Source organism: Nelumbo lutea, chromosome 8, assembly GCF_056320005.1.
Source record: "Nelumbo lutea isolate HS-2025 chromosome 8, American lotus-T2T, whole genome shotgun sequence".
Lineage (NCBI taxonomy): Eukaryota > Viridiplantae > Streptophyta > Magnoliopsida > Proteales > Nelumbonaceae > Nelumbo > Nelumbo lutea.
In genome coordinates this window covers 36,197,209-36,341,387 of record NC_142691.1, presented here as the reverse complement: position 1 = coordinate 36,341,387, position 144,179 = coordinate 36,197,209, and the positions used below count along the sequence as shown (strand labels likewise).

The window sequence follows — 144,179 nt, the reverse complement described above, 5'->3', positions numbered from 1 at the left end:
TGAATTCTGGGTGGACTGAGTTCTTGGCTTTATCCATTTGTACCCAATCTAAATTAGTTGAAAATGTGTGTTTGGATTGAATAATTGTGATGCCTCAAATATTCAATAAAAAAGCAGTGCTTTCTACTAGCATTCATATCTATAGAAAGGCTAGTATAGTACAACGGTTAGCATACCTGATTTCCGGTCAAGTTTGTGCTACTGTACAACAATTATCAGTCAAAAAGATTTAGTTGTGTTTTAGCCCTTTATTATTATTTTTCTTTCATTACAAAAAGAAAAAAATATATAGAAATGAAAAGAAAAAAAAAGAATCATATAAAGAAAAGAAGGGAAAGTGAGGATTCAGGTTCAGATCTGAGTTCCTGAAAATTTGAGTGGAATTAGGGGTCATCACCACCCCAATTCACCCTAGGATACATCTGCTATCCCCCAAGAATAATTGGTTAGCCATGGGTGATGAAATTCAGATCTGAATTGACACGGATCTTAATTGTTGTTGAGAATAGAGCAGGATGTAGGGTAGCAAGAATACAAACCTGAATTTGAAAGTGTATGGAATGAATGTTTTGTCTTATATATTCTTGTAAGCTATAGTTAATTTTGGCTTATGGGCATTTATATGGATTCATAAGAAGTCTGAACCAAGATATTCAATGGATTAATTGTGAACTGAACTGCTTTCAATAGCAGCAGCATATATAGGTCAATATAAGACCTGATTTCAGGTCATAAGAATTCTTCAAGATTTTGAAGCCATACACTTGCATAGCATACAAACCTGAACCCAAACCTGACTCAGGACTGGTTACACCTCATTTTAGGTCCTCTGAATATACCTTAAGAATTCATCTGTGATAGCAGCCTATAGTTTAGCAGATCTGAGTGGATGTATGCAACTGTGTGTACTAGATTCCAATAAGTGTATATCAAGGGCTGCATTGATGGAGCCATGTTTCTTCTCTTGATATTTGATTGTTCCATCCTTGGTTTCAGTTTTAATGTAGTTTATGTAGATCTAATTTCTCTTATTCTTTTGGTTATATTATCTCTAAAAAGAAAAAAGAAAATTTATAAATCTCAAAATGAGTTCAGATTTGAATTGCATTAAGCAATCGGACCTACACTCATCCAAAAAGGATTTTGGTTGCCTTGTTGTATTCTATTTTAGCTTTCTTCCATTCTAAAAAGAAAATATACATATATATATTGAAAAAAAAGAAAAAGAAAAAAATGAATGAAACAATGGTATTTGAAGATCTAAACTCAGATTTGGGTTCAGATCTAAATTCTGCTAATTGCAGGTTTGCATTCTGTTAGGTTCAGATTTGAGTTCATCTGAACTCAAACCTGAACCTACTCAATTCTGACTAATATTTTGATACATCTGACTTGTCTCATGGCCGATAATGTAGCAAAGAATGAAAGAAATTTTGATGTGAACTCAGACTTGGGGTCAGATCTGAGTTCAAATCTACTAGGTTCAGATCTGAGTTCATCCGAACTCAGACCTGAATCCACTATATTCTGATGTGAATTCAGGTAGTAACAACACCCAAGTCACAATTTGATACATCAGACTTGCCTCATTGATGAAAATGTAAGCCATGAATGGTAAAATCAGATCTGAAGTGCATGAGAATCTGAGGCAGTATGAGATCTGAATTCTCTGAGGACTAATGTTTTGTTTTAGATCATTTGCACCCAATCTGAAATTTCTGAAGATTGATGCTTTGATTGGTTGGAACTGATGTTTGTGAGGCCTGAAAGGTCCAAAAGGAGCTTCATATTTTTGATTGTAATATACTGGCATTCAGATCTGAATCAAGGTTGCTTACAATATAAAGTTGCAGATCTGATTTCAGGTTTCTGCAATCACTTAATATGAGCCACATCAAGCTTAGATGTCCATTACTAAATTTAAAGCTTTTGTTGGCCAACTCTGATTTCTAATAAAGTTGCAGACCTGAAGTGCAGGTAGTTTGATATGAGATCTGATCTGAAATATCTATGTACTTAGTTTTGTTCTGTAAAACTGCCAACATTCGATCTGAATTACAGCTGCTAACAATATCAGACATTGCAGACTTGATTTCAGGTCTTAGCAATTATTTTATATGTATAAGTTATACAATTTGGACTTCAATTACAGAGCTTAAAACCCTTAAACCAAGCCTAACTCAGGTCTGGTTATAGTTTATTTCAAGTCCTCTTAATATATTTTAAGATTTAAGCTCAGATATGATATCAGCCCTACAGTATAACAAATCTGATCCCAGCCCTAAAGTTCTTGATTTCAGTTTTGTTTTAGATCTGTCTGCAGTAGATTTCAAAATTGTTGATTGCTTGGCCTTTTGTATTCTTAGGTAATATATCAGTCTATACCTTGTAAATTGCTGCTAGATTAGGATTACAGATTGGTTAAATTATTTACATTGTTTTGAATTGTGTATAGTAGTCTTTTTATTGTTTGGCTTAGATTATTATTAGTTAGAATAAAGCTTCTGATCTCTTCTTCTAGTTTGCAAGTGATTTGTAGCAGAAGAAGCTTCCCACTGACAACATATTGTAGAATTTAAGAATGATCTTCAGGGAAGTCCTCTGAACACCTCCTATTACTTGATGATGCTCTTGCTGGTTTTATTGTTACTCCCTAACGCTAGGAACATTGAGGACAATGTTCATCTTAAGTGTGGGGGAGTGAGCCTGAGGCTAGGGTGTGGGGAATGAAACCATGCGCCTCATTCACCCCAACACACATATGCAGGCAATGACATAACCAAGAAGACTGGTACCCCTCGAGATTCATTGTTATTTATTTGGTGATTTTTAAGAAGAAATTCAATGAGTTGAGCGAGATCGATGTATTTGTTAAGTTTTTATTCTTATGAATGACCCTATTTAATATATGCATGAGAGGATCAAGAACATTGAAGTGGACAAACACTTCATAAGGAAAAAATTAGAAAATAGGGAAATTTGCATCCCTTATGTCGACTCCAAGGAACAACTTGCTGATGTCTTTACAAAAGGATTTCCATACTCGCGACACAATGAGTTGTGCGACAAGTTGGGCATGATAGACATATACAACCCAACTTGAGGGGTAGTGTTGTGAAACTTATTTATTGGTTTGTTGTTAGTATGTTGTTAGTATGTTTACACCAAGGGCGTTCTTGTAATTATTGATCTTATTATTTTAAGAGAATATAAATAACAAACTTGTAGTCGGCCAGCCCTTGTCTTTGGTTCTCAATTGAACCTCTTTCTCTCTTCTCTTCTCTCTCTCATTTTCTTTTCTCTCTCTTAAGAAAGAACACATAGATCAACTTGAGACTTTCCAAAACCCAAAATACCCCCCTTTGACACAATCCACAAGACAAATAAGAACATTAAAATTAATATCAATGTTTGATCAGACATCATCCCAAACTTGGAAAGGTATAACTAAACTACAAAGATCCACCATTCATCATACTAACTTCCTTTCTAACAGCCCCAATCTATGTGATATTCAAATTCCAATTCCTCTAAAATCAAAACCAACATATCCATCACCTTAAAATCCTTAGAAAACAATAAAACAACAAATCCCAACATGAATTTTCGATAACCAACCGCAAAAACATCAAGATCCCATTCTGATGGCCATGAATGATTATCAAGATCGACTGTATCTTTCTTAGACTAGAACCATCCACTTGATTTCTCACCCTAATCTGTGACTACCTACCAAATTGTAGCTCAAAATTCCACTATTTGACCCCTCCATCAATCCTAGATCCTATTTTTGCAAACCTTATTAATTAGAGCTTACCATCCGTCATCCCAACTTCATAACCAATTAAACCTTACTATTGTATTCAGAGACCCAAAAAACCCTATCATGTCAAATTTCATGACCAAACACTTCCATTTGACCATTGAAAAAGTAGGATTCCATTGTGGGCCCTTCTTTGGTAGAAAGACCATAAGCTAAAATCGTAAAAAATAAATAAGTCAATCTACACCTCTTATCAAAGATCCATCACTTCCATTAGATTCAAGACGTTTAAAAGTGATAATCCACTACTCATTGATCAAAACCTGTCAGCCATAGATCTTAATCATCCTGACCCTATTTGACGAATTAGATATCGCCACTGTGTTCAGAACCCAAAAAACCTTAGCATGTCAAATTTCACATCCTAATTCATCCGTTTGACCATTAAACTAGAAAGATACCATTTCGACATGTTAGATTGAATCACTACATAGATGTTCCAACCTAGGACCTCAAGAGGGTAGAGGTTGATGCCAACCTCTTACTTGACCCATTAGGACACCTGGACTAATGAAATTGAGTCTAATGGACCCAAACACCCCAAAACCCAAAGGTACCCCCACTTAAAGCTAGGAAAAGACAAAACCATATTTAGAAGTTCATAAAATTTACATTTTCTTCCACTAACAACCTTAAATATGAATTTCTGGGACAAGCATAAGTTCCAGAAGAAACAATTTTGAAGCTGTGCTCAATATCCCATTTGATTCTTGTTGAAGAATCACAAGTTCTTGGTGAAAAACTACCTACTGATCTTGCCTCATTCTAAGCTGTGTCGTTTTCAGTGGAGGGAGAATTTGGTACAATCTTTGGGCGTGAACACCTATGTTGGGAGGAGTTTTTTGCATGGATTCCTTATTAGGTACATTCCTCTCTTATCTTGGTTCCAGATTTGGTTCAGTTTTGTTATAAGAACGAACCTTGAAAATGGAATTTTCTAAATTGGGAATAGGATTCCCGGATGGGAGTAAAGAAATTTTTGAAATTTTGCCCAACCTTCTTGTAGGGTTTGGCCATCCATATGATGGGTCTCCCTTCCCTTCAATAGGGCTGATTACATAATGAACTTTATCTCACATAAGTCTATTATCCTTGGGTTTTCATAGGGTGATTGAATCTAAGAATCATTTAGGTGTAAATGTTGGGCCCATATTGAGCCCATACTGATTGGCTCAGGGGTCCACTGCCCAAGGTAGTGAATTCATTCTAACCTCTTAAGAGGTGGGGCCAAACCTTCATGTACTTGTGTGAGACCTTTTTGGGGTCCCATGCCATACAACATTAGGCCCAAAGTGGCCATGCAACACCTATGGACATGGGCCTTTGAAAAAGTTGTGCAACAGGCCCATTACTAATAAGATTAGTTAAGTTGTTGTCATGTGATTTGGGTTGAAACTGGGCATGATTCTGGGTATGAAGCACTTATCCTCTTAAGAGGATGAAACTTATCTCTTAAAAGAGTGTAGATTCAAATCTGATTTGGATAATCTTGTAATTAGATTAGGAGAGTGTTTCATATAAGGGGTTAATAGGAAGAGGGAAAATAGAATTTGTCCTCTTCACTCTCTTGCTCTCTCCTTTTATCTCTTCTTTCTAGAAACCCTATCATGACCTAACCATTGCAAGAATTGATTTTAATCAAATTTTCCTTTGAGTTTTTGCAAGAAAAACATTGGGGAAATCAGGATCACATATCCCATTTGATCCAAGCAAGTTGGGTATCTGTTATGCTGAAAACATTGTTGTTCAAGTGGCTTTTTCTATACACTGTGCCATTTTTAGTTGGAGGCTGGTTTTGGGACTGACAGTGGGCATGAATATTCACTCCGGGAGCTGCAATTTATGGTCTCTGTATCAAGTACAATCAACTTGATAAAAAAATTAAATTTCAAATCTGGTTTAGTTCGGTGCAAGATCTATCCGAAATTTAGATTTCAAAGTTACCTGAAAATCGGTTTTCGAGTTGAGATAGAAAAAAATTGAAATTTCACCCAGCCATCTAGCATGATTCGGCCATTTGTAAGATGGATTCTAACCCTTCCAACAATAACCTGTCATTGATCTTCTACTATGAAGATCCATTGCAAGGTCATAATCAACATAACCAATGATGTCTGTCAAGGATTCTACTCTATTAAATATGATGGAATGATCCTTTGATATAGCTAGGTATTGTAAAGTCCACTTCATGGCACTCCAATGCTTTTTTCCTGGATTACCCATGAATCTTCTCACTATACTAATCACATAAGAGATGTCTAGCCTGGTACACATCATCGCATGCATCAAACATTCTATCATATTTGCATATGGTACACCTGCCATATAATCCACCTTTGTTTCAGTGCTTGGACCCAATTGCGAAGAGAGCTTAAAACGAGCTACTAGTGGTGCCTTCATAGACTTCGCTTAAGACATACCAAACTTTTCTAGTATCCTCTCAATATATTTCTTTTGGTGTACCTACAACTTTCTAGCTCTCCTATTTCTAACAATTTCCATGCCCGATATTTTCTTCACTAGTCCCAAGTCCTCCATATCAAACTCTCTACTTAATATTTTGACATTGTAACGTTCAAATTTATTCTTTACATCACTTAACATATCATCCACATATAGAGTTAAAATCACAAATGAACTATTAGAAAGTGATTTAAAATAAACACAAGTATCATATTTGCACTTGGCATAGCCACGCGTGATCATAAACCCAACCCATCAAATTGTTTGTATCATTGTCTAGGAGATTGCTTCAAGCCATACAATGACCTCTTCAACCTGAAAACATAATCTTCCTTTTTAGGTTCTTGAAACCCTTCTAGTTGTTGCATGTAAATCTCCTCTTCTAGCTCACCATGCAAAAGTTCTATCTTCATGTCCAATTGTTCTAGCTCCATATCTAATAATGTTACAATACCAAACAGTGTTCTAATGGATGTGTGCTATACCACTTGCAAAAAAAAATCTCATTATAATCAACCCCTTCTTTCTATGAATAACCTTTTGCAACCACCCGAGCCTTGACATATCTTTCTTTTTCTAATCTCCCACTTGCATCCAATCACCTTCTTGCCCTTTGGAAACTTCACAAGTTCCCATGTCTAATTCCGGTGCAATGACAACATCTGCTTTGACATGGCCAATAGCCTTTTGTCCTTGTCCTTATTGTGCATGGCATCCTTGATGAAGAATAGATCCCCACTACTAGTTACTAAAGCAAATGAATCCATGTCTTCAAAACCTTACCTTTGTGGTGCTTTGTAGGTTCTCTCCTCTCTTCCTTTGGTGATCCTATATGGCCCAGACTGGGGTTCTTCATGTCTATTAGCTTCATCTTTTGTTTCTTGTGAAGAATTGTCTAGCTACATCTAGACACTGTGCTTCTGCCTTGGATCTATAGTATGTTCATCTCTTTCAATGTCCTTTAGCACGGATTTCACATCAAATACCACATCTTTGCTGATGATCTTCTTCTTTGTGATAGGATCCCAAAGTACATAGCCTTTCACATGCCTCCCATATCCAAGGAAATTGCAACTCTTTGACTTGGCATCTACCTTGGATCTTTCATCACCTGGCACATAAACATAACAATGACAATTAAATATTTTTAGCATAGAATAATCAACTGATTTACCTGTCCAAACCTCTCCAGGTACTTGGTAGTCAATCCTAGAAGATGGAGAGCGGTTGATCATGAAACAAGCAGTGTTAGTTGCCTCTGCCTAGAACTACTTTGGTAGGCCGACATTCAACCTCATGCATCTAGATAGAGTCCTATTCATTCTTTTTGCAACACCATTCTATTTTGGTATCTTCTTTACTGTAAAGTGATGAACAACTCCATGATCCTCATAGTACTTCACAAATTTTGAATTTGTATACTCAGTACCATTATCAGATCTCAAATATTTTAGCCTTTTCCCGGTTTGGTTTTTAATCTCAGCTTTCCACCTTTTAAATATTCCAAATACCTCTAATTTTTTGCTTCATAAAATAAACCCAAACTTTTCTATAACAATCATCAATAAAGCTAACAAAATACTTAGCACCTCCATTGGACTGAACTGATACTAGCCCCTAGACGTCAGTATGTACATAATCCAGAATGCATGTTCTTGCTTGTATGTGATGCTGCTTGGAAACTTACTCTTCTTTGTTTACCAAAAACACAATATTTGCAGAACTCCATCTCACATGCTTTAACTCCACTCAACAACTTTCTCCTGCGAAGTTACCTTCATCCCTTTCTGACCAAGGTGGCCTAATCTCATATGCCATAGCTTGGTGTTATCGCCTTGCAACTCAACTTCCTCTTATAATGCAATCCACTTGAAACTGTAGTTCCTTTTAATTTATACAAATTTCCAAGTATTTCATCTTTCCTGATTGTCATGGCCCCTTTCGATATTTTCAAAACCCCATCCTTGATGTGATAGTTGCAACCAACATTGTCGAGAGCAGCCAAGGATGTCAAATTCATTCTCAAATTTGCCACATGTCTAACATTGCTCAAGGTTTTGATAGCTCCATCGAACATCTTGATTTTCACAATCAACCTCATTTCCCATTAGAATGGTTCCAACATTGCAAAGCTTGTAGCTGTCAAACATTTCTTTGCTTGGGCACATATGGTACGAACAACCGTAATCAAGTATCCAAGTATCTTTATCAAAATACATTCCAGTGGTGATAGAAATCACTATTATCATCATCATCACTATCTCTGGACCGATTTTTGGCAATGCTCATTGACTCTGTGGGAAGCTTTCGGTTCTTGGCATCTTCTAAATGTTGTTTTAATTCTTTGCAATACCTTCGGATGTGACATTTCTGATGACAGTAGTGGCACTCCACCTCTTTTCTGGATTTAGATTTAGATTTCCTGCATCTTTCATGTGAAAGTAAAGCACCAGTAATTTCTTCAACATCAAGAGTGTCCTTACCACACACTAGGGTGGTCACGAGATTGTCATAAGAGGGAGGAAGATATGCTAGAAATAAGATTGCCTTGTCTTCTTCATCAAACTTCACCCCGAAGCCCAAAAGCTGGGTGATCAACATATTGAAGCTGTTAAAGTGCTCCAAGAAATCTGAATCTTCCCTCATTTGGAGACTGCAGAGTTGTTTCTTCACGTACAACTTGTTTGTCAATTTTTTTGCCATATACAAACTTCGTAGCTTTCCGGATGTCATAGGTCTTCTCCTCATTGATGATGATGGTGCGCGATCTGGTTGCTCCTAGCTAAATGGTAGCTCGGACGCTGGTCACTTAGTTGGCCAGTCGAATTGCAAGACAGGAAATCTTAGAGAACCCGAGGTGGCTCACCCAGTGTGGTCGCTATGATGCTTAAGTTAGTATCCGATTGTGCAAGCTGGTAATTCTCGAATGCAAGAGTTCTAGTAAGTAGTAAATCGCGTGTACCTGGGTTACAAGGGTGGGTGCCCTTATATAAGCGAGCTGCCATGGGTCTCGCGAAACCACCTCTGAGATCCTCGGCCCACACTGTTAGGAGTCCATTTTGCTCTTGGAGGTGAATATCATGCTAGCCGATAAGGCTTATCGAGTCCGTCTGATTCGGGCAGGAAGAGGATAAGGCCTACAGTCGTGTGGTGTGATCTCAGAGAGCTCAGAGACAGCTAGCATGCTTCTAGAAGTCTGCTATGTGTCACCTTAGTAGGTTGACCATCCCAAACTCCTTAGACTTTGGTCATGGCCGAGGTCACCGAGGCGCTTGAGGTGGCTTGGCCTTTTGAGGTGGAAGGAAATGTTGAGTCACTTATCCATTCATTAGGTCGCATCCACGTGTCCACTATTTACTAGGTCCTACTAAATCACCCCTCATCAATTGCCCCCCATTCCTCGTGCCAGGGGTCCTGACCTAGTGTGGGGAGTTCATGACAAGGTAGGGTAGATTTGGCTCGATTTTTCGCTTGGTTCGATGTCCAATCCTGTGGTCAGGCCATAATGGCCCAGTTGGCTGGACCGCTAAACCAGGTCGCATATTGGAGACACATGAATGCCACATAGATTACCAACTCTATAGACGTCAAAATGCACGCTTAATTGATTGCGGCCTCGATAGCCGTGCAACTAGTTTTTACAGGAGCCATTGGATCGCGTTGAGCTGAGCTGTCCAAGATCGACTACTATGGTTATAAATATGGGCCTTGGGGTCCCATTCACCGCGTCCTATTTCGGATTTTGCAATTTGGAGCTCGCGTGCTAGATTCCAAGTCAGTAGCTTTTGTTTTGTTCTCGAAGTCATTTCTCCTTCTCCCTTAGGTAAGTCACTTTTCCTTTTGTTTGAGTTTGCTTATTCACTTTCATTATGTCTAGCAGTAGCATGGGTAGCCTGCTCGACATGAGCAGAGTGTCCAAAGGGGCCGAGCCCGATCGAGGTGGCCATGTCTACCTGTAGCCCGAAATCTAGCCCAACCAAGGAGGGCACCTCGGTTCAGGAGTGAAAAGCTTCTAGTAAAAAGGCTTCGACCTCTCGCCGTGTTCATCCTTCTCAAGGGTCCAGATCGCTTTAGTCCTATTAGTGAAGGGGTATTTCGGTCTTTGTACCTGTTGAGATTGTTGAGTTGTTCTATTTTGTTAGTTTGAGTGCCTCTTACTTAAATAAGGGCATTGATGTCTTTTCCTATCACATTAATAATATAATAACAGGTCTGGCCGAAAGTTTGGTTGAATTTTTCCCTAATTCGTACCAGACCTTTTCTCTCTTTCTTCCTTCTTCTTGTTTGCTTGCTTTACTTGACTACTAACGGACAAACATACTTCTAGGGCAGGCCAAACTTAAACATGGTATCAGAGCCAAATTAAACAAATCGGACTTGCCTAGAATTCTGTCCTCTACGCATTTGACCTAGGTTTTTTTTCTTGATTTCTCAGCCATCGATTGGAGATTGGGAAAATGGCTGAAAAGGAGTGATCGCCCTCTTCCCTTGAGGTGTCTATGCCTCTGGTTGTGTTGTGTGTGGTCGGTTGCTATGTTTTCTAAGCCCTCCCCTAATCAATGTAGGGCTGGTACGTGTGGTGCAGTGGGTGTTTTCTTTCTTCATGTGGTTGTCCTTCAGGCGATGAGGTAAGGAGTTTCTTTTATGCATAATTTCTGTTATGAAGCACATAGAGGTATGGTACATATCGTATGGAGGGGTTTCAGATTGTAGTGTGCTAGGGTTTATGCTGGTTTGTGTGTGATTCAAAGGGAAGTGTTGTTCACATAGTGGTGAAACTTCAGGTAGATGTAGAGTAGGATCTGTGGTGTTACAAGTGCAACTTTCCACACTTATTATTGCTGAAACTAGTGTGCAGAATTCAGTGAAATGTCTGTGTGCAGTGTGCAGTGTGTAGTGTGCAGAATTCAGTGATAAAAGAATTCAACAATGGGAGATAACAGTGATAGTAAACCTAATGTGATGATATCTTTTGACCACCTGAATGTCCAAATGACTTCCATTAAACTGAATGGGGAGAAGTATGTCCCTTGGACTAAGTCTGTAGAGGTTTTTCTGAAGGAAAAGAAGAAGGTGAAGCACATAAGAGAGGAGAAACCCCCCACTGATTCTCATGAGTACAAAGACTGGGAACAAAAAGATACACAAATCATCATGTGGTTATGGAACAGTATGAAACCAAGAATTAATGTGAATTTCATGTTTCTTGACAAGGCCAAAGAGGTGTGGGATCATGCTAAGAAATTGTATTCTGGTAAGGACAATACAACCAGGGTATATCAACTATATCAGGAATACTTCAATCTGCAACAGGGCAATCAGAGTCTTGAGGAGTACTATGCTAGAATGAGAAACATCCATAATGAGTTGAATGTCTATCACCCTCTCACTCCTGATGTCAAGATTCAACAACAATAGAAGGAGCATCTTGATGTGACTCGGTTTCTGGTGGGGCTGAAATCCATGTATGAACCAGTACGAGCCCAGATGCTAGGAGAATCAGCCCTTCCATCTTTAGAGGAGGTGTTTGCTCGACTTCGGAGGACTTCCATTGGATCTATTGAAAACCCTAATGTCTCGGATAGATCAACATTTGCAGTGTCGATACTTCGAGGTGTTAGAAATGGGGTTCGAGGATCCCATCTGGCCATGGTGGTAGTAGTGGCCCAGTATATGGCCGGAGTGGTAGTGGTGGATCTACACATATCGTGGTGGTGGTTGTACTAGAGGCAGAGATTCAGTGGGAGCTCGTGGTAGAGGACGTGGCTCGGGTCCTCGGAGGTGTACTCATTGTGGTTTGGATGGACATACTATTAATTACTGCTATGACTTGCATGGTCCACCCTCGACCTGGGCCAATCATTCCATGACTAGTGACACCAGTTCCAGTTTTAGATAGGAGAACCGTTCAGCTGATCAGATGCCTTCTACCTCTTTAGATGGTCTAGACAAGGAGATGGTGAGTGTTCCTCGTGATGAGTATGAATGGTTTGTTCAGTCCACATCGCAGCAGAACACAACTAATTTTGCACACTCAGGTATGGATTGTTTGGCATCCACACCCAACCCCTGGATTATTGACTCTGGAGACTTTGATCACATGACTGAAACTCCAAGTGTGTTTTCTTCTCTCACTCATTGCTCAACATCACAATCTGTTACACTTGCTAATGACTCCACATCATCTATTTGTGGTGTTGGTAATGTTGACCTGGACCCTGTATCCCTATCCTCAGTTTTGTATGTACCTAAGCTTCCATTTAATCTTATGTCTGTTAATAAGCTGACCAAGTCACTTAATTGCTCTATTACATTTTACCCTTCTATGTGTGTTTTCCAGGATCTCAAGACGAGGATGAAGATTGGTGGAGGGTATGAAGCCGGTGGACTGTATTATCTTGATGGTGGTGGAAGAATGTCAACAGCCCTTTAGTCATCTATCTCTCATCTCCAGTGGCATTGTAGATTTGGTCATCCTTCGTTGAAAGTGTTAAAGTCTTTGGTTGCTTCGTTGAGTCAACTTTCTGTTCTAGATTGTGAGTCGTGTCAATTTGGGAAATACCATTGTGTTCCCTTTAGCTCTAGGGTTGATAATCGTGCATTGAGTCCTTTTTCTTTAATTCACTTAGATGTTTGGGGTCTTTATAAAGTGATGTCATATAATGGATACAAATATTTTATTATTTTTGTTGATGAATTTTCAAGGATGACGTGACTCTATTTAATGAAGGAAAGAAGTGAATTATTTACCATCTTCTAGAAATTTTATGCTGAGATTCGCAATCAATTTGGCATTCACATTTAAATTTCTATTCTGATAATGGCCGTGAATATTTGTCTTCATCTTTTCATGAATACTTGGACCAACATGGAATTATACACCAAACTTCATGTCCTTACACTCCACAACAAAATGGGGTGGCTGAGAGAAAGAACCGACATCTTTTTGAAACGATAAACTCCCTCGTGCACCACATGAATGTTCCCAAACCCTTTTGGAGTGATGCGATGCTCACCTCTTGTTTCTTAATTAATCGGATGCCCACATCTATCCTTGATGATTGTTCTCCATTTAATGTCTTGTTTCCCACCATGTCCCCATTTTTTCTTTCTCCTTGGGTATTTGGGTGTGTCTGCTTTGTCCATAAGTGCATATTCCTTGGCTATTCCCGGACTCAGAAAGGGTACATGTGTTACCATCCCAGTTCTCGTCGTTCCTTGGTATGTACTGATGTTACCTTCTTTGAGTCTACTTCGTTCTTTGTGGGGTCCGGTGATGCTTCTTCCTCCACATCACCTCCTCCTCTTCCCCTTCATATGGCTGATCCTCTTCCTCTTGTTCTAGTCGTGCCTACGTCCTTGCCTCCGGTGCCATCATCCGTTGACCGTCCACCTATCCATCACGTGTATACACATCACTCACGTGTACCGGCTGTGACTCCTTCAGCTTCATCCCCATCAACAAATCCAGCTCCAAACCCGCCACCAGCCTCCGACCTTGATCTTCCTATTGCCTTATGGAAAGGTAAATGCACTTGTACCCTTCATCCTATTTCCAATTATGTTTCACTTACTCACCTTTCTACCTTCCATCGCCAGTTCATCTCTTTGTTATCCTCAGCGGTTGTCCCTAAGGATGTCCAGGAAGCCCCTGCTTCTCTAGAGTGGTGTCGTGCTATGGAAGAAGAGCTCTCTGCTCTCCATCATAATCACACTTGGGACCTAACCACTCTTCCTCCTGGGAAACAGGTTGTTGGTTGTAAGTGGGTTTATACCGTTAAGTACTTGCCTGATGGTCATGTTGAGCGCCTGAAGGCGCGATTGGTAGCAAAAGGGTACTCCCAAACCTATGGTATTGACTACACAGAGACCTTCTCCCCGGTTGCTAAGATAGGGTCAGTTCGTGTTATCATCTCTCTTGCAGCTATGTATGATTGGCCCCTATATCAGTTGGATATCAAAAATGCATTTTTGCATGGTGATTTTCTCGAGGAGGTCTACATGGAGCAACCACCAGGGTTTGTTGCTTAGGGGGAGGATGGTAAGGTATGTAGACTTAAGAAGGCTATATATGGACTTAAACAGTCCCCTCAAGCATGGTTTGGTAGGTTCAGTGAGCTGGTCAGGAAGTTTTGTATGAAACAGTGCCAAGTTGATCATTTTGTCTTCAGTCATGACTCTTCGGTAGGAAAAATACTACTGGTGGTGTTTGTAGATGATATCGTTGTTACTAGGAATGATAAAATGGGCATTGACAGGTTGAAGGCCTTTCTATAGGAACACTTTCAAATAAAGGACCTTGGAAAATTGAAGTACTTCTTGGGCATAGAGGTAGCAAGATCTAAGCATGGTATTAATCTGTGCCCGAGGAAATATGTGCTTGATTTGCTGGAAGAAACAAGTTTGTTAGGTACGAAACCAACTGAGACACATATGGAAACAAATGCAAGGTTGAGCAGTGATATGGGTGAAGTATTTGAAGACCCTGGTAGATACCGACGACTTGTAGGCAAACTAAACTATCTAACCATTACTCTGCCAGATATTTCATTTGCGGTTACCATTGGTTTGGTTCAACCTTTAAATGAATGGAAACGCCACCTAAATTTTTAGAATTGGGAATTTAGGAAAACCCAGATTTTCAAGAAAACTCATTTTCTTAGTGACTCTTTAACCCAATGGGGATGAGATTCTTAATGGGTTTGAAGACCAGGGTACGGTGTGGGAAGGTGTTAGGCAACCCATACGTGTCCGGACAAACCGGCCTCAACTTCACCAAATTTCCAAGCAAAGTTTTAATAAATTTTGGGCTTGATAAATTTTTTATTAGACCAATGAGTCATAATTGTTAATGTAATGGAAATTCATGCAAAAAGAAGAAGAATCCTAAGTAACTAATTAATTTATTTGAACAAAGGAATTAGAGCTAAAAGAAGTAAAGCTATGTATTTAAACAAAAGGAAGAAACAAAATGAATATGTGATTATGGAAGGGACAAAGAATAGGTAAGAGGATAGGATGTTGAGTCAACCTATGGAGGCATAGTATACTTGAATGATAAAATGTTGGAACAATAATGTAAATAAGGTAGAATGGAACTTATCGATGAATGCTTTCCAAACTAGACTTTGAATGTTGTATAACTATGAAGACGAAACTGGGATTTGCAGTGAAAGGGAGGTTTGAGTCATGCTACTTGGGCACTCTCCTTAAAACCACATTTGCCCCCTACGATTGAAAATCGGTTACCAAAATAAAATAGCCCATAGGCCACTGGTAGACGTGTACTCGCTTACCAAACCTTTGCGAACCACAACAAATAATGCTCAGGAAAGAAACAAACAAACAACTATGAAGCATGCACATACACGCACATGCACCTGCGCTCGGCTCAACTCGACTCGACGCACACATGTGTGAAAAACACCCCCAACCCCCTTACATTAGGGAGGGAAAAGGAGAGCAATCCTAATAATATATTCAAAGCCAACTCTTTTCCCAAGCAATGTGGGACAAGAGTCTCCTACATACATTAAGAGGGAAAGGGAGAAAAAACAAAAGCAAACAAAGGAGGGAGAGATGATATTCTTAAAATTTTGAATCTCCCTTAAACAGTCCCCCACAAGATTCAAAATTACAAGAATATTGAACACCTCAGTATCGCATTGAGAGAAGTATTCATGGTGATGCCTTTTGGACTTCAATCATCACTTAAAATATGACTAATTATGTTATAGAGTACGGGAATAGTCAGGCTCCTTCAATCTTTCCCCTTTGATGTAACTAGCTAATTTGCCAACCAACTCAACTCACCTTTCCTTAGTTATTCTTTTTGTTTTGAAACATTTCAACCTTGTTTCCATCTTGGAATCATGAGTGTTTTAGAGAGTTAGCCCTTAGAGTTCTTATAGAAGAGGCCACACTTCGCTCTCACTTAGGTTGGTTATTTAGCATACACTGCACACACCATTCTTAACTGATTAAGAGTCTTACACTTACCATCCTCATTCTGCAGTGAGCACTATCTTACTTCGGTATCTATAATGTGGTACAATTTGATAGTGCTTTCCCAAGTCATCCAGTGATTTGTTTTTACCCATTCAACCTAATTTCAGAGATTTCCTTTCACATAGGTTGGGTATCCATCACTAATGACTTATGTAATAGGCTTTAACCCCATTCCTACCGATGCCTCATAGACCACTTTAAAAGTTTGTGGTTTGGTTAATGAATCTGCAAGATTCTTTTTGGACCTTACAAAATCCAGCATGATTATTCATTCACTGAGGTATTGTCTTACCAAGTTGTAACTTAGGTGAATGTGCCTTTTTTTTCATTATATGTTTTATTCTTAGCTCTAGTTATTGCTGTTTGACTATCACAATGGAGAGATATAAATGGAACTGGCCATGGCCAAAGTGGTATATCTACCAGTAAGTTCCTTAGCCACTCTACCTCGGACCCTACCAATTCTAATGTAATGAATTCGACCTCCATTGTCAAAATTGTGTTATAGGACTACTTTACTAATTTCTAATAAACTGCTTCACCTCCTAGGGTAAAGACATACTAGTAGAAGTACTATCCTTTGAATTTGAAATCCAATTTGCATCAGTAAAGCCTTCTAAAACATAAGGAAAACCTGAATAATGCAAAACAAAGTTTATCGTTCCCTTTAAATATTTTAATAATATTATTAAAGCTTCCCAATGTTCATTCCTGGGATTATGAATATGATGACTTAGTTTTCCAACTGCTATTTCTATATTTGGTCTTGTGTAGTTCATTAAGTATGACACAGATCCAATTATACTTGCATACTCCTTTTGTGAAATGGGTTCTCCTGGATGCTTTCTTAAGTGGATACTACAACCAAGTGGTGTCTTAATTGGTTTACAGTCATAGTGTCCAAACTTCATAAGTATAATTTCCACAATGTGACTGGGAGTGTAGGTACATAGTGATTGCCCAAGCCATCAGAATGCAGAGGATACCAAATTGGTACCCCATGGATCCCTGCGATGAGTTCACAACTCATCAGCTACCTAAAATGAGCTTATAATCCATCAGACGACTGCAATGAATGTATAACTCATCGCACGATTGAGACAAACTCGTACTTAATATGAATTGCAATGAACGTTGGTTAATGTGAAACCATGATAAACTTTAGATGTGCGTGGCTTTGTAATAAATCTCGGATATGCAAAGTTTTGCATTGAACTTTAGGTGTGCGTAGTTTTGCGATGAACTTGAGGCCATTACAGAATCTCGGGGTCACCATAGGACAGGAGTAAATATCAGTTACGCATTTGCCTTTAAGTTATGTGCATGATGAGACGCTATGTGAGTCTAATAAAAGTGCGCCCACTAATTCATGACATCACCAATGCCACATTGGTTAGATGGGTCACGAAAGGAAGTAACACACGCGGATTATGAGAATCCTCAAATGAAAGGATAGTCAATCCTTTGGGGGATATCATAAGACACATGGAAAAACCCTAGCAATGCTCTTTGATAACCGACAACGAATCCAATATTCCCTTTCCTAATGGGAATCAAACACTTTTGACTCCTTCCTTTTGGGACCTCAGGATCTCTTCTTATAAATGAGAGACCATTTCGTAATGAAATCATCATTCAATGACTCTATTATGCTGCCTTACCACTTCCATTTACCCTAACCTCCAAACCTACCTCCTGCACCCGGTCTTCCTTTGTCTTTAAAGGAGACCACCGAACATAGCCTTGCCACCGCACTTACATGGAGAGAATAAAGTTTCCTTGTTGTTTATGGACTTTAACCCCTAGGACTGCATCAACCTCACCCATGTCTTTAGTGTCAAATTTGGGGATTAAAAATTGTTTTGCTTCTTTTACTACTTCTAGATTTGTACCCATTATTAGCATATCATCAACATATAGGCAGATCATGACTACTTTATCATCTAAAAACTTGCTATAGACGCTTCTGTCAGAATCATTTCTACTATATCCATTTGTTATTAACATTTTATCAAATTTTTCATGCCATTGTTTGGGAGCTTGTTTTAAACCATACAAAGATTTGATCAGTTTACAAACTTTGTTCTTTTGTCTGGGCACTATAATACCTTCAGGTTTCCTAATGTATATTTCTTCCTCTAATTCCTCATTTAAGAAAGTTATTTTTACATCCATTTGATGGACTACCAGTTTGTAAATTGATGCTATATCAAAAAGACTTTAATGGTAGTTAACCTTGTAACTAGAGAATATGTGTGAAAGAAATATACACATTTCTTTTGTCTGAATCCTTTAGCAAATAATCTAGCTTTGAATTTATCTATGGTGCCATTTACAAGTTCCCAAGTGTAATTAGTGACTAAAGAGTCTTTCACTTTTTATGGCTTCTTTCCAGAATACTACATTAGGGGAGGTTACTGTTGGAATGGTTATAATCCATCATATGGATGGCCGAACTATGCTAGATGGTTGGGCAAATTTTCAAAAATTTCCTAATCATTTTGGGAATCCAATTCCTTACATTTTGAAAAACTGCACTTTTTAGGGTCAGTCTTGCACTGAACCAGACCAGATTTTAAACCAATCAAAGAGGGAGATGTATACCTGATGTGGATACCCTAAATACAAATCCTAATGTGGAATTCCATGCCAAAATTAGTTCTAAAACCAACATCCACTAAAGATGGCACAATGTGTAGGTGAAGCTAATCAGCAACACTGTTTTTAGCAAAACTACAACTTTGCCTGGATTGAACTAGGGAAGGTGTGTCTAAATTTCCCCTGGATTTTTCTTGCAAAAATCAATAGAAAAATGATCTCTATTAGTCCTTGAAAGCCTAGATCGTGATAGGGTTCTTGGAAGATAAAAGAGAAAAAGAGAGAATAAGAAAGAGTGGTGTTCTAGTCTAGTTCACTCTCTTTTGAGCACTTCTCCTAATAAAATTAGGAGATTATCCAAATCTAATTTGGATATAAATTCTATTAAGAGATAAGCCTTATCCTCTCAAGAGGATGGGTGCTCCATACCCATTTCCAAACCTTAATTCGACTCAGAGCACATTACTACTTAAATTGCCATGTGATAGCTTATTTAATCTTATTAATTATGGGCCTTAGGACCATTTGATTCAAAAGCTCATGACCCAAGAGGTTGCATGGCCAACTTAGGCCTGGTTTATATGGCGTGGGAACCCATAATGAAAACGCATAAATTCACATTGGTTCAGCCTAGCCCCTGTGAAAAGGCTTAGCCGAATTCACAAATAAACACAGTGAACCCTGATCACATCATTATGAGATCAAAATGGGCCAACATATACATTTAAATGATCATTGAATTCAGCCATCCTATGAAGATTCAAGGATAATTGACTTTAGTAAGATAAAGCCCATCAGGTAATTAGTCCTTAATGGTCTTTTACAATTAATCTCTCGGCCCATAATGATCACAACACTACCCAACAGGGAAGGACCTCTCCTCTGGCTGCAAGGTATAGTGTCACACTCTCTACTTGGATGGATCTTGGGAATTAAAACATTTTACAAACATTTTTCATAAAACATAATATATATATTTATATTGCAAAACCAAATCTCAAACATAGTTGAAATCCATTTCCGATAGTTTAGGTTTCCATTAGAAAGAGTGTAAGCCCTATCATTCACTTTATCTGACAAATGGGTTGATCCTATTATTAGACATTATATGCCCTTAGCTTGATTGATGTGCTTATTATCATTTATTGTAAATGAATAAAGTGCATAATTGATTCATGTAATTGTGGTGTGTTTTTGTGTAATACCCTTAAATTGGACACTTACGAGACTCGTGTTAGTTTAGAATTTTCACAGCCGTTTGATACATCTAGGGACATTTATCCTACCAAGGTTGACACTGATGTGCCACTAAGTGGGTTGGGGTGGCTTGTCTCAACTACTAGGGTGAAACCTAAGGTACATGCAGTGTAGGTTTTTTTGAAACCCTAAACCGGACCAAATTCCAGTATTTCCCTGGACCTTGAAGATAGATGGGCAAAACTGGAATGTTACACCTGACCCCTAGACTCGATTATGGTACTACACTAGGTGTTAGATTGGGATATCTTTGATATGCCAATCAGTGAGATCCTTGACTGAGTCAAAACCTGGGTATGTTGGCGCAGTCCGAGAATTCACCTGAGTGGGTGATCATAGTGACGGGATTAGCCCCTTTGTTGGACAAAGTGAATGATTAGGGAATGCATTCTCTCTGATGAAAACCTAAATTGTTGGTAGTTGATTTCCAACTTATTGAAATTTGTTTTGCGAAATATATTTATATGGAGATATACTTATATGTTATGGTTTCACAAAACGTTTGCAAAAGGTTTTAATTCCCAAGATCTGTGGGAGTAGAGAGTGCAACACTGTACATTGCAGCCAAGGGAGAGGTCCTCTCTTGTTGGGTAGTGTATGATCATTAAGGGCTGAGAGGTTAAGTGTAAGATCATTGAGGGTAATACCTGATGGGCTAATCTTGCATTTGCCCACAGTCATTGGGCCTTCACAAGATGACTCGACCCAATGACCATTTAGTGTAAATGTTGGGCCCATTAAGAGCCCATGGTGTTGGACTCAGGGGTTTACTGTGACCTATAGTGAATTCAGCCAGGCCTTGTAACAAAGGCTGGGATGAATCCATGTGGTTGATGTGTTGATCAATGCTAGGATCCCACGCTATACAAAGAGAACCAAACTAGCCAACATATAATGGGTTAAGTGAGCAATATGACTTAATGGGCCTAAGTTCCATTTCGAACTGCACTTAAGTGGTTTAATTAAAATGGGCCATTTTGGGCTTATAATCTGACTGGGATTAATAGTTGAATAAGATAGGTCTTATCAACTTGAGAATCCAGATCTAAATACAAGATTTAGATTAGGAATTCTCATTCCTAATCATATTTGAAAGTTGATCCTGAAAGGATTATAAATAGGGTGCGAATTCCACAGAGAGAACACATTCCTTTCTATAGTCTTTTCTCTCCCTCAGCTCTTGGCGCCATCCCAGTTCGATCTCCACCTCCTGGAGTGATCAAGAACCATTCTTATTATTGTTTCTTGGTGAAGAAACAATATGAAGTTGGGCTTACACCGCCCTACTCGATTCTTGGTGAAGAATCCTAGGTTCTTGCTGAAGAACCCTTCTTGCTGATCCTGCCTCAACATACGCTGCGTCATCTTCAGTGGAGGCGGATTTGGTATCCTCTTTGGGTGTGAACACTTACATTGAGAGTTCCTTATGATTCTATATCAGGTATATCCCTCTCCCTCTTTTGGTTTCAGATCTGGTCAGGTTTTATTTCAAGAACAAACATTGAAAATATAGTTTTCTAAGTTAGGAAATACGATTTTAGGATGGGAGAGAAAGAAAATTTTTGAAATTTTGCCCAACCTCCCTAGAAGGTTTGGCCATCCATATGATGGATCTCCCAACACTGAGATGAATTCTCAGACTACCCCAGCATGCCCAGATTTTGACCTTCAATGGATCTCACTGATTGGTAGTACCATAATCAAGTTTAGGGGTTATGTGTAACTTTTTAGTTTTTTCCATCAATCTCCAAGATCAAGGGCATAACTTGAAAATTATCCAAATTCAGCGTTTCAACTAAACACAAATTGCATGTGCTTTGGGTCTAACCATAACAACTGAGACAAGATACCCCAACTTATTTGGTAGCACATTAGCGTTAGCCTTGGCAGGATAAATTCCCAAAGTCTATTGAATGGCTGAAAACATTCTAAACTAATACTAATCTCATAAATGTCCAGTTTAAGGGGTAATTTCACAGAAACATACCAATATCAACATGGAACAATAATGCACTTTTCTTCATTTACAATAAATGTATATGCACATCAATTTGATTGGAGCTAAGGGCATACACTGTCTAACAGTTACAACTTTCCGATAGGTTATTTGGTATTTGTCTACAAAAAATGTGAACATTCCATCACTTATGTTTGTTTCTTTCTTTTGTCTTTTATTTCTGCTTAAGTCTGGTTCTTGATTATTAGAATCGATGTTTCCATTACTAAGTGAAGTACTAATTCTTTGAGCATTTAACTCTTGTTCTTAGTTTATGTAATGGACTTGGGGAGGTTTCGTATTTATTATTTCTTTTCTCTATGAAAAAATTTGCTCAAAGAATTCTATATTTCAGGACTAAATTATTATGTTGTACTCTACAACATTATCAATAGTTTCAACTACAAGGAACTGATAAGCTACATTGTGTTGCGTATATCCAATGAACACACAGTCACATATTTTTGGTCCCAATTTCTTTCTTTTAGGTTTAGGTATTCCAACCTTTGCTAAATCGGTCAAAGGCAAAATGATTCAATGTAGCACGCGTATACATGCACACATGCCCTTGCCTTGTCCCGTCCTAGCCCGACTTGGCTAGATGCACATGTGTGAAAAGCACCCCAACCCCCCCTCACATTCATGTAGAGATATTGGACCCATAGGGAGAGCAATCCTAGTAATATACTTAAAGCCAACTCTTTTTCCAAGCAACGTGGAACAAGAGTCTCCTACATGCACTAGGAGGGAAAGAGAGAAAAAACAAAACCAAACAAAGGAGAGAGAGATGAGATTTTTGAAATTTTGAATCTCCCTCCAACATTAAATGGCTAAGAGACTAAAGCTAATGACTGAACAAATGAATGACTAATGAATAATCAAAATAGAATAATGAAACCAAAATGTAATATGAAATTGTACGATTAAACAAATGAAGTTGTGAAAATGAGTGAATCCAGTTGTCAAAGTAACTAATGATAATGTAACGATCCTTTATTTGTCTATAGTCAATCAAATTAAGTGCACCACACCAAAGGGATGAGACATTCTAGTCTCACTCGTAGGGCATACATCTCTTAATTTGAAACATAACAAAAATTATGCTTATAACGTTATTGTGGGGTGATATTTTGGGTGTTATGATTGGTTGAAAATGGTTTAAGATTTTGGTCTCAGGATGGGTGGATAAATGGTATTGGATTTGGGTGATATTGGTATTGTCAAATTCAACATTTCAAACTCTATGTATCTATTTTTTAGATTTCTGACTTGATGTGAAATAAGGTTCAGCATCAAAATGATCATGATCGAACAATCAGAATCGATTCCAGCTTTGGGTCTTAAGATAAGGGGGTAAATGGTATTGTATCTTGGTATTGTCGGATTTGGAATTTTGGACTTTATGTGCCTATGTTGATGGATTTCTGACTTGATGTGAGATAAGGTTCAGGATCAGAATGATCCTAATCGGACAATTGGAATCGGTTTTAATTTTGGATCTTAAGATGGAGTAAACGGTATTAAATTTGGTAATCTTGGTGTCGTCGAATTCAAAATTTGGGATCTACATACTTGTGCTTCTGGATTTTTGACTTGACTTGATATATGTTTCATGATCAAAATGATTTTGATTGGACAATTGGAATTGGTTATAGTTTCGGGTCTTAAGATGAAGGGGAAAATGGTGTTGAATTTGTATAATCTAGGTATTGTTGGATTTGGAATGTTGGGCTTTTTGTACTTGTGTTTCCAGATTTTTTATATGACATTCCAAACCGAGTGATAGGATTGATTATGACTTTAGGTCTTACAACGGAGGTGGAAACAATGGTGGATTTGGGTAACTTGGTATCGTTAGATTCAAAATTTTAGGTTAGATTTTGAATTCGTTGTCTAACTCTTTATTTGACACTAACTATACTGACAAGACATCAAGGGGAATTCTGTTTACTTTGAAAAAGAAATATACCATTGAAGATATAAGCGTAAAGAAGTACGTTTTGTTTTGGCAATAAGTTTTTCATTTGTCAAGGTAATTGTAACTTGGTATCTTGCTCTTGCTCTTACTACACTTCGATTTCTTCCTCTCTTCAATATTGGTTCTCTGTTGTTGGGTTTTGGGCATCCTTAATACATTGGTTCATTGTTTTGGGCTGTTAGTGCACCAAGGTCGTGAGTTGTTGTATCCTAGAGGTCAATCATCAGAAACCTTCTACACCAATAAAAATATTCTAATGGCCTGTTTGGTTGTTGCGACTAGGATGAGAAAATGGGAATATTCCCATTAGATACTTATTTTCGTTTGCTTGTTTTATGAGACGGACTGAGAAATCATGGGACCTGACCTCCCAAAACTTGGAGTGCGGGGTTGCACTAAAATGGTGCAACCCCATGAGAAAGGAAATGAATGAGAAAATATATCGTAACTTGTCATTAAGTGTCTTGTCTTTCTTCCACAATACAAGCTTTCACATCCTCCTGGTTAGAACTTTGATCACTTCCCTGGCCATAATTGTTAAAGGTAAGATGAGAACAACATTCTAAATGTGATATGGATTCGTTGAAGCCCTGAGAAAAAACTGTGGAATTTGTTCTTCTTGTTCTTTATTTTGAAAGGTACATCCCTATATATACAAATAGGAGACTCAGTTTCAGGAGTTGATTGTTCAAATACATCTAGGAATATAGAGCACCCACCAAAGGTTGCGTTTCTGTAGGAAGGTTACGTGCAGATCTGGTTTCCCAATACTCTCCCTCAAATTGGCGCATGTAGATTTTGGATGCCCAATTTGCCATGGAAATATGCAAATTTCTCTTTTCCCAGAGCCTTTGTCAGGATATCAGCCAACTGCTCTATGGTTCGAACATGGCAAGTAACAATGTTCCCATGCCGTAGCTCATCGCGAACAAAATGATAGTCGACCTCAATATACTTTGTCCGCTCGTGGAACACTGGATTTGCGGCTATGTGCAAATCTGCCTGATTGTCACAATACAAATGCGCGGGTTCATCATGCGCCACCCCAAAGGACAAAAGAAGTTTCTTCATCCACTTCAGCTCGCAGCTTGTTGCAGCCATCAAACGATATTCGGCTTCTGCAGAGGAGCGCAACACGGTATGTTGTTTTTTCGTTTTCCAAGAAACTAGAGATTGCCCTAGTAGAACAAAGTAGCCAGTCAACGATCGTTGTGTCAGTGGGCAGCTTGCCCAATCAGAGTTGCAATAAGCATATAGACGCAAATCGCTATTTGAACGAAACAATATACCTTGTCGTGGATATCCTTTCACATAATGCACTACGCGCAGAGCTGCCTCCCAATGTTCTTGTCGTGAGCTTTGCATGAACTGAGCTAGGATATGAACACAATAACACAACTCAGGACGTGTAATGGTCAAGTAGATCAACCGTTCCACTAATCATCGATATTGATTCAGATTTTCCATAAGAGCGCCCTTTGCTAGTACAAGATGATGATTCTGTTCAATGGGTACGGATGTTGGTTTGGCTCCCAAGAGTCCACATTCCGAGATAATGTCTAGGGCATGCTTCCGTTGAGACAAAAAGATTCCCTCAGGGCCACGAGCTACTTCAATCCCTAGGAAATATTTCAGTGGACCCAGATCTTTCTTATGGAAGCATTGATGGAGATACTTTTTGAATTTTACAATGGAAGCAGTATCATTTCTCCCAACAATCAGGTCATCAACATATATCAGCACGTGCAAACGAATATTGTGTTTGCAATAGGTGAATAGAGAGTAGTCAGGACACGACTGGACAAACCCGAACTGTATCAAGGCTGTTGTTAACTTTGAGAACCAACATCTGGGAGCTTGACGTAGTCCATATAGAGATTTCTTTAGTTTGCACACCTTTGTTTGATCCTTAGACGCAAATCCTGGCAGCAACTGCATGTATATTTCCTCATTCAAATTCCCATGTAAGAAGGCAATATGTACATCCATCTGATGCAACTCCCACTTCTTAGCGGCTGCCACGGCTAAGAAAGTGCGGACTGTCACAATTTTGGCCATAGGAGTGAAAGTCTCATTATAATCTAACCCCTCAAGCTGTCTATTCCCGAGAATAACTAGTCGAGCCTTATGTCGTTCAATCATCCCATCTAAATTATATTTGATCTTATAAACCCATTTATTCTCTAGTGCCTTTTTCCTTGGAGGTAGAGTTTCCAATGTCCAAGTACCATTATCCTCTAGAGTCTGGATTTCCTTCCTCATAGTTTCCCTCCATTTCTCACTTTTCATTGCCTTAGAAAGATGGTGGGCTCGACGCCTGCAATGACTACAGCTAAGAAAGCTTGATGTCTAGCAGAGAAGTTAATACATGTCACATAATTCGCTATGGGATAGGGAGTCGTACCTGAGAACTCTAATTTAGAGTTGGCTTGAGTGTGAATGGGGTCTTTCAAACATCGAGCAGTGTAGGTCACGTAGGGTTTCAACAAAACAGACGGCGTACGATGCCGATGTCCCCTACCAAGTTGCTCTTTTGGTGCCGTTTGTGGTGCTGGATCCACATTAATTCTGTCCTCACTGTCATTAATTCCCACTTCTTGCTCACTCTCTTCTTCTCCGTGCTCCTCCTCTCTTCCATCACCATTATTCTCAAGGCTCCCCCTATCACAGATGTCGGCTACATCACTTCCCCTGTCTTTATTCCCTCTGTGGTTGTGTACAACATCATCATCAACTACAGCATCAACTTGTGCAATGGCTGCGCCAGGTTTGTTTCCCAGATTGGCTTCTGAACCAGTGACATATGGAAATATATTTTCATGGAAGACTACATCACGGGAGACAAAATATTCACCTCTTTCAACATCATTACACGCCAATCTTTCTTTCTGTAGGGATAACCCACAAAAACACACTTCCTACTCCTTTCTCCAAACTTATCCTTGTCTCGAGGACTCCAATGAGAATAGTAGAGACAGCCAAATACTCTCATGTGCTCGTATTGAGGTGACATCCCGAACAATACCTCATACGGAGTCTTCCCGCCAAATACAGAGGAAGGTGTCCTGTTTATCAAGTATTCGGCGGTTAAGGCACACTCCCCCCAAAACCGAATAGGTAAACCTGCTTGAAACCTCAATGCTCTGGCAACATTCAAAATATGCCTATGTTTTCTTTCCGCTCGACCATTCGGTTGGGGTGTTCCAACACAGGAGGTTTGATGCAGAATGCCATAAGTCTCGAAGTATGACATCAGGACTTTAAACTCTATTCCATTATCACTTCGAACAACTCTGACTTGCTTGCCAAATTGGCATTTTGCCATGGCACAAAAATTTTTAACAATATGTGCTACTTCACTTTTTTCAAGCAGCAGGTAAACCTACACAACACGAGAATAATCATCAACAATGGTTAGAAAGTAAATGACACCATAAGAGGCCGGTACTTTATAAGCACCCCATGTATCACAATGAATTAGAGAGAAAAATTCATGGCTTTATGTTTACTTTTAGAAAAAAAACTTCCCTAGTTTGTTTTGCTCTGTAACAAACATCACATGGCTTATCTCTTTCAGGTATATTGTTGAATTTACCTACTTTAGGAAGTGAAGATAATATCTGTTCAAACGGATGTCCCAATCTACGATGCCACAACTCCCATTCACTCATTCTACTTGTTCTATTTGCCCGAACCGGTGCTGCTCCTCTAAAATGATAGACCCCATCACATTGCTCACCCGCTCTAATCAGAGTCTTTGAGGTTTGGTCCTGTATCATGCACAACTTGTCAGTAAAAGTGACAGTACAATTTATCTCTTGCAATAATTTAGCTATAGAAATAAGGGTGCAATTCATTCATGGTACAAAGAGCACATGATGTAAATAAATACTTCCACCCAAATACACAGTCCCTTCCTTTACTGCAATAGTTTGCTTCCCATTGGGAAGTTCCACCGAACACGGTGTAATATTCTGAACATCAATCAATAAATTAATTTCTCCAGTCATATGGTGCGACGCCCCGGAATCAATTATCGAATCAGTAGAATTTTTCTTATTGGAAAGTCTTTTAGATTTATGTGAATTCAGAATATTGAGAAGTGTTGCCCATTGGTCTCCACTCAGCCCCGGAAACCCGCTACGGTCATGATCATTTGTGATTCCAACCTTCCGTCCTCCAGTCTCACTTCCCGCTGCTTGGGCAGCGTTTGCTCTTGCCTTGTTTCCTTGTCCTCGTCTGCCGATCATGATGAAGAGTTTGTTGATATGCCTTATGGTTCATTGGTCAACGAGCAACGGTCACCTTCAGGTAGTGTGTTTGGGGTGCTCTACAGGCGGTAATCAAAGATTATGATAGCCGTGCAAATCCTCCCAATTTCTGGGGTTCTTCAAACTCCGGATGAGGTTTGCGAAAGAAGTGCGGCCACAGTACCTTGTAGAAGAATCCAAGAAACCCAAGGGCCTAAGCAACAGGATTAGATTCCGGAGGATATATCGATCAACCGACAGAATACAACAGAAACCATCAACCGTCCCAAACTAGTTTTCAGTTCATGAAAACTAAATCAAACACTCCGCTTCATGCTTTGGCATAGGATCTGTCAATCTCAATCATACTCCGTCGCACTGTGGAAACCAACGGTCTGGAAGGCAGGGTAAAAGAAGTCCTCCCGGAAACAGAGGAGAGAGAACAGTCTGTGTCGAAGATGACGAAACTCTCTCTGGATTTCGTCGTAGAATGCAAACCCAAACTCTAGTCACTGTCTCAGAGATGGGGATGATGAATCAGTAGCTTTTCTCCCGCACAGAAGTTTCACTGCCACTGCTCTAGTTCAGACGGAGACAACTAATTGGCCCAAACTACCATGGCCGACGAAGATTGCCAATTCGGTGAACATGATTGTTTCCGTCACAATGCTGGCTCTATTTCAGGTGTCTCCCGATAGAAAAAACTGCGCTGCTACTGTAACCATACCGGAGAAAGCGTTAGATCTTTTTCTCTGGTAGAGTCATGGCTCTATCTCCGAGTCAACAGTAGGTACCCTTCAATGGTGCTGAAGGGATAGGAAATCCATCACATGGACGCCCAAAGGTTGCGGAATAAGGGGGAGAATTTCAAAAATTTTTCTCTCCCTTCAATTGGGAATCGAATTCCCTATTTAGAAAATCACATTTTCAAGGATCATTCTTGAACCATAAACTGAACCAGATCTAAACCAAAAGGAGTTGGAAGAGATAATACCTGATACAGAGAAAAAATATCTCTCAATGGAGGTGTTCACGCCCAAGGAAGGATCCAAAATCTGCTCCCACTGAAGATGGCGCAGTGTAGGGTGGAGTAGAATCAACAGTGTTCTTTCCAAAGAACTTGATCCTTCTCAAGAATCACCTGGATGGCTTGTGAATACAACTCCCACCAATCTTTTCTCCAAAAGATTGGAATCAAGATCCAATCTTGATTTCTCCCAAGAACTGGAGATCGAATTGTTGTAGGCGGCGGCTACAGGAAGGAAGCGGCAAGAGAGTATTTGCAGGGTGCAGATTCTCTCTTCTATGATTTCAGCTCTGAAGACAAAAACTATCTGTTTCTTGCTTGTGATGTTGTTGTGTTTAAAGGCTGCCGCCCCCTCTTCCTTTTATAGACTTAAAGGGATCAACTCCTAATCCCATTAGGAGTTGCTAACCCAAATCATATTTGGATTAGAAGTCCCTTTAAGATAAGGGATAACCCTTATCTTATCTGCAGATTAGATCAGCCATCTCCTAATTTAATTAGGAAGTTTCTAGATCTAAATCTCATTTAGATCTTGGACTCTCTGAGTGGATAGGGTGTGGGCCCAATCCTATCAGCTGATCCATCTCAGAATTCGCCCCTTAAGTGATTAATCAAATTAGCCCAGTTCGAAATGGGCTTAAGGCCCATTTAAGGTTATGTATTCATTTAGCCTTCCAAACTGCTGCCCAGTTGGGCTTCCTTGTATGGCGTGGGAGCCAAACATTGATCTACACATCAGCCACATGGGTTCAGCCCAGCCTTTGTTACAAGGCCAGGCCGAATACACTGTTATGGACAGTGCACCCCCTGAAACCCATCAGATGGGCTCTATGGGCCCAACACTTGCCCTAAGTGGTCCCTGGGCCAAGCCACCTTGTAACACCCAGGGACTGTGGGCAGATGCAAGATTAGCCCATCAGGTATTATCCTCAACGGTCTTACACTTAACCTCTTAGCCCATAATGATCATACACTGCCCGACAAGAGATGACCTCTCCCTCGGCTGCAAGGAATAGTGTTGCACTCTCTCTTTTATGGATCCCGGGAATTAAAACCTTTTGCAAATCATTTCAAAACCATAATTTATATACTTTTATATTTCATATAAAATATACTTTGCAAAACAAATCTCAACGATTGAAATCGGTTGCCGGTAGTCTTGGTTTCCATCAGTGAGAGTGCATCCCCGATCATTACCTTTGTCCGACAAAGGGGCTGATCCTGTCACTATGATCACCCACTCAGATGAATTCTCAGACTGTCCCAACATACCCAGTTTTTGACCCCCGATAAGGATCTCACTGATTGGTACATCAATGATAGCCCAATCCGACACCTAGTGCAGTATTATAATCAAGTCTAGGGGTCGGGTGTAACTTTCCAGTTTTTCCCATCAATCTCCAAGGTCCAGGGAAATACTGGAAATCTGGTCCAGTTCAAAGATTCAATTAATCCTACACTGTATGTGCCTAGGGTCTCACCCCGGTAGCTGAGATAAGCCACCCCAACCGACTTGGTGGCACCACAGTGTCAGCCTTGTCAAGATAGGTCTCCCCAGACCGACCCACTGGCTGTGAACATTCTAAACTAACATGAGTCTCATTAAGTGTCTAGTTTAAGGGTATTACACAGAAACATACCAAGGGAACATGAATCAAATATGCACTTTTATTCATTTACAATAAACTCATAAAGTACATCATTTTGATTGAAGCTAAGGGCATACAAAATTGTCTAACAGTCTTGTCTGCCGCTGCTCTAGTTCAGACGGAAACTGCCGCTGGTTCCGTTCGAACAGGGAGAGAAGAGGAACAACAGCTTCACCACCGCTCCTTTCCACTCAGAAGCTTCGCTGCTACTGTTATGGTTCAGACGGGAAAGAGTCCAGTCTTCACCTTTGTAGCTGAAACTGAAAGAGGTGAAGGCAGAGCCGTTTGTTGAAGAAAGATCGGAGAAGGCTGAAGAAGAATAAAAACCAAAGAGCTCTGTTTGAGTGCAGAGTGCTTGTCTGATCCGCGAACGTCTCAGTTCGGAACTCGAATCTGCCGGTCGCAGCCTTTGATCTCTGTTTCTCTGGGGTTTGGAACAGACGAATAGCGGAACTGTGGTAACCGCTTAAGCTGAAATTCTGAAGTTGAATTCGTAGTGAGGGATTGAGGACGACGAAGAGTCTTCTTCTTCTTTCTATTTCCGATGGAGGTGATGAGTCTGGATTCTGGTTTCTGGGAGTGTTGTAGCGACGACTGCGGAAGACAAAGAACAGTCTATACTCTCCCTGTGGGCGAAGTGCCGAGCTAGAGACCGGAGTGCACAGTTTGTACTCTGCCGGCACCGAGCTACGTCGCAACTGCCACTGATTTCCAGGTCTTAGAACAGAGACCTCTTGTTCCTGTTTTTGGCTTTGATACCTTGAGAAAAAACTATGTGGAATTTGTTCTTCTTGTTCTTTATTTTGAAAGGTACATCCCTATATATACAAATAGGAGACTCAGTTTCAGTAGGAGTTGATTGTTCAAATACATCTAGGAATACAGAGCACCCACTGAAGGTTGCATTTCGGTAGGAAGGTTACGTGCAGATCTGGTTTCCCAATACCCTCTTTTTTGTATTTTCGATTTTATATTTTTTCTCTTCAATCTAATGTTTTATCCCCTTTTAATAGATCTTTAGCTATTTTCGTTGTTGTTTCTGGCAATGATTCATTCGGGACAACACCCATTGGTTTGGGCATATTTTTATGCTCTGTTTTTCTTTGGTTTTTGTTGTTGTTTTAGGGTACTAGCAATATTTGGTCACCCTTGTTCTGAATGCCATTGATTCTGGCGGTATCATAGATGGGGTTTCCTTCTAAAATGAGACAATTGTTAAATATGTAGTAAGAAAAATAGTCCACGACTGAGGCCAAGCACATTGCCGTAAGTGAGGCTGCCTAATAAGTAATATGGATGAATAAATTCATCACAGAATTTGGAATCCTACCATATCACCCATTCCATTGTTGTATGACAACACTGGATTTACTTGAGATTGTTGGTAGAGGGGACATCCAGATTTAGAAGGTAGCATCAATAGAGAATGTGGCTGACCCATTGACTAAGCCATAGAAAGAAAAATTGTTTGAAAAACACATGGACAGTATGAGACTGAGGCTTGTACCCGATTGGACCTAAGTGCAAATGGGAGCTGTTAGACAGTGTATGTCCTTAGCTCCAATAAGATAGATGTACAAATACATTTATTGTAAATGAACAAAAGTACATTGTTGTTTCATGTTGATATTGGTATGTTTCTATTAAACTATCCTTTAAACTGGATACTTATGAGACTCATGTTAGTTTAGAATGTTCTGAACCGTTGGATAGACTTGGGGAGCTTATCTTGTCAATGCTAACACTGATGTGCTGCCAAAGAAGTTGGGGCAGTTTGTCTCAGCTACTAGTAGAACCAAAGCACACGTAGTGTTTGTTTGGTTGAAACACTGAACCCAGACCATTTTCTAGTTATGCCCTGGACCTTAGAGATTGATGGGCAAAACTGGAAAGTTACACATAACTCCTAGTCTTGATTATGGTACTGCACTAGGTGTTAGATTGGGTTATTTTTTATATGCCAACCAGTGAAATCCATTGAGGGTCAAAACCTGGGTATGTTGGGGCAATGTGAAAATTCATCTGAGTGGGTGATCATAGTGATAGGATCGACCCCTTTGTTGGACAAAGTGAATGATAGGGCTTACACTCTCTTTAATGGAAACCTAAACTGACGGCAGTGGATTTTAACTATGTATGAAATTTGGATTTGCAAAATATATTTATATGATATTTGCAAAAGGTTTTAATTCCCGGGATCCATCCGAGCAGAGAGTGTGACATTGCACCTTGCAGCAGGGGAGAGGTCCTTCCTTGTCGGGCAATGTTTGATCATTATGGGCTGAGAGGTTAAGTGTAAGAGACCATTAAGGGATAATTAGCTGATAGGCTTTATCTTACTTAAGTTTATTATCCTTGGGTCTTCATTGGATGACTAAATTCAATGATTATTTATGTGTAAATGTTGGGCCCATTTTGAGCCGATGGTGATGTGCTTAGTGGTTCATTGCGTTTAACAGCGAATTCGGCTAGGCCTTTTCACAGAGGTTGTGCCAAACCCATGTGGACTTATGTGAGGTCATTGTGTGGTCCTATGCCATACAAATCAGACCTAAGATGGCCATGTGAACACCGTTGGGTCGTGACCCTTATAGCTGATGGGCCTAAAGCCCATAATTAATATGATTAATTATACTATCACATAAAAGCTTAAGTTGTCATGTGACATGGGGCGAATCTGGGTATGGAGCACCTAACCTTATAAGAAGATAATGTATATTTCTAATTAAAGTCTAGATTTGATTTAGATATGGATTATCTCCTAATTAGATTAGGAGATAACTCCATAAGAGATTATAAAAGAGGAGGGGGCGGACCAATCCAAGACAACTTCATAATTTTGCAGTTTCTGGTCCTCTTTCCCTTTTGTCTCCCAGTTTTTTCCTAGTTTGACCTCAGCTTATTTGGGATTGATAGATATTAGTTTTTCTCTGATTTTTGCAAGAACAATTTAGAAAAATTTCGTACTCACCTCCCTAGTTCAATCCAAGTAGTTGGATTGCAGTTTTGCTAAAAACTATGTTGTTGAATCGACTTCAGGAATACAATGCGCTATCTTTAGTTGATGTTGGTTTTAGGACTGATTTGGGCGTGAACTTCCACCAAAAGGATTTAGAAATTTTTGAAATTTGGCCCAACCATCTAGTATGGTTCGACCATCCATATGATGGATCCTAACCCTTTCTTCATAGTGATCAACATTTTTATATTTTAGTAAAAGATGAAAACCAAGAAAAAATTAACAAATAATAATATATTTACAAATCAATACTTTAGATATATCGAAAGGTAGGAGCATGTAGGAAGGGTTTATCACCTTCAAAGTTGCAAAGGATACAAGGGAGAAGCAAGATATGGAGTTGTTCTCACCCCAACGAGAAAACATATAAAAATAAAAAAGTAAAAAGAATAATTAGGACCTGTTTTAACATCTGAGGAAAGAGAAACGTATCTCATGGGAAAATAGATCCGAGGGAAGAAAACTCTTACCTTGACACGTTTTAACGGGAAGATTTGAACCTAGAAAAAGGCATAAACACCTTGACGCATTTTAACGGGAACATTTGAACTCAAAAAAAGACATAAACATGTTAGATCGACAAGCACAAGAGTAGATCTGTAAAACATCTACCTCTATACTACTGGAAACAATGGCTTTTAGCTGATGAACGACCATGTCTTCCCGACGGCAGGAGGAGATCGATGATGCCAAAAAAACATGAAGAAGATAATCGCCTTTATTCGGTGGTCATGGATCTGGTCTTATATTGGCCGGATATCATCGGGAATGTTGTCGGAGACCTGACTGCTAGAGACGCGGGGAGATAGTGAGAGAAAGTCTTGCTATTTTTTCTCACAATTTTCTCTTCTGACTGGGGTCACATCATTTCAGCATGACCCCACATCCTTAGTTTTGAGAATCAACATCCCACGTTTTCCCCTCCCATCTCAGTGAACAAACACACACAAAAATAAAAATGGGAATCTAATGGGAAAAGTGAAAGATTTTAGGCATAAAAAACTGAAATTTTCATTTAAAAGCTTCCTTATTTTTGACCAATTTTGGCCTTGAAAAACCATGTGAAAAGACTTGATAAAGGCCCCCTAATTGTACTGAAGATCCTAGACGAACCACTTTTCTTCTTGGTGTTAATGGATCAACAGCTCAAGCATTCGGACCAGAAAAGTTGAGCAATTTTGCGTAGTGTTATTGCTTTAAAGCTAAAGATCCATCCAGTCATGCAAGAATAGGCTAAAATTAGTGAAGCTAGAAAAAAAACAAGTTAGCTGCTGCCCACACTTTCTCATTACTCAAGTAAAAAATCAAAATTCGTTCACGAGCATATAGAACCCAGATTTTATTGATAAATTAATTGCAATAGATTGATGTTAAGTTCACGGGATCATGAAAAAGATTGACAAGATGCAAAGTCCATAGTTTTCATTTAAAACCACTTTTTAGTTGGTAGAGCTCCACCTGAAGATTTAAAAATGAAAGAAAGAAAAGAAAAAAAAAAAAAAAAAACAATCTGATATGATATCATGTGAATTGTCAACCTATGGCTTTGTTTGGACGCCGAGTTAGATATGACTTATAATAGTGCTCTGTAAATAGGTAAGGTCTAGTGTTCAGATAAACCTAGACACCACCCAAACTCAAATAGGATAGGAATGGTAATGGGGCGGTTGTAGTAGTGAAGGTTAAAGCTGTGATTTTATCTTTTCTTTGTATCTTGTACATATTCTTTCTCTTCTTTTATAATCCATTTTTATTGATTTACTCTCTTTTTGTAACAAGGCTCAGTTTGGAAAGAGTACAAATGCTATGTACAATGCAAATAGATACAAAATAATACAAAAGATATGGTTTTGCATTCTACATGTTTGCATTTGTACTCCTTCCAAACTGAGCCTTAGGCTGTGTTTGGTTACAATGCAAATAAATTTGCACTGATGCAAAACTATAGCAGTGCAAATGATTTGAGTGTAAATTTTGACCAATTTTTGTTTCAAATTTTAGCTTATTTTGTTTGATTGCAGTACAAATGAAGTAAACTAAGATATGAAGCGGAACAAAGTAAAACCCAAAACAAAATTAAAAACAAATTTGCACTCCCATACATTTGTACCAGTGCAAATAAAATTGCACTACAACCAAACTCAACCTTAAGGATAGAATACTCTTTACTGATTGTCTTTCTATTTTATTTTATTTAATATAAATACTCTTTATTTGGTGTTGTTGACTCTTTGGACACATCACAAATCTGTTTATCTCCCTCTTGTTCGAATTGCACTGATATGGTATCAAAGCATCTCGTGCCTGATTTGAGAGATTCAAATTTGTTATTACTAATATTGGTTTCACCCAAAGTTGCTTCAACACTCACTCTTCATCTCACAACATCCTTAGCTATCACTCTCTTGTTGCTATAGGCTGATGATATTTTATAACTGGAAGAAATCAAGATGGTATTCATCATATAAAGCAATTTCTCAGTCAATCTTTGAAGATGAAGAATCTTGGTCTTATAACATACTTTCTAGTCTTTATTAATCAGTCAATAGAAGTATACCATGCTAACTTAATTAAGTTTACTTCAAAGTGTTAGGAATTGGGGTCACTAAAACTTGGAGAAGAATCTCTGAGGAGTATTTGAAAACATTGTCTTTAGAACACTATTTGCCCCACTCAGGTTTACTGAGTTTGTTGTTGGTTTATAAGCAAATTCATTCTCAGGATACAACAGAGCCTCGAGCGAGAATATGCAACTAACAAAGTTGAAGAGTCTTCAATGAAATATTCTATGAGACAGTAGCTGACCGGAATGAGAGAGACAAAGTGATTTTTGAAGATTGTGCGTTCAATTGCTTGATTCTCGGTCCTTAAATAAATTCTGAAGAGTCATGGAATAGAGGAAGATGTTGGTTCGGAAATGGCTCATTGAATAGTCATAATTTTAAAATTATGACTGTTAAAAGGTAGCTAACAGTTAACGATTGTTAACTTTGAATAACGCTTATTGATCACACCTGATCGAATTGTATCCATTGAAATATCAATGGTTAGCCTCACACCAAAAGTCAAAGTTGTCCTTTGTGAGCTATGTGAAGTGCGAGTAAAGTGTGACTCTAAAGTGCCTCATTGCACCACACACACGCATGCACACATGTGCGCACGCGTTGCATGGTAGCAAGCCTCCATACTCTCCTCTTTATTTCTAAGGAGTGTAAATGAGCTCCTATTTAAAAATAAGACGAGTTAAAAACTGGTTTTAGTAAGAAAAAAAAAACTATTTTTCAAGACTTGTGTGTAGGTGTGTTTTTCATGTAATTGATTAATCAAACGCCATTGGATTTAATCTCTAATGAGGTTGAAATCCAAAAATCCTCCACTTTGACTAATCAATTACATAAGTCTCTCTTGATCCAAACTATTATGACATAGTTATGCATAAAAAAATGTGTTTTATAACTTAAACATTTTATTAGTACAGATATCTCAGAGCCTTGTCAAAGTTATTGATGGAAAGACCTTAAACCAATTACTCTCAAAATAGACTAGAGATACCCATACACATAAAAATGCCCAATTTCTACAAGAGTTTCAAATTTTTGTTCAACATTATTATGCCTATGTGCTTCTTTCTTGGTTCAATCAACAATCCTAAGAGCAAACCCAAGCTCTCATGAGAAACAACACCACTTCTATATTTACGTAGGTGAAGTTCCATTATGTGTTTGACATATTTCAGAATTTCATTAAGAGTTTATCTCAACCTTTCATGATAACAGACAACACTGTTTATGTTGTGATGGGAAGTTTCTCAATATCAGTGCTAATAGTCACATTGTTGTAACTTGTTGTTACCCATAAAACCCAATACTGATATTTTTCAGTTTAAGTCAGGTTACCATTATAGGTGACTAAGTTAAAAACTAGTTTTAGTAATTTTCCAATATAAGACAAGTTAAAAACTGATTTTAGTAAGAGAAAAAATTATTTTTCAGGACATGTATGCATATGTGTTTTTCATGTAATTGATCAATGAAACCCCATTGGATTTAATCTCTAATGAGAATAAAATCCAACACAAAGACCCTGAATTGATTGATACTTCTTTAGAGATAATTTTGAAAGTTAGTAAAGATGATGATCTACTTGTGGGGAGTTTTATTTACCTCACTATGTTGTTCAGATATATATCTTATATTGTTCAGATTGTCAACCAATTTGTTTCCTTTTCTCAATAGCCACATATGACAATTGTGCATTGTATTATTCGTTATATATGTTAAGGGGACTCTCTTATTTCTAGGTGACTCCCTTATTTCTTAAAAATTAAAGAAACAATTGACAGTTTCTAAGTTTTCTACTAAAATAGAGTACCAAGCTATGTCCTTAGCTTGTAGGAAATCATCTGGCTCATCAAGTCCCTTATGCAAGACCTTTACATTGATCAGATATCTCATGCCCCTCTATTGGTTGACAATCATAGTGCCATCATGATAGCTTTTAGTCCAGTTTTATACGAGTGGACGAAGTATATTGAAATGGACTGTCATGGGATTCCTTAATGCAGGTTCCATCTTACTTTCTCATATTTGCTCTAACCTTTAGCTAGTAGACATTTCCTCAAAGACCAAGACAAAAGCTAAGACATACTTTTTTAATGGGAAAACGGATGCTTACCCTTGCATCAGTTTAAGGGGGAGTATAGAAATAATGAAGGTTAAAGTTCTAATTTTATCTTCTCTTGTGTCTTGTGCATATTATTTTTGTTCTTTTATTATGTATTTTTAAGGGTAGAATTGTCCTTTTATTTTATTTAATATAAATACTGTTTCATCAGTGTCGGAAACTCTTTTTAGACACCACAAATCAATTCATCTTCCTTTTGATCAAATTGCAACTACAATAGGTGTTACCATTCATACCCAATCCTTGCAGAGACGGGTTCCTTATTGGAGACCCAAATACCCATATATATATATATATATATATATACTTTTGGTATGCGCCTTATAAATGTTGACTTTATCAAATTTATCCTTAAAATAAGTGTGTTAATTATATATGAAATAACCTACAATATTTATGATTTTAATTAAGCCTCTTTTGATGTACTGTAATATCGAAAGATAATTTGAAATTAATTTTTAAATTTTAATTTTTTTCTTCAACAATTTAAATAATCAAACCAAATGGTTGGACCGTTCAACCCGTGAGCAAGTGACCAAAATGGTTTTACATCTGATCCAATCCTGACAATATTGCTTTTTAGAGAAAGTTAAATTGGTATTGGGTGATACTCCTATTTCGTAATGACTATTGAGTTGTAATGATGGTTGTCCCTCAAATTTGAATTCGTCAGCTGCCCAGCTGAGATATGGAACTTTGTCAAATATCAAATCCTAAATAGGGAAAAGGCCAAAGAGGGAACGAAAGCCTTTTTGTAGGAAATCTCTCTATTATGCTGAATTGAGAAGTTGAACTTTCATCTTCTTGTGTATTAAAGGGTAATGTGTATTTTGAATTCAGATATCTTGGTTTGTTGGTTTGGCCAAAGTTTATTCTCAAAAGGAAAATGAGACAAATGTAAACTTGAAACTATCTGTCTCTTTTTTTTTCTTTTCTACTAATAAGCCAAAATATCCTATTGGTCAGTATCCTGAAACAAAGCCTTCTATTATTATCATTGTTAAATGTAGAATTTAATTCAATGAGAAAACCTTTCACATGAGGGGCACCCTTTTGTCATTTTGGAATTACTTAACATGATTACATCCATACACCACCAATCTACTATTTAAATGTGCCCCCTCATGTGATGGGTCCCACAATGAATTAAGACACTTTGTCTCAACTTAGGACATTTCAGCCATGTAGGGAGCTGATGTGGCCAATTTGGAGCCTCAGGATGGGATGCCTGTTCACTTCTGATTTCATGTCAATCCAACACTTCTCAGAGAAAGAGAGAGGACTTTGTGCAGATCAGCAGGGTGCATGTGAGGTCCACTGACAATACCATAGAGATCCTGTGGTTCCACAGTTGATCCCATATCTCCTTTCTTAGAGAGATGACAACTGACCATCTCAACTATTAGGTCATCAGTGCCAATCAGGTGATTGATATAGGCATTTCTTGGAAAAAGCTCCTAAGTCAAGCCTATTTTTGGTTAGATAGAAAATAAGAGAGAAAATAGGATTGGGACTTGAGAGAAACTTCCTATTTTCTGTTTCTCTCTTACTTTCTGCCAAACCATACACAGCCTAAATGACAGGACTTGATCATCTATCTATACATGGGCCAACGGTCAAGGAGCAGCTCATTATAACTCTTATAGGATGGCATTCCTTATTGAAAGTCTATCTCTATAGATGGATATAACTGTTATCTGCAAAATATTTACAAGGAAGTAGAAGAGCTAGGTCTAGACCAAAAAGTACATGAGTTGAAGTAGTGGGAAATGATTTAAGTGCCCATAACATGACATTAAACTGAAACAGGATTTATGTAGTCAGTGCATGTGTATATAGTTCTGGTTCCCGTCTGAATCAAACCGACTATGGGAATAGACCATTCTGGTTTCAATTCTAATCCCGATGCCAATTTAAACAGATCTTAATGTTTAATGGCAGAAAATAGAGTATGAAATGAAACAACTTTTGAAAGAAGCATTGAAACATGCAACATTCAATAAAGCAGTGCTGTGTTGGGATCGTTTTGCAGGTGAATGGAAACCATCAAATCTGGCCCCAAATGGCATATAAAATGGTCTTTTTTGTACACCCAAATGACCAATCGATGTATTAAGATATTCTTAAGACAGATCAAACATCACTACTATATAGTAAATTTTCAAACATTCAAAGTAAAAATTCCCCAGAAAACCCCATTTTGTTTCCTCTTTTTCTCTGTACAGTACAAATTTTATTGTTCTGTCCTTCACCATAGAATTCAAGACCTAGTCATATGATTGGTTTGGAGAACTGGTAGAAAAGGAGGAGGAGGAGGAGGAGGAAGAGGGGGAGGAGTAGAACTCTACTGAACCATAGTAGATAAGCTCTTCAATCATCTCTTCAACATACTCATCATCCACCCTCTTTTGCTCTTCTGATTCCAGTACATCCTTGGCTGTTGGTTTGGACTGTTGTTGCAAAGCTGGAGAACATCTTTGTAGCTTAGCTCTCAGGCTAGATGAAAGAACCTGTGAATTGTTGGAAGCATCGTATGGAAAATTAGTCTTGGCTCTAGGCCCGCATATCAACCAAGCTGCTTCATCATATGCTCTAGCTGCATCTTCAGCAGTCTCAAATGTCCCCAGCCAGATCCTTGTCTTCCTATAAACCAACATAACATGAAATCAAACTGTGTCAGTTCAACTATGCAACAATTCAATAACCAGAATAGTCGCAGATGTTAAGCAGATTAAGGGTTTACAGTAATGGGTGCCGAATTTCAGAGACCCAAGATCCCCAGTGCCTCTGTCTGACTCCTCTGAATCGTTGTTGCCTTGCCATGGCTATATACCTGTGCTTCTATTTGTTGAGATTGAAACAGGGGAAGGAAGCAGATTATGAAGCTGGGGATCTTGGTCCTTTTATAGTGAGAGTGGGGTTCCATTTCTTTCACTTTTCAGAGTACAATGACAGAACTTGTATTATTTTTCTGAAAAATTCGACACCCTTCAAATATAAATGATATATAACCAAATTAACTGTACAAACAAGCCAAAATTAGGTATTAGTAAGATTTGGTTCCCAGGTTTAAGCCACTATTAATCTAAATCAACTGTGATAAGGGATATATATTTCAAGTGTTACAGACAAGCATGGACTTTTGTACATCTTTCCCTGAACATTCATTACAGGCCTTCTGATTAATTCTCTGGGCCATCTATTGTGGGGTCATCAATCAATTTTGCACTGATATAGTCTACTTGTTCCACCAATATTTGGATGTTCAGGTCAATATATGTGCACAGATTGGATGGTTACCTAAATCGGTACAAACATTTGATTTGTGTAGGACTTTCACATGAGCAGCCTACTCATGTGAAGAGAGACTCCCTGTGGTTCCATGTGGGCATTTGATTCTTTCTGTGGGGACAGATCTGCTCTTCTGTTTTAGCATGTAAATTATGTAATTTATGTATTAGAAGGGTTCATATAATATTTTCCTTTTTCTTGTTTTTAATTGTGGGCTTTGTGGGCCATTGTCATATGAGCTAACATACTTTCAGCAGGGAAAGAATCTGCAATATGATAATTTTTCTTTGCTTTGGATACTTAGACTTCTGTGTCAAGCAACACTTTCAGCTTTATTGCATCATCAAAATAAATTTTAATATTAATAGTTGCAGATTTAATTGATTTAAACTTTTGGAAGATACTATTAGGGTATTTTTGGTTTGACAGAAAGTTGAGGGAAAGTTTTTTAGTCTGTTTGGTAAGAAGATAAATTTGTCAGTGAAAAACTAACCCAATTTCATAATTTATATAGACCGCTTTACACTCTACATATTTGTATAATTGTATTTACGCTTATTTGCATCATTTCCAAACGCAGCCTATAAAATTTTGTGAAATCCCTTCCCTCAACTTTCTATTTCTCTCTTATTTTCTATGAAACCAAATAAAGTATTAGAAAATAGAGTGATCACTGTTTTTCATTTTCTCTACTCCCTGTTCTCCTTTAGCAAAACCCTTGTCCTCCTAAGCAGGATGCCTCATCCCCAGAACAGAGAACCCCTTCTTCAGTAACAGCAATAGAGTAGATACTTTAATATTAATGTTTTTGACACAACTTGCCTTCCATGCCATGACTTATAAGTAAAAGTTTATAATGTCTATTAACTAATAGTATTCTAAGGGAATTTTTCAGAATTATCAAATTGCATTTGGTTCTTTCTTTCTAGAAAAAGATGATAGAAATATATAATAGAAACAGTGTAATTACAAGGTTGTAAATTCTCTCTACTTTTTCCCTTCAAACAAAGAGAAGACAGTATTTACTTCCCCATTGCTTCAACTGTCATCACATTCTTGATTTGCTTGGAATTAATGAAAAATGATAATTAAATGGATTGATGATCCAAAACAATGAATAAAATAAAGGAAATTAGCTTCAATGGGATAAGCATAAGCAAGCAAGAGGAATCCACAAAAGAAAAGTAGCCAAAGAGAAACGGTGAATGAGAGGGATTTGATAAGATCAAGTGTTGGAACCAATTTTCTAGTTCATGTTTTATACAAACCACTTGGAGTGTGGATGGTCAAACTTGTAAACCAGGAGTGGGCTCCATGATTGGTTGGGCTAGCATTGCTTAAAACCGTCATTGGACTATCCTAGACTATGAAGGCTATATCCAACAATTCCTCCTTGGTATATGTTGAAGATAAAAATTAAGCTTCACCGTATTCTCTCAACTATGTGAATTTTGAAGGATAGAGGGGCTACCAATCAAGTATGGGTCGATACATATACTGCCGATGGCTTATCAATACACCCCTCTAGGGGTTGTAACAGGTTAGCCACCGGTTTAGAGGGTAGTTGGGCCTTAAATCAACCCCTCTAAACCAGTTTTGAAAAATAAATAAATAAAACTTAAAAAAAAAACTGTACCAACACAGACCGATGCGCAGGCGTATCATCTTGTGTCGATATTTAGAACCTTGCCAACAATTCACCCAAGTCCAAGATACTTGTATGGGATGTCCTTTAATTTATTGGCTGTATGTTTGAGTCCGGATCTCCTGCCTACAATAACTCTGTCCACATCCGTCCACATAACATTGCAGTCACACATGGGGAACATCTCATCTTCCTACATATTAGTATTATGCATGGAAGTAGTGTTTTGTGGATAGATGTGGGCAGAGTTATTGTGGGCAGGAGATCCAAAGCCTGTTTGGAGAGTCTTTCTTGGAGCAGCTTTTGGTTTTGCGAGATAGGCCCCACTCGGATGCGATGGGATCTCCTGAAATCAAAAAATCTACATACACTCGGCAATTGCAGGGATCCAGCTTTGCATCGAGAACATCCCCTTTGAATTAGACATACATGTAGGGGAGATATTTCCAATGTATGGTAGGATTTCATGTAAATAGAGATTTTGCTTGCAAGACAGATTTCACTCCGGCCAAACAAATTATAAGCAATGTTTGATGAAAACCGGAAAAACCCAAATTTACCCATCCTATAACTGAATTGGAATCTCCTCCCAACAATATTGGAACCCACCATGTATGAGACGGGTGGATACAAATCATGTCTGGAACGTGTTGAACTTCTTTTGTTGAGAAGAGATTTTGACTCTCTTTAATTAACAAAAAAAAAAAACAGCTTTTCATTAATTGAAGCTTCTCCAAAATAACACAGTGAAAGCAGTTCAACCAAAGCTTCAGTTCAGCCTCCCAAACAAGCCATTGTTTGTGCAATAGTTTGTGAAACAATGACAACTCAAAGTTTCAGTTACATGTAATGATACCTTATACTAGTAACACAGGCAGTTCTTTACGAGTGTGTTTTTTTTTTGGGATTTTGAGAGGGGCAAGGATTTTAAAACCGAACTGGACAACGACTGGTCAGGGGTCCAGTTCCTGGGCTGAACGTCTGATCGTTCGAACCGAATGAGTGGTCCCGTTCTAACAAAAAAATTAAAAAAATTAAAAAATGGCCAAAATTGTTGGACGGTTTGAACATTTTGAGCAGTTCAACCGCCTGGGCCAGCGGTTTGCTGACCAAATCAATAGAACAATTTTTGGTGAAATAACGGCTCTAGGGTAAAACAGAACTGGTCACCTTACCGGTCCCCAGTTTTTCTGGTTCGACCGTCCAATCCGGTCCAGTTTTGAAAACTATGGAGAGGGGGAAAAGTTGGTCAATAGGATTTTGGTTCCCATTAACCAAGAATCCCATGTTATTTTTTCAGATTTTATATGGGGAACAGGGAATATTTATTTTTCTTGGGTATCACTCACCCGGGTAAGTGATACCCATCTCCTAGGTGGGTAAATAAGTTTTCCCTATCAAGAAAGCTGTCAACACTTGAATGGAACAAAAATACCCCTTTTAGTAATAGATTCTTATGACTAAAATAGTCATTGCCTTATTTATATAAGAAATAAAAAAAAAACATAATAAATATTTCCCAAAAAAAATTATCCATTTAACCACATTTACCTGAATAAATAATTTACCGAAAAGTGAATGAAGCCTATAAGTTTTACGTTTCAGATTTTCTGGTGATTGGTGTTGGATTGGCAAGTCACTTTGATATTGTTGTTGCTTCACTCGGTGCATCAAAGGAGTTGGTTTGCATTTTACCTGTTTATCAAACTTTGGTTTTGTATCTTGTGGATGCGTTATTACATTTGTTACTTAATTTGTTGGACGTTTGTTTATTTCTTACAGGGTTTTTCTCTTTGATGTGTTTTGATTTGATAGCCACTGTCAGTAGAATTTTGATAATACTATCAGTCTATCACAATTTGAAATGCAGTGTTAATCGAATCGATATATTCGAATCCGATCCAAAACACTGTACGTCCGATCCTAAGATTCGATCAAATCATATAAATACCGATTTTAATTCGAATAATCTGATTTAATTCGAATTAATTTTAAAAACTAATAGATTACTAAAAGAAAAGAAGATATAAACAAAAAAAATGCAATATAAAGAATTTATTTATAAATAATTAGGGTAAAATACAAAAACCTTCCCTGAAGTTTCTGACAATCATAAAAACCTCCCATTTAGTTTTACTTTAACAAAATCATCCCCTAAATTTTCCAAATACCCATTTTACCCTAGCCAAATCGGCAAAAATACATCCAAAACCACTACTGTCCATCTCTCACTGTTAATTCTAACAATGTTTTTGTCGTCAACCACGGTTTGATCGGACAGTTCACCATTCTGAGACATGGACTCTGGTATCGGTGGTGACACATGCTTCGGTGCCTTGGGAGACTTAGCAACCATAGGCACCGGTGTTGGAGTCAGCATTGGCACTGGCATTGGCTAAGCCTTGAATAAATCCTTGAGTAACAACACTTTGTCAATTGTGTAATTAGCTAGAGGATGCTAAAGGGATGAGAGATCCATTATATGGATGGCCGAACCCTGCAGAAAGGTTGGGTGAAATTTCAAAAATTTTTCTCTCTCCCATCTGGGAATCGCATTCTCTATTTTAGAAAACTACATTTTCAAGGATAAATCTTGAACCCAAAATTGGACCATATCTAAAACCATTAGGAAGTGAGGAATATACCTGATACGAAATAGTAGTAATTCCCAATGAAAGTGTTCACACCCAAGGAGGAAACAAAAAAACGCTTCCATTGAATATGACACAGTGCGTGATGAAGCAGGATCAGCAGGATGACTCTTCAGCAAGAATCAGGATTCTTCATCAAGAATCGAATAGGGGCTGGTGAGCATGACTTCTTCTTCAATCAAGAAACAATATCAAGAACCTTTTCTTGATCAATTCCACAAGTGGAGATCGAATTGGGTAGGGATGGCAAGAATAGGAGAGAATTCTATAGATTGTTGTGTGTTAAAACTGAGGAATTTGCCCCTATTTATAGTCTTCTTTGGATCATCCACCTAATCTAATTAGGAAAGAGTCTTTTGATCCAAATCTGATATATGGATCTGGTCTCTTGAATGGATAAGACTTATCTTATCCTTCAGCTAATCCTAATCAGATTATAAATCATATCTTGCCCCTTTTAATTAACTAAATTAAGCCCATTTCGAATTGGGATTTAGGCCTATTAAGCTTATGTACTCACTTACTCCTTAACCTGCCGCCCAGTTGGTTGTATTTGTATGGCATGGGACCCTTACATTGGTCTACACATCAGCCACATGGATTTAGCCCATCATTTGATACAAGGCTTGGCCGAATTCACAGTAGAAGACAGTGAACCCCTAAGTCCATCACCATGGGCTCTTAATGGACCTAACAATTACACTAAATGATTCTTGGATCCAACCACCTTATGAAAACCCAAGAACTGTGGGTAGATGCAAGATTATCCCATTAGATATTACTCTCAATGGTCTTACACTTAACCTCTCAGCCCTTAATGATCAAACACTGCCCGACAAGAGATGACCTCTCCCTCGGCTATAAGGTACAGTACTACACTCTCTACTCACATGGATCATGGGAATTAAAACATTTTGCAAACAATTTGTGAAACCATAATATATAAGTATATTTGTATACAAATATATTTTGCAAAACCAAATTTCAAACACATTTGAAATCCACAGTTGGTAGTTTAGGTTTCCATTAGAGAAAGTGCATTTCCCTGATCATTCACTTTGTTCGACAAAGGGGCTGATCTTATCACTATGATCACCCACTCAGGTGAATTCTCGGACTGTCCCAACATACCTAGGTTTTAACCCCCTCTAAGGAGCTCACTGATTGGCACATCAAAGACAGCACAATCCGACACCTAGTGCAGTAACATAATCGAGTCCAAAGGTCAGGTGTAACATTCCAGTTTTTACCATCTATCTCCAAAGTCCAGGGCAATATTGGAATTTGGTCCAGTTCAGGGTTTCAAGAAAACCCACACTGCATGCACCTCAAGTCTCACCCTAGCAGTTGAGACAAGCCACCCCAACCAACTTGGCGGTACATCAGATGCATAGATTTCTTGTGCCGTAGAAAGATTTTGATCTCCTCCAAACGAACAGCCCAAAATGCTAGTTGTGCAAATCGGGTAAAACGCCTTCTGCCCATTTGTGCAGATCTAGATCCGATCTAATTCGGTTCAAGACTTGAACTTGTTTCTGATACCACTGGAGGGATGAGAGATCCATCATATGGATGGCCAAACTCTTCAGGAAGGTTGAGCGAAATTTAAAAAATTTCTCTCTCCTATCTGGGAATCACATTCCCAATGAAGTTGTTCACGCCCAAGGAGGAAACCAAAATCCACTTCCATTGAAGATGACATAGTGCGTGTTGAAGCATGATCAACAGGATGATTCTTCAGCAAGAATCGAATAGGGGTTGGTGAGCATGACTTTAAATTGTTTCTTCAACCAAGAACAATATCAAGAAACTTTTCTTGATCAATTCCACAAGTGGAGATCAAATTCGGTAGGGATGGCAAGAATATGAGAGAATTCTGCAGATTGTTGTGTTAAAACTGAGGTATTCGCCCCTATTTATATTCTTCTTTGGATCAGCCTCCTAATATAATTAGGAAATAGTCTCTTGATCCAAATCTGATATATGGATCTGGACTCTTGAATGGATAAGACTTATCTTATCCTTCATATAATCCTAATCAGATTATAAATCATATCTTGCCCTTTTTAATTAACTAAGTTAAGCCCAATTCGAATACAACCACCTTATGAAAACCTAAGAACTGTGGGCAAATGCAAGATTAGCTCATCAGGTATTACCCTCAATGGTCTTACTCTTAACCTCTCAGCCCTTAATGATCAAACATTGTCCGACAAGAGAGGACATCTCCCTCGACTGCAAGGTACAATGCTGCACTCTCTACTCACATGAATCTTGGGAATTAAAACCTTTTTCAAACAATTTGTGAAACCATAATATATAAGTATATCTGTATATAAATATATATTTCAAAACCAAATTTCAAACACATTTGAAATTCATTGCCAATAGTTTAGGTTTCCATAAGAGAGTGCATTTTCCCGATCATTCACTTTATCCAACAAAGGGGCTGATTCTGTCACTATGATTACCCACTCAGGTGAATTCTTAGACTGTCCCAACATACCTAGGTTTTGACCCCCTCTAAGGATCACACTGATTGGCACATCAAGGACAGCCCAATCCGACACCTAGTGTAGTATCATAATCGAGTCCAGGGGTTAAGTGTAACATTCTAGTTTTGCCATATGTCTCCAAGGTCGAGGGCAATATTGGAATTTGGTCTGATTCAGTGTTTCAAGAAAACCCACACTGCATGCACCTCAGATCTCACTCTGTCAACTAAAACAAGCCACCCCAACTAACTTGGCAGTACATCAGTGTTAGCCTTAGCAGGATAAATCTCTCTAAATCTTTCCCACGATTGTGAAGATTCTAAACTAACACAAGTCTCATATGTGTCTAGTTTAAGGGTATTACACATAAATATACCACAATGACATGAATCAATTATGTTCTCTATTCATTTACAGATGCTGGTCTAGCAACGTCCTCATTATCTTGGCTGTCACGATCTTCTCCAATTTTAACATCTCATGCATCGCTCTGAATTGTAGAATCATACTTATTGGCACCATCTATTGCTAACGCGTTCACAACTCCATTGTTCGACCTCAACATTTCCATGGAATGGTAAACAAGAATTCCATGATACAATAACAACAAATTCTTCCCATCCGCTATTAGGTTGTTGTATTTGGGCATGAAGTCCTTAAACACCTAGTCAGCGGGGCAGTGGTCAGTGGGGCAGAACACTGTTAACCCTCATTCTGTCCTGCAATGTTGTTGTCAAATGTCTGCTTAGCTTCAGAAGCCACTAGCTTATCCTTGGAAACTTTACAACCTCGCTTTGACATTAGAGATGTGAGGTTTGGCTAGCTTATCCTTGGAAAAGTTTGGGATTTTAAAGTTGTAATTTGGTTAGTCTATATTGAATTGTCTTTAGGAGAATTATAATTCTTTAATTTTCCATAAAATGTTTCCTTAATACATATTATGGTTGTATCTTGTTTTTCTTTTAATGAATTATATTGTACTATAAAAAAGAAGACTTAGATGAAGTGGGTATTTTTTTCTTACTAATCTAGGAATGGTTTTAAGGTTGTTATGGGTTGGCGTATTAATTTAGTTTATTGGCTAATTAAGTAGCTTTCTTGACTATAAAAGTTTGCATAAGATTGAGCCAATTAGGTTTAGTCAAAAGATTGTAAGAGTATTTTGAGTTAGATTTTGAGTTATAAGAGTTGAGTGAAAATAATCTAATTTTGGTTTAGATTTTTAATTGCTAGGCCTAGGTGAAAATAGGATTATTTTGTTAAGTGGTTGATTATGGATAGATTTTAAATCCAAAATGGGAATGATTTTAAGAATGACTTAGGGCATAGTTCTATGGTGAATTAGGCCAAGATAAAAATGGTTTTAAGGTTGAAATTTGGTGAGCTTTAGTTTCTAGGGCAGTTGCATAGATTTCATAGATTAAAAGATTGATGAGATAAGATTGGCTCCAAATTTAGTCTTACGTTTGTAAGCGTCAAGTGAAAATAAACTACTTTTGATTTAGGTCTTGAGCTAACTAGTAAGAATAGGTGAAAGTGAAGTGATTTCGCCAATTGGAAAGGATTGATCATGGATTGGATCTATGGCTGAAATAGAAACATCTCTAAATATGACTTGAGACATGATTTCTAAGCAGATTTTGATATAACTTTTTGGAATAAAATGTGATTGGTTTTAAACTTAAAATTTAGTTGGTGTTAGCTTATTTTTTTAGGCTAGTTGCATATGTTTTATAGTTGTAAAAATACTTTGTGAGATTGATTTGGCTTTGGGATTGGTCATAGGTTGCAAGGGTTAGGTGAGAAAGAGTTTTTTTTTTTTTTTTTTGTTTAGGTTTTGAGATGATAGGACTGTGTGAATTGAAGTTAAGAATGGTTGATCGTAGATTGGTTCTATGGCAAAATGGGAGTGCCCCTAAAAATGATTTGGGATGGTTTTTATACTAAATTTGGTTCAGTTTTTTGGGCTAACATTGGGGCATTGGATAAGTTTTTTAGTTGCAAAAGCTTATGGTTGTAACAATGTTTTAAGTTTGATCTTGGATTTAAGAGTTGGGTTAAAATAGTGAATGAATTGCAAAAGCTCCAAATTAATTCATTGTGAATTCGATATTAAGGTTATAAGGGTAGTTTTAGTTGGGTCATAGGTTGTAAGGGTTATGTGATAATGAATTGATTTTGCTTTTGGTTTGTTGATACTTGAAACTTGGGTGAGATAGAATTGACTTTAAATTGGGTGTTAAGTTGTGCATTGAGACTTTTTATAGGCTAAACTAGGACATGGTTTTTGGACTGAAAATGGTAGATTTAGTGGTTTAAGAAATCAGGGCACCTATAAAGAAAAAAAACAACTTCTAAAAGGAACCAGGATCAAGGCACTCCACCCATCATTTCTAGCTCAAATTCGTCTAACCACCATCAATATCATCAACCATCATCTATAATGAACTTGACTATGTGGAAGAGAATATATACAAAATCGCTCTATTTCTCATAGAAATATATGCAACCATAGCACTTCATATATATCAAGTAAAAAATCTTTAAAAGAAGAAAAAAATATATAAAATGCTAAGGTTATTGGATCGTAAAGTACCTAAAACATCAGCTTGTATATCTTTTCCTTTTACCTAATTGTTTTTTAATTTGTAAAAATTATCAAGAGAACCAAATCAATAACAAAACATTATTATGATCTTAGCTATAAGCATATAAATAAATATATGTACATACAAGCTGCAACCTTGTACATCTCCAAAGGTCTTCAAGTTTGTATGTCTTTTCATCAACAAGCAATCATTCTTTCAAATTTTCTTTACCATCACCTTGCACTATACATAGCCAAGTTTTTATTTCCATACAACTTTTTTAGGATCATCAATGATAAATACATCATTTGCTACAACTTCATTTTTAACTTTTCTCGGAATTAAGAGATTTACTTGAGTCAAAGACTACACATGATAATCATTAAATTATAACCATAGTAAAAGTATCTATGAATATAATAGAATGATTAAAAAATCATATAATAAATTTGAAATTCAAATGCAATACCTCAAATAGGCTAGCATGCTCTGTGTATTGGCATGGTATAGGAGTGACATTTCTACCCTAGGCATCCTATCAATTGGCTAATTCATAGTACTTATTTCTTAAATGTCATAATTAGTAAATTATAACTTTAACATGTCTTACCTCATATGAAGGTTCAACAAGAGATGTTACTTGGCTACCAACTAAAGAGTATAGTCGATTTATGGTATTTGAATGAACATCATCATTTTGACCCTATATAAAGCAAGTTGGTTGAACTATCAACTTTATATATACTTAATTAATATATGATGTAATTACTTAATATGTAATCAAAAATAATATTTACCTATTTTTGTAATAGCATGTTTCTTAATAGGTCAAGTTCCTCTCTCATCCTTCAAAACTGAGAAAACTCATTTCTCATATTTCTAAATTTGGGGAGCTCTTTAGACATATTTTCCAATTTTCCCTCCAAATGAATAACTTTGTCTCTTAGTTGTCTATTTTCATCTTCCAAATCTCTATTAGAGTTTTGTTTATTATTTGACTTTGCTCCCCATAAACCTTTTGGAGTTGGACCTAAACCCAAAAGTCATATTCCATCATGTCTCTCTGGTTTTTCCATTGCTTGGGCAAAAATATCATTTTCAACAATAGTAGTCCCTTATAAGGACCTTTGTTCCCTTTGTTGAGATTCAAGCTCATCGATTTTTAACTATAATGAAAACAAAGATAATAAGTTCACATACTAATAAATCCAGTCCTATGAAGGATGTAATACATACCATGATTTGATTAGATGCATCATTAATAGGTATACCATTCTAGTGAATGTGTGTTCTCTTAATAAAAGCAGTTTGACTTAGTACTTTACTAGCAACCTCAACCTATTCTCAAATAGATAAAAATTGTTATAACTAGAAAGTTATGTTAACATTTAAAGGATAATAAGAGTACATATAATTATGTTACTTCTTTATAAATTCTTGCACAACTTTTTGTCCCTTTGCAATGGTGAATGACCTTCTTAGACTTAGACCGATTGGCCTTATTTATTTCACTAGGTATTTGTAATTTGCATTAGATTAACAAACCTATAAAATATTCAATATGAGTTTCACTTGATCCATTTATCTTTCTTCAACATGTGAAGTGGGTACATTGAGTTGCTCAATAGTTGGATCATCAGGGTTATAATAACATTTGTGCACAGTCATCTTTCATTGTTTCAATTTAATGTTTAAATTCTTGAATGCCCATGTTTTTAAAGTATCAAGCAAATCAAACTTTTTCTATATTGTATAAAGCACATCAGAATTATATAAAAGAGAAGTAAAAATCATAATAGAAAAATAAAAATAAATAAACTTACATTGCACAATACCTTAGCAAAGTCCTATGCCCAATTTTTGTTTGTCTTCGGAATTTTTTTCCAACTATCTACATCAATAGGAAACAACTTTCCATTACGTGCCAAAGTGCCAAGAAATTGTGTGATTGTGTCCCCTGCATCACCTACTCCTTGACCTAAGCAATTTGTGGGCACAACAATTCTCTGACCATCAGTTATATTATAAATATCACTGCAATATGTTGGTCCCCTATACCTCTTCTTTTCTGAGGAAGTTGGTTCATTTGACTGCTCTTGCACATCTTCTTCTTCTTCTGCTTTTGTAGATGACTATTCATCAACTTTAGGTTGAGGTGGCTAATATTCTGCATTGTGTTGTGAAGCAGACTGCTAAGGTTGTCCAGATTGAGGTTGTTGAATTAATTGTAATTATCTCTGAAATTCTTTTCCAACTATTTACATCAATAGGAAACAACTTTCCATTGTATGCCAAAGTGCCAAGAATATGTGTTATTGTGCCCCTTGCATCACCTACTCCTTGACCTAAGCGATTTATGGGCAGAAGAATTCTCTAACCATCAGTTATATTATAAATATTACTACAATATGTTGGTCCTCTACACCTCTTCTTTTTTGAGGAAATTGGATCATTTGACTGCTCTTGCACATCTTCCTCTTCTTTTACTTTTGTAGGTAACTATTTATCAACTTCAGGTTGAAGTGACTGATTGTCTACATTGTGTTGTGCAACAGATTGCTAAGGTTGTCCAAATTGAGGTTGTTGAATTGATTGTAATGTTTCTTCATTAGCCCCTTCTTGATGTTGAGACATGGACATTTATGGTTGGAAACTAACAAATTGCAACATCTTCCTTTTTAATGACCTAAAACAAAAATATACATGTCAATCTAAATCTCAAGCAAGTGCAATTAAAAAAATAATACATTTACCATCTTGGATTTCAATAAATGGCATTAAAACGAATAATAGAATAAGGATTTTAGGTTAAGTGGGCATACCATATCTGTTATATGTCAATAAATGTATTTACAAATGGAAAATATAAAGTAAAACCTAATGTTAATTGCCTTGTATAAAAAATGCTTTTGAATGTAACCCCTTCTACGTTCTTACATCACATTTCACAAAAAAAATCTAGTATGTTTATTCTTCAATTTACACTAAAATTTGAAATTTTCTTAACAAAAATTTAAATCACAAAAGTTCATCAACATCACATTAATCATCAACATCATCCTCATCATGCTCATTATTGTTGTCATCACCATCATCATCAATAAAATGAATATCATCTCCAATACTACCATCTTCAGAATCATTGTCAAATTCACTAATCATTTGAGGGTCAGCGATTGAAACTTCTATACCGACAATATCATTCCTTGATCAACTATTATTATCATCAGTGACATGGTCATCATATCTTGAAATATGTTGGTTAGATGGATGAGTCTCTATGATAGGATCATGTTTTTCCATCTATTCATGGCCATACATATTGAAGTAGTCTTTAGGTGTTGTTTTCCTAACAACATGCCAATTATTCTCAATAGAATCTTGTATGAAGACTTGATTCGTTTGTGATGCCAAGATAAATGGTTTATATGTATTTAAATTTTTTTTCAAATTCACGAATGTGAAACCAAACTCATCATTCTTCACCACTTGTTTTCTATTGTCATCAAGCCAATCACACCTAAACAATAATATCTTCATGCTTCCATAATAATCTAATTCAATGATATCCACATGTTTTCTAAATTATATTAATTAATATCTACATGTTTTCTAGACCATTTAAGGAATCTTGATTGATGAATAGTCTCAACTTCCCTTGGTGGGGTACGACAATATTGTCTCTTGATTTCCTCATGATGTTGTTTGAAAGTAAAGTAAGGTCAATATCAAAGTTTATAAGGTAAAATGATTATAACAATAGTTTAAGAAAATATTTCACTTATCGAATGTATGGTTCAATTGCCTTGCAATTGAATAATACATATCGATATGTCTTCTCTAATGTGACTTGATCTAAGGCTATGTTTGGTTTGAAGGAAATGGTAGAGAAAGGAAAAGAAAGACAGGGAAACCTATACAAGGTTGTAAAGGTTTCCTTACTTTTTCCATCCTTTCCCTGCATTTTCCTTCAAACCAAACATATCCTAAGGGAATTGCGCCTCTGTTACCAAATGGACGACCAAGTTGTGAGAAGATAGTCCATCCCTCCTCCATTTTGACCACCCCAATATCATCATTTCTCTTTAATCAATTAAAACGTGTCTCAATTCCATCCAAGTACATCAAACAAAGCGTTAGGCATTCATTTTCCAAGTATCTTTCTGCAATACAACCCTCTGGAAATTCCCTATTGCGTACATATCTTTTTAGTGTAACTAAGTATCTATATTTAAAAAAAAAATTCATTGTCATTACAACTATGGTCAACTAGTTATATTTTTCATTAAAACTATTATCAAAACTACTTTCATTTGGTATTTTCATGCCTCTCGATAGGATACATCCAACGGTATTGCACCGGTCCAATTATTCTAGCCTCATCTGCCAAGTGAATAGGCAATTGGATCATAATGTCAAAAAATGAAGGGGGAAAAGTGATTCAAAATGGGATAATATTGTTGCAATTCTCCTTTTAAGTTCTAAGAAGTCCTCGTCTTTAGCTTTTTTTAGAGGATAAATCTCTAAAGAAAGCACAAAAGTCAATAAGTATTGAATTCACGTGACGAGGCAAAGCCCATCGAATAATTAATAGAAGCAATTGTTACATTAATACATAGAAATCATGACTCTTCAATCCCAAAATCTTGTGTTTTTGAAGATTAACACATCTTGAAATATTAGATGCATACCCATCTGGAACTTTTACATCCTTTAATACTTTGCAACGATTCTCCGTCTCCTTCTTATTCATTGTAAAACAAGCTGGTGGCATTAGGAATTTAAGATTTGTAATCTTCCTTGGGTGGAGTGATGGTTTAATACCCATTTTTCGCAAGTCAAGATGGGCTTTTAGATTATCCTTTGTCTCGCCCTCAATGTCTAAAAGTGTCCCTGTAATATTATCACATACATTTTATTCAATACGCATAACATCTAAGTTATGACGCAATTCTAGAGATCAATATAGCAACTCAAAGAAAATGCTTCTCTTCCTTCAACTTGTTTTACCTTGCATCTTAGAATTACTATCAAATGTAAAACCATCTATTCGACTCAATACCTCACACCTAGATGGTAGTGTTAGTGGAGATCCCCATTCTTCTTTACCATTAAAGCGATGCTTATCAGACCAAAATTTATGATATAAATCCAAGAACTGTTTGTGTCCTATGTAACAAAACCTTTTGTAATGCTTTAACCACTTGAAGCAAGTTTCATTATTGCATGTCTGACACACAAATTTCCCCTTGGTACTCCACCCTAATAAGTAAGCATATGCAAGAAAATCATTTATAGTCCATAACAATAATGCTGGCAATCGAAAAAATCCCTTTTTTAATGCATCATATGTAATCACTCCATTCAACCATAATTCTTTCAATTCCTTAATCAATGGTTGCAAGAATATGTTGATATTCATTACAAGTGCTATTGGGCCAAGAATAAGTAAAAACAAAAATATAAAAGGTTTCTTTATACACAACCATGGCGGCAAGTTATATGGAAACACCAACACAGGCCATGTGCTATGAGAAATGCTCATGTTTCCAAATGGATTGATTCCATCAATAGCCAAGCCTAATCGAACATTGTGAGGCTCTGATGCAAATTCTTCATGTAATTCATCAAAGTTTTGCCAATTTGGTGAATCGGCCAGGTTTCATAAAACATCATCATCAACCCTTTTATCATAATGCCACCTCATATCAGATGCTATCTTTGATGACATGAACAACCGCTACAACTTGGTATCAAAGGAAAATGCCGAAGAACTTTAAAAGCAACTTTTGACCCTTCCTACTAGAATTGGATGTACCACTATCCGAACTATCTTCAACTCTTTTCCATCTTGGAGCACCGTAATACGAACATGCATTATCATTTGCATGCTCTTTCCAAAACAACATATGATGAGGGCAGGTTTGGCCATCTAGTCACGTTGTGACACATGGCTATCTTGGAACAAAAGGATGACACATGGGACACCACCTAAGTGATGATTTGGAGTCCCAAATTGTGGTTCGTCTTCGCTCTGACCTAGCGACTTCGACCACAACTTAGGTCGGCTAAGAGCACCTCGTCACTAGCCGGTGTGACCTCGACGTGAGGAGCGACTTCCCTCGAGGGCTTGCCGACCTGATTGAGGTCTAGGAGGTGACCTATGAGTTGTGCTCGCCGACAAATTTGGTATGCATATCCCGACACTCCCAATTTTCTCGAAAGTTGGTCCACGTACCGAGTGTTCCGGAGGATGGTCAATGTGCATGGTGGTTACCTCCGGGGATCTCAGACCGGTTAGGTGACCTCCCAGAAATCTCGGATGTAGTGCGTGAAGCCCACGCCAAACAAAGCTTATATAAAGACACCAACCCCAATGACACAGGGAGGTACGCACGATTACTTGGTCACTAGCTTTCTTACACTCAAGCATTCAGCTCGCAACCATAATACAATACTGACTTATACATCCAATTCCTATCCTCCATCCTTGAGATTTTTTAATAATTTGGATGGTTAAAACAAATAAGTATATTTAAATTCTTCTATAAAAAAAAAGTGGAAGGGATATTTTGGTTCCTGATCAATAAAACACATATATAGTTAACTTAAAAGAACCATATAAAAATCATTAGAAGAACTACATCATTGTATTCCTACTATAGTGGTTCAATAGATTCTTTAAAATTAAATCTCACTTTAGCAAATAATGATCTAGAGTGATTTTGGTTCTTGGTTAATAAATTCTTTAATTCCCATTCAAAGATAAATCTCACATGGTTTAAGGAACATAATGATAGATGTTTTGTTCTCATGATAAAAATGAAGACCAATATCAAAAAGGTTCAGACACTTACATCTTTAGTTGTAGTTATTTGAACCACAGCAGCCCAACGTACACCCTAGGATATGGAGCATTCACTATAAAATATTGATAAATTCAAAGTTAGCCACTAAAACAATATGGAGTCCTACATACACCTACTACATTTGACACTAAAGAGAAGAATTTTATCATAGTAAACTTCAACAAAATCAACAATAAAGCCTATAAAAGAGCAATTTGACCCATTTCACTATTAACAGATCTACTTGAAATTAAAACAATGGAAAAATACAAAACATACCAAAAATGCAGAAAAATACCAGAAAGTTGCAGAAAAATACCAAAAAATTATAGAAAATACTAAAAAAATTGCAGAAATGTAGAAAAATAGTAGAAATTGCAAAAACAAAAGTAGAAAATGCAGAAAATACCAGAAAATTACAAAAAAACCAAAAATTGCAGAAATGCAGAAAAATAGAAGAAATTATAGAAGATGTAGAAAATACCAAAAAATGCAGAAAAATACCAAGAAATTACAGAAAATAGCAGAAAATACCAAACAATTGAAAAAAATGCAGAAAATACCAAAAAAATGTAAAAAATGGGGCCGAGGGTGTCTTGTTGTTGAAGGTTATGGGGTTCTGATGAAGTGGTCCTAGGATGAATAGAAGGTTGAGTAGATGGACTGGTTGGGAAGCTAGAAGGTAGAGATTCTTAAGATTGATTTCGTGTGTGGGCCTTTGAGTCTCCCCTTTTTATAGAGAATCCATCATAACTATAATGAGAAGCATACAAATAAGGACTTTTTTCGTTAGGAAGGTAGATCATGATCCTTTGGTCTTTAATAGGTAAACTTTACTAGGGTTTTACCACGTGTATAGTGAGGATCTTCTGGGATAAGGATTCCCTTTTTCCTTAAAATTTTCATCTGGTACATTTTGACTATGACCCTTTTTGAGCTTGCCTGTAGTCATGTATTAGGAATGAGACCTTTAAGATAGTGACATGGCTACCATGATGAGGTGAGTCACCACTGCCTATCGTAGCTGACCACAAAATGTAATCCATTCGCCGAGGCTTCAAATGGCTATGGACGATGCACATAGGCCATCGTAGGTGTAAATGATCATGTTCATCATCTTGAAATGATGGATTTTTGCTTGTTAAGATTATTCATGTGGCATGTTCTTAATGATTAATTTTTGCTTGTTAAGACTAAATCGGCTTCCTTATTTGATAATGAGCGCTAGGTTTGTTCATTCAATGGACTTGAAAGTGAATCTCTTTCTCACTTTTTTGGATCTTGCTCTTTTGTTTCTGTCACTTTTTGCCTCTCCATAGCGGTTCTTCTCTCATGTCATCTTTTAGGATCCTTTGTTTAATTGTTTCTATTTTTTTATTTTTTTTTCTAATCTTCCTAATAAACCTACCATTATGTTTGTCTTATCTTGTATTGCTTTTGCAGTTTATTACATTTGGTATGCTTGAAATGAAAAAAAAAAAAAACTTGTTTCGATAATAAAATAGTCTCCATTGATTGAATCCTACATCATGTGAATATTCTCTAACTTGGTTTGCCCACTAGGGAATCATCCTAGTAACTCTCAGCCTTATAGTTTAAATATTCATTCTAATATTATTATTAGGGCCCATTCACTTTTTGGATTTTGAGAGGGGGAAAAGTTGGTTAATGGGATTTTGGTTCCCATTGACCAAGATGTTCATGTTCTTTTTTCAAATGTATGTGATGTTCACGGAAAAATTATTTTCCCTAGGTATCACTAGGGCTGTTCATAAGAAGACCCAACCCGACCAAACCGACCAATCCGGACCGACCCAACCTGAGTTGGCCGGGTTTTCTTCAATACCGGTCGGTTTCGGGTTGTAAAAAATTATAAACCAATGATTCGGGTTGGTTTTGGTTTTCATGTGTGAAAACCGAAACCGATCCGAACCAAACCGACTTAGTAGTTAGTATTTAGTTCCTAGTTAGTATTTACAACCTACTTAGTTCCTACTTAACTAAGTTGTCTCTATCCTAATTACAACCTAACTTAATTTCTAGTCTTCTAGTTAGGAATGAAATTAATGGCAAATATTGTAAGACAACTAGACAATGAATTTTTTTGGAAAATTTTAAAGAAAAGAATCAAAGGATCCTAGTTTCTATGGTCTTTTACACCAAATAGGTAACCAATTACAATTATAATTAGGTGTCCTTTTTTACTTAGATTAGAAGGTTTCTTGAAATATACAAATTTCAGTCTTCTTTCTCTAATACAGTTTGACTTTCTATTTTCTTGATAACATCTATTCTAACTTGGTCCGCCCCCTTAACCTCTCAACTCAAGTACAATCTCTAATACAATTTGACTCTCAAGCATGGTTGAACTTAGAGACGAAACTGACCCAACCCAACTCAAACCGACCAGGTCGGTTTTGCTTAACATAGGGTCGGTTTCGGTTTTTAGGTAATCTAACCAGGTCAGGTCGGTTGGAAAAATCTCAATAAACCGACCCAACCCGACCTGTGAACAGCCCTAGGTATCACTTACCTAGGAGAAAAGTGATACCCATCTCTCAAGTGGGTAAAGTTGTCAATACTTGAATGGGACAAAGTTGCCCCTTTTAATAATGGTTTTTATGGCTAAAACGGTCATTGTCTTATTTACCTAGGAAATAAAAGAATGTACTTACCCGAGTAAGTGTTACTTGGGAAATAGTTACCGGAGTGTGTGCATTTATGCAAGTAAATAACTTTCCAAAAAGGAATTCTCACTTTCTCAAATTTCTTATGGTTCTATTTGGTGCTTGCCCAACTTATTGATTTCTTTGGTGATAAGTGGACTACATGTTCCCAATGATGAATCAGTTTTTCGTCGTGAACAACTGAACTTTTTGCCATTTTTAAGGCCTTACTAAAGCTAAAAATAACCATGGGACAAATGTTGTGGTTCTTGGCGATGCTTACACCTTTTAAGCACCATTCGATCTTTAATTGCCAAGATCCATTCTGTTGTTTTTTGTTAAACTAGCGGGAGGGCATGTGCTTTGCATGTGTATATAGCGTTAAAAACATATAAATATTGTATGCATTCTAAGTTTGACCAACTTGTCATGTAAAAAAATTAAACAAATTTATTTTTTCTTCATTAAAAGAAAACATGGAAAAGATTAGTAGATTGATTATTAAGCACTCAATCAATAATCAATCACAAATTGTTAAAGTTCAAAATGTAGTTGAATTCTAATTTCAATCAAATTTGAGTTATTCCAATCCAGTCAGATTTCAGAAAGTTGAAAAGTCATTAATTTAATTTTTTTTTTTGTATTTTAAAAATTGAAGTGGACTTGGATAAACTTGAATCCAATTCGAATGCAAGTTCTTCAAATCTAATTGATTTACAGAAATTTAGATGCATAGCCCAATCCATCATCCATTTATCTTGGATTTGGATGTTGTATTTATGTAATTGGATCAATTTTGGATTTGACTCCATCCAATCCGATTAAAATGTGAATCTGATTATATTAATATATAAAATTTATATAGTTATGTTTAAAATTATATAAAAATATATTTGTATATATTATAATATATATGAATTTATATAGTAGATAGACATATGAATTTATATATATAATAAATTTAATATGTTACATTTGCATTAATTTATCACATATAAAAGTTGAAAAGTAATTAGCTTTTTTTTGTATTTTAAAAATTGAAGTAAATCCAATCTCAACTAGTTAGGATTTGAATTTGAATTATAGGTCTTCAAATCCAATGGTTGCATTTGTTTGTGATGTAAAACTCCATCGATGTAGTTCAACACCAATGGTTTAAAAGTTATGAACTGTTGTGCTTTAAAAAACATGATTGTTAATGTAAAACTTTACTCCAAATGGAGCTTTACATTGATTTAAGATGTAAAACTCAACTCCATCCAAACGCTGATAAATCTGAAATGGAAGTGGAGTTTTACATTGATATTGATTTACACCACAAACAAACGTTGACAAAAACAAATAGGCGGTGGAATTTTACATCGATACTGATTTACACCACAAGCAAACATAGCCAAACGTAGCCAAGACGAATCTAATAATAGGATCAATTCAGATTTTGCTGGACCCGATCTACATCCAATCCATTTATTACCTTAAGAGATAAGAGATAACAAAGTGGGGCATTAACAAATTCAGAAGGGCACTTTAAGGAAATAAAAAAGTCAATCATTGATGAAAAACTTTTTTTTTGTATATTTAAAAAGAAAAATTAAAGCGGAGTTGGATTAAATCCAAATTCAATCCAAGTATGTTAGGATTTGAATTCAAATGTGAGGTCTTCAAATTCAATTAGATTTCAGAAAGTTGAAAAGTAAATGATATTTTTGTGTGTTTTTAAAATCTAAAGCGGAGTTAGATTAAATCTGATTCCGATCCAAATCTGTTAAGATTTAAATTCAAAATTTAGGTCTTCAAATCCAATTAAATTTTGTAAAGTTAAAAATAATTAACTTTTAATTTTTTTTTTTGTATTTTAAAAAATTGAAGTCTGAATCCAATATTAATCCCTTAAGATTTGAATTCAAATCCAATAATCGGATTGAATTCGAATTTGCTCCATCATATTCCGATCCATTTACAATGCTAAAAAGAAAAGAGGTAACAAGGTAGGGTGTTAATAAATTCATAAAGGTGGTTTAAGGAAATGGAAAGTGAAACACTTATGAAAACATGGAAAGCGTTAAACTCCCTCAACAAAAACCATAAGATTCGGATTTTTTCACATAGGCATGATGCTTGGTCCATAAGTGAAACCTCTAGTATACTTCGGTGTAATTCAAATGTGCCATGGGACTTGATAAGGTTTGGTGGATTTTGATAAAAACTTTGCATATGTATCATAAAATGTATGAATTCAAAAGAAAATCAACGCAATGGATCTTAGGAAGCCCGTATGGATTAATTGATATGGCGGTGTTTGGCATTGATGCTGTTTTTTGTGAAAATAGCATCACATTGGTGCCACGTTAGAAAAGGCGGTGATTCAGAAAATGGCCTCTTATTTGGCATCGTTTTTCTAGAAAAATAAAAACGTTGCTCTAGACCACGTGCTAGAAATCCGGAAGTGTGGTATGAAATGCCAAATTCAATGTTTTCTCAAAAAAAACAGTCTTTTACAACCAGCGGTGCAATGGTGTGGCATCATCATGGGCATTGGATAATGTAGACCAATGCTGCAAACGATTATATAGGAGTAGAGACAAACAAAACCAGTACTGTTTTCTCGAAAAACAGCCTATGTGACAGACAATGCCAAACAAAAAGCAGAGCCATTTTCTGAGAAAACAGTGTAACAAACCCTCATACATACAGCACCATATCCTTAAAAAACATCTATAAAGCAACAACATCGATGCCAAAAACCTACTATGTTAATCAATTTGCACATTTGGTAGTGGACAATTTACTGTGTTATAATATAGTTTCTTTATCTATAAAAAAATGTAATGAAATTAATAAACAGTAAATTATATAAAAAATTTGAGACCCACAGAAAACATGAGAGGCACACAGAAAGGGTCCAAGCCCTTCTGCCATCTACACTTGTCACAGCAATCCTTTTCAAGTTATGTATCATATTAATAAATGTTGTCACAGTTACACATTATAGAGTGATGATTTGGGCACAACCCCATTTTTTTGTAGAAGGGCCTGTTCCCTTGAGAGGGCAGAAGCTATGCCACTTCATTATGATAAAATTTAGTGTTACAAGAGAAGTTATTTGTCCTTTTACTTGTGAGACTGAACAAAAAATAAGACTGCCCAAATCATGACCTTATTTTATTGTCTGTGGAAGATTCTTTTGGTGATGAACTTGGAACCTTTTAAAAGATTATTATTAAGATGGAATTTCAGTTTACAATATCAGAAAACATCTGTGGCAATTCATTTTTCCTTCAACAAAGTAATTTCTCTTCTTTTTAAATAATCTTTGTTGTGTTAAATTGTATTAATCTTAACTGTTTTCTTTTGTTTTGGAATATTAAGGGTATTTTAGTTAATCATAAAGTACCAAAAAAGAATTTTTTTGGGTATTCCTTATTTTTTTTTCTTTTATTGCATGAAACTGAAGTACATGATATGATAATGAAATATGTGAAGAACAAAAGGAGATGGCACAAATTTCCTGAAAAGATAGGTAAAGAGATTATAATATTAATAATGAAATGAGCAGATCACATGCTCCCTCTTTATGAGCACATGAAATACCCACTCCCTCGTACGTCTCTCTCTTTCCAATATTCATGCACCCCATGCAAGTGAACTGTGCAAAAGGAACCAAGCATCTTAAGGAATGGGGGTGGGCTCCACACGTGTCTGTTTTTAGTGAGAGATTCATCAGATAGGCTTCTTGTGGTTTTCAGACAGAGCTGTGAACAATAATAATGAACCAGCAGGGAACGTGGGTGATCAAATGCATGGCACTACGAGACAAAAGAATGGCTGTTGAATGTCTCATGTATAACATGGCTGTGGTTGATCATTAATTTGATTGAAACTAAGAATAACCATATAATAATGTCATTATCTTTCCATGGAAAAAAGAGGAATACTGAAAATGGGTGAAACTTCCACTAGTTACCAACAGAGAAACCCTTATCATCAGAACTGAGAAGGTAAATGATCGAATTCAGATGGGTTGCATTCGAATCGAACCCAGAAATATGATGAGTGATCTGAATTCGAAATTCAAGAAATATAAGTTGATAATATATTTTGATACAGATTTGAATTTTATTTATTTATATATCAGGATTTCGGGTTCAATTAAGGGTCTGTTTGGTTCGTAGGAATAGGGTTTGGAATTAGAATCTGAATGGTCATTCGGATTCCAACTGTTAATTGGTTGGACAGAACCGGAATATCATTTCCATTCGTGCATGGCAGAATGACATTCCTTTATTTTAAGGAATGGCTATTTTTTTCCCATTCTTTGAGAACTAGATCCCATTCTAGCTGATTCCAATTCCAATTTTAATTCTTGTTTGAACCAAATAAGTTATAGGCCTAGACTATTTCTATTCAGATTTCAATTGCAAACCAAATGGACTCTAAAATATCAATAAAGGGAAAATATGGCTGAAACCCAATTAACAAATTTTAACTTTACCTTACGCCCACAACAATTTAAAACTTCCAAAACCCCCCACTTTGACACCATACCTCTCCCTTGTATTAGCATCAATTCCCACATTGTGCCATTGTTCCCAAATGTATGGTGAAGTTAAAACTTGTTAGGTGGGGGTAAGTAAGGATTACCTATCAATAGATCTAATAAAATTGGCATAAAATTATAATACAATATAAAAAATATATACTATATAAGGAAAAAAATAAGTTTATAAATCCCTAATGCAATGTAATTCTATGGCTAAACGAATATATGAATCTAACATAAATGAACCAGATTTGATTTCAAATTATATTAAATTTGATCCATTTTAAAAGCTCCAAGTCTTACTGCCTTAACAAATTAAGTTTAGATCCAAATGTATGAATAAATAGGATACATCTAGTCCATTTTATTATAATTAGGGGTGGATTCGAGCCGAGCCGAGCCAAATACTTAGCTATTCGAGCTCTACTCGCAGAAATAGTGTTAGGCTCAAGCTCAATTTGAGCTAGAGACCTGAGCTCGAGCTCGTCTTGGTTCAAAAGCTCGCAAGTTCGAGCTTGGTTCGGTTCAAGCTCAATCACAAGCCAAGATTTTTCTGAAAAAAATAAAAATATACATATAAAAATATTTTTTTATTTTACATACAAAAAATTAAGAATTATAAATTTTTTTTACTATACATAAAAAATAGAAATATTATTATATATATAATACAAATTATTTATTATATTTATATGTACATGTATGTATATAATAAAAAATATTTATTTATTATACTAGGCTCGATTAGGCTTGCGAGCCTCACGAGCCAAGCTTTACTAGGCTCGAGCTCGACTCGACTAGCAAATGAGCCTATTTATCAGGCTCGAGCTCAGTTTAAACCAAGTTGAGTTGAGCTCGAATAGCTCGTAAGGAGCTCAGCTCATGGCCACCCCTAATTATAACCCAACCTATAACTATCTATATTAAGGTCGCATATAGATATTAATTGAACCACTTTTTCTAATATGACTATAATATAACAAATCTTATCAAGATTTTACTTATTTTTTTTTTCTTTTGATAAAACTCAATTATGCATTAATATGGCCTGTAGAGTTACAAGTACGTTGATCAATATTTTTTTGACTCTTGGTTGATTGGTTGGTCAAACTATTCAATCGTCAACCAAGTTTTGAAGCCATGGCCTTTACTTGTAAAAAATGTTGACTCAATCAACAACCTAGTAACTCCACTAGTTAAACCATTGAACCGTTTGACCTGACCAATAGATCACAATTTAGAAGGTAGTTCTTTTCATTTTTATGACTTTTGTAGTTTCGGCAGATTAAAAATGTCCATTTATGGACTTAAACAAGATTCGAGACAGTGGTACATCAAAGAGAACATCTTAGATAATTGTATCTATGTGAAGGTCAGTGGGAGTAGAATTGCATTTTTGATTTTATATGTTGATAACATTCTTTTAGTAGGAAATGATAAGACAATGTTGTTGGAAACTAAGCAATTTTTATCTACCTCATTTGACATGAAAGATCTTGGTGAAGTATCCTATGTTTTGGCAATTAAAATATATCGAAATAGAAAATTGAGACTTCTAGGCCTTTCACAAGAATCCTACATAAAAAAGATGTTGAAGAAATTTGGCATGGACTCTTGTTCTTCTGGAGAGTCTCCATTTGTCAAAGGGGATATTTTAAATTTTGATCATTGCCCTAAGAATGATATGGAGCGGTAAAAGATCAACATCCCTTATGCATATGTAGTTGGGAGCCTAATGTATGCCATGATTTGCACTAGACTTTACTTGAGTTTTGTAGTAGGAATACTGGGAAGATATCAAAGCAATCCAATATGGAAACATTGGAAAATAGCTAAAAAGGTAATAAGATACCTTAAACGAACTAAGCACTATATGCTTGTATATGGCCAAGTTGAAAATCTGGAGGTGATTGGATATGCTGACTCTAATTACAAGGGATGTTCAGATTCTAGAAAAATCTACTTCTGGGTATGTTTTCATGACGGCTGGAAGAGTCAAAAGCAAACATGCATGGCTCTATCTACCATGGAGGCAGAATACATCTCCTGTTGTGAGACTATAAGGCATGCCATCTTGTTGAGAAGCCTTTTGAGAGAATTGCTCATCATTGACTCTGTATTCAGACCCTTACAGTTTTATTGTGATAAATACGCTACAATTGCACTTTCAAAAGGCACACGACATCACTCAAGAGCTAACATATCAACATCCAATATCATTTTGTTCGTGAAAAGATGTATGATGGATCAATAACTATATCTTATGTTGCCTCAGAAAACAATTTAGCAGATCCTATGACTAAAGAACTTCCTATTAACATATTCAAACAACATATTAGTGATATGGGAGTCTATGATGTAAATGAATCTATTTAACTAGTGAGAGCTTGTTTTGCCAATTTGTAACTTCATCGTATTTCAGATATTATATGTGCACATTTGATTCAGGTAGTTGATCACTACTAATTGTCCTTCATCATCCTGAAGATAACATATACCATTATGGTTTGTTGTGAGCTCATTCTATTATACCCAGTTTGTACCTTGTGACTTGGGGATGGTGATTTAGTAAATATTTTGATATGAAAATGGATTTGCTTGCATTAAATTAGCAAGGGTCCTTTCATGCTCAAGTATTTAATGCAGTCATTAAAACCAAGATTATTGACTCCCTTGCTTTGGCCCTATAAAAACTTTCTCATAAAATAACAACGACCAAGTGGGAGATTGTAAGACTAATCACATTCTCACGTAGTTTGGTCATGTTATTGCATTCATTGGGCTGTTAGAGAATTGAAACGTTTAGAGGCTTCAAGGTCATTTATGGGTGGACCTTTTGATTGCCTCAAGATTTATAGAGTCACCAATTGGTCAAGTGCTCATTTTCAATCCGTTTTCCATCTCCTTAGAGCCTTTGAGTCAAGTGGAGACCCGTCTAAGAAACCAGACTCCGGTGAGATCAAAATTTGCAAGTTAGAGAGATGGAAGGTACCATTTGTCTTTGATATTTGAATGTATATTTGTTCAACAACGTATTTAGAGCTGATTTCCATTGTTTTATTTTCAAAACATCTTCACATGTAACATTTTATATTATAAATTTCATCAAATAACAAGTTGACATGTAGAATTTATCATGTGACATATGGTAAAGCAACAAGGTGTAACAAAAAACTTATTAATGCTTTTAATTTCAAAAGCTTGTATTGAAAACAACGTTTACGACCGTAAAAGCACGACGCATCATTCTTTTGTGCTCCTTAAAACACAAAAGCAAGGGGTTATGCAAACATAACCAAAGTTTTAAGAAGCATAAAATTATAGCTCAGATAAGAAGTAAAATATGTTAGAAAAGACAGATTCATAATGCATCTAAACGAGGTCTAGAACCACAAATTCTTCTTACAAAAAAAAAAAAAAAAAAAAGAAAAAAAAACACGAATTCAGACAGAGAACAGAGGCTCAAAATACAGTTAGGCTTTCGAATGTTGAAACAATCGATGTTGAATGCAGGTGCTTTAAACATCATCATGGTTCATGGAGCAACTACATTGTTAGGGCTAGTCTTGAAAAATTAAAACGACAATGTACATGATTTACCAGATATACGGTGTAGACGGCATTCAGTATGGCTAGCATTGTTCTTGGTTGCACAACTGTTTCCTACCCTGATTGCCCTGTATCACTAAAGTTCCGAAATTCAATTCTCTGTAGAAACATTAGATAACGATTCACTATCCAGGAGGTTCATACATGACGGTGGGCCTGCCATTCCCACTATCAAAATTTCTAACAACCATCATCTACTTTAACAGCACAAAATGACACTTCGAGTAGTCCCACTCTGGAATTCTACAGAATCTTTGATCATTTGGAAATCATCAATAGTACTTCACTGTCCAGAAGGGGTATATAAACTTTTTTTTTTTTGAAAATTGTAAGGCATGCTTTATTGAAAAAACAGAAAAAAAAAAGGTATACAAGGTGTATACGCTAGTAGCCTCTGCCAAACCACAACACTAACTCAGGCTCCCATCTCCCGCAAAACGAAAAAGACCGGCCTAGGACAGGCCTACTGCCTACTGCCTACCTTTCCTGATTCTTACCATATTTTCTAACATGATGCAGAAATCAGTAACAGTGGAACCAGGGAAATACCTTGTATTGCCATTCAATCACAGATGGTGATGCCTTTATAGATGACTGTATAAATTGCATAAGAACTGTTAAAAATAGATAACCGAGTTTAATCGCACAAAACTGAATCAAAACCATCAACCTTTTTATACATTTGAAAGGTTGATCCCAAGCATGAAGGAGATGTCATGCATTTGTGACATCAAAATCTCTAAATTGGAGTCAGTTTGTCTTTGACTGCATTCTTGCATTGACATTATCACCATTGGCGCTGGCATCCTTCTCAGTTTGACTGTCCACACCTGCAACCGTAATGTACATGAAACAAGATATAAGAGAGGGTAGTTCATAAGGGGTGGTGTTGTCTTGGGTTGGGAGACAAGACTCATAGTTGAGGAACTGAAGTCTGTTAAACATCAAGAATTGCCAACATGTACTCAGAGGATGAAAGCTTACCATCTGATGGGCCTCATTTAATAGAGGGTCCATGCCAAAAATAAGCATGAATTTATGAAATTCTAACCAAATCTTAAGCTGATTTTCAACTCGGTACATCTTGGCAGAACCAATTATATGGTGGTACAGATCTTACTTATGAGATCGGTGGCAAGTTATGGAGACCCAGAGGGCTTTACAGGTCCTGTGGCCCTAGGGACAAGTTTTTCTGTCCACAGTTCATAGAATTATAATGAATTCAAGTTCTTGTTTGAGAATGCAACTGAAACATTGACTTCAAATGACCAAGAAATCCAATTAACTCATAGAACTAAAGAAGCATTCAAATATTTAATCATCCTTGAATATCATTTTATAAAAATAAGAGAAGAAAATTGTTACAAGGTAACAAAGTTGTGAATCTTATGGGAAAGAGCAACCCCATCTATTCTATCTCTCACCGGTTGAAGATGATGATAACCTCTAGAAACAGCTGGATGTTCCAAGTGAAAATACTTCAATCAGATAGCTGATCCAACATTATCCTACATTGACAGATCCTAGTGCTGGTGCACCTCATCAATTCTCCTATTTTACTTGCAACTGTGAAATATTTGGAATACACAGAAGGTTAATGGGTGTAATTTTGAGTGAAATGATCCATGCAGCCTTCAGCAGTGAAAGAGAGGCAAACCAGTGATCTAAAAGGCACACCTAGGTGAACAGGCGAGCCCCTTTGAAAAGGCGCACACCTAGTGTGCCTGGTGCACTTTGCACCTCATCTCAGGCTTGCGCCTTTGTTAATTCTTGTGCTTTTTTGTTTTCTGAAGCACAGTGGCTGGGTCGCCTCGTAAAATTAGGAATAAAATATGTTTAGCATCATATTACCTATTTGAAATAGTGCAATTCACGAAGAAATAAAGAAGCTGTAAATTCGACAAACTTGAATATGTTTTACATGATATATTTGATTTTGTTGTTTGCATTTTCACTTTGAATATGTTTTATATGTTATGGTTCTGTATTTTAATCTGAGATAATAATATTTGTAAAATATTTAGTTTAAAATTAAAACTTCTATTTTTAATTAATATTGTTTTAATTTTTCTTATTTTATTTTGATTTTTTACATTATTTTGCATTTTTTATTATTATTTTAAATTGTGTCTTGCTTCAAAAAGGTGCATGCCTCCCCTTGTGCCTTGCATCTTGGGCACAAAATGCCCTTTGTGCTTTTTTGCCCCTTGCGTTTTAAAACACTGATGCAAACCATGGACAGCTCAGTCCTACTGGAGAGTGTTCAGCTTCAGTAGAGATTCCGTCCCTCCTTCACAGGGTCTTAAACTGTCTTTCTAAGTAGGTTCTCCTGATTGTGATTAGTTGGATATCTAGCACCCTGCAGAGTTGTAAGGCTGACCAATTTGGTTGGAAATCTAAGATTCTGTCTCAAAAACTTGTTGGGAGTATAGGCCAATGTACCGAGTTGGGATATTCTGTCAACAAAACACGCTCCAGCCCTCTACCAACTTGATCTAACACCACACATCTCACCAAGAGATTGGGACCCACCACAAAAGTTGGAGCCACCATGAATGAGATGTGTGGTGTGAGATCAAGTTGGTAGAGGGTTAGAATGTGTTTTGTTGGCAGGTGATCCAGACTCCAATGTACCATTAATTTCTCTCTATTATCTGTCCTGGGGTTCAACAGTTAGACAGGGAACATGTTTCCATTTCAGTTTTATACTTAATAGATGCTTTTTCTGCCATAATGAAGTAATAATTTGTATGGGAGCCTAGTTGATTGGGAGAATTTACTAATTTCCTCTCTTCATCAAGCAGTTCTTTCTCTCTAAATGTGGTCACTTCTCCCTTCTTTCTCCTTTCTTTTATGATCAGCATGTTCATGCTATCGGAGAAGAAATAGTGATTCGTTCATGGACCATCTACTCCATGTGATCACTTATTTCCTCTCTTCATCAAGCAGTTCTTTCTCTCTAAATGTGATCACTTCTCCCTTCTTTCTCCTTTCTTTTATGATCAGCATGTTCATGGTATCGGAGAAGAAATAGTGATTCGTTCATTGACCATTTACTCCATGTTCTTTTCTTTCAGACTTTTGGGATATTGATGTGTGATTTAGTGATCTGGTTTTATTAATCTGGTTGTTTCTCACTATTTCTCCATGTGTTTTTCTTATTATCACTTAGTGATGTGATGATAGGCTAATATATTAAATACCCTTTCAAATATAAAGAAGGGTCAAGCAGGAAATGTGAAAAAATGCTGTGTGACTAGAAATAGGTGAATATGCAGTCAGTGATTTGCACGACTGTTGTTCAATAAATTCTACAATCAGTTATATGACCTATGATCATTAATGGTGTTGTTTACGAGTCTTTGGAATACACAACTCCACTTGAACAGACTAGTGAGTGGTGTTTACATGTTGAAATAGTGAATTTGATGTTACTTTTGGTTACCTAACATTTGTGAGTATAGGATACCAGGTTCTTGTGTTTGTCCTTGTGATTATTTGAGTGGAACTTGTGATTGGAAATGGATTTTAAGTCCATGGCCCTGCTGTTTTCTGATTTTTTACCTATTCAAATAACTTTTATCAAGTTAAAAGGAAGTGATTATGGAAAAAGGAAAAGAAGAGCTAATATTTGACTGAGAAACCAGAACCTGGAAGCTCTGCTTATGCTGATTAGGTACAAGATGTGTAAATTAAAACTTGTGGAATCCTATGGAACCAAAAACCTATAGCAGTTGGATGTTCTTAGTACTACTGCGAAGCAGATATTGGATCATGTGAAATGTACTCTAAGAGTAGTAATGTTATTTGTATTTATTAGTTGTTTCAGTCATTTTTTACTCTAGAGTAGGGAGATAAGACAATTGAAGTCTAATATATTGGGGTTATGTGAAGAGCTTAATAATATATGCGAACCAATTTTCTTTGATGTGAAAGTCATGAAACAACAAATAGGGTTAATTTTATGTGGTAGAATTCTTCTCAGGTATTAAAGGAATTTGTTTTTGTACTTCGATGATTTTGTTTTTCGGTAGTAAAATAAAAATTTTACAATAAAAAAAAGAAAGATAATACAGGAAGGTAACCAGTGGTGGACCCCCTTCATTGCCATCTGCATCAACAACAAAGCTTCTCAACTCATCTTTGTAGTCTATTAGCCTTTCCTTATGTTGAGAGTGATTACTCAAAGATGTTATGGTCTTTTCTTATCCTTTTGTATTTGGGCACCCAAGCAACGTTTTTTTTTTTTTTGTAATTTTTCCTCATAACATAAATACCAAGTTTGAGTGTGTGAACAGTAACATACACACTTCATTTGTAAGACTCTTATCTCTTCTCTTCTTCTCCTTCACTCTATCAACAAACCCTAAGGTTGACAGCTTGGTATCAGAGTGGCTAGAGGCTCTTGGGAAGATCTTCTACTGATCTTCTCCTGAAGGATGACCTGCCAATGTCAGACTACTGCCAGATGACATCAGTAGTCTGTACAGGTGACGATGAAAGTCTCTAAATCTTTTGGTTTGTTTTCTCCTGATTTTATAAGTTTTTTGGTATGAAATCTTGCAGCTGTTTGAAGCTTCTATGATTTGTTATGGTTTCTTTATGTGAAAATTTGTAGAAATTCCAGATTTGATGTTGAGCCTTGTTTAGCATGTTTAATGGAGTTTTCGATTTACGTTTTGGGAGTCATGGGAAGTGGTTCCGTATCTTTCTAAACCTTGAAGAATTTTTGCGAGATCTTCTTCTCCCTCTATATTCCTCCCAACCAGCTTTTTGGCCTGCTTTTGTCTCTTATCCATGTGGTGACCTGCTTTTTGTTCTTTTTTGAACCTAGTGATTGGAATAAGGGATCCACCCCCGAACCCCCAATCAAGCCCCTCGAGGCAAGCATCTACAAGTCCAAGTCCATGTTAGGGACCCCCCCCCCAACAGCTAGTTTTTGCTTTTTTTTGGGCCAGGGGGGGGTTATAGAAATACCCCTCCCCCCTAACAGCTATATAAGGGGGTATTTATGTATTTTGGCTTTGGGGAGAGAAAAAATGACAACAATTCCCCCTAACAGTTATATAACCAGTTTAGGGGGGCATTGAGTAAAGTGATTAATGGCATTATAATGACCAAAATACCCTTCCCAACAACTAAAAATGACTAATTTTTAGGGTATTTTTTGTAATTAAATTATTTTTAATTCCTATAAATACCCCTATCCTCCACCATTCTCATCACACCAATTCTCATACTCTCTTATACACACTCTCACACTCTATCTCTACTCTCCAATTCTTAACTTTATTCAAATTTCAACAAGAAGGCTTGCTCAAGTATCTCAAGTTTAGCAATTTGGGAGGCATGGAGGCTTCAACATTTGAAATCAAGTTGAGATTCCAAACCAGAAATTTGGGTAAGTTGCAATTAAATTAATTTTTATTTTTTAGAATTAAAAAAAATGGCCAACTCCTCCTGAAACCAATTCCCTAACATGTTCAATGTCGATGATGTTCAGTCGTAGTATGAAAGTGTCAACACTGGTATGGATGCTACTAATGCTATTGGAGTTCCCACCCCTTGTACTGCTACTAGAAGAAAGAAAAAGAAGGGAAGTAAGTTGGCTAGTCTGATTTGGAAAATATTTAGTAGAAGAAGTTGAGGGGAAAGGAAAAAGAGCCATTTGCCGTAAATGTAGGAGTGACTATATAGTAGCAAGGGTGGTACTAGCCACTTGGTCATACATGTTCTCCCATGAGAAAAGTGAAGAAGAAGGGAAAGAAACATCACAAGCACAAATTGGGTGTGGGTCATTAAATATTATTCTCAAGAAAAAATGAGGTCACAAGCATATGCTCTTCCATTAAGAGTCGTTAAATATTTTCAAAAAAAAAAAAAGAGGCAAGAGTTAGCAAAGTATATCGTACATGCTGAACAACCATTTTTATTAGCTGAAGATACTAAGCTTGAAAGTTTTTTACGACATTCTTTAAATCCACAATTTAAAAATGTTTCTAGAAATACTATTAGATCAGATGTTTTATTTATTTTTATTAATATAAACAAAATTTAATTTCAATTTTATCAAATCTTACATCTAGAGTTGCAAGTACTTTATGATATTTGGACCTCAAAATATAATATAAGTTACATTTATGGCCCAACAATTGTTGCAAGTATTTTAAATACTTTACATAATTATAGAATTGAAAATAATTTTTTTCTATTAGTTTTGATAATGCTAGTAATAATGATTCAACAATAAATATTTTAGAATCCCAATTAAAACCATGTTTAAATGATAAATTATTTCATATTAGATGTGCATGTCACATCTTAAATTTATGTGTTTAGGATGCTTTAAATATTATCTCTAAAATTAGAAATTGTGTTTTGTACATTAGAAGTTTTGGAACAAGAAAGCCTCCCTCGCACCCCTAATATCAAGAATGTATTTCCAATGAGAAATAAAAGGGAAATTATAAAACCTCCCTTAGTTTTTCTAGCAATCCTATAAACCTCCCCTATGTCTTAACTCTAACAAAAACCTCCTTTAATGTTTTGAGAAAGGGTGCACATGACTCCCTTCCATTAGTTTTCCAATAGAAGAGACTTTGAAGACACCAAAATGAACTTGTCTGTTGGGAAGTCATGATGCAGTTTTTCAATGGAAAGATTTATGAGGAGGTTCATGATGTAATTTTCTCAATGGAAAGATCTAAAGTACCAAGACCTGATGGTTTTTCAATGACCTTGTATCAACATTGTTGAGAAATCTCATCAGGAATGCAACTTTCCTAGCCTTAATGCCTAAAAAGGAGGCCAAGGCTCTGAAGGACTTTAGGCCTATAAGCCTTTTGGGTAGTAGTCTCTACAATATCATTACCAAAGTCCTGGCATAGAGGTTTAAAACTATTCTACATCTAGTAATTTCCCAAAATCAAGGAGCTTTTGTAGAATGGAGACAAATAAATGACCAAATCCTAGTGGCTAATGAGTGTAGCAAAAAATCAAAAGCAAGGAGGGGTAGGACTAAATTGCAAACTAGATTTGGTGGATTAGTCCTTCCTCTTGGATTTGTTGGAAAAATCGGTATGTGTGAGAAATGGAGGAAGTGGATCAAAGGTTATATTAGTTTGGCTAATTTCTAGGTTCTAATCAATGGAGTGGCTAGGGATTTTTTCCCAACTCAATGAGGTCTAAGGCAAGGAGACCCCATTTCCCCCTTGTTCACTATTGTTGTTGAGGTCCTAAGTAGATGATAATTAAAGATGATCTAGAAAACCAGTTCAAAAGGTGGAGGATTGGTAGAAATTAGGTGGTGGTGACTCACATGCAGTTTGCAGATGACATAATCATCTTTTGTGAAGATTGTACTGAGACCAGCCTAAGGAATTTAAAAGCCTTAATTGATAGTCTCCAAAGGATCTCAAAGTTAAAAGTAAATTGGGGAAAGAGTCATGTGGTTGGTCTTAATGATAGCTATAAGATATCCTCTTGTGGGCAAAACCACCTGGATTGTGAGGAGAAAAATTGGCCCTTGGAGCATCTAGGTATCCCGTAGGGGGTAACCGGGAGCATATAGCTTCTAGAAACCAATAGTGGAAAGATTCACTAGGAAGTTAGCAATGTGGAAAAGGATCTATATCTCTATGGGAGGGAGAGTTACTTTGATAAAGTCTACCCTAGCCACCTTATCCAACAACTTTTTTTTGACCTTTAGGATCAAAGTGAAAATAGCAAGACAACTAGAAAAAATGATGAGGGATTTATTGTGGGAACCAGGAGATGGAAAGAAAGCTTGTTTGGTCAAATGGGAGCAAGTATGTAAATCAAATGAACAAGGAGGACTAGGTATTGGGAACTTGGTGGTGTTCACGCCCAAAGAGAGTACTAAATCCTCCCTCCATTGAAGATGACACAACTTAGGATGAGGCAGGATCAGTAGGTAGTTCTTCACCAAGAACCTCTGATTCTTCAGCAAGAATCGAATGGGGTAATGAGCACAACTTCAGAATTGTTTCTTCTAGTAAAAAACAATATCAAGATCAAATCTTGATCAGTTCCAAGAAATGGAGATCGAATAGGGTAAGGCGGCAAGAGCTGAGTGAGAAAACTGGAGGCAGAAACAGTCAAACTGTGTAACCCTTTTTAGGTCCACCCTGCTAACCCTTAAAGAGATAATCTCCTAATTTGATTATGAGTTTCTCGATCCAAATCTTTATTTGGATCAGAACTCTTTAAGTGATAATGATAATCCCTTATCTTATCTACAAATCAAGATCAGCAACTCCTAATCAAATTAGAAGTTCCTTGATCCAAATCTCTATTTGGATCTGAACCCTTTAAGTGGATAACAGTTATCCTCTTATCCTCATCTGCTGATCCATATCCAGATTTGCCCCTAAATAATTAATCCAATTAACCCAGTTCGAAATGGGCTTTAGGCCCATTAAGCTTTTGGGCTCACTTCCTTTTAATGCTGGCTAGCTTGGCTCTCTTTGTATGGCATGGGACCCTATCATTGATCTACACATCAACCACAAGGGTTTAGCCCAACCTTAGTTACAAGGCCTGGCCGAATTCACTGTAGGACACAGTGAACCCCTAAGTCCATCACCATGGGCTCTTAATGAGCCCAACATTTACACTAAATGGTGCTTGGGTTCAGCCATCTTATGAAGGCCCAAGGACTATGGGAAAATGCAAGATTAGCCCATCAGGTATAACCCTCAATGGTCTTACACTTAACCTCTCAGCCCATAATGATCCAACACTGCCCGACAAGAGAGGACCTCTCCCTCGGCTGCAAGGTACAGTGCTGCACTCTCTACTCACATGGATCCCAGGAATTAAAACATTTTGCAAACATTTTGTGAAACCATAATATATATGTATATCTCTATATAAATATATTTTGCAAAAACAGATCTCAACAATTTGAAATCAACTGCCGGCAGTTTAGGTTTCCATCAAAGAGAGTGCATTTCCCGATCATTCACTTTGTCCGACAAAGGGGCTGATCCTGTCACTATGATCACCCACCTAGGTGAATTCTCGAACTGCCCCAACATACCCAGGTTTTGACCCCTTGTAAGGATCTCACTAATTGGCATAACAAAGACAACCCAATCCAACACCTAGTGCAGTACCATAATGGAGTCTAGGGGTCAAGTGTAACATTCCAGTTTTTCCCATCTATTTCCAAGGTCCAGGGCAATACTGGAATTTGGTCCGGTTCAGGGTTTCAAGCAAACCCACACTGCATGTACCTCAGGTCTCACCCTGGTAGCTGAGACAAGCCACTCCAACCCACTTGGTGGCACACCAGTGTTAGCCTTGGCAGGATAAATCCCTCCAGATCTATCCAATGGCTGTGAATATTCTAAACTAACACGAGTCTCATAAGTGTCTAGTTTAAGGGTATTACACAGAAACATATCAAAATAACATGAATCAATTATGTATTATTAGTCATTTACAATAAATGCACCAATACATCAATCTGATTGGAGCTAAGGGCATACATTGTCTAACATGATGTGGGGTGTGTACATTGAGTCTTATTTTGGAAGGACCTTTGGATTGGGGATACCCCCCTTAACACAGAATTCCTTGGACTCTTTTCTTTATCAAACCTCAGGGCAAAACTTGCTTCTAGATTTGGGGTGCCTTCAACATCTGGTTTAAATTGGGATTGGGGATACCCCCCTTAACATAGAATTCCTTGGACTCTTTTCTTTATCAAACCTCAGGCCAAAACTTGTTTCTAGATTTGAGGTGCCTTCAACATCTGGTTTAAATTGGGATTTTGGCTTCAAAAGGGGTTTTTGAGGATAATAAGTACGATTCAGTTATCCTACTACTTTCTTTATTGGAAAAGGTATTTTGGACCAAAAGTCTCTAGATGACAGGATTTGACTTCCTTCCCCAAATGGCCTTTTTTCAAGTGATTCAATTTTCAACCTACTCACTAACTCGGGCAGTGCCTCTCTCCTCATGTATGTATCCTTTGCAAGGCTTGTGGTGAGATCCTTCCTCATTTACTAATCTCCTACTCTTTTGTGTTTTGCATTTGGTACCTTTTATGTTCTCTCTTTGGTTGCAAATGGGAGCCCCTGCAAGATGTGGTTAGTTTATTCAACCCCAACTTCTTGAGGCAATAGAAAAAAGGGGAAGATGTTTGTTGAAGACAACAAGGACATCCTTGCTCTAGACTATTTAGGAGGAAATAAATAATCGAATCTTCAATGAAAATATAAGATCCAATGAGGAAGTGATTGAATCTATTAAAGTTAGATCAGCACATTGGACCTCTTTCTAGATGTTTCTGCAAATGATATATTATGGAATTGGACTGAAGCGGTACAGACAAACATACATAAAGAAATAGTGAGGATGGATTAGAAACCACCAAAGGTAAATAAGCTGAAGTTAAATTTTGATGGTAGCTCTTTTGGCAATCTGGGAAGGGCAGGCATAGGGGGAATTATTAGAAACCATCAAGGAGTAAGTAAAGGCTCTCTTCTCAAGACCAGTAGGCTTTGGAGACTTAGTTCTAGATGAAATTATGGCCCTACTACAAGGTTTAAGAAAAGCCTCACAACTAGAAGTTAAAGATTTGGAAGTGGAAGGAGATGTCCTTTTGGTGATTTCTTGGGCAAACAATATACAGTCAGCACCCTGGAAATACAGATTTGGATTAAAGGAGATTGATCATCTTGCAAGAAAGGTTAGTACAAAGTTTGAATGGTAAGAAGAACAACAAATGGAATGGCAGATGCTTCAGTAAAACCAAGGATTAAAGTATTGGTATCGGACAACTTGGATACAGATACAAATACAGATATGCTTGGGAAGCGCATGGATACGAACAGAAAAATATGGAAACGCTAAGAAAATGCACACTTACTCCATAAATATATTAATAGCAGTAAGTTTAATGTCAAAACAACTATAAATAAAATATAAATACATAGGAATTGTATATTTAAATGATATATACATACATACATATATATATACATACATATATATATATACATATGAAGAAATATATTATAATTAATATAGTAGGACATGTATATATTATACAATTTTATAAATAATGCATCAATCAAGAGTCCAAGGAAAATATTATATAGATTTTTACAAATTAATATATACAAAAAGCCAATATTATTTTATTATCTATTAAAGTGTAAAGCATAAAGCATATGCAACTAATATATTTGAATTATCATATCATTTTTTCTATTTTTTGTTTTTATTTTTTAACATTAACAAAAAATTCAACTTAAAAATTAATTCTTAAATGTTTGATAAATAATATTTATATTTTTGTAAATAATAAATATGTTATTATAAAATTTAAATTAAAATATCAATTAATAATTTATAAAAATATCTAATCTTAATTTAAAATATATCAAATCTATTAAAATTTTGAAAATACATATCATATGAAAATTCATAAATTTTAATTACTAAAATAATTATTCTATTATTAATATTTTATTTTTATAAAATTTCGAAGTTAAAAATTATTTTTATATAAAATGTAGATTAATGGATTTGATAGATTCAATTTATACTGTATTTTCAAATACTTTGTAAACATTAATTTTATTTTTGTAAATAATAAATACATTGTTATTTAATGCAAATTAAAATATTAATTAATAATTTATAAAAATTTAAGATATATACCATATGCAAATTTATAAAATTTAAGTATTAAAATAATTATTCTATTATGGATATTTTATTTGTATAAATTTTTAAAATTAAAATTCATTTTTGATATATATATATGGATTTTATGAATTATTTATTCCATTTATTTATAAAATACTAATTTTGAATAGTGTTCTTTTTAATTTATAGTTGAAGTTTTTGAAAATAAATGTATGTTGGTTTTTGTTTGCATGTAAACATTAAGTTTAACTAAAATTATTTTATTACACTTACTAACACGAAATAAGAAATGGCTTTGTGGTTAAAGCGCACTTGGGCATTAGGCGTGCCACGTGCGTTGACTGACGTGGGTTTAAGTCATGCCACTCCCGTTTTTTTATTGTTGGACGCTGTGCCATTAATCGAAACGATGATGGATACACTTCTGTATCAGCGTGTATCTTCTGATATTGTGCGATACACGCCAATACGGTGATGTATTGGACCGATACGAACGAATGGCAGGATACACCTACAGTCGTAGCATATCCCGTATCGGTGCAGTTCGATACTGATACAATACGCCCCGTATCGGGTGTATCGTAGCGATATTTTAATCCTTGAGAAAAACAGGGGCTAATAGACCAACCTTATTTTGGGAAAAGCTGTAATTTCTGCAGTGAAAAAAGAAACTGGATGGCCTATGTACTTGAAAGCTTTTGTTTCCTTGTAAATTGGGCAAATCTTCAGTAAAAACAATTGTAAACTTACTTAAATTATAAATAAGGTTTATTTTCTGATAAAATTGCCCTTGTCTGTTAGCTTTCTAGTAATGATCACATTGAAGAACATCTATTAATTTTAATGGCTTCAATCATCCATAAAATCATTGAAAGGACCACTACAGCACCACTGATATGCCCACCACTGGGCTTGCTCTGCTCTTCTACTTGGAGAATAGGAATCAAATGAGAACATGCAAAAACAAAAAAACAAAAAAAAGAATGGAAAGTGGCTTCACTTTGGTTGAGGGGGGAAAAAGAGCCTTGGTCTTTTTCGGAAATATATACAGTTAAAGAGAAAATAAAATGGAAGGGACAAAATAATTCATAGTGGCACTTATGCAACTGAAATTGCAAAGCCAACCATGGGCTCCTCTATAGAAATGGAAAAATGGAAGAACAAGTATGTTAAGGCTATAATACATTGATTTCTGCCCTTGTAATTCACCTAAAGGAACTGTATATTTGGTTTTATCTCTGAAAATTGGCATATTTGTTGAAAAAATAGAAAAATGAAACAAAACAAATAAAAATGACAATACTTGTTCTTTTCTTGTTAGAAAAGTTCCCTAGTAAAATTTGGTAGAGAACATACATTTGGGTGGAGAGCTTTGCATCCTAGACAGCCTGGAGAGAGAAAAAAATCCACAATAAAAACTTTGTCTCCAGTGGTCAATAATGAAATGACAAGATCTTTTATGGAAGTAATTTTCTTCATGTTGGGTTCAAGTCCCTTCTCCCACCATTTCTGAGATTGGCCAATTATAAGGCTCATCTGAAATTCCACTAAACTAAAATAGAAAATATACACTATATTTGACAGATTGGGGGAGGGGGATTGGGAAGAAAAGAACCAACAAAAACCTGTTCTCTAATACTTTGATTAGTAGAAATCACAGATTGCAGTTTTAGATAAATTCCTTGTGAAGAGAAAGAAGAAGAAGATGAAGAGTTTCAGCAGTAGAGAAGAAAAGGAGTGGAATGTCAACTAGAATTGAATTAGTTCTGGCCGCCAACCCCTCTTTGTATTATATACTCAACTTAAAAGAATAAGAGATTGCAAGAATGCCCTTAGTAGGGCGGCTACTTAAGTAGCTGAATAGTCACAACTTAAAAGACATAAACTAATGGGCCTAAAGCCCAATAACTTCCTAACTTAACAACTTAAAAATAAGAAATAAACAACTGGGCCCAATAACTAGAAATTGGCCCAACTTAAGACTCCCCCTCAAGTTGGGAGTAAGTGTCATACATTCCCAATTTGCATAGATCATGCTCCAGCTTGTTCCTTGCAACACCTTTTGTGAGAACATCAGCAAGCTGCAAATCAGAAGAAATGTGTGGGAGACAAACTTCCCTAGAAGTCACCCTTTCTCTGATGAAGTGTTTATCTACTTTAATGTTCTTTTTCCGGTCATGCTGAATTGGGTTATGGGCAATGTTAATTGCTTCCTGATTATCACAATACGACATCATAGGTTTTTCTGCCTTTACACCAATCTCTCCTAACAAGAAATGGATCCAGAGAAATTCTGAAACTCTATGTGCCATGGCCCTATATTCAGCTTCTGCACTTGATCTTGCCACCACTATCTGTTTCTTACTTTTCCACAAGACTAGATTACCCCCAACACAGGTGTAAACTCATGAAGTAAATCTGTTGTCGTCAAGGCATCCTGCCCAATCAGCATCTGTATAAGCCTCTAGCTTCAACTGTCCATGATCAGCAAACAATATGCCTCTGCCCGGGTGTCCCTTCAAATAAGCAAGAATCCTGTCAATAGTCTCCCAATGCTGGACTCATAGAGCATGCATGTATTGACTTACACACTCATTGCATAGGAGATGTCTAGTTTTGTCATACACAAATATAGCAGCCGCTCCACAAGTCTCTGATATCTCCCAATGTCTTTTACCAGCTCATCTTTTGATGCATTAATTTTGTGATTTTGATCAATAGGAGTATTGATTGCCTTTGTTCCAAGCTTCCTTGTTTCTTGTAGAAGATCCAAAACATAGTTCCTCTGAGAAATAAAAATTTCGTGTTTTGATCTTGCAACTTCAATGCCTAATAAGTACCTAAGCTCTCCAAGATCCTTAATTTCAAATTCTCTGTGTAGATTCTTCTTCAAACTATCAATCTCACTTAGGTAATTTCTTGTGACAACAATATCATCAACATAAACATTTAGGACTGACACCAAGGGTCCCCTCTGCTTCACAAACAAGGTATGGTTAGATTGAGTCTGAGTGTCGCCAAAAGCAACCAAGGCCTTCTTGAACCTGTCAAACCATGCTCTAGGAGACTGCTTTAAACCATAAAGTGACTTCTTAAGTTTGCATACCTTTCCCTTTTCAGCATCACTATAGAAACCAACAAGTAGATCCATATACACTTCCTCTTATAGATCTCCATTTAGAAAAGCATTCTTCACATCAAGTTGAAACAGGGGCCAAGAGTATGTCGCAACAAGAGAAAGAAGTATCCAAATAGAAGTCATCTTTGCAACTGGTGCAAAGGTCTCTAAGTAATCAACACCATAGGTCTGTGTGTACCCTTTTGCAACAAGTCTGGCCTTATACCTTTCTATACTCTCATCTGCCTTATATTTGACTGTGTAAACCCATCTACAACCAACAGTTTCCTTGCCCTCTAGTAGATCCACAATCTCCCATATCTGATTCTTAATTAAGGCTTCCATCTCATTCTGCATAGTTGTCTTCCACTTAGGTTTGGAGAGAGCCTCACTGACACCCTTGGGTATAGACACAGAGTCAAGAGAGGAAAGGAAAGCACAGTAGGAAGGAGAAAGTCCACTGTAGGATAGATATTGTGAAATACAATGAGCAAACACTTTCTCTTCCCTTTTCTGAGAGCAATAGGAAGGTCCAGATTATCTGTAATGGGATTAGTAGAAACAATGGGAACTGAAACAGTAAAGGGATCAAGAGGAATACCCGAACTTGTGTCAGCTGAATCTGGAGTCTCCAAGGAACCGACAGGAAGTGATGTAAGTTTTGTTGCAGTGGAATCAACCTTCCTATGCAGTCTCTGTCGTGAGTAACGCTAAGAAGCAAGACACAAGGGAGGTGGTAAGGTAGGTGACATAGGAGGATCAGACACAGGAACTGGATCTGGAAGAGGGATAGACTGCTCATTCACTTCCCCAAAACACTCCCCCTAAGAATGATTCTTAGAGAAGAAAGATGTGGACTCAAAAAATGTGACATCCATAGTAACATACCGACTCCTAGAGACTAAATCATAGCAGCAGTACCCTTCTTGATTTTCTGTATATCCAAGGAAGATACACTTCTTTGCCTTTGGATCAAGTTTTGAAAGATGAGGACCAAGAATATGTGCAAAGCAAACACACCCAAACACCTTGAGAGGAATATGGAACATCTCCCCCTCAGGAAAAAGGAGACTGAATGGGGTGTTGAATCCAAGTATACAGGAGGGCACCCTCTTAATCAAAAAGACAGCTGTGAGAACTGCATCACCCCAAAACCGAATTGGAACTGTAGATGTGATCATCATGCTTCTTGCAATTTCAACAATGTGTCTGTTCTTCCTCTTTGCAACACCATTCTGCTGTTGTAGGAACAACTGCTCTGATGGACAACACCATATTCTAACAGATACGAATCAATGTGTTTTTCAAAATATTCCCTAGCATTATCTGATTTGAACACCTTTATTTGTATTCAAAACTGTGTTAGCACCATCTAATGAAATTGCCTTTCCAAGGATGGTACCTCATATCGGGATCTCATTAAGTAAATCCAAGAATGTCGAGAATAATCATCCATAAATAAGAGAAAATATTGATAATAACATATAGAAAGAACATGATAAGGTCCCCACACATTAGAATGAATAACATCAAAAGGAAATGAACATATTTTATTACTAGCTTTAAAGGAATGTCTACAATGTTTTCCAAGTTGACAACCTTCACACTCCAGACTTGATAAATTAATAGACTCAAAAAGCTTTGGAAACAAGAAACTCAAGGAAGAAAAAGACAAACAACCCAAACGATTATGCCAAAGCATAATCTGACTCATAGTGGATCTACCAGAAGGGAAGAGCACTGTGGGATGCAAGCCAGGACTTGGGAATTAGTGGATCTACCAGAAGGGAAGAGCACTATGGGATGCAAGTGGTGTTCACTATGAAGAATAGGGAGAACGGGTCCATTGAAAGATACAAGGCTAGACTAGTGGCAAAGGGGTTTACTCAAAAGGAAAGGATTGACTATAAAGAGACTTTTGCTCCAGTTGCAAAGCTCAACACAATCTGGGTTCTATTGTCATTAGCAGCAAACTTCTCATGGGAGCTATATCAGTTGGACGTGAAGAACGCTTTCCTAAATGGCGATCTACATGAAGAGGTATTCATGAATCCTCCACCAGGTTATGGTTTTGATGGAAAAGTGTGTAGACTGAGGAAAACATTATATGGTCTTAAGTAGTCCCCTCAAGCTTGGTTTGAGAAGCTCTGTAGGGCCATGAAGAAAGTGGGATACACTCAAAGTGGTGCAAATCATACTTTGTTCATAAGGAAACAGGATAACAGACTTACAACACTCATCGTCTATGTGGATGATATGGTGATTATAGGAAATGATCTAGAAGAGATAAAACGATTTAAGGAGTTCTTGGCATTTGAGTTTGAGATCAAAGACTTGGGCCATCTGAGATACTTCATTGGAATTGAAGTTGCTACGTCACAAGAAAGCATTTATATATGTTAACGGAAATACGTCATTGATCTTCTAGAGGAGACAGGTATGATGGAGAGTAGACCAACTGATACTCCAATAGAACAAAATCATTGTCCATAGGAATCAGTTGGAGAGGACTACCTTGATAAAGAGAGATACCAAAAACTGGTAGGGAAATTGATATATTTGTCTCTCACTCGACCAAATATTGCTTATGTCGTACATGTTGTCAGCTAGTTCATGCACTCTCCAAAGATTCCTCATATAAGAGAAGCAGAAAGGATTCTTAGGTATTTGAAGACTTGCCCAGGAAAAGGAATTTTGTTCTAAAAACACAATAAAATTGAAATTGAAGTGTATACTGATGCAGATTGGGCTAGTTCTGTTGGAGACAGGAAGTCTACTTCTGGGTTTGTTGGACAGTTTTGTATGCCCTTAGCTTCAATCTGTTTTGATGTACTTTTGATATTTAGTGTAAATAAATAAAGTGCATGATTGATTCATGTTGTTTGGTATAATTTTGTGTAAGACCCTAAAACTGGACACTCATTGAGACTCGTGTTAGTTTTAAAAGTTCACAGCCATTGGATAAGTCTGGGGGGATTTATCCTGCCAAGGCTGATACTGGTGTGCCGCCAAGTGTTGGGATGGCCTGTCTCGGCCACCAGGGTAAGACCCAAGGCACATGCAGTATGGGATTACTCGAATCCTTGAATCGGACCAGATTTCCAATATTGCCCTGGACCTTGGAGACAAATGGGCAAAACTGAAAAGTTACACCTGACCCCTAGACTCGGTTATGATATTTCACTAGGTGTCGGATCAAGCTGTCTTTGATATGTCAATCATTGAGATCCTTAGCGGGGGTCAAAACCTGGGCATGTTGGGGCAGTCTGAGAATTCATCTGAGTGGGTGATCATAGTGACAGGATCAGCCACTTTGTCGAACAAAGGTAATGATCGGTAATGCACTCTCTCTGATGGAAACCAAACTGCCGGCAGTTGATTTCAATCGTTGGAATTTTGTTTTGCAAAATATATATATATATATATATGTATACAGTTTCAAAACGTTTGCAAATGGTTTTAATTCCCGGGATCCATGTGAGTGGAGAGTGCAGCACTGTTCCTTGCAGCCGAAGGAGAGGTCCTCTCTTGTCGGGCAGTGCTTGATCATTATGGGCTAAGAGGTTAAGTGTAAGGTCATTTAGGATAATACCTGATGGGCTAATCTTGCACCTGCCCACAGTCCTTGGGTTTTTATAAGATGGCTTGGCCCAAGGACCTCTTAATGTAAGTGTTGGGCCCATCGGGTCCATGTGATGGGCTCAGGGGTTCACCGGGCTTCTAAGTGAATTCGGCTAGGCCTTGTAATGAAGGCTGGACCGAACCCATGTGGCTGGTGTGTAGATCAATGCTTGGGTCCCACGCCATACAAAGAAGCCCAACTGGGCAGCAGATTGGAAACTAGTTAAGCACTGAACACTTAATGGGCCAAAAGCCCATTTCGAACTGGGCTGATATGATCACAAACTTAAGGGGCGGATCTGAGATTAAGGTTAGCAAAAGGATTGGGCCTTTAACCTAATCCACTTTGGGAGATCAAATTCAAATCAGATTTGAATCTGGTAACCTCCTGATAAGATTAGGAGTTAGCTAACCTAATCTATAGATAGGATTAAGATCATCCCCTATCCAAATGCTGATTTGGATTGGGATAACTCCTAATTAGGAGGTTTCTTAATCAAGAAGAAAAGAGGAGAAACCCTAAGAGAAAATTATCAGAATTCGAACCTAGGGTTTGTGCGCAAGAAATAATCCTGCGAATTAAGATTGGATCTCATACACACTCCAGAGAGAAGAGAAGCAATTTCAGCAATCTTCGTCTCAGGAATTCTCCTCCAGCCGCCACCATTCTTTGAAAAGATTGGATATTTGAAGGAAAGACATCAAGAAATCAGTTCTTGATATCAGTTTTACAGAAAGAACTGAAAAGATTTGGTGCTCAGAGTTTCCAGAAGATTCTTGCAAAGGATTCGATGTGTAGGACGCACTCTGCTGGTTCCGTTCCACATATTGTTGTGTCATCTTCAGCAAGAGCGGATCTTGGTGTCCTCTTTGGGCGTGAACACCAACTTTGGGAGATACTGCTTCTCTGGATCAGGTATAATTCCTCCCTTGTCTTTTGGTTCAGATCTGGTTCGATTATGGTTCAAGTAGGATCCTTGAATATTGTATTCTAAATTTAGGAAATATGATTCCCAGTTGTAAGAAGGTAAGAAAATTTTTGAAATTTTCCCACCCATTCCACAACCTTTTTGGCGTCCATACGATGGATCCTACCATTCTTTCATATTGCACGTTCATTGGAGGGAATTTGGTTACATGGCAAAGTAAAAAGCAGAATGTGGTTGCTAGATCAAGTGTAGAGGCTGAATATTGAGCTATGGCTCATGGTGTTGTTGAATTGTTGTGGCTTAGCTTCAATGAAAAGCAAAACTCTGCATTCCTTATACTCCTTTCGAGATGCAGATTGCATATGTGCTAACAAAAGGACTAGCTTCAATGAAATTCTTAGACTTACTTGGCAAGCTAAACATGACTGACATCCATGCTTAGCTTGAGGAGGAGTGTTGGTTCAATTGGTTTATTGTTTATGTTAGTCTTATTTATGTTTTAAGTTCTTGAGCTTATTATGGGCCTTAGTTATTGGGCCTAAACTTGTTTTATTCTTTTTATGTCTAGGTGTCCCATCACTAATCAGAGGCATTCTAGTCATTTCTTGTAACATTACATTGTGAATACTTATATAAGATTCTAGGGCTGGCTGAAGTGACTAAGCCGTTATTCTCATATCTCCTTTCTTCTTTTTCTTCGGTTGCTGTTCTCCAGCAAACACATGCTATGGTACGAGTTCCGTTTCAATCACAAGTGTGTATTCTTCGTTCAGACTCAGGGGGAGAATACACTGATGGAGATTTTTTTTATCCTATTTGAAGAATCATGAAATACAAGTGCAATGAAGTTGTCCAGATACTCCTCAGTAGAATGGTGTGGCCGAGCGCAAGAATGGACATATCCTTAGTGTTGTGAGGACATTATTGGAGTCCCATACTCCACCTTCTTTTTGGGTAGAGGCAATGACTACAGCTATGTTTTTTATCAACTATATTCCTTCCTCTGTTCTTGGTAATATGTCTCCCTTTCAGAGGTTGTTTGGTTGTCCTCAAGATTTATCTATGCTTCATGTTTTTGGATGTGTGTGCTTTGTTCATCTTCCCTCTCGTGAACGCTCTAATGTTTGCTCAGTCCATCATGTGTGCCTTTGTGGGTTACAGTCCTGACCACAAAGGATTTCTTTGTTATGATCCCTCTATTCATCGCATTCGTATATCACGTAATTTTGTTTTCCTTGAGCACATTTCCTTTTTTGTTGGAATTGCTAGACTATCTACACTGTCTGTTTCTATTTTGCTAAACTTAAATTCACAGGATGCTCCACCTCCTACTGAGAAGGACCTTCTCGTCTTCTCTCGCAAGCGGTTACGTGATCCAGCCCCTGCGCCTGTGGCTCTCCTTCCTTCTAGTTTAGATCATCATCTTACCACTTCTCCTGTAAGTGATACCTCTACTTCAGACACTCTTCATACTTCTGTTCCTCTTCATCGTTCTACTTGTATATCTAGACCTCCTGACCACTATGGTTTTCCTTTAAACCATAGCTCTTTGTCTGCTGTCCTATCCTCCATGGGTGTTCCTAGCTCCTACCAGGAAGGTAATAGTATCCCTCATTGGAAGGAAGCCATGGATGCAAAGATTCATAATTTACATGAGAATGACACTTGGGACCTTGTGCCTGCTCCTCTAGATGCATCCATTGTTGGGAGTCGTTAGGTTTACAACATCAAGCTAAAATCTGATGGATCTCTTGATCAATACAAGACACATTTAGTTGCTCAAGAATATAGTTAGGAGTATGGTATCGACTATGAAGAAACCTTTGCTCCTATTGCAAAGATCACCACAGTCCGTGTTCTTTTAGTAGTGTATGTCGCTCAATCTTGGACCATATGCCAGGTTGATGTGAAGAATGCCTTTCTTTATGGTCAATTGAAGGAAACGGTCTACATGAAGCCTCCTCTTGAATACTACACTGATCCTTCTTTAGTATGCCACCTCAAAAAATCTCTATATGGTCTAAAACAAGCTCCTCGGGCATGGTTTGAACGCATTCGTGATGTTGTACTTGCTGTTGGATATAGCTAGAGTTCTTCTGATCACTCTCTTTGTTAGGCGACGGCCTCAGGGTATTACCATTCTCCTACTATATGTTGATGACATGTTGACTGGGAATTATTCTGAGGGCATTTGTGAATTGAAACTATTACTTCATAATTCCTTTCACGTGAAGGACTTGGGCCCTCTCACCTATTTTCTAGGACTGGAAGTATATTGTAATAATCAAGGGTATTTTGTTTGTTAGCAAAAGTATGCCTCTAACCTTGTTAAACTTGCTGGTCTTAATTATGAAAAGCATGTTGATACACCTATGTAGCTAAATCTTAAGCTATCTAAATCAAAAGGTCCATTACTTCCTGATGTTGCCTTGTATTACTAGCTTGTGGAGTCCCTCATTTATCTCACTATGACTCAGCCTGATATTTCTCATATTGTTCAGGTTATTAGTTAATTTGTTTCAGCTCCTCGTCAGTGTCATATGTGATATGACTGCGATTCATCGCATCATTCGATATGTTAGGAGCGCAACTTCTCAGGGACTGTTCTTCTCCTACTTCTCTCCTATTCAGTTGAGAGCATATGCTGATGCGGATTGGGTTGGTTGTCCAGACACTCGTAGGTCCACTTCTGGGTGGGGTGTTTTTATGGGTGATTCACTCATCTCTTGGAAGTGTAAAAACCAACAAACAGTCTCCAAGTCTTCCACTAAAGCAGAGTATAGGGCCATGCCTTCGGTTTGCAGTGAGATTGTTTGGCTATGATCTCTCTTTATGGATCTTGGCATTCAGCTTCCTACTATCTATATGCAGACAATACAAGTGCTATCAAGATTGCATCTAATTCTGTCTTCCATGAGACCAAGCACATCAAGGTGGACTGCCACTTTACCCGAGATCTTTTCACTACTGGGTCTATATCGCTTCCTCATGTAGCCTTAGACATGCAAATTGTTAATATCTTCACCAAAGCTATGACTAGAGTTTGACATCTCTTTCTTACAGACAAACTGATGCTTATGTCTAGGCATTAGTTTGAGGGGGAGTGTGGAGACTCTGTAACTTGATGTATCTTATTAGTATAGTCCCTGTTGTATATAACTTATACATCTTAGTCTTCTTTTCTCTTTCAGCCCTGTATGGGCATTCTTGTAATTGTAAATATCTTTTAATATATAAGATACCCTTTGAGGTGGGGATCATATTCATTCTTGACACCTCTAAGATTATTCTTGTTCTTTTCTCTATTCGGCCAAGAGTGTTGACACTTGGACAAACTAAGGTCCAATACTTGGGCCATGTTATCTCAGGTGGAAGGGTACAAGCTGATTCAAAAAAAGATCAGGGGTATGGTGAATTGGGCCTTGCCTACTTCCTTGGAAGGGCTGAGAGGATTTCTGGGTTTAACCGGTTATTACAGCCAGTTTATTAAGGTTTATGGCCTCATAACTGAAACCTTACCTGACTACTTAAAAAGGGGGCTTTCCATTGGATTGAAGAAGCTGAACGGGCATTTAAAGTACTCAAAACTGCAGTAACTTTGCTACCCACCCTAGTGCTGCCTAATTTTTCCAAGGAATTTACTGTTGAAAATGATGCATCAGGGAGAGGTGGTTGTTGTGTTGATGCAGCAAGGCCAACCAGTAGCATATTTTAGTAAAGTGCTCTCTACCCAAACACAACTCAAGTCTACGTACGAAAAGGAATTGATAGCAGTTACTTTGGCCTTCCAAAAATTGAGGGCCTATCTTCTTGGGCGGCACTTTGTGGTGAGGATTGATCACTGCAATCTAAAACACTTGTTGGAGCAATAGGTTCCAAGTCCAGAACAACAGAAATAGACTGCCAAATAATTGGGTTATGATTTCATGATTGAGTATAAACCAGGTCCTTCTAATTCCGTGGCTGGTGCTTTATCTAGGCCTGAAGAATTAAGCTATATGGGGGTCTCACACTTGCATTTTCCCCTCATGGGTCAACTCAAACAAAAATCCCAATAGGATTTGGAATTGGCCCAGATTCGAGCCTAGTGGGCTCAAGATCCCAGCATTGTACCTAGCTATTCAGTGGATGGGTCTACTCTATTTTATAAGGGCCAGTTGGCGGTGGCCCAAAATTCAGGCGTACTCAGAACATACCAGCAGCTGGCAGCTCATTTCTTCTGGCCCAAAATGAAGAAAATGGTTCAGATTTATGTAGCTTCTTGTGGAACTTGTCAGCAGCAGAAATACATTACCCAGTCACCGGCTGAATTACTTCAGCCCCTGCCAATTCCAAATCAGATCTGGGAAGCTTTCAAAATGGATTTTGTTACAGGCATTCCCAAATCAGTAGGAAAACCAGTGGTTTTTGTGGTGGTGGACCGACTGAGTAAGTACACCCATTTTGTTGCATTACCTCACCCATATACTGCCAGTGCAGTAGCAACGGCATTCATGGATAATGTAGCAAAGTTGCATGGCACCCCTAACACCATAGTCACAGATTGAGATCCACTCTTCATGAGCAGATCCTGGGAAGCTTATTTCAAGTACCAAGGAGTTCTATTGTACAATTCTACTAGCTACCATCCGCAAATGGATAGACAGACCGAGGTGATAAATCATTGCTTGAAAACCTACCTATGGTGTTTTATTGGTGAGAATCCAAAACAGTGGACACATTGGTTGCCTTTGGTCTGGATACTAGTTCTATGCCACTTTCCATGCCTCTACAGGAACCACTCCCTTCAAGTCTGTTTATGGACGGGAACCTCCTTCACTCTTACCTTATAAGAAGGGTTCCTCTGTTATCGCTGAAGTAGACCAGCAACTATCAGCTCGCGATGAATTGCTTCAATCCATCAAAAGGCACCTGCAACAGGCCCAGAAAAGAATGAAGTCCGCATATGAAAAGAAGCATCGAGATGTGGAATACAAGCTAGGAGACATGGTGTTTCTTAAGCTACACCCTTACCGACAATCCTCCTTAGTTTGTCGGGCCTGGTGGAAATTATCACCCAGATACTTCAGTCTATTCAAGATCTTAGAGAGGATTGACCAAGTAGCCTACAAGCTGGTTTTACCTACATCTTCCAATCTAAACCCAGTCTTTCATGTGTCTCTCTTGAAATCATGCATTTCTCCCTCTGCTGCTGTTAGTCCAACTTTACCTCAGTTCACTAATGATGGATAGCTGCTTGTTCAGCCTCATAAAATCACTTCTGAAAAGTGGGTCAAGTCTGACAGTCATAATACCATCAAGCTGAAGGGATGGGAGATCCATCAGATGGATGGCCGAACCCAGCAGAAAGGTTGGGCGAAATTTCAAAAAATTTCTTTACTCCCATCCGGGAATCCTATTCCCAATTTAGAAAAATGCACTTTTAAGGTTCGTTCTTGTTACCAAACCGGACCAAATCTGAAACCAAAATTAGGGAGGGATATACCTGATACGGAACCCATGCAAGAATGCTCCTCCCAATGTAGGTGTTCACACCCAAAGAGTGTACCAAATCCTCCCTCCACTGAAGATGACACAACTTGGGATTAGGCAAGATCAGCAAATAGTTCTTCACCAAGAACTAGTTATTCTTTAGCAAGAATCGAATGGGATAGTGAGCACAGCTTCTAAAGATCGAATCTTGATCAAACCCAAGAACTGGAGATCGAACAGGGTAGGGCGGCAAGAGTAGGAGGAAAAAGAGCTGAAGGCAAGATCAGTCTAACTGAGTTGTCTTCTCTCTGTATTGAGTGAGTGTGTATTCAAGGTTCGCTCTGCTCTCTTATTTATAGCCTTAAAGAGACAATTTCCTAATCTCATTAGGAGTTTCCTGATCCAAATCTTTTATTTGGATCTGGACTCTTAAAGTAATAAGGATAATCCCTTATCTTATCTGTAGATAAAGATCAGCGTTCCTAATCAAATTAGGAGTTCCTTTGATCTAAAGCTTTATTTGGATCTGGACTTTTTAAGTGGATAAGGATAATCCCTTATCTTATCTGCTAATCCAAATCCCAGATCCGCCCCTATTTAATTAGTCTAATTAACCCACTTCGAAATGGGCTTTTAGGCCCATTAAGCTTTTAGGCTCACTTCAAATTTAATGTTGGCTAGCTTGGCTCTCTTTGTATGGCATGGGACCCTATCATTGATCTACACATCAGCCACATGAGTTCAGCCTAGCCTCTGTTACAAGGCCTGGCCGAATTCACTACTGAATACAGTGAACCCCTGAGTCCATCACTATGGGCTCTTAATGGACCCAACATTTACACTAAATGGTCATTGGGTCCAGCCATCTTATGAAGGCCCAAGGACTGTGGGCAGATGCAAGATTAGCCCATTAGGTATAACCCTCAATGGTCTTACACTTAACCTCTCAACCCATAATGATCAAACACTGCCCAACAAGAGAGGACCTCTCCCTCGGCTGCAAGGTGTAGTGATGCACTCTCTACTCACATGGATCCCAGAAATTAAAACCTTTTACAAACATTTTGAAACCAGAATATATATATATATATATATATAATACATATATACGTATATCTCTATATAGATATATTTTGCAAAAACAAATTTCAACGGTTGAAATCGATTGCCGGCAGTTTAGGTTTCCATCAGAGAGAGTGCATCCCTGATCATTCACTTTGTCCGATAAAGGGGTTGATCCTGTCACTATGATCACCCACTCAGATGAATTCTCGGACTGTCCCAACATACCCAGGTTTTGACCCCCTCTAAGGATTTCACTGATTGGCATATCAAAGACAACCCAATCTGACACCTAGTGCAATCATAATTGAGTCTAGAGGTCATGTGTAATATTCCAATTTTGCCCATCTATCTCCAAGATCCAGGGCAATACTGGAATTTTGGTCCGGTTTAGGGTTTCAAGAAAACCCACACTACATGCACCTCAGGTCTCATCCAGGCAGCTGAGACAAGGTACCACAACCAACTTGGTGGTACATCAGTATCAGCCTTGGCAGGATAAATCTCCCCAGATCTATCCAACGGTTGTGTCCAGTTTAAGGGTATTACACAGAAACACACCATAATAACATGAATCGAATATGTACTTTATTCATTTATAATAAATGTCATAATGTACATCATGCTGATTGGAGATATGGGCATACACTGTCTAACACAAGCAAGTGTTAGTACAGTGGACCAACCTTCCAATTAAATATGCTACTTGGGAGGACTTGGCTAATCTATAGCAACAGTTTCCCTCCATCAACCTTTAGGACAAGGTCAATTTTAAGGGGGAGGGAGTTGATAGAACCTAGAGATCAATGGAGGAACAGGGCCCGGACACTTCAGCCTCAACCCAGGCCCAGGACCCAACTCAAGTGCTGATCCACAGAGATATTCCCTACAAACCACTTCTTAAATATGTATATTCTAGGACAGGTCAGAATAGTTAGTTACTGGATTGTTATTCTTGATGGAAAATGGATGTAAGAGGCTATAAGTAGTCATCCGAACAAAGGAGGAATACAAGAAAAATTTCCCTCCAATTCTTCTCCTCTCTCTCTCTCTCTCTCTCTCTCTCTCTCTCTCTCTCTCTCTCTTTCTGTAGGAGGGCAAGCTCCCACGAAGTAGCTCGAGTTCCTTGTCATGCTATTCGTTTCAACATAATATAAGGCTGAAATTATGATAACGACATCTGTATAGCTGCTTCCATATTAATGATTATGTAGTATAGTTCTGAACTGTTAACATCATATGAGACTATCATTAGAGACATGAAACATTAGACATCTAATTGAAATAGCTTTCTGATTCAAGAGACTGAAACTGTACTATGAAAAGCATAAGCTATTGCATGTTTCACTGAAACAAAAATATATCTAGAAAAATAGCAATGTTTTCATTAAGATGGTCAGGTTTGTGCAGATGTTACCTCTCAATCCTGAAATCTTTAGGTGGATGTGGAGCTAGCCTAGTTGTCTTTGAAGAAGATGATGTCTCATCCATCATCCTTCGGCATATGCATGGTAGACTCTCTTGCCTGTAATCATCCTTCTACATATGAAAAGTTATGACTTCTACATGGACCATGGTAGAACCCATGGTCATAGAGACATTGGCATTGATATCAATAACCTCCATTAGGAGGCCAACTATCTGGTCTTCATTGATCCCCATTGCTTCAAGATTATGTATATTATATAGAGACATTGCCATTGATATCAATAATCTCCATTAGAAGGCCAACTATCTGGTATTCATTGATCCCCATTGATTCAAGATTATGTACAGAGATCATATTGAAATGGTGTTTCACAGTACTTGAGTAGCTAAGTTTGTTTTTTTGCACACCTATTCATGCTTGCCGATGGTGTTAGACATGTCTATACTCTTACAAGTGGAATAAGGATTTTACTTTATTATAAAAAGAGTAACATTCTATATCATGTTATTAAGGGAAATAATGTAATTCTCCACATTCTAATATATAATACAATGTGTGGGATAGACTTACCATGATTTTGAATGCCTAAAGGCCCCAAACACTCTTCAATGTTGTTCTCTATTCTTCTTCTTTTCTTCTAGGTTTTTCTTCATCTTGTTTTTACATCTTACTACTCATATCAAAGACTCAAAGTTAGACTAAGATAAGCACATGCATGCACACATTAAAAGTTGATCATATAAATGTCTTGTTTTTAATCAATTCAATCAATATAAAACATTTTAGCTCAGATCATAAAGATATCAAAGTTAAAATCACGAAGAAAACAACAAATTAATAATTATAAAATTGCACTGTTAAAAAATGGCAGACATATACATACCCATCAGAAATGGAATCTTCTAACTGCACACTATTGGCATGCAAAGAACCTTTTCTATCGCATGATGCACCAGAAAAGGGGTATCCTGTGTCACCTTCAGAAATGCCTGATCCCACTGTCATGCTGGAAGGCTCAACACTCTCTATCAAATCAAGACTTCCCTGGCCAATAAATTCCTGACCTTCTGTGCTTTCTATCTTGTTGAATAATAATTGTTCCTCTGATCTACTAGCAGCAGTCTCATTCTTTGCTGCAGAAGATAATTTATCTAGGTCCACTTCATCCAAGTCCAAAAAGTCTTTAGCTTGCCTTGGTTCCTTTCCTGTAAGGCTACTTTCAATTTTCTGAAGTTCAGAAGGCCAATTAAGTTTAATATCTAACAAGTTGAACAAAAGCAACTCGTTTTTTGGTGCTTTCTGCCCTTTAGTTGAATTCTTATCTCCAGTAGCTAAATCAATGACCTCCTGAAAAATAACACCTGTTTTTCTCAATAAACAGAACTCTATGTTCTTAGGAAAAGTTATCTTCAAACAACTCTTTGTAATGTAACAGAAGACAAATATTATCCACGTTTTAAATACAAATTCTTGCAACCAATCCTAGTTACATGCATTTCTTTTGTGGGTAACATGATCAAGAAATTTTATTAATGAAAAAAGAAAGAAGATGTAAGACATAAGAAGAAAACAGATGGGAGCACAACCTAATGGGCTGTGTTCTGTGGAGGCCCACCAGTCAAGATGTTATGTATGCATGAACCATAAAATGACTGGTTTAGGCACATGGGGCCATACAATGGCAACATGGAGTATTTTATGATCAGTGGAGTAATTATGGGGTTAGTAGGAATCTTATTAGTAGAAGAATCAGTTATGAGTCTTATGTAAGTGGTTCAACAGTCAAGTTAGTTGCAGAGTATGAGGGTTGTAGTTATGAGCAGTTTAGTTGCACGAGTCTCTGGTTGAGTAGGAGTCTTATCTTTTAAATACCATTGTACTATGGGAATCAGGGCAGAAGATTATCTTATCTAAAGAAACTGACACTTGTTTTTGGAGGATTTTCATATCCCTCAAAGTAGATGAACAGAATATTCCTCTTCTCTATTCTCTTCATCTTTCTTTTTAATGTTAATTTTCAATTATGTACTTATGTCAAATAGAAGTGTAACATGCTCCTTAATCTGGTAAAACAGAACCTTAATACAAGTAGCCCCCTAAAACCCCAACTCCAGACATAGGGGCAAGATCATTAGCAGATCCCCTAATCCAGAAGAATAAAATGTTCCCTCTACTAGATAGACATTTAACCTCCCTGACAAAAAGGCCAATAAATGCATAGGCCATAGCCCCCTCTCTCATCCAACCCACCACCAGTACACCCAGTTACATGCCTTTATAATTCATTATGGAAAGGTGTTAATACTTAATACAATGAAACAAGAGATAATTGTTAACTACAATTTTTTGTCAATCTAACTTAAAATAAATAAAAAATGTCAATTCAATTCAACCCAGCCTTAAACCCAACGTCCCACAAATTGAAAAACAAAATGAAGGTCTCCCAGATCTACTAATTATAGAAAATAGGTAAATGGTTTGCTTAGAAAGCAAAGGGGGCATAAAGCATGCTAAGTTGAATGTTTTTGCAAGTTTAGCATGGAAGTTTCTGATAAAACTGCATTTTGGTCTAGCTTTCGCAAATTAAACATGGGCACGTCACAAATAGAGCCTTCGGGCTGATCATGTATTTATGGGGTATTTATGACAATTTGTAGGCTGAGTATATTGTTGTATCATACCTTGTGCACAGTAGATTGTGGTTGTACACATGCATTTCTTTTGTAAGAAGACATAATGGTTCTCTCTCTCTCTCTCTCTCTCTCTCTCTCTTATATCTTATGAATAACTGTAAAATGTATTAGATGAAAGAAGAATGAATATGTACAATGAAAGCAGCCATCCCTGGTGAAAAGAACAGGTTTTCCCACCCTTGTCAATGTACATTCATTTAGTTGATGCTATTATATTACTGATTCCCCATCATGTCCCAAAATTGCTGACTCCTATCTACTCCATGTTTAGAGAACATATTAGCCAGTCCATTTGCTGACCTATAAAGCCATGCACTTGCACCACCCTTTCCCCCATTAATACTTTTATTTCCTTCATTATATTTATGTACGAGCAAGGATTCAACTCTTGATTCTTCAACCATCACACTACCACTTCAGAATCCCCTTATATTATCAGATTTCGGAAGTTGCAAGCTTTAGACACCTCAAGTCCTTGCACAACTACAGTTATCTCTGCCATGCTTAATACCTTGGAGTCCCTAAAGGCTCCTCCAATTCTAGATGGACCAGGATTAACTCTGCTACATCCATCAAAATTCACCTTCACCAAGTTCTCCTGAGGTAGTTATCTATAGTAGAAAAAATACCAGCAATATGTTTTGTATTTAATCAAGAAAAGACAGCTAACAGAAGGAAGAAACCAGTGCAAGAAAAAGGGAAGAAGATGGATGAAGAAGGAGAAGGAGAAGAATCTCTCTCAAGCCCCTAATTACTTTTATTAATCAATATTAGAAACAAATGGGGACAATTACAAGTATACTCTTAATAGGGCATCTGCCTATAATCATAAAGAAAAATAGATTAACAAGCCCATAAGAGGAAAGTCCATAAATTCAAGAAAATAATATTTCTACACTCCCCGTCAATCTGAGCATAGATGTCAATCATGCCAGCTTGCTTACATATTTCTGTAATTTAACTTTAGGAACTCCTTGGTAATTACATCAGCTAGCTGCTCTTCAGATGCAACTAAGGGTAGGCAAACTTCCCTAAATGCCACTCTTTTTCTGTTGAAGTGTCTCTCCACCTCAATATACTTTGTTTGGTCATGTTGGATGGTATTATATGCTATGTTAATGGATTCCTGATTATCACAATACAACATCAATGGATTATTATTCAACACCCATCTCCTCCATCAGAGACCATAACCACAACAACTCAGATACTCCACGGGCTATGGCTCTATATTCCACTTCAGCTAATGATCTAGCAACCATTGACTATTTCTTGCTCCTCCAAGAAACCAAATTTCCAGTCACCATAGTAATACACAAAGGTAGGCAATCTTGTGGTTTCAATGTCTTGATCGCTCTCACCACCGAATCTCCTCGGTGAATTTCATTGAAGCCCTATGTGTAAGGTTTGGCCCTACAAGGTTTGAAGATTTCAATGAAGCCCTTTCCAAACTTCAGCAAAGTGGGAACATGAGGGATTATCAGATGGAATTTGAGAGACTCCCAATGAGGGTTTAGGGGCAGTCTGTAAAAGCTCTCCTCGGTTGCTTTATCGGCAGACTAAAGGAAGCAATTTGTGTAGAAGTTAAATGCCTCTAACCAGCTACAATGCTTGTTGTTGTTGGTCTTGCTCTCCTGCAAGAAGATCGACTTAGTCGTCTTAGGAGAATGCCTCGCCCCTATTTGAGCTTATCACATTTGGGTCACACCGGTTTGAATCAAATAAATACATCTGAACCACCACTGATAAAGAATCCATCACGGACTGAAAACTCATGCCCACCAGTGAAATCTACTGCCATAGTTCCGGTTGCGATACTTATAATAAGACTTTCATGGGTGGATATGTTAGATGTAGACCCAAAGAGACCGTGGCCTCTATTACAACTGTGAAGATAAATTCGGTCCGGGTCACAGGAGTAAGACCCAGAAAATTTCCTACTACAAACAGAGGAAGCAGATGATGAGAATCCAGAGTTCCAGACCACCTACTTGAAGTTATGGAAAGAAAAACGGAAGGGCAGGAAACACCAGAAATTTCTCTTCACACATTAACGGGGCTGTTTCCCCAAACCATGAGGGTTGTGGCCTCTTTAATGGGTCACTCTATTTCTATTTTAATAGATAGCAGAAATACACTAGACTTCATCACCCAGAGGCTCTCCAAACGACTGGACTTAGGTCATCTGGCCATTCATATCAAGCCCACAGATAATAGCAGTCCAAAAAGCCCTGTCCTATTCTCATGAAAATTTTTATGGGTTTCTCTATGTACCCAATTTGAAATACATATGTCTATAAGAGCAGTACCAACAATGACATCTACTCTAATCACATTTTGACCAATGTACCTATCAATCCATTTCCCTTCCTCAAGACCTCCCAACTGAGAATAACATCCTTTGCTAGAGTCACATCCAACGATTCTCTAGCCCCATCCAGCTGACCACTATTCACATACCCAGATACCATGCTTGTCCATACATTTTATCTGACATTTCATCAAAGATTTGATGATCCAGGCTTAAACGCCCACACTTCTTGAATCCATATCTAGCAAGGCATTACCAAAAACAATGGTGAATTCAAGCTCCTTGCAATATACTGGTGAATTTCCTTAACCAGTTCCAAGTTTCCCAAGGCAACACAAGCTGAAAGAGTGCTGACAATTGTCACTTCATCAGGCCTCACAAAACTCTGCTGGTTCGTCTGCTGGAAAACAGACTGCACAAATCTTCCACTCTTAACTTATGCAGAAATCAAAACATTCCAAGGAATTGCATCTCTCTGTCACATTTCCTCAGATAACCATCGCAAAGTCTCCACATTACTCATTTCTGCGTACGTGTCCCCATTAGTGAATTCCCCACAGAAAACTTAAATTCAAACCCAGTTTTTACAATAAATCCATGGATGTTTCGCCCTTCTGAAACTGCCCACAAACACCCAATTGCCTTGAGAGCAAAGGGGCAAGTAAAATTATCAGAGGATAAATTATCTTCCCTCAACCAGTTGAAGAGCAAAAGAGCTTTTCTAAAGCTGCCCTTCTTTGCAAATGACTTGATCGTTAAATTGAAGATAAAAAGGCATGGCTCTTGAATGTAACAGATTCTCACCGCATACTGTAAATTTCCAGAATTTGGGTCTGTATAGAATACCATGAGCTTGTTCAACGCATCCCTGTTTTGAAGAAGACCAACTCTGAAGATCTGGGATTGACTTTGTTTCAGGATTTCAGCTCTTTCATTGACTTGCAGTTGTGAAGACACAGCAGACATTCTTTCTTCGTCAATCTTCCAGCCTTTAGGGTAGAGATTGAGAAGAAGTTGCATGCTTTTGAGATAAAACGGAGGGAAAACAAAGGGTTTATTTGGTTGCATTGCCATTTCTCCAAATGCAATGGTGCGCCGTTTCCTCAGAAAACGGCATTGTTGATTGGTTCCATTATTGCCACCTGAGCCATTTTCTCAAAAAAAAAACAGCAAACGATTGCTTGTTTGTTAGTGTTTTTTACAAAGCAAATCATGATAAAGTGTAAACCAATACAAACTACACAGTACACGGTACACCCCAATAAAATAGATGCCATCAAACGGTTCACATGCTCAATATGCATTATACTGTCCAAAATGCAGAAAATTGCAAAATAATGCTTAAAAATTGCAGAAAAATGAAGACAAAAAGGTAAATCATTGGACAACAAACAATCGAAGAGAGAGATAAATTTGGTAAAAACACTCACAGATCCATAGATAGATGATGATTATTAATTAGAAATTCCTTCCAAGCAATTAACTACTAATGAAGTGAACAAACGATAAAAAACACTCACAGATCCATAGATAGATAATGATTATTAATTAGAAATTCCTTCCAAGCAATTAACTACTAATGAAGTGAACAAACGATAAAAAACACTCACAGATCCATCCAAGTCCAGTGATTCGAGTAACCACCGACAAGTGAAGGTATCTTTGAAGGAGATGGGCTCAGGGAGTACGTCTCTTCTCTGTTGAGCACCACAGAAGATACAAACCATTGATCGAATATCGCTAAGAAGTCTTCCACGGCATTCCTTGCATCGAACATTAGGAGGTGCGGGATCCAACTCAGCCATCAGTTCTTCGATGGAAGGTAATTCAGGAGGCGATGGATCGTCGGGATCGTAAGAATAGAGGCCAGCCTCTTTACGGAGTGCAATTTGCAATTCGCGCATCAGAGAAGTTGGAACTTCGAACGCCATTAACGAAGCTAGAGTCGACCTTTCTTTTACATTTATACGATTAATCAAAATGGATTTTATTTTAGTTCATGAAGCATTTAAAAGGGGTAAAAAACGATTTTGATCATCATCTCCGTTGGTTCCAATTCTCGATTTCTTCCTCCCTCTTTCTCGTCGGATTCAGATAGCACCAGGCAAATCTCATATTAATTCGGTTTTCCTTCCTTCGATTAAAAGAAGAGCCCAACTAAGTTTGTCAGTTGGGCCAATTGGCACCATGCGTTGCACAGGCGATCCCTTTCTTAAATGTCACGGTGTGTCCTGATATGAGTCTGACGGTCCATTTCTTTTATTTTTTGTGTATGGGACTCAAAAAGTTTTGTAGGGGTATCTTTGTCTTTTCATTTAAAGTTATCAGTAGGCAAAACTCAGTTTTTGAAAGATTTTAACCACATCTAATGCGACATATAAATTGATCTAGGACTCGGCTACTATTAGGTAGAGATTATATCAATGAGACACCATTAGTTGGTTAAAATAATCAAACAACACTTTGCATACAAATTTGTGTCAATTTGATTATCAAAAAACTGAAAAGTTCCTCCCGTTTATCTCTCGTTACAACCAATTGTGTATCTCATCCAAGAGCCATTCTAGCTATTTGGTTCTTGGTTGGGATAAGGCTATTAGGAATGACAATGGGGTGGGTTTCAGGTAAGAACTATATTTCAAATATGAACTCCCCACAACCGTTTATAAGATAATAATCGAAATTAGCCCAAAAATTTTACAAAACAAGACCATAACTTTTCATCCCAAAAGTTCAAATGAAGACTTCTACCTACTGTTTCAAAGATTTCACCAAGAACTACGATTTGGAATTAAAATCTAACCAAAAATTCACTGAACAGCTGGTTTACGGAAGCCTTCAGTTGAACTGTTAAAATCTAAAATTTAACATAATTAATAATCTACAAATTCAAATGCTGCAAGATTGGCTCTGTAGAAGGAAAATGGATGTCTAACAAAAACCCCAATTCTTGATTAAGAAAAGAAAAACTAAATGGTTTAAAGAAGAAAATAACTTATCTAGATTGATTGCAACCGAAATCCCAATCTAAATCAGCCTCTTGATTATCCAGTGCTTGATTACTTCCTTCTTCTAATAGAAAAGAGAAAAATTGAAAAAAAAAAAATGCTCTTAGGTTTCAAAGAAAAGGAAAAGAAAAAGTCACCTAATTTTTTTATTTTTTATTTTCTAAAAGGTCCCTCTAAGGTGGGAAAAATATAAGAATATGAGAGCATCTATCATCATCATTGCGTGTACGACCAATAAGGGAAAAAGAGAAATATTTATGCTCTAGATGTGCACAATGGAAAATTCTACCAAATAACTTTAGTAGAAACATTTGATGGGCATATTCCCCCACTACATAAGGCAACTTGTATATGCTGATGACTTGGAAGACAATATGGTTTTCCATATTATTTTTTCTTTTTTTTTTCAAAATTCCAAAATACCCTTTAATTGAAAAAGAACTAAATACCTCCTTTAAGTCTCAATGTTTTCTAGCTTAGGGCTTATTTGAGTATGTATTTGGTTCTATTAACATTTATGGATGGGCGTTCTAATGATAAAACTTTATCTAAAAAATGCCACTCTAAACGTTTATAAGTTTTGACCGTTTTGTGAGGTATTTCCAAAAACACCCCATAAAGGCATCTGCCACCTAAGCAACAACAAACATTCTTTCCCTTTTGGTTGTTTGGTGAGGCATTTCAATAAGGAAGACTGGTGTGACTAGGGGTGCAACTTGGGGACCAGACCGGAATTTTACACGAGCTAGGCTTGGATTTTCGGTTCTCGGGCTGGGCTTGGGCCCAAGAAGTCAAGTTTCTTTTATTTTTCAGGCCGGGCTCAGGCCTAGCCCTTAGGTAGCCCGAATCGGACCCGACTCCAGCCTAATTATATATATTTATACATATATGTGTATATATGTAAATATTGCATACATATTTACATATAAATACATACATATTTGTATATATAACATTTGTATAGATATTTTGCATGCATATTTGCATACATACATAAATATATGAATATGTATTTGCATAAATACATTTATGCTCATTGGTGACCAGGTTCTAGGCATTCCTGGTGTTTTGTATTATGTTGAAGGAAGTCTTGATTAAAAATTAGATTGAAGGAAGTCTTAGCGACGTTCCCATAGATGACACCAATTGCTTATACTCGGATTAGCTGAGATCAACATTGTCAATTCGTTCCTAAGCCAAGGTGCAAAGTGCCCGAAGTTAAGGTGTCTAAGGTGGCCGAGGGTGGGTAGATTGATCCTGCAAGGTGAGAGAGCTCGTCAGAGGCCCCGGATTGGCACCCGAGGCAGAGGCTCCGACGGTCAAGTTAGTAACAGGTGGAAAGTGGACGAGGCCACTAAAGAGCAAGAGATCTCAGAGATTAAGAAGAGTGCTTGAGAGCTAAGTTCTGGGATCTTTTACCTTGTGGGGGTCACCTCTTATTTGTACTTGAGGCTGCTAGGGGGTAGGTGACCTCATATGGCCTAGATGCAGTCCGTACTAAGGACGCGATCGTCTGGGAGCACCAGGTGAGGGCGCATGATTGGCTCTACGAGGCCTGCCAAGCCCAACCTAGCATGCACCCTGATTGGTCCAGCACAAGGTGCTAACACCGGCTCTGCCCGCAACCGATTGGTTCTGCTATGTGCTTCGCCGCCTAATGCCAGTAGGCTCGCCATTGGCCCAGTTGGATGCGCCTACATCAAGTATCATATTCTCATTGCAAAATATGAAGTTAGCAATATGTTCTGAATATAACACATCTTTCATGTACATATGACAGCTGCTTTATCAAAAATATGTAAAATGTCTGCAACATGTTTATTTTCAACACAAGTATGCATAACATGTCTTTTACAATGCTACTCATAATAAGGTTTCAACCATTGGCCATTCATAGTCTCATCTTCCTCTCGTGTCTGTGGTTTTGACTATGTAGTATCCCGACAGGTGAACTTCCTGGACTACGTAAGGTCCGACCTAATTCGGTGCAAACTTTCTAGCAGATTTTCCCTCTCTAACGTGGAGTGTTGTTTCGAGAGACTTGTCACCTTCTTTAAATTTTCTAGGCTTTATCAATTTTTTGAAGTTAGAAGCCATGGTTTATTTGTATTTAATTTGTTTCTACAATGACTTCTCCCTTTCCTCATCGATGAACTCTAGCCTGTTACTAAGTAATTGATCCATGTCCTCTGTTTGAAATTGTATTCCCATCGCAAAGGCAATGTGTGCAAAGGTCACCTATATTTTTGCCGATAACACAACTTCCTGACCATATACCGATGTCTAGACTTAGCCTTCTTATTTTGCAAATCCATGGGCCCATGCATTAGTTGGACTTGACCTTACTCTTTTGCTAATCACTTGCCATTGTCTTATCTAACCTGGCCTACATGTTTTATTGGGATGATTTACATGAGTTTTATAGAAAGTAGGATAATGGTTAGCTATAAGATGGTTAAATTATTTTTCCTCATTTATAGTTTTATTATAAATTAGAGGAACTAGAGCTATAAACATTTCTAGCAATACTTCAAAAATAGAGTTGATTGTGTTCATTTTTAATTATGTCTTATTGTTTTGATCTCCAAATTTCTTACAAGCACTAAACATGGATATTATTACTTTTAATATAAATTTCTTAGACCTATCAAATTCCTTACCTCTCAAAATGGGCCCTGGAGCATAGTAGATGCAAAAATCTATGTATATTTGAGCAAAATTTGCATCTCCTTATCTATGACGTATCTCAAAACTAGGTTTAGGATAACCGCAGTTCCAAAAGGCTTCTCAGGACCACCGATTAGCATCAAAATTACACACCCTACATGAAGATAAAATTTTATTACAACACAGAATGACATTGTACAAGGCCCTAGGTGAGGAGGGTTGACACAATTAAAACCACCCCTCCCACAATGAAAGGACTAACATAACAAATCTCAGATTGTAAAGGTTTCCCTGCCATTCCCTTCCTTTCCCTACCTTTTCCTTCAAACCAAATATAGTCTTAGAGTTTAGCAGCATGAAAATATTCTGAAGTTTGAACTCATTGACAACAGAAACCCAAGATTCCATTTTACCCATAACCATGCTAACTAGCTCTTCCACCTCTTTTCTTTTTTATTAAACTCATGTTGTGTTAGACAGTGTATGCCCTTAGCTCTAATCAGATTGATGTACATTAGACCTTTAAAGTAAATGAATAAAAGTACATAATTGATCAATACTATACTTTGTGTGTTTTTGTATAATTACCCTTAAACTGGACACTTATGAGACTCGTGTTAGTTTAGAATGTTCACAGCCGTTGGATAGACCTGGGGAGGTTTATCCTGCCAAGGCTGACACTAATGTGCAGCCAAGTCGGTTGGGGTAGCTTGTCTCAGCTGCCAAGGTTAGACCCGAAGTACATGTAGTGTGTGTTTGTTTGAAACACTAAACCCGGACCATTTTTCAGTTATGTCGTCAACCTTGGAGACTGGTGGGCAGAACTGGAAAGTTGCACCTAACCTCTAGACTCGATTATTGTACTGTACTAGGGGTCAGATTATGTTGTCTTTTGATATGCAAATTAGTGAGATCCTTTGGGGGTCAAAACTTGGGTATGCTAGGGCAGTCTGAGAATTTACTTGAGTGGGTGATCATAGTGACAGGATCAACCCCTTTGTCAAACAAAGTGAATGGTTGGAGATTGCACTCTCTCTGATGGAAACCAAAACTACCAACAGTTATGTTTTATGAAAAGATTTGCAAAAGGTTTTAATTCCCGGGATCCATCCGAGCAGGGAGTGTGACATTGTACCTTGTAGCTGGCGGAGAGGTCTTCTATTGTCGGGTAGTGTTTGATGATTAAGGGCTGAGAGGTTAAGTGTAAGACCATTTAGGGCTATTATACCTGATGGGCTAATCTCACTTAAGACCATAGTTCTTGGGCCTTCATAAGGTGGCTGGACTAAAAGACCATTTAGTGTAAATGTTGGTCCCATTAAGAGCCCATACTGATAGACTAGGGGTTCATTGTGTTTAACAGTTAATTCGGCCAGGCTTTGTCACAAGAGCCAGGCTGAACCCATATAGCTTTTGTGAGATAAATGTTAGGGTCCCACGCCATACAAAGAGAGCCAAATTAGCCAGCAATTAATAAGGGACGTGAGCCACTTACTTAATGGACCTCAAGCCCAAAGACTAATTGGATTAATCATCATGGGAAATTTTGGGTATGAATATGGGTCTGGATCAACATATAAGGATAAGAAGATAAGTCTTATCCACTTAAAGAGTCCATATCCAAATAAAGATTTGGATTAGGAAACTCCTAATTAGATTAGGAGATCAACTCTTTAAGCTATATAAATAGAGGACGACGAACTGCTCAAAGTTTACACACTACTCTCAATTCTCCCTCTCTCCTTCTCTTGCCGCCCTAACCCTAATTCTACATTTTTGAACTGGTAGAGATCAGTTTTGATTCTGATTTTTGCAAGTCGTTGGATTGCTTGATCCAAGCCGTTGGATTGCAGTTCTAGCTGAAGGACTGCATTGCTGAATCTGCTTCATCTCAAGCCGTGCCATCTTCAGTGGAAGCTGGTTTTGGTACCCTCTTTGGGCGTGAACACCTACTCTAGAAGCTACACGTGTAGATTCCATATCAGGTATTAATCTCACTTTCTTTTGGTTTCAGATCTGGTCCGGTTTGGATCAAGAACGATCCTTGAAAAATGCAGTTTTTTTAAAACTGGGAATACGATTCCCGAAAGGGAGAAAAGAAATTTTTTGAAATTTTGCCCAGCCACCTTGCATGGTTCAGCCATCCATACGATGGATTTCCCCTTCCCTTCAGTTGTATCAGAGCCAGGTTCAATCTTGAACCGAATTAGATCAGATCTGAAGCAAATCCAAATCGGCAGAACTGTTCTACCCGATTTGCGCAGCTAGCAGTTTTTCTGAGATATTGGTTCTTAGTTTGGGAATTTTGATATGAAATTAATTCTTTATTGTTCTACAATAATTTTAGAATGGTTCTATGATTATTTCTTGAATTTTGGGCTATTGGTGTGATGGAGATCGAATTATTTATTGGCGCCAAGATTTGTGCACCCTACAATCATTCTATTCAATTTTGGTATGTAAATAATTATTTTGATTTTTTAGAAAAAATGTATAGGATTCTATCTGATGTAATTAATAGAAAATTAGGTTTTTCTATTTTTTTTACATTGAAAGACTTGTTGGAGCGTGCGGAAGAGAAGAAGATTTTGCAGGAAAGAAATTTGCAATCTACGATTAACCCTTTTCTTGCAGCTTTGCAGTTTGTCCATATCAGATTTGGACCATCACACTTGTAGCCCCATGAGATGTGTTTTCTTGCTGTGATTGAATGTCAATTTTGGCCGATAATTAATTCAGATAAAAAATCTTGAAAACTGTAACATGTTTTGGACACCAAACCCTAGGCCGAATTAACTCAATTTGGTCCAAACATGTTGGACCAAACCCATGGTTCGATGGGGGCTGTTTTCAGCCCCATGGGTCACATTTTAAGTGACTCAAATTCGGTTATGGGCTGAGGGTTTGATGGCCCATCACATGATACAGTTCTGCCCTCCCTTGTAAAACCTAATTTATGTGAAGTTAAACCAAGAACAACCCAACTGTTGTATGGGCTGAATTGCCTTTTGCAATTTAGCCCATATAACCAAATAATGTTATTGGATGATATATGGGCCTTAATGGGATGATTTTGTGTTAACTTAAAATAATTTAGGGTTTTACAAGTAGTCTAATTAATTGGATCAATTTGTGATTGTGATTGTTTGTGATGTGCTGAATGCGATTTCACACATGGGCCATAAGTATTTGGCCCATGTTTAATCGTTAGTGGCTCTCTACAAATACCATGGATGAATGCACATTATTGCCATGGTGCCCTAAAGATCATTGGATGATCTCCCTTCTCAATGGACCCTTGATTAGCTTCCTCCCCAAGAGGAACCGTGGGGAACCCTAGCCCGTTTTAGGCCCATTTGAATCTGACTTTATGAAAGTTAGTGGGAGCCACTTTGGTTTGACCTAAATCAGATCTAGGGACGTTTTAATTTGTTCCCTCTAGTTAATATAAGTGCAAGTAATAGAGAATTTTATATGATGAATTATCTAAAGGCCTTTCGTCATTAGCATGAAGATGTGTTGAATTGGTAGTGAAGAGATGCACCATAAAATTGGGATATCCATTTGCTGGTCCAGTTTGTTTGATTGTTTTATAAGATGATAGGGGCATCATAGACCGATCTGGGAGGGGCCTATCTTAAAATGGAAGACTCTATCACAGTACCTTGAGGTCCACGATATAATAGGTCAACACTTATTAGACAGAAAGGTTTAACCTAAAATGGCAATGGGCCTTGTCTGGCAGAGGCCAAAGGAAAATCTCATTAGATAAGTGGATAAGATCATTCACAGATTGTGGTGGGGTTTTATAGTTGAAACAGTTGGCTCCATGCACCTATGTGATTTTTCACATTTCCAAAGATATAGCCACGTCTCCGTCACTGAGATAGGAGGGAAATTTTAAAGTTGAATAAATGGAAATTGAACATAGATAAAAGACCTTTTTATGTAATTAACATGAATCAAGTTTTAGGTCGTAGACTAATTTGTGTTGTCTTTTATCAAAAATGGCAAATAGACAATTCGCCAAGTTGTTGGATGATAACAAACTGAAAGGACCCAACTATACTGACTAGTTTTGTAACCTTATGCTGGTTCTGATGTCCGAGAAATTGGACAAGGTTGCCAAAAATCCTACGCCGAAATGTCCGGGTGATAGGGCTTTCGAGGCCTATAAGAAAGAGTATCAGGAATGGGAGGAGAAGAACTCTCTTACTCGATGTTACACCATAGCATCTTTAGACAATCAGATATAGAGACAATTCGGTAAGATCGAAGTGTCCAAGGATATCATGGATAGTCTAAAGACAATGTATGAGGAGCAGAATCATTCTTCCCGTCAGAAGGTCTTCAAATTGTTGGTGACCATATAGATGACTGAGAGCTAACAGGTCCATGACCATTTTTTAAAAATGACGGCTATATCAACGAATTGGAGGCTCTTGGTTTTCAGCTAGACCAAGACACTAAAATTGATGCTATCTTAAACTCTACCTCCCTCATTCAATCAGTTTGTCATGAATTACATAATTAACAAGCTAAAAGCTATCATTCAGGAACTCAACAATATGTTGCAGAGGTCCGAAGAACTGATAAAGAAGGATAATCTGATAGCCATGCTTGTTGAAGGTGGTAAGTCAGGCAAGAAAAAGAGTAAGGCTAAGAAGAAACCTTAGAAGAAAGCAGACAAGCCTAAAAAGTAGAAGAAGGGCAAGGCATCAGATGTGTGTCACTTCTGCAAGCAGATCGAACTCTAGAAGAGGAATTGTCCTCAGTACCTGGAGACCAAGAACAAAGAAGGTAATTTCAAATCTCTAGTCATAAAAACTAATATGCCGGTCAATTTTGCATCTTAGTGTATTGACTCTGGGGCTTCTACTCATGCATCTAACACATTGTAGGGGTTCAAAGAAAGTAGAAGGCTGAGTGACGATGAAGTGACGCTTTACTTGGGGACTTCTGCAATAGTTGCAGCTATAGCTATAGGAACTGTAGATTTAATTTTCAGAGAAGGAATTGTTAGGCTTAAAGGTTGTCTTTATGTACCTATTTTGAGAAGAAATTTGATTTCTGTTTCAAAATTATGCAATGATGGTTATTCTATTTTGTTCAATAATACAACTACTATTAAACTGAATAACAAATTCTTCACTTACAGAGAACTTGAGAATGGTCTCTACGTCCTCTATCATTCTCTAGAGGCAAGCATAACTAGAACTACATCAGAAATTATCCCCAAGAAAAGATCTCGTGATACAGATAATCCCACGTACCTGTGGCATTGCCGACTAGGCCACATTAATATAGGCCATATCATAAGGTTGGTAAAGGATGGTCCTTTGGATTTTCTAATGGTACAAGATCTTCCAACTTGTGAACCTTGCCTTCAAGGTAAGATGACGAAACAACCATTTGCGGGAAAGCCTGAAAGATCTACGAACACACTTGACCTGATACATACCGATGTATGTGGTCCCATGAATGTTAGGACATGTAACCAGCACATTTATTTTATAACTTTCACCGATGATATTTCTTGGTATGGTTACATGTACCTGATGAGACATAAGTCTGAATCATTTGAAATGTTTAAAAAATTTAGACAAGAGGTCGAGAAATAGTTGGGGAGACAAATTAATGCCCTTCAATTAGATCGATGAGGCAAATATCTCCCCAACGAATTCAGTGACTACTTAAAGGACAATGGGATTATATCACAACTAGCTCCTCCTACTACACCACAACTAAATGGTGTGTCAGAAAGGAAAAACTAAACTCTATTAGATATGGTCCGGTCACTTCTCATCCACTCAGAACTACCTACATCCTTTTGGGGATACACATTGGAGACTACAATTTATGTGTTGAACCGAGTTCCAACCAAATCTGTTCCTAAGACTCCTTATGAGATTTGGATCGGTAAGAAACCTAGTGTAAGACACTTGAAAATTTGGGGTTATCCGGCACATGTTAAAAGAACAAGTGCTGACAAATTAGAATCCAAGACTAGTCGTTGCCTATTTGTAGGCTACCCCAAAAGCTCTGTAGGATACATATTCTATGACCCAAGAGAGCAAAAAGTGTTTTGTACTCGAAATGCCTACTTCTTGGAAGAAGATTACATTCTGGACAATCATCGTAAGGAAATTGTTCTTGATGAGGAATGCCTGGAAATAGTGGGAGATGTCCCACACACTCTAAACAACACCCAACTGAGAAGATCTATTCGGGTTTCTAGGCCTCTAGTTCGTTACGGCTATGATTAAGAAAGTTACTTGATGGAAGCCACGATCAGTGAGGAAGATCCTCAGACTTATACGAAAGTTATGTTGGACATAGATTTCTTGAAGTGGGTAGATGTCATGAGAGCTGAGATGGACTCAATGGAAACCAAGAAGGTCTGGACTCTCGTAAACCCACCCTTTGGGGTGAAAGCAATTGGTTGCAAATGGATCTATAAGAGGAAGAAGGGCCCCGATGGGAAGGTTGAGACCTATAAAACTCGACTTGTAGTGAAAGGGTACACTCAGAAAGAGGGAATCGATTATGAGAAAACCTTTTCGCCAATGGCCATGCTTAAATCCATACGGATCCTGCTAGCTGTAGTAGCACACTATGACTATGAGATTTGACAAATGAATGTCAAAATCGCATTCCTGAATGAAGATCTTACTTAAGATATCTATATGCAACAACCACAAGGTTTCATTGCTATGGGTCAAGAACACATGGTGTGTAAACTTAACCAATCCATCTATGGACTTAAGCAAGCTTCTAGAAGTTGGAAAATCCAATTTGAATCTACCGTCAAACAGTTTAACTTTGAGCAGAATTCGAATTGGCCCTATGTTTACAGAAAATAACTAGGAGATAAGGTTACATTCTTGGTTCTGTATGTAGACAACATTCTACTCATTGGGAATGATGTAGGAATGTTGACTATGGTAAAGGTATGGCTTTTGCAGCAATTCTCCATGAAAGATCTTAGAGAGGCCTCCTACATCTTGGGACTTCAATTCTATATAGATATATAAAAAAGGATAATAGGATTATTCCATTCTATTTACGTTGACAAGATTGTCAAAAGATACAGTATGGAGAACTCCAAGAAGGGATTTGTCCCCTGTGAAACACAGAGTCACTCTCTCCAAGGGTATATCTCCCAAGACTCTTGAGGAGATTGAGGGCATGAAGGAAGTTCCCTATGCCTCAGCCGTAGGGAGCATCATGTATGCCATGTTGTGCACTCAACCAGACATAGCTCAGGCCGTGAGTATGGTAAGTAGATACCAATCAAACCCAAGACAGGAGCATTGGGTAGCTATAAAGAACATACTCAAATACCTTCAAAGGACAAAAGAGTTTTGTCTGGTATTTAGTGGTAGTTCACTACATATCATAGGGTATACCAATGCTGACTTCTAGTTAGACCCATATGATAGAAAGTTTACATCTCGTTACATCTTTACGATGGGGTCCTATGCAGTTAGCTGGAAAAGTAGCAAACAAGGGTCTACAACAAATTCCACGACCGAGGCGGTATGGATGAAAAAGTTCATTCACAAATTAGGAGTAGTTCCATCTAGCACATCACCTATTCTACTATTGTGTGACAACATTAGAGCCATTGCTCAGGCTATAGAACTCTGAGCCCACTCGAACTCAAAGCACATCGAGAGTTAGTTTGGAGTGTTCACTTATGAAACTCGTGTTAGTTTAGAATGTTCACTACTGTTGGATAAACCTAGAGACGTTTATCCTACCAAGACTGACACTAATGTGCTGCTAAGTCGGTTGGGATAGCTTGTATCAGTTATCGGGGTTAGATCCGAAGCACATGTAGTGTGTGTTTGCTTGAACCACTGAACTCGGACCATTTCCCATTTATGCCCTAGACCTTGGAGACTGGTGGGCAAAACTAGAAAGTTACACCTAACCCCTTGACTCGATTATGGTACTACATTGGGTATCGGATTAGGCTGTCTTTGATATGCTAATTAGTGAGATCCTTTGGGGGTCAAAACCTGGGTATGCTGGGGCAGTCTGAGAATTCACTTGAGTGGGTGATCATAGTAACAGGATCAGCCCCTTTGTCGAACAAAGTGAATGATCGGGGACTGCACTCTCTCTGATGGAAACCAAAACTGCCGATAGTTAATTTCAACCATGTTTGAGATTGGTTTTGCAAAAATATTTATATGAATATATATATATTGTTTTATGAAAAGGTTTGCAAAAGGTTTTAATTCCTGGGATCCATCCAAGCAAAGAATGTGACATTGTACCTTGTAGCCGAGGGATAGGTCTTCTCTTGTCGGGTAGTGTTTGATCATTAAGGGCCTAGAGGCTAAGTGTAAGACCATTTACGGATAATATACCTGATGGGCTAATTTCACTTAAGATCATAGTTCTTGGTCCTTCATAAGTGGCTGGACTCAATGACCATTTACTGTAAACGTTGGGCCCATTAAGAGCCTATACTGATGGACTCAGGAGTTCACTGTGTTTAGTAATGAATTTGGCTAGACTTTGTCACTGAAGCTAAGCTGAACCCATATGGCTTTTGTGAGATTAATGTTAGGGTCTCACGCCATACAAAGAGAGCCAAGTTAGCCAATAATTAATAAGGGACGTGCGCCACTTACTTAATGGGCCTAAAGCCTAAAGATTAATTGGATTAATCATCATGGGAGAATTTGGGTATAGATATGGGTCTGGATCAACAAATAAGGATAAGAGGATAAGTCTTATCCACTTAAAGAGTCTAGGTCCAAATAAAGATTTGGATTAGGAAACTCCTAATTAGATTAGAAAATCAACTCTTTAAGCTATATAAATAGAGGAGGGTGAATTGCTCAAAGTTTACACACTTCTCTTAGTTCTCCCTCTCTCCTTCTGCTCTTGCCGCCCAAACCCTAATTCGATCTCCATTCTTCAACTAATAGAGATCAGTTCTGATTCTGATTTTTGCAAGAAAGATCATATATGATTTAGTGCTCACCTCCCTTGCTTGATCCAAGCCGTTGGATTGCAGTTCTGCTGAAGGATTGCATTGCTAAACCTGCTTCATCTCAAGCTATGCCATCTTCAATGGAAGAGGGTTTTGGTACCCTCTTTGGGTTTGAACTCCTACTTTGGGAGCTACAAGTGTGGATTCCGTATCAGGTATTGATCTCGCTTTCTTATGGTTTCAGATCTGGTCCGGCTTGGATCAATAACGATCCTTCAAAAATGCAGTTTTTCTAAAACTGGGAATACGATTCCTAGAAGGGAGAAAAGAAATTTTTTGAAATTTCGCCCAGCCACCCTACATGGTTCGGCCATCCATATGATGGATTTCCCCTCCCCTTCATGTGGAGTATTCTTTTTTATTAAATTCAAGTCAAGAAACTCATGCGCATGAGCGTCGGAAAACGACTCACTTGGGTTGGGAATGGAGTCGCCACCCATTAGTTATGGAAATGGAGGTAATGTGACCTCCAAGAATGGCATTAAAAATATTTTGGTTCGATGGTGACTCAAAGACCCAAGGCATTAACTACACTAGTTCATATTACACTCGAATGGGAAAGGGAAGGGGTTAGGCACCCCTCTCCCGAGTCCCATAGGTGGGGCCCACATGAGGTCTAGAAAGAGCATAAGCATAAATGTATAATTAATTAACCAATAACATAATAATGATAGAGAAAGCAATAAAACAAAAGAGAATCTTCCCTATTTTATTTATTATTATTCTTTTCATGTCTTTTATCTTTTTTAACATTTTTTTTTATTTCATTCATTTGTTTATTACATATAATGTGATTGTATGTATTTTATTTTTATTCTTTTTATTTTCTATTTTTTGTTTTTATTTATTTAACTGTATTTTCTTTTTTTTTTTGGTTATTTTCTTATACAATCCTATTTGTTTATTTGTTTTATGGAACCTACCTCTTTACTTCCTAAATGTTTCTTATCTTATTTTTTGTTTATCTTATTATTTATTTATTTATTTTGTATTTTTGCCCCTTTTCCTTTTTGTTGTTTTCCTTTTATATTTTATTTTATTTTTCATTAGAATTTCTCCCTTTTGCAAACATATCCATCTCCATTCCTCTAGTTTACAAAAAGACCGAATTACTCCAATTTCCTCCCCTTTCTCATTACAAATATGCCCATTTTTCAGATCTATCATTTCTGATCGCAGCATCTAGGAAGCATTGAAAAATGAAAAAGATAAAAAAAAAAAAAAGCATATGAATGATGAATATCAGGCGAATAAATCATGCAGATTAATAACCAACTAAATTAACCCCATACAATTAATATTGATTTGGATTCAATGATGGAAATCATATGCGATATTAATATCCGACAAGAAATCCTCAGCCAAAACATATGGATTCGAGAGCAGAGTAAATAACAGGAAAACGCCAATCAAATTATTTCGATCCTCAGTCTGAAATAGGAAGGAGAAAAAAAAAAGTTGGAGAAGGTGTCGAAGATTTCAGGAACTGATTTCTCTCGTTCTGTCGACCTTCTCCTCCTTTCCCTTTCTTTCTATTCTATTACTTTATCATTTTTTTTTTTTTGTCATTTATTTCAGTTTCCCTATGGTCGATCAAGCTTCCAACCGAGAGAAATCAAACAACAACAGTCTTCGCTAATTCTAGTACACCAGCTGTGAAATTTATCAGCCATCAATCCTATTCTGAGCATTATCGTTCATCACCAAAGCTAAGAATATCAGTATATCAGTGCCTAAAACGGGAGTACTTATCAATTCTCCACTCAGAGCAGGAATAACATGAATAGCAAGACAAAACAAAGAAACAACCTAATTATCATTAGGGAAATGAATAGCGGAAACAAAGATTCTTCACTTGAGATAAAAGGAAAAATAAGGCTAAAGCAAATAAACTGAAACCTAGAATGCATAATCGAAACTAAAAATTTGCAATTAATGAAAAACAGGAATAAACAAAATTGATATTGGTCATAAACACAGCAGATGGGACGGATGATAAGGGAAGAATAACACCCCTTTTAACCAACATTCAAACGAGGAAAGTCAGAGAATAGGGGAATTCGGTGGTGACCCCATCGTAAACTTACCCAGACACACAGATCCTATACTAATTCACATAGGAAGTAACAGAAAAACGCAGAGAAAATATAAAGAAAGAAATCAAACTACTCATCACCAACGAAGGAAAGTAGAATAAAAATAGAGCAGAGAAAAAGAATCACGCCATACTAAAACGCTACACAGATAATGTAAATGGCAAAAAAGAAAAATAACGTTCCCATCTTGCTCTTTACAGAGACGGCTCAACATAGTTCACTACCGTTTCTCATGGTTTGCGATTGAGTATTATTTGAGCAGAGGGTGTTAGTTGAGAATTAAAACAATGAGAGGAAAAAGGAATTACCAGATGGAATTGCTTCAATCCGAATGTCTATTTTGGCCTGAATTCAACTGATGCTGCTAGTAACGATTGGTACTAGGATATGGTTCATAGGAAGGATTCCTAGATAGTGTATGTCCTTACCTCCAATCAAATTGATGTACTAATACGTTTATTGTAAATGAGTAAAAGTACATAATTGAAAATGAGGGTGTTGGGGCAGCTTGAGAATTCATTCGAATGGGTGATCATAGTGATAGGATCAACCCCTTTGTCGGACAAAGTGAATGATCGGGACTGCACTTTCTCTGATAGAAACCAAAACTACCGGCAGTCGATTTTAACTATGTTTGAAATTTGTTTTGCAAAATATATTTATGATAACATATATATATATATATATATATATATATATATATATATATATATATATATATATAAGGAAAATGGTTTGCAAAAGGTTTTAATTCCCGGGACCCATCCGAGCAGAGAATGCAACATTACACCTTGTAGCCAGGGGAGATGTCATTCCTTGTCGGGCAATGGTTGATCATTATGGGCTGAGAGATTAACTGTAAGAGACCATTGAGGGTTGTTTACCTATATCTTACTTAAATCCATTGTCCTCGGTCCTTCATAGGATGGCTGGACTCAATGATCATTTACTGTAAATGTTTGGCCCATTAAGAGCCCATACTAACGGAGTCAAGGGTTCATTGTGCTAGACAGTGAATTCGGCCAAGCCTTTTTACAGAGGTTGGTCTGAACCCATGTGGGCTTATGTAAGGTCATTGCTGGGTCTCACGCCATACAAAGTGAACCTAAATGGGCCAGAAACTACCTAGGGACGTGAGCCAATTGCTTAATGGTTCTAAAGCCCATGATTAATTGGATTAATTAAGTGGTCACATGACAGTTTAAGCAGTCATGTGACTTAGGTGAATATGGGTTTGGATAAGGGTATGGAGCACCCATTAGGATAAGAGGATAAGTCTTATCCACTTAAAGAGTCCAAATCCAAATAAAGATTTGGATTAGGAACCTCCTAATTCAATTAGGAGAGGTGCTACTTAAGGCTTACAAAGGGAGGGATTGAACTACTCCAGTCATCACAAAGGCTCCCCGGTTCTCTCTCTGCTCTTGCCACCCTAGAAACCCTATTTCATTCTCCATCTTTGTGAATGATCTTGATCAGTTTCAGATTCTAATTTTTGCAAAAAAATATCATAATTATTTCGTGCTCACCTCCCTTGTACAACCCAATCTGTTGGATTGCAGTTTGCTGAAAATTGCGTTGTTGATCTGGCTTCATCTCAAGCTGCACCATCTTCAGTGGAGATTGGTTTTGGAATTCAGTTTGGGCGTGAACTACCACTTTGGGAGATATATTTGTGGAATCCGTATCAGGTATACTTCTCCCTATCTTTTGGTTTCAAAATTGGTTCTATTTTGGTGTAAAAACGATCATTGAAAAATGTACTTTTTCTAAAACTGGGAATACGATTCCCGGAAGGTTGCAAGAAAATTTTTGATATTTTGCCCAACCATCTAGCATGGTTTGGCCATCCATATGATGGACCTAACCTTCCTTCAAGGACAACGATGCGCTAGAATACGTCTGGTAACCACAATCGTTCACTGCAGTGGATTACACTTCATCTATCATCACTGTGGAGTAAGAGCGAAAACGGTTTCTCCCTCTCTGAACTCTCTTCTTAGCTCTTCCTTCTTTTATCTCGCACACACTCTTTCTTTCTCTCAAAGCTTTTCTCTCCCTTTCTTCGTTCTCTTTCTCCAAAGCTCTTCCTCGCTCTTCTTTCTCATCTCCCTCCCTCCCTTACTCTCTCTCGGCTCTTCTTCTTGCCACTCCCTCCACTCTTCATCCTGTTTTTCCCCCTATAAATGAAGCGCTCAGCCTATCTTTTTAAAGAGTGTCCAGGGGCAGCTTTGTAAATTTTTGAAAAACTGGAGGGAGACTAATGGCTTTGGATACACGGGTCAAAAAGGGGTTAATGGATCAAACCGAGGTTTGGTGCGATGATGGGTGGCTTCGGTTTAAAGAAAAGTGGAGGCTTGAGATCGGTTCGACCACAAAGAGGGTTTTTGCATTAATAAGCTAATGGGATTGGCGAAAATGGATTTTTTTGGATGGAATGATTAATAAGGGTATTTTTGGCTGAAATTTTGAAACATCTAAGTTGATTGGTGGGATCAGATTAGTCCACATAGGCCCACGTTGGGTAGATCTATAAAAGGTTTGATTCGACTAATCTGGAGCCCAGAACGGAATCTATATGTGAACAAAGGGTAAACGGGGTCTGTTTTGGATGAAACTTCTCAGGGTAGGGTTCTTGGGTAGTCTAAGATGATTAGTAAAATTAGATCGGGTCAAATAGGTTCATATCAAAAGGGCTTGGGATTCAGCCAATCCAGAGCCTTAAAACAAGGTAACTTGGGTATTTTTGGTGAAAATTGATAGGGTGAAGTTTTTTTTTTTTCTTTTTTCTTTTTTCTTTTTTTTTGGGGGGGGTGTTGGGGGGTTGGACTGATTGGTGGGATTAAAACAGGCAAAATGGGCCTAGATTGAGCAAATCTAGGAAGGGCTCGATTTGGTCAATCCAAAGCCTCAAAACGAAATATGTATGTGACCGAGGGGTAAACAGAGGTACTTTGGGCTGAAATTTCACAAGGTAGGATTTTTGAGTGGCTTGAGGTGGTTGGTAGGGTGGGATTGAGTCAACTAGGCCCGGATCAGGTAGATTTGGAATCCAGTCAATTTAGAGCCTTAAAATGGAATCTTGGTGCTATGGAGGTGTAAGCAAAGGTGTTTTGGGATGAAATTTCATACGTGGGTGCTTGGATGTGTCTAGGATATGATGATGATGTCCGATTAGTCTTGGAAAATCAAGATCGTAGGGACTTAGGTTAACAATTTGTTTCATAATAGAATCTTGGTTTGATGAAAGGTGTTGTGGTATGTATGGAGTCTAAAGATGTGGTTTGATTGGTTTGTACATGTCCAAATCAAGGGAATCTGGGTTCTGAGTATTTAGGCTAACGAGAGGGGTCAAAATGGAATCTTTGCTTAATGAAAGGGTAAATGGAGGAATTTTTAGCCAAAATTTCATGGATATGTGTTTTGGGAGGTACTGGGTCTGGTGGTTGTGTCTGATCTAATGATTGAGATGTAAGTGGGGGTCGATCGGGGCCACTGGATAGGTATTGGTTAGGTTTAACGGTAGATCTAGGGGCTTTGGGGCTGAAAGTTGGGATTTTTGGATTTTTGGGTGTTTCGGAAGGATTAGAAGGGTTTGCTAGGGTGTTTGAGGTAAATAGGAGGTTCAGGCAGAGGACCGAGCAAAAATCGACTACTAACAATGTGGAGTATTCTTTTTTGTTAAATTGTTTCCTATTTCTCTTAACCCACACTGCCTAACACAACATGCAATGGGGACAAATTTCCAAACACATTTCCCTCTCTTGCTTAACCTCGGAAGGTTCCAACACCATAGCTGCTCGTTAACTGATCTCGACATGGCTCAATAGATCCCTTCAACTTTGAGGAAGTACCACCAGATTTGAGAAGACACCAAACAGTGAAGATGGATATCAACAGATTCAACCACCTGACCACATAAGCCACAAAGTAAGGCTTCAAGGCCACAAGACCACATCTTCATTGTCACAAAGTACAACTACTTGTTTACTTGTATTTCTATAGTAATAATCCCTACTTGGCCTTCATGTAATTAGATAGTCAAGAAAATACTAGTTTTCAAATGTTGTGCTTATCGATTTAGTTTTTCTTTTTTTTTATGTTACTTTTCTTTACAGGTTGTAGAGGAAGAGAAGACTAGATGATGGATAAAAGAAGAATTTTTGTCTTTATAAATTGCTTGGAATTTATTTTGGATTATATATTTTTTAGGCTGTCAAGAAAGAAGTCATCTACTAGGGGGTATTTATGTATTTTGCTCATAGGGGGTTTTTTTACATAAATACCCCTGAACAACTATAAACAACCATATTAGGGGGTATTTATGTATTTTGCTCATAGGGGAAGAGAAAATGACATAAATGCCCCCTAACAGATATATAACAACTAGTTTACGGGGGATTTTTGGGCAAAGTTATAAATAACTTTACAATGGCCAAAATACCCCACCCACCAATTAAATAACAACTAGTTTTTAGGGTATTTTGGGCAATTGAATTATGTTCAATTCCTATAAATAGCCATATCCTCCACCAATCTCATCACACCAATTCAACAATTGTCTTAATCTCTTCTCTTTCCCATACTCGTACATTCTCAATTCTTTGCAATCTGAGTAATTTTGATTTGCTAATTGTCCGATTCTCTATTCTCTAATTCTCAAGTCTCAACTTTATTAAAGTTTCAACTTTCAATAAGAAGAAGGCTTGCTCAACTAGCTCAAGTATCTCAATTTGGGAGGCTTGGATGTTGAAAGACTTCAACCGTTGAATTCAAGTTGGGATTTTAGACATGCAATCCGGGTAAGTCGAATTAGATTAACTTTTATCTTTTTAGAATTAAAAATATTGATCGGCTCTTCTGAAAACCGATTACCCAAAATGTTCACCATTGAGGATATTCAATCACATCATGATAGTGTTAGAATTGATGCGATTGATATGGATTAAAGTGGAACTTTCACCCTTGGTACTGATACTAGGGGAAAAAGGAGGGCCTCTAAGTTGAGTAGCCCAGTTTGGAAAATTTTCCAAGTAGAGGATATTAAGGGGAAGGGAAAAAGAATAGTTTGCCAAAAATGTAGGAAAGACTTTAGTTATTATAGTGAGGCTGATACGGGTCATTTGAGCAGACATTTGCTCACACATGAGAAGGAAGAAGATGAAGGGAGAAAAACAACTCAAACACAAATTGGGAGGGGAAGTAATTTTGGTACATTTGTTGTACATGCAAAACAACCATTTATATTAGCTGAAGATCTAAAGCTTGAAAAGTGGTTGCACAATTCTGTAAACCCACAATATAAAAAAGTTTCTATGAATACTATTAGATTGGATGCTTTAAAAAATTTTTATTCATATAAACAAAATTTAATTTCTTTGTTATCAAATTTTAATTCTAAAGTTGAAATTACTTCTGAATTTTGGACATCTAAATTTAATACAAGTTATATTTGTGTTACCTACCATTTCATTGATGAAAATTGACTTTTAAATAAAAGAATTTTAAGTTTTATTAGGCTTCAATGGCCGCATACTGGCCCGGCTATTGTTGCAAGTATTTTAAATACTTTGCATGCTTATGGAATAGAAAAAAAATTATTTTCTATTAGTTTTGATAATGCTAGCAATAATGATTTTGCAATAAATATTTTTAAATTTCAATTAAGACCATGTTTAAATGGTAAATTATTCCATATCAAATGTGCATGTCGCATCTTAAATTTATGTATTCAAGCTGCCTTGAATATTAATTCTACTCATATTTCTAAAATTAGAAATTGTATTATATATATATATATATATATTAAAAGTTCAGGGGCAAGAAAACAAGAATTTAAATATTTATGTCATAATTATGGTTTAAATTATAAACATTTTATATTAGATGTAAAATGTATGTGGAATTCTACTTATGCTACATTAGAAAGATGTATTTTTCATAAACAAATTCTTACTGATTTTTATAATTCAAAAATGCCTAATGATATGATATTTAAGGAAGACTGGGAAATGACAATCTGTATAAGAGATTTTTTGTTAAAACATTTTTATTATATAGCTAATGAATTATTAGGAATTTATTATCCAACTAGTTGTAATTTACCTTAACAATTGATGGTAATTAGTGATTGTTTTGCAAAATATAGAAATAATCCACAATTTCAATGTGTTGTTGAAATAATGAAAAATAAATTTAAAAAATATTGGGAGAACATTTCTCCCCTTTATTGTTTAGCTATAATATTAAACCCTAGGATTAGGAAAGATGGTTTAGATATTTTACTTGAATCATATTGTGAAAATATAAATATTGATATAGGAAATAAAAAAGAAGAAATTAATAATTTGTTATTTAAAATGTATAGTTTATATGAATCTAAAGTTGTAGGAAATTTTCCTACAACATGTACAACATTTTCTACTTCTAACCTTGAGCCCAGTAGTAGAAGAGAATAACTTTTTCATGTAATAAGTAAAAGGCAGAAATCTGCTACTTCTACAACAAGTTCATTTACTAAACTTAATTTTTATTTACAAACAAAATTTTCTAATTTAGGTGAATGATCAAATAATTTTGATATTTTAGCTTAGTGGAGTGAACATTCAAAAAAGTATTCAGTTCTCACAGCCATGGCACGTGATATACTAACCCCACCGATGTCCACAATTTCATCAGAGTCCTGTTTTAGTGTAGGTACTAGGGTGTTGGACGACAAGACAAATTGCATGAATGATGAAAGCATAGAGATGTGCATATGCTTCAAGGATTAACTAGATGTAGAAGATAGATCACAAGATAAAGGAGGGCATGATACTACACCGGATATTTCACCTGAAGCAAATGATGAAATTCATGATTCATGAAATTGACTAGTTGTATAGAATTTTTTATTTTTTCAAATTATTGTAAATTTTATTTTATTTAATTTATTTGATTTTTTTTAATTTTTTAACAATGTAATTTTGTATTTTCAATTTGTAACTAAATTGTATTTTTTATATTTTATTAATTTATTCCATTTTCATATTTCATTCATCCAAGTATCAAATGATCCAATCATTGTATTTGTAATTTGTATCATTCAAATTTAAATGAAATAAAATTCCTATTTTTCTTCCAATTTGTTATTCCATCATTTTTATTTCAATTTGGTTAAGTATTTTTTTTTCATTGTGTTAAATAACTTTGATTTCTCATTTCTTAATTTTTTAAATAGTTTCCAAAGTTCAATGGAAAGTTAAATATTTTAGCCTAGTTCATTCTAGGCCCAGGGCCAGCCCGGCACGGTACGGCCTGCAACCTGGCCCGACCCAAGTCCGTACCACGGGATGGCATAGCACATGCCTGCACGGGCTTGGGCCATGGGCTATGCTGGGCCAACCCCCAAAATTTTCACTAAGGAGGGCGGCACGGCCCATGGGCCAGCAAAACACTACCCACACTTTGCTTGGACCGCCCACGAGCCGTGCCGTGCTAGCTCAAAATGGCCCACTTTACACCTCTAGACCTAAGCATCTTGAGAAAAACCCTTGCAACTGAGTAGATTGAGTTATATATTGCTATACTTGCCTATTTAGAGGTCTCTTTTTGTAACTTGCTTTGTGCTATATTTGCATTATCTTGAGAGAAGATAGGTGTTCATGTTTGAACGCCTTCGTGGTCTTATTATCATCCAAAATCCCAACTATAAGGTATTGTGGGCACTTGTAAGCCTTGCTATGTAAAGTATTACGAGCATCAACAAGTCTTATTAGTTAGGTATCGCAAACATTCACATGTTCTACTGGTTAAGGTATTGTAGGCATTCAAAAGAACTATTGATTGTAAAAGCTTTGTTGGTGCCCATGATGACTAGCTTATTGGAAATTCTCAAGGGTGGCTTAAGGTAAAGGACATAGATAAGAGTTTGTACCAAACAACATCTATAAATTTTGTATGCCTTATCACTTGTTCTTTATTTGTTTTATCTTTATTTATTTTCTTTCAAGTTTTAAAAATTACCTTTCTATTAGCGTTACTAAACTCTTTAGATAATTGCAAAAGCCGGAACACTAGTTATCTTTCAGACATTGCACTTTATTCAATTTATCTTCTTTTGATTTGCAAGATACCGAGTTCTCAGTGCATTTCTTGTGCTACTAACATCACTAATTTTATTAATTGCACTAACTCATTGGTTCAACAGTTTTAGAATTTTATTTCTTACTAACTGTTACCAATTGCTAGCCATTTATTTGACTACTTTACATTTATAGTTGTTACTTTCATTATTTTATTTATTATTCAACTATATCATTTACTTTAAGAAATTATTTGTCCTTAGATTCTAGTAGCATCCTAACAATATTTGAATCTCAACTATTTTGTTGTGGCCGGTCCTTTCTCTCCAACTACCCAAGCAAGCATATTCTTCTAAGTTGCTACCATTTACATTTCTATTTACTTTTAGCTACCATTTATATACTATAGTTATTTAGATTTATTTCTTATTCTTTATACTTAAGTTGAGCTAATATTTATTTTCAAGCAATTATTTGTGCTTATTCTTATATATTTGTTGCTAACCACTGCAGCCTTATCTATTATACTATTTAGGAATTAGAGATAATTTAGGAGAAAGTGGAGAATAATAGGGAAGGTAGTTTAGGAGAAATTTTAGAAGATGATGTTATTTATGTTATTGGGAATGTGTAGGAGAGAGAGAGAGAGAGAGAGAGAGAGAGAGAGAGAGAGATATTTTAGGTAAAAATGACATTAAATAAAAAATAAAATATTCAAAAAAAAATGAGAATTTCTAGACTGTTGTGTTTTAGTTTGTATATATATGTATATAATATAGATTACTGGATCGTCGTCTAATGCACGGAAAAAGATGTTAGTATTTATTGGGCTTAAGACTTATTGTTCTATGGCGCTACACAATCCAAGGGTAGGGATGACAATTTTCCCATCTCTGTCGAGTATCCTACCTCCATGACTAGGCGGGGATGGGGATGGAGACTGCCTTAGCGGAGACAGGGTGGAGATAGGATTAATAGGAATACCTGATTAGGGACCAGGACAAGGAGGGGGAGTGAAGTCCACACCTCGTCTCGACCTTGATTATATATATTAAATATATGTGTATATATTATATTAAATATATAATATTATTTATATTATATATATCAAAATATATTTTAAATATTATTTGCATATCAATTTTCCTTTATTTTAATAAATACCTGATAAGGGGTAATTTGGCCCGACCTATCAACATTAAGACATGTGGAGTTGACTTGTTGATTGGACAATGACTCGGCATTTCCTGCCACCTTGGCAAGCCACATCACCTCAAGTAACTCAGTACTAACTTAAGCATCGGAGCACTCATGCCGGGTACGCCACCCCGGGACCTCTAAGCCTTTCTCTCTTGTAGTTCGATCGGCTGGCAAAGCAGACTGACCTCCAAACTACCTTCCAACTAAGAGCATTCAGATCGCACACCATCAATTGGTGTCGTCTGTGAGAACCACAAACAAAAAGCTAAATTCTCACCTTCTAGTATTTACCTTTCTACAAAATTTTCATTAATGGCTTCTTCAAGTACTAAAAAGAGCGTCAAGATGACTTTCACCGGGGGGCAAGACTAGCTTGCACTCAACCCAAAGGCCCTCACTATGACCATAGGGCAGTTCACCATACCCCTTACTCTTCTAGGGGTATCAGCAACCCAGAACCCAGCATTCACAACTCAGCAAGTCAATGCACCCATGCCTCATTAGAACGCCGCTCTCCCAACCGCAAAGCCCTTTGTGGTTCTAGAAGCACGACAATTCCATGAGCTCGTGCAGAGTGTCCACATTATGCAGCTATAGATGCAATTCTAGGAGCACAAATTTGGAGTGAAGGTCCCTCCACAATACTATCAGTATTAGTACTAGTTTCCACCTCTCCACTAGCAGAACCTGAATCAACAGAACAGGCGTCAATCACCTCCTCAAGGGTCAGTTCCATCTCGTGTCCCAACTCCACCTTAGTGCCTGACTCCACCTCGGGATCCAGCATCAAGCCGACAAGTATCACCATCTAAACAGCAGGTAGTCAATCAAGTCTATGAGTGTTGAAAAATGGGGGCTCACTTGCCACTTGGGCTGAAAATGGAGTCGCCACCCATCATTTATGAAATTGGAGGTGATGGGACCTTCGATAATGATTTTTAAAATGCTTTGCTTTAATAATGACTCCAAAACCCAAGGCACCGGTCCAACCAATCCGGATAAGACTCAGATGGGAGAGGGAAGGGAAGGCACCCCTCTCCCGGGTCTAATAGGCAGGGCCCACATGAGATACCAAACAAACAAGCACACAAACACATTATAATCATTTATTTTATTTTTATTTTTTTGCCCAATTGCTCTTCCATAATCAGAATCAAAGGTCCAATATTGACAGTCTTCTCCCACTTCAATAAAGCCTAATGATCAAGACAAACCCAACATTTTTTTGACATGATTTCACTGAAATAAATCATAAAACCATTCAATCCAAAAATACGCATTTGTGGGACTGGTAAGAATCACAACTACACATTCATACTAAACAAACCACGGACAATGAAACAAAGTAAGCAAGATAATCTTGAAGCATATCAAGCACATCTGAAAATCAAACAGACAATTAAATCAAGGCCATGATATTTTTTCGGAAACACATTTACCGGTACCTAGGTAGGTGCATTTACGCATGTTCGTTTTTGTTTGATTTATCCAGGTAAATGAAATCCCTTACTTTCCCATGTTATTTTGCAACACCCATTTTCCTGGGAAAGTTGTTATTTTTTTCATCTTTCCAATTTTATGATTTCCTTGCATCAGTCATGAGGAAGGGGATCTTATATTGCAACTGCAAAATATTTGGCTATCTTAGCCATCAAATACCAAACAGCCCATAGAAGTATTAGAAGTAAAGAATGGTGCTTTCAAAATATAAATTAATAAATAAGAAGCAAAAAAACTGATTTCACTTTGGTTTCACGAGCAACTATTTAATTTCCAAAACTGATAAACTACAACCATCTCAAGTGATATACCAAGTAGTCTTCTTGATAAAGGCACTAATTGCCCTCTACTTTCAAAACGGAAATACATTCCAGTTTTTTTTTTTTTTTTTTTTTTTTTGGTAAAACAGATGAAGAGAAGAAAACAAGCACAAAGAAAACAACCAAATCAGAAAAAACTAAAACTGAAACTAAGACTAAGGGAGCTTATGGACTTCTTGATCAAACAGCTTCCTTGAACCATCATCGAACTATGAAGATAAAAGAGCCTGAATTAGTTCTACAGGGTCCACAAACAGCAACCATAAAAGAGCCTGAAACACTTGACAACCAAAAAAGTGTACTGATTATTCATCCTTGTAAGAAACATTTGGCAACCAAGCTTCTAAGAAACAAAAATTCATCCTTGTAATAAAAAAGAGAGTTGAGCTAATCGGCTACTAGGTTCAACTTTTGCTTCCATATCACCATTCTCGTTGACTCTAACTCATGTAACTCCTCTCTCTTTCCCTATGAGCTTTCCCATGCATAACAAGGTGACTATCAAATTACTTGCAGGTGAGATATGCCACCTAGCTAGAGGCTTTAACAGCATCACTCAAAGTCTTGAACTATTGTAACATTCCCACCTAGCATAAGGCACGTTAGGAAGAACTTGTTAGTACAAATCACTTCAGAATTTTTTTTTGAAGGCAAAATTACTTTAGAATTTAGATGCAATCAAATTTAGAATTTTCAATTGCTTCAACCAGAACATGGTATATACAAGGTAAATATATCAATATTAGATTTGGGGTTTCTTTCTTTCACTTTTGGAATGAAATACAAAAAGCATACTAATTGGGGTGTAACTTGGGTCATACGAGTTGAGTTTTGCATGACAAAAACCATACATGCATATACATGGTACAGCATATGTTGTATTATGTAAATATGATTGAACATACCCATGTCATTAATATCAACTACTTCTCCAACCCTAAATTCCATGGGTCTCTCTAACTGATTGCACGACAGAAATCACATCATTCATGTAAAAACTGTTGAGACTTTAGGGGGAACATTCAGAACTTATACATCAACATCAACATCAACATCAACATGACACACCTCATTTGTTCCTGTTGTGTAGCTTCATTGGATGGGTTCTAGTATGCTTCTGTGGGCTTGACTTCTATTTCCAAATGTGTTGCATCGTTTTTCATTTTTTCTTATTTTTACAATGTTATTTTCTTTTTTTTTTTCCTTTATTGTATTTTTACAATCCACACACACATGCATACATACGTACATACATATTTACTAATTCCAATATATAAAAAAAGAATTGATGGACTATTACCCAGACTAGCTCCTGACCACTATACAACTAATATAAAAGCTATTTGGATGTGAAGTAACAACTCGGCTTTCTTTGTTGCATCTAGAGGTGACAAATGGGTGGATGGGGTTAGGTTGGGTAAGGGTTGAATACCAACCCACCCATCTTGACCCACCAACCCATCATCAATGTTTGGTAAAGGGTCATAACCCATCCATAGCCCACCCATATTGACCCCCTTGACCCATTCATATGGACCCTTACCCAACATCACCCATACTAAACCACCTACCCTAACCTATAAATACAAAAGCAGGTCAGGTTAACCCGTATACCCGAAAACAACAATACCAAGAAAATAATCTTTATCAAGGATACCATATGGCAGAAACGGGTTGGGTCAACCCGTATACCTGAAAACAACATTTTGAGATAATGATCTCTACCAAGGATGCCACGTAGTAGAAACAGGTCAAGCCAACTTGTATACTCGAAAATGCAAAAATTATGTAGAAAATACCAAAAAACTTTGTTAGAAAATACAAAAAAGGCAGTAATATTGTAGAAAATTCAGAAAAAAATATAGAAAACACCAAAAAATACAAAAAATACCAAAAATTGCAAACCATTTGTAGAAAAAATCAGACAAAATGTAGAAAGTACCAGAAAATTGTAGAAATGCATGAAAACTCCAGAAAAATGTAGAAATGAATAAAAAAAAATTAGAAAATTCACAAAAAAATATAAAAATAACAGAAAAATGCAAAAAAAAATTGTAGAACATACCAGAAAACTGTAGAAAATTCAGAAAATTACAAAAAGTATGTAGAAAAATACCAGAAAATTTGAAACAATTATGCAAAAAAAACCAAAATTTTGCAAAAGTATCAGAAAATGCAAAAAATACCAAAAAATTATAGAAATGCAAGTACCAGAAAAATGTAGAAATGCACGAAAACACCAGAAAAATGTAGAAATGAATCAGAAAAATTTTAGAAAATTCACAAAAAAATACAAAAGTAATAGAAAATTGCAAAAAAATTGTAGAGCATACCGGAAAACTGCAGAAAATTACAAATATTATGTAGACAAATACCATAAAATTTGAAAAAATTATGCAAAAAAAAACAAAAAAATTGCAAAAAATTAGGAAATACCAGAAAAATGCAGAAAATGCAAAAAAAGCAAAAAATACGACAAAATACCAGAAATTACAAAAAATACCAAAAATTTACAAACATTGCAAAAAATAAGCAGAAAATTACATAAGATGCAGAAAATGTAGAAAATACCAGCAAATTGCGGAAAAATCACAAAAATACCAGAAAATGAATAAAAATACTAAAAAATTACAAAAAATGCAGAAAATTATAGAAATGTATAAAAATAGCAAAAAAGTACAGAAAAATACCACAAAAGTGCAGAAATTCAGAAAAATAGTAGAAAATTACAGAAAAATAGCAAAAATTGCAGAAAATATCACAAAATTGAAGAAATGTAAGAAATAGTAGAAAATTGTAGAAAAATAGTAAAATTTGCAAAAAAACTCTTTTCTATGCCGTCTCAAATTGGATGTGCCATAACCAGAATCTATAATATATTTTTCTCACAGAACTCGAGACTTTTCAAACCCCCCATACATTTGAAAAACTTATTTTTCTACTAGTAGAACTCGAGACTTCTCACATTTTCAACAAAACCTACAAAAAGCACGCAAACATACAATTTAGGTGTATGGAAAAGAGAAAAAAATACATATTTCATATTGTAAGTGTATGAGAAATAAGAGAAATAATACAAAAATAGCATTCATTATATGTAGCCATGAGCAAAATTAAGTAGATAGCATAAAGACATTAAGTTGAAGATGACAATGAAATCAGTTTGTGGCGTAAGTGAAAAATTTCATGGATAGCGCTGATAAAAAGAATTCATGGGTAAACCAAACATCATTTGGGTTGTTCTTCTGCTGCCTAGATCCATTTCTAAGAAATTGTTTATTAATTTGAAATTATACAAACTAAGTGTTTTTCCCCCAAATAAGATTGAAATAAATGTGCATTTCAAATTTTCATTGTTAATTTGCATTCCAATTTTACAAAGTGTTATCATAATTGTTTGGGTTTGGTTACCTTGCCACCCTTCCACAATTGTGAATTTATGATGGTCTGTTGTATTTAGGATGTAAGAAGAACTGAACAAGAATTAGTCCCTGTTCAGCAGATTCAAAATAGAAATATATAGTTAACATTGAATAGAGGTAAAGTAAAACTGAGGTGTGGATGAGTGGATAAAAGTTTGTAGCTCACATTATCACTTTGCTCTTAATCATAGATTCATAAGAGCGTGGGTTTAGAGTTGGTGTCTTGGTAGGTCCCCATACTATTTTTCATTTCTAGACCCAACACTCACTATCAACTTCAGTCATCATCTCATGCCCCACATCATCTCCCTAGCAATCAAAAGCATCCCCAACCCCTTGTACATAGTTTCTATCACATATTAGGCCTGAAGCATAACACCTTAATGACCTCTCCAATCTCACCTCAAAATGAAGCAAGGGTTAGGATCCATCATATGGATGGCCGAACCATGCTACATGGCAAGGTGAAATTTCAAAAATTTTCTAATCCTTTTGAGAATAGAATTCCCTATGTTTCAAAAAATTGCATTTTCCATGATCGATCTTGCACTGAACTGGACCAGATTGGAATCCAAACAAAGAGGGAGATGTATACCTGACACGGATAGCTCAAATGTAGATCCCAAGGTGGAAGTTCACACCCAAATCAATCATAAAACCAACCTCCACTAAAGATCGCACAGTGTACTCCTGAAGCCGATTCAGTAATGTAGTTTTCAGAAAAACTGCAACCCAATTTCTTGGGTCGAACTGGGGAGGTGAGCTAGAAATTCCTTTGGATTTTTCTTGCAAAAATAAAAGGAAAACTTATCTCTATTAGTCCCAAATAAGTTGTAGTCGAACTAGAGTTTCTTGGGAGACAAAAGAATAAGAGAGTTTATCTTTATCTCTTTATGGAGCACTTCTCCTAATCAATTTAGTAGTTTATCCAAATCTAATTTGGATCTGGGCTCTAAATAGGCCCAACATTTACACTTAAATGATCATTGAATTCATCCATCCTATGAAAACCCAGGGATAATGGACTTAAGTAAGATAAAGCTCATTAGGTAATCAGTCCTGTAATGGTCTCTTACAGTTAACCTCTAGGCCTATAATGATCAAACATTGCCCATATAAATATATTTTGCAAAACTAAATCTCAAACATAATTGAAATCCACTGCCAACAGTTTAGGTTTCCATCAGAGAGAGTGTAAATCCTATCATTCACTTTGTTTGACAAAGGGGTCGTCCTATCTCTATGATCACTGATAACTCTATATTTTGATGCCTTAAGGGCATCAGTTCAAGGGTATTTTAGGCCTTAGAATAGTTAAAATGTTCCATTTTCCCAGTTAAATTCAATATTGTGACCTTTGAGGGTCTCTGTGCAAATCTTGTGAAAAAATGGGAAAGTTTCATGTCTAAAGTGCAACTTTTGGGAAGTTTGTGTAAAGTCCAATTGAGAGAGGGGGTGATTTTGTGAAAAACTGAGCATAGGAGGGTGCCTCCTATTTGCTAAACCCAAAATGGCGCCCCTCTTACTGTATTAGCATGCTTCCTTCTCCTTAGAAAAACCTAGGGCTCCTTCTAACTAATTATTTTCATCCTTAACAAACCCTAGCTGCCCTTAGTTGCTAAATCTCCACCTTTCATCCCTTCTAATCTCCACCATTCATTCTAGGGCACTCTCTTTTTAGCTTTCTAACCCTAGGGCACCACCTAACTTCTAATCCTCACCATTCAACCCCTAGCCACTAGATCTCGCCCCCCCTATTCTATTCTTTATCTCATCCATCCACTCTAGGGCACCACCCACTCCTTTTAATCTCCACCCTTCAACCCTAGGTGCCTCAATCTCCACCATCCATTTCTAGTTGCCCAAATCTCAGCCCTACATAATATTGGGTGCCCTCTCCTTTTCTTCTCAGCCTTAGGATCACCTTAGAACCATCATAACCTTCATGGGCACCTACCTAGCAGCCGCCCCCCTCTTTCTCTCTAATCCTAGTTATGTCCACCCTTGTCCATAAAAAGTAGGGGTCAATATTATTAAGTTAAAACCGAATTATCGAATCAAAAATTTTGGTTTTGGTTTTTTTGATTTTTGAGAAATTCGGTTAATCGTAAAAACCGAATTAGCTAAAATTCATTATATAATATATAATATATAATATATAGTATATAATATACAATATTTAATATTTAATATATATAATATGCTATATATCTATATATTAATATATTATATATAATCTATTATAATGAAATTAAATTTTGTAACATATATTATAGGTTATAATGTATAATAATAACTAAATTTGGTTTTTAACAGAAATAACCGAACCAAAAACTTTAGTTCGGTTATTTCGGTTTTATTGAAAATCGGTTTTGGTTTCGGTTTTCATTTTAATATTTCAGTTTTAAAAAAATTGATTTTTTTGATTCGATTTTGAATCGAAGAAACCGAATGCTCACCCCTAATAAAAAGGACCCCAGGGGCCCTGGAGAAGGGGTTGGTCAACTCACCCAGTTCACAAGGCTAAGGTTTCTTGAGGAGTTCAAGGGTTGTAAAAGGGGGGGATGCCTAGTTCTTGTCAAGAGGGGTTTCTGCAAGTTCTTCAACCAAGCTGCAACTATCGCCACTGAATCTGATCAACCGTCTTTTTATTTTCTTTATTTTCATTTTTGTTATTTTTATTCCAGCACTCCTTTATATTTAAATTCTATTCGTTTTGCATATACGAATTTGTCTAGTTCAAGTTAAGGTGTCTAGAGGGGTTCGAGGGATGAAGAAGGGAAGGATGCCCAGTGCTTGTCAAGAGGGGTTCCTATAAGCTGTCCATCCAATTTGCAGCTACCGCCACTGGATCCAAATTTTGGATCACTTTTGTTTATTTTTTCTATTGATTTCAATACTCCTTTAATTTCTGAATTTTAATTATTGTCTTGTTTAATTCTGAGCCTTTAATTTTAGCATTAATAGATTTTATTTTCTTATTTTTTACAATTCCTAGTGAAATTTTCTTTTTATTTGTCCAGAATGAGAAAATAATAATTTTCTCTCACTTCCCTATGGGTTCGACCCCTTCCTCACCACATACTATGTTGTTTAAGGTTATGTGAGGATTGCAAAAAATTACAAATCTCTAATCTGGTGTTCTGAAGTGGTTAACGACACGCTTCCGGATACATCAATCACTCTCTTAAGTGAATTCTTAGACTGCCCCAACATACCTAGGTTTTGACCCTTAATGGATTTCACTGATTGGCATATCAAAGACAGCCCAATCTGGCACCTAGTGCAATACCATAATCAAGTCTAGGGTTTATGTGCAACTTTCCAATTTTGCCCATCAATCTCCAAAGTCCAGGGCATAATTGGAAAATGGTCTGAGTTTAGTATTTCAACCAAACACACACTACATGTGCTTTGGGTCTAACCCTAGCAGTTGAAACAAGCTGCCCAACTTATTTGTTAATACATCAGTGTTAGCCTTGGCAGGATAAACTCCCCAAGTTTATCCAATGGCTGAGAACATTCTAAACTAACACGAGTTTCATAAGTGTCCAATTTAAGGGGTAATTTCATAGAAACATACCAATATCAATATGAAATAATAATGTACTTCTATTTATTTACAATAAATGTATTTGTACATCAATCTGGTTGGAGTTAAGGGCATACATTGTTTAACAGGTCCCACTTGCACTTAGGTCCAATTGGATACAAGCCTCAGTCCTATATTGTCCACATATTTCTTAAACACTTTCTGTGTTAGTAGCTTAGTCAATGGATTTTCCACATTCTCCGCTAATGCTATTTGAATCTGGATGTCCCCTCTACCAACAATCTCCCATACACTCTGTGTTGTCACACAATAGTGGAATGGGTTATATGGTAGGATTCCAATTTTTTAGATGAATTTCTTCATCCATACTACTTATTTGGTAGCCCCACTTATGGAAATGTGTTTGGCCTCGGCCGTGGACTATTTTTCTTACTACATAGGGTCCTAAAATATTCAAATATAGACTTTCTATCATCTAGGTTAGGTTGGAAGTCAGCGTCAATATACCCGACCATCTGTAGTGAACTACCACTGAAGACAAGACAATAATCTTTAGTCCTCCATAGGCACTTTAGTATGTTTTTCATAGCAGTCCAATGCTCTTGTGCTAGGTAAGATTGGTATTTACTTACAACACTAACAGGTTGAGCAATGTCTGGCCGAGTATACAACATAACATACATGATGCTCCCTACAGCTGAGACATAGGGAACCTTTTTCATGTCCTCAATCTCCTCAGGGGTCTTAGGTGACATTCCTTGGAAGAAAGTGACTTCATGCCTTAAAGGAACAAATTCCTTCTTGGAGTTTTACATGTTATATCTATTGACGAAGTCCCAAGACATAAGAGGCCTCTCCAAGATCTTTCATGGCGAGTTACTACGAAAGTCATACCTTCACCATAGTCAACATTCTATAATATATTAGAATGTATTCATCAAAATTCCAGGCCATTCACCCATTTTGAGAACCAATTTCTCAGAATTTTCTACTAATTGCTCAAATCGGCTGGACTAGCTCTTATCGATTTAAGATTTGGTTCAAATATGATTTGGTTCAATCCAAGGGTTTAACTTAGTTCTCTGGTACCATTGAAGGAAGGGTTAGGATCCATCATGCGAGTGGACGAACCATGCTACATGGCCGGGTGAAATTTCAAAAATTTCATAATCCTTCCGGGAACCAAATTCCCTATGTTTCGAAAAACTACATTTTTTAGGATCGATCTTGCACTGAACCGGACCAAATTTGAAACCAAACAAAGAGATAAATGTATACATAATACGGATACCACAAACGCAGATCCCAAGGTGGGAAGTTCATGCCCAAATCAGTCCTAAAACCAGCCTCCACTTTAGATGGCACAGTGTACTTTTGAAGCCAGTTTAGCAACGCAGTTTTCAGAAAAACTGCAATCCAACATCTTGGATTTTTCTTGCAAATCAGTTTTTAGCAACGCAATGTACTCCTGAAATCAGTCCTAAAACCAACCTCCACTTTAGATGGCACAGTGTACTCCTAAAGCCGGTTTAGCAACGCAGTTTTTAGCAAAATTGCAATTCAACTGCTTAACTAGGGAGGTGAGTACGAAATTCCTTTGGATTTTTCTTACAAAAATCTAAGGAAAACTGATCTCTATCAGTCCCAAATAAGCTAGTCGATCTAGGGTTTCTTAGGAAACAAAAGAAGAAGAGACCTAAGGATAATGGACTTAAGTAAGATAAAGCCCATCAAGTAATCAACCCTGTAATGATCTATTACACTTAATCTCTTGGCCCATAATGATCAAACACTACTTGATAGGGAAGGACATTTCCCTTGGCTGCATGGTGTAGTGTCACACTCTCTACTCGGATGGATCCTACGAATTAAAACATTTTTGCAAATATTTTTCATAAAACATAATATATATATATATATATATATATATATATATATATATATATATATATATATATATATATATATATATATATATATTGCAAAACCAAATCTCAAACATAGTTGAAATCCATTGCCGGTAGTTTATGCTTCCATTATAGAGAGTGTCCACCAGGTTTTATTAATTTGCAAATTCTTCCTCAGCTAATTAAAAGAATGAAATTGGCTGACATTATGACGATACTAGGTAGTATAGATATCATTATAGGAGAAGTTGATCATTGAAATGATAATTGATACAACAAAAGCACAAGTTACCAATTCTTTTTCCAGATCAAAACCTTAAAAGAGGTCTATGGGCTCATATGGTTGGTTGTCCCTATTTTGACTCTTATATCGGGAATCACAATAGGGGTACTAGTAATTGTGTGGTTAGAAAGTGAAATATCCATAGGGATACAATAATATATCGGACTTGAATACGCTAGCCCTTTGGTAATTCTTCAATCTCTAGTGGATGAAATCAAACTACTTTTCAAAGAGGATCTTCTCGCATCTAGAGGATATGCTCATTTATTTAGTATTGGACCATCTATAGAGGTCATATCAATTCTACTTAGTTATTCAGTAATTCCTTTTGGTTATCACCTTGTTCTAGCCGATCTTAGTATAGGTGTTTTTTTATGGATTTCCATTTCAAGTATTGCTCCTATTGAACTTCTTATGTCAGGACATGGATTGAATAATAAATATTCCTTTTTAGGTGGTCTACAAGCTGCTGCTCAATCAATTAGTTATGAAATACCATTAATTTCATGTGTGTTATCAATATCTCTACATGTGATTCATTGAAACATGAACTTTTATTTATTTTCTTTCGTTCTAGAAAAGAAGAAAATAGTTGAATGTATTGAATAGATATCTTGATTTTTTTATTCATCATTCGGGTCGATGAACTAAACCAGATATCATTCACTTTGTCCAACAAAGGGGCTGATCTTATCACTATGATCACCCACTTAAATGAATTCTTAAACTACCCCAACATACCCAGGTTTTGATCCTCAATAGATCTCATTGATTGGCATATTAAAGATAGCCAAATTTGACATTTAGTGCAATACCATAATCAAGTCTAGGGATTATGTGTAATTTTTCAGTTTTTTCCATCAATCTCCAAGGTCCAGGGCATAACTGGAAAATGGTTTAGATTTAGTGTTTCAACCAAATATACACTTTATGTGCTTTAGGTCTAACCCTAGTAGCTGAGACAAACTACCCCAACTTCTTTGACAACACATCAATGTCAACTTTGGCAAGATAAACTCCCCAAATCTATCCAATGGCTGAGAACATTCTAAACTAACAAAAATCTCATAAGTGTCTAGTTTAAGGGGTAATTTCACAGAAACATATCAACATCAACATGAAACAATAATGTACTTTTTTTTATTTACAATAAATGTATTTGTACATCAATATGATTAAAGCTAAGGGAATACACCGTCTAACACCCCCCCCCTTTTTGAGCAGCCATCAAAGTCCATAGTTTCTGCACTCTCATTATTTGGATTTTGGATCAAACTAGTGTAAATTCCTTTTCCATATGTGTAATTATCATTTTTATGTTAAATTTGATTCAATTTTTTTTCCAAATTTAAATGTTTTTGAGTGGTTGAACTTTTTGATAGCTTTTCTTCATTAAACCAAATCTTGGGTTTAGAAAGCTCATTTCTTTTGGCAATTTGGGGGTCTCCTTTCATATTGGAGTCTCATCCCTCTCACTCTGCCTTAATGATTGTTGAGCCATTTGGAAATTGATTTTGTCCCCCACAACCATCCAAAAAAAAAGGTTGTTAGTCTCATTATTTTCTTGCACTGTTGGTTCAGCAAAGATGATGAAAGGTATCACATGTTAGTGATGGATTTTGTTACTTTTTGTATGTGCTAGGGTCAGGGTCAAAATGAAAATTTCTTTTCATTGAGAACGAGACAATGGCTATTTAATTTGTTATGAATATTTCAAATATGAGAATGAGACTATAACAGGGGCCATGAGAATAAACGAGGGTTTCACAGAACCATAACTAGTAAAACTTAATGCCATTTGGTGATAATTCAAATAAATACATATTTAAGAAAAATTGCAAAGTGAATATAGAATGGTCACTTGACATATTTATATGCAGTTGGACTGCAATCACCCAGTTAGCCCACAATGGGATGATCTTTATTCCTATTGGGTACACCTTTGGAACTGGAATGTTCAGAATGGACTCCATTAGAGGAGGTTCTCCATATGGTGCTGGCTTTTTTGCTGGTGATGGCACAAGGGAGCCAAGTGGGACAGAGCTGGTGCTTGCAGAGCATCAGGGCAAATACATAGCAGCATTTGTCAAAAAGCTTGCCCAAGTATGGCTTGTATTGACCAGATCGTCAAAACACTTCTCCATTTGAAAACAATGCCAAACTATATGCAATTTATCCGGTGGTTGTCAATTCAAATATTAACGGATTAAACACTACTGTTACATACATTCAATCTGAAATCAAATACTAGGTAGAAACTAGAAACCATTCAATAAAAAACAGCTATTTGAGATTAAAGAAAATGATTCCATCTTGATTTTCTACTTCAGTATGCCAATCACTAAATAAAATATATGATATTAAAGAAGATGAGCAATGTCAGAAGATTTACCTATCTAAAGCTCTGATGTACACACAACTTGAGAACTCTGAGAAACAACAGCGATGAAAACATTGACACAGCGAGAAACAATGGCGTTGAAGCTAAGAGGACAAACTTGCTTCAATGACGGAACTCACAGAGAGTTGAGAGAACTGTGAAACCCTGATGCTTTGATGCTCAATTTGATGACTAGTGGAACAAAGAACAAAGATATATATGACACATATGGATTAATCTTCGATGGTGGAAGTTCGTTCGACTGAGAACTGAGAAAAAACCAGAGATCTTTGTTTAACTCTTGCAGTATCTTCTCTCTCGACCCTCTCCCCTTACCCTCACTCGACCCTCTCCTTGACCCAAGTGACCTTAACCCTTTTTGACCCAATGGGTACCCTCAACCCAACCCACCCTGACCCTAATGGGTGATTTGACCCATATAACCCATCTGCTGAAATTGGTGGGTATGGGTGAGTTTTGAAGCGGATGGGTTGGGTGGTCAAAAGGGCCAGGGTTAAGATAGCCATTTGCATCCAAGGCAGCTGAGCTTTGGGCCATTACCCTGGGTCCATGATAAGTTGTAAAGTTAAATTATAGAAGGGCGGAATTGGAATCAGATACCTAATAAGTGAACCAGGAGATTTTGCAAGGGAGTCAAAGAGGTGTAATGGACTGTAAAAGAGTTGGAATTTGTGGTTGATTGTTTGTCTAAATAGAATTCAAAAATAGAAGCCATATCAAAAGGAAGAACATAATGGAGGAAGGTTTGAAGAGCAAACAATAGGAATCAACGATCCAAAATGAAGCTACAATATTGAATTTTAATCAATTTCATCAGCTACTTGATACCCACATTCTGCCTGTGGATTCTCATTGGTTTCCTTCAAGAATTGACAGCTCCATTATGCATATGCTGGTGCTCTTTAATCACTCCCCATGTGATAAAGTTCATAGAAAAACTTGGCAGCCAACTATCAAAAAACTAGATTACAGCTTGGTTTTGGCCCCCCTTTCTCTTAAATGTCAATTTGGAATTGGATCATTGAAGTATAAAGGAGATAAGGGGACAGTGATTGGCTTTCATTAAATGGATTTGAGTTGGCAATCATACCCCAGCTTCTGGCAGAATAATCGAAACCCTAAATGGGATTGTGATGAAGTGGTGATTGCTAACATGGTAGCGTTTGATCTGATTTACTTGTTATAAAATATCATAGATGAGAAGGGAGCTACCCTAGTTGTGTAGCCGCAAGAAACAAACAAAAAAAAGTGAAGTCGTCAGGGATTTTTCATTTTTTTTTAAATTGTTTTCTAATTTTATTTAGAGAAATTTATGGTTCAATCTGCTTCAGAATTTTTTATTGGCTTTTCTTTTCTTTTATTTACTACCAATTCCACCTATTATTCACTACCCTCTTCAAGTTTGATTCATTAATTCCGCACTTAACACTATTCTATCCAACTGTACAAACCCATAAAAGTTTATGAGGTGGAATAGACAATAAAAAACCCTATTTATTTATTTATTTATTGGTAGGGGGAAAGGGCATTGTAAAGATATTTGGGTACCATTACTTAGTATGGGGTGAGCATATTTCCGTTGAAATTGGAAAACTGAACCGAAATTTAGTTTCAGTTTTTAGTTCGGTTATTTAGATCATGGTTCATTTTTCCTTTCTGATTTTCGTTTTAGGGTATTTCAGCTATCAGATTCGATTCTCAGATTTGAAAACCAAAATTTCAAGTTTGTTGATGTATGGGCAAAGTGATATTCTATATATTGCAGTTTGCAATAGGGTTTATGTTTTATTGTTGTTTTAAGTTTGTGTTTGTATGAGAAATGTGTTTATGGGAAGAAATCTATGAAGCTGGAAATACATGATACCTAAATGTATGGTTTTGAAAACCGGACTGGACCGGACGATAGGACCGGTTGGCCCGAGAACCGTCTAGGTGACCCAGTGATCTTTTCTGGGTTTTGAAATGAATCTCCAGCATTGGCCTACTTCCCGTGAAAGCCCATGGACCTGATTCAACTCAATTTTCACAAAATTTTCAAATCTGAACCCAGTTCAAATTTGATTCAAAAATCCAACTGGGTGACCACAATTCACAGGACCCATTTAGTCCATTACCTCGACGATACTCTAGATAAACTTTATGGCTCACCCACACCAACAAATTGGTCATAGAAAATGGCAATTTGATCACTCCTCATAAATGAAGCAAAGATTCTCTTCTAAACTGCATTAATTACTAATAAACTAATCTCAATAATCCCATCCATTAGTTGTTCAAATGATTGGGAGCCCTTTTGGAAGTTAAGTCAAAACCCAAAAGAATCCATGCACCTCCACCCTGGAAACCATCATGTGAAATGATTCCATCTTTAATAGATCACTTTAATAATTGAGACAGATCCTTTTGGGACAAGCAGAATAATTCTTCCATGGAACCTGCAATATAAACCTCAGAACCCCTTCTAGTCCCACATCATAAAACTTAATCTTTGAGTATTATTTCTCCATGGAGATCAAACAATTAGTTTCAGGTGGTCTCTTAGGAATCCTCCTCCTTTCTTTCTCGCTTCCATGCTTCATCACATCATCAGCTCTGCAAGTATTAAGAACTCCAGCTGACACAGTTGAGCAATATCTGTCATCCCATAACCGAGAACGCGCCAAGTTAGGACTCCGGCCACTTCAATGGAGCGAGAAGCTGGCGAGATATGCGAACCAGTGGGCCAATCAGAGAAGGGATGATTGTGCATTGATCCACTCCAACTCCAACTATGGGGAGAACATATTTTGGGGGAGTGGAAGAGATTGGAAATCTGCAGACGCTGTCAAGGAATGGGCAGCTGAGAAGCAGTACTACAACTACCAGAGCAACACATGTGTTCAGAACCATGACTGTTTACACTACACACAGATAATTTGGAAGCAGAGCTTGTACGTTGGGTGTGGTAGGGTGACATGTAGAAGTGGAGATACGTTCATCACCTGCAACTATGATCCACATGGAAATGTCATAGGCCAGAAGCCCTTTAGATAGGAAATCCATGGCTTCTGTTGGTTGGTTCTCTTCGATCGTGGGAATGGAGGTGGTGATTGATAAGGCTGCATTTGGCATTCCTTATTTTAAGGACGATTATCTCCTTTTTACTGTTAAAATGTCCCTACTGTAAAAAGGAGATAAAATCCTTAAAATAAGGAATGCCAAATGCAACCTAAAAAGCCATTCTTCTTTATCTTATCCAACTCTAACGTGATTAACAGAGAGACAGAAAGAGAGAGAAGGGTTTGATGGTGATCAGGTGGATCTATTTGGTTGTTTTGGACTTGTTCATTGTTGAATCCTTTTGGCCTT

General features: G+C 37.1%; 3 protein-coding genes and 1 pseudogene across 7 annotated transcripts; 1 reads left to right on the top strand and 3 right to left on the bottom strand.

The window, feature by feature from the left end:
• Positions 1-26,408: 26,408 nt before the first annotated feature.
• Positions 26,409-28,373, bottom strand: LOC148843828 (uncharacterized). The gene is made up of 4 exons (XM_088959456.1): positions 28,047-28,373; positions 27,723-27,893; positions 27,149-27,505; positions 26,409-27,011 (listed from the first exon to the last, which is right to left on the bottom strand). The coding sequence occupies exons 1-4, from the start codon at positions 28,371-28,373 to the stop codon at positions 26,409-26,411; spliced, it is 1,458 nt and encodes a 485-aa protein (XP_088815582.1).
• Positions 28,374-40,775: 12,402 nt separating this feature from the next.
• LOC148843827 (ethylene-responsive transcription factor ERF003-like) lies at positions 40,776-41,721 on the bottom strand. Its single transcript, XM_088956964.1, has 2 exons — positions 41,495-41,721; positions 40,776-41,394 (listed from the first exon to the last, which is right to left on the bottom strand). The coding sequence occupies exons 1-2, from the start codon at positions 41,572-41,574 to the stop codon at positions 41,019-41,021; spliced, it is 456 nt and encodes a 151-aa protein (XP_088813090.1). The 5' UTR covers positions 41,575-41,721; the 3' UTR covers positions 40,776-41,018.
• Positions 41,722-69,618: 27,897 nt separating this feature from the next.
• On the bottom strand, positions 69,619-103,634 carry LOC148843826 (uncharacterized). 5 transcript variants are annotated; one of them, XR_016103821.1, is made up of 5 exons: positions 103,012-103,588; positions 102,206-102,543; positions 97,281-97,744; positions 96,968-97,067; positions 69,619-69,914 (listed from the first exon to the last, which is right to left on the bottom strand). XR_016103821.1 is itself a non-coding variant. In XM_088959902.1 (4 exons), exons 2-4 carry the CDS (start codon positions 102,473-102,475, stop codon positions 69,896-69,898), a joined length of 753 nt encoding a protein of 250 aa, XP_088816028.1. In that variant the 5' UTR covers positions 102,476-102,555; positions 103,012-103,630; the 3' UTR covers positions 69,619-69,895. The 5 variants fall into 5 exon arrangements, 3 of the variants coding, with proteins under 3 accessions (XP_088816028.1, XP_088816027.1, XP_088816026.1); XR_016103820.1 differs by lacking the exon at positions 102,206-102,543; XM_088959902.1 differs by lacking the exon at positions 96,968-97,067 and having other exon boundaries at positions 102,206-102,555; positions 103,012-103,630.
• A 39,665-nt stretch (positions 103,635-143,299) lies between these two features.
• LOC148843825 (pathogenesis-related protein PRB1-3 pseudogene) overlaps positions 143,300-144,179 on the top strand; it is a 979-nt pseudogene continuing 99 nt past the window's right edge.

What these genes read in the sequence shown, in the direction of transcription:
- LOC148843828 (XM_088959456.1), bottom strand. Translation starts at nt 28,373, where the DNA reads ATGATCGGCAGACGAGGACAAGGAAACAAGGCAAGAGCAAACGCTGCC. An exon ending in TATTATCTTCACTTCCTAAA is followed by an intron (nt 27,506 to 27,722) that starts GTAGGTAAATTC and finishes CGTGTTGTGTAG; the next exon opens with GTTTACCTGCTGCTTGAAAA. An exon ending in GCGGGAAGACTCCGTATGAG is followed by an intron (nt 27,012 to 27,148) that starts GTATTGTTCGGG and finishes TTATCCCTACAG; the next exon opens with AAAGAAAGATTGGCGTGTAA.
- LOC148843827 (XM_088956964.1), bottom strand. Translation starts at nt 41,574, where the DNA reads ATGGCAAGGCAACAACGATTCAGAGGAGTCAGACAGAGGCACTGGGGA. An exon ending in GAAATTCGGCACCCATTACT is followed by an intron (nt 41,395 to 41,494) that starts GTAAACCCTTAA and finishes GTTGGTTTATAG; the next exon opens with GAAGACAAGGATCTGGCTGG.
- LOC148843826 (XM_088959900.1), bottom strand. Translation starts at nt 103,332, where the DNA reads ATGGCGTTCGAAGTTCCAACTTCTCTGATGCGCGAATTGCAAATTGCA. An exon ending in CACTGGACTTGGATGGATCT is followed by an intron (nt 97,745 to 103,011) that starts GTGAGTGTTTTT and finishes GTTATTTTTCAG; the next exon opens with GAGGTCATTGATTTAGCTAC.